Raw genomic sequence first — 126092 nt, 5'->3', positions numbered from 1 at the left:
CCCAGAATTAGCGGGTTGTGCTTTTACTGAATGAAAACATTATTCTTCTGCTAAGGGTCATGTGGAAGTTACTTGTAAGTAAAGAAGGAAAGCTTCATCAACCAGTTCCCAAGTAAAAATAAAATAAATACCTTCTAAATGAATGAGTAGGAGTGGGAGGTATAAGAAACTCAACAAAATAGGCCAAAAGGCCAAACACATTATTAATAAACCTATTCTGCTGCTGCCCAGTTGAGGACAGAGTGCTGAAGACATTGTTCAGTGCCACCATCTGCTCCCTGAAAGAGAGGTGTACTTCACTTTTGTTTAGATGCTGAAATGCCCTTGAAACTCAGCCACATGATGTGATTCTTGAGTGTCCCATGCAGGACTTGGAACTGAACTCAATGATCCTGATGGGTCCCTTCCAACTCGGCATATTCTGTGATTCTATGAAAGCAAAATCCTCCAAGAGGAGGTGATTTGGAGATAAATTCACATTTGGAAAGCCTTGTCTGGGCTCTGATGTTCTGTGGCGGCTGCAGCCCCACCCTAGACTACAACACTTTGTGGCCAGCACAGTGCTCAGTCCAGTGTCCCTCCCTCAGATGGCACAAAGTTGCTCTCTGTGAGCCCAAAAGGAGAGCAGTGATGCCCAGGTTCAAGTGCAGGCCAAGTATGAAGAAAACAAAAGAGAGCTTGAGCAGCCTCCTGTGATGTGGATGGGCAGCGCTCCCGCGCTGGAGCACAAACCGCGCTCTGGAAAAGCGCTTATCGTCCTGAGCTGGCACAGCACAGCGGAGCAGCCCATGCTTCAGAAAGCAAAGCAATTAATTCTCCTTGCTCTCAGCCCCAGCAGTCTCCCATGTGCAATGCTGCACTGCAATCAGCCATGGGGAAACTTTCTTCCCAATCAAAAGAAGTATTCATTTGTTCCCTCTGATACAGCAGGGTTGGTCTTCCCTCTGATATTAATGGAGACAATGTTTTCCTTGCCTTTGCATGACCTTCAGTGTTAGTGCTTTGTGTTAAAATTTCCATTCCCCCTCCCTCTTCAAATGCTGGCATTAAAAAAAAAAAGGATTAAAATTCCTTTTGTTTAAATCCCTAATAAGGGAGCCTTACAGCATGCCAGCCATCAGATGCAGGGATAGGTCTTGGCTTGCACTCCTGGCTCTGGACTCTTCACCTGGGCCATGCTGACACAAACCTCTGGACCCTCACCCCAACACAAATGCTCTTTGCCTGCTGTTTGCTCAGTTGTGGTTGAAGTATGGTGGTAGCTGAGTCTGGGCTGGAGATGAAATTTGGAGCTATGCTTCTCAACCTGGGGTATTTCTACTCACCCTCTGTATAATGGGGCTGACAGTGCCAAAACATCTGGTGCCATGTTTCTGTTGCAGATACTCCATTTGTGCCCCCTTGTTCTTAGCATGTGCAGTGGCCATCTCCAAATGTGTCACAAACAATAATGAATAACTGTATCAATCAATCAAAATTAGTGCTGATTTAAATTCCTGCCCCAGCACTGAGATGACAGGGACTGCTGGGGTTTTGGGAGTATTTAAAAAGCAAAGTGTGTAAAATTTGAACATTTAGGTACAGATATATGTTACATGCCACTGTGTGGCAAAATGTCTTTTGGTATTAAGGATTTGGTGTGTGTGGTTCAGGAAGGCCAAAGAGGCTGAATAGTTCCATGCTTCTTGGTCTGAGGAGATAAAAACATTCCTTAAACCATGAGGGGTTTAAATGCATGTGCTGATGTGTTTATAAAGCACCCCTTGGCAAGCTGTGACCTCCTACTGTAACAGAAAAGGAAATTCCCTCTGTGTGGGAATAAAGCAGCAGCTGCAGCAATGGTCAGAAATGCTACCCAGGTTGGCGGGAGCACCTGGCACCTCCTCTTGGGGTCCCCTGTGCTGGTTTGGGTTGTGGTAGAGTTAATTTTCTTTATAGTAGCTGGTTTGGGGTTATGCTTTAGATTTGTGCTTTGAGTTGAATATGGCAAGGTCCCTTCCAACTCAAACTACTCTCTGATTCTGTAATATCCCAAACCATCAGTCATCCTCAGCAATTAAATCTGGGGAAGAAGGAAGAGTGGGATATTTAGAGTGATGGTGTTTGTTTTCCCAAGTCACTGCTACATGTGGTGGGGCCCTGGAGATGGCTGAACACCTGCCTGCCCATGGGATGTGGTTAATGAATTCCATGTTTGCTTTGCTTGTGTACATGGCTTTAGCTTTACCTATTGAACTGTCTTTATCTCAACCCACGAGTTTTCCCACTTTTACCTTCCCAATTCTCTTCCCCATCCAGCAGAGGGGCAGTGAGTGAGCAGCAGTGCAGGCAGAGGTGCCAGCTGGGGTTAAACCACACACACCACTGCCCAAAACAGGTCTCTGGGAAAGAAGATGGGTGGAGGATGTCAGGAAGAGACTGAAAGATGGAAAGAATTAAGGCAGGAAGGTGAAAGCTTTGCCTGGGGAGTTGGGCTGGCAAGACTCATGTCCTGGCAGGATTGTCTGGGATGAGGGTCTCTGAGAATCCCCAGGCTGCTCATTTCTGCCCTTTTGTGCCTTTGCCCCATGTAGAGGCAAAAGCTTTGGGTGAAAGGCTCAGGAATTCCAATGGAACAGCAATGATTTGATACAAATATAAAATGAAGCTTCCTTGCTGGGAAGTCAACATTAGGCAAAGCTGAGTTTAGCTCTTGCTTGTAATCTATTTATTCAGCAGTCTTATGAATACCTATATACATCCCAGTTTCTCTGTCCATAAACTTGGGTTAATGCTATTATTCCTTTAGTTGTCTTATAGATGCTTGCAAAATTCATTATTTTTTATATTAAAATTTCTGCACACTAAATTCTACATGATATATTGCACTGGGTTGATCTGACTTTTAAGAAATATTTTTTATAAAAGACGAAGCTGAGGGTGAGTTTGTGTACTGAGGAAACTACAAAAATGTCCCATTTACTAAGCCTAAGCCAGCTTGCTGGATGTGTTATGTACATGTAAATTATGAGAATTTTAGTATAATTTACCATTTTGATGCACCAGTGTGAGGAAAATAAGGAAACCACGAACCCCATGCTTTTGTTGCTGTGCTCAAGGCGTGCTGTGTGATTTGCTCTGACAATCACCCGGTCACTCAGCTCTTACCTCTGTCCCAGCCAGAGCCTGCAATAATCTGATTGGGATATGGTTCAACTGCATAACACCCAGGAAACCCTGCCTGCTGCTTTCTGTGCTGCTTTTTCATTCCTTCACTGCACATCTCACATTCTCTTGCTTTCACTGAATGCATTCACTTTTCCTCCTCTATGATGAATATTTTCAGAGTTATGCTCAAGAGCGACAGGCCCCATTCATAACTGCTTTCCATTAGTCTCTGACCAAATGAGTACAGGAGATTTCCTGCTCAGGTTTCTCTTTTTACCCAGCAGAATGTAAAGAAGTTCTTTTCCATTGCTGGTGTACACTTTCCTTGCTAAGAGCATGCCACATGGACTTCCTATAATGTTGCCTTACTTCTGAAATTTATTCTTTTCCTTGTTCTGTAAACTGTAAGATTTCAAGATGCACCTTTTTGCTACGTAAGAATGTCTGAGGACTACAAGAAGATGAAAAATGTTTAAGTGGTTAAATTTCTGCTGATGGCAAATATAATGCTTAAATACTACTTCTCTTGGCTGCCATTTTACCTTCATATTTCTCTAGATTCTTAAGTTATCATCACATAATTATCATTATGCTCAGATTTCTTGTATAACTCAGCACTTTCCTCCCAGTTTGTACTGGTCCACATGGTGCTGAGACACTCCTTCTTCCTAGAGTGATCCTTGCAATGCTGAGTTTCACCCTGCAGGTGCAGGTTTCTTGCACCACTCACTGGCTGACTTTCAGTGACACATCAAATTAAATTCCTAAAGGTCAGAATTGGAGATTTGAGGTTAGAAATGGTGCTACTGCAGAATTGTGATTGAAAAGTGAAGATCTTTTTTTAAATTTTTCTTCCTTAAAAATAGTATTTGAGAAAACCAAACTGAATCATTTAGACAGCAGTTTATAGTTGCTTAAGTTGCTGCCCCAAAAGTTCCCAAGACTTGGTTAAATGGGGCTTTGAGCCACCTGATCTAGTGAAAGATATCCCTGCCCATGCAGTGGTGATAAATGAGATGATCTTTAAAAGTTCTTTGTGATCCAAACCATTCTGTGATGTTCTTCTCTGTTGTCTGAGTGGTCTCTCACTATTCACATTTAAAAAGGCTTCTGACATGTCTAAATTGTGTGTTATGTACTTGGAGCTCCCAGATCTCTAACATCAGTAAAATGCTTCCCAGAATCTTATGGATCCAGCAGAAGTAATGTGTGTATATAATGAAAATCCATCCTCTCGTCAGCAAAAATTGAACAAAATTTAAAAAGTAGAGACCACCCAATTCAAGTCACTACTGCCTTCCCAGTGACAGATTTTTCTACAAGCCACAATTTAGTCTTGTACAAGTTTAAAAATCTGGTTTATTTTTGCATTTAACTAGATTTCTTCTGATTAGAAAACACCACCACTTGGGTTAAAATGCATGGTGCAAGACACCACTGGGCAGCAGAGCAGCAGGGGCTGCTGGTGCTGGGGCCCTGCCCGGGGAAGGCTGTCCCAAACCATCTCCTGCTGCAGGGCAGTGCCAGGACAGGCCCTGCTGCCCTGGAGCCAGGCTGCAGGGATGCAGGGCTGTGTGGGAGCAAACTCGGTGTCAGCAGCCTGTTCTCATGTGTGCAGCCAAAGCCCAAGGCCAGGGCTGTGCCCAGTGGCTGCCGTGCACAATGTCCCCATTGTCCCTCCCCGCTCGGGCAGCCAGTGTCTGCATTAATTAAACACAAAGCCTGCCTCCAGTGCCCAGCTCCTGAACCCAGCCTGGCAGCCACACTGAAGCACTGTGGGGACCTGGTTGATTTAAGCTCGGACTAAAGGGGGCCCTGGGCTCAGCTTTCCTGGGGGCTGAGGTTTGGTAGCACACCAAACCCCTCAGTGCTGCCAGCCTCTGGCCAGCCTGTTTGCTGGGGACAGCTTCAGACTTACTATCTGTGTGATGACAGACTGCAGGGCACTGCTACTGTTTTATTTGAATTGCAGAGATCTTAAAGAGCCCCAGTCCTATGCCCTAATCCCCTGATACAGAAAACTCAGGTGGGTCTTGTTCTTCCTAAGCTCTCCTGGAGCACTGCTAGTAAAGCAAAGTAGGTCAGTGCCCCAAACACATAGAAGTACAACACACAGCAGACAGGAGAGATGCAAACAGGAATATTAAGCCATCAGGTGGCTGTTAAAAACTTCATAGGGCAATTAAAGTATTACCACCCTTTCATACAAGCAGTGGAAACAGAAGTGGCAATTAGTTTCAGTTACAGCTTTGGCTTTCTGACAAGCATCTTGAGATGCATTTTCTTTTTGGTCTTCTGACCTGTGCCTCCATGACTGCCCAGGCATCTGCCTCCACCCTGCAGAAGATCTGAGCTGTGTGATGGGACATGTGCATGCTCCCTGTCTGCCAGCCTCTGCACAGGGAGCAACTGATGTCACTTCCACACCTTTTGCTGCTGACTTGTGACACACAAATGCAGAAAGCAAAGTGCTGCCCCATGCAGTCACTCCTCTTCAGCAATGAACCAGACAACTTTATTGCAAGGGAATTCACTTGCTGCCACCCACTACAAACTTCCCTCTACACGTGTATGTTGTGCTGATGATTAATAAAAATAACTATATATGGGTGAATCACAGAGATGGTTTCATTCATTCATTCAGTTTGTGAATCTGCAATCAAAATAAAAGGTGTTCCCTGAAGACTCATTCCCAGGCACTCTACATCCTTCTTGCAGGAAAGAGCTGACTGACATGGGGGAATAAACATTAGTATTCATGGAGTTCACTTTAATACACTTAATATTTGCCAAGGCAAATACTGCAAAACCAGTAAACCCTCATTGCACCTCTGAAAACATCAAGCTCCTGTGCACAAAGTTTGGGCTGAGGTTGTTGGGTCTTTTTTTTTTAGTTTTATTTATTTTAGAGTAAAAGAAGAGTTGAGAAAAAGTTACCAAAATTTTTAGCCTTTGTTTTATTTAGTTACAACAAATGAGCAACAAGTTAGAAAAGTTGGATTTATTCAAACTCCCTAGCATCCTATTTGTGCAGTGTACTGAAAGGTGGGCAAGTTTTCCAACCCCCTGGACAGCTCTTGCACCCAGGCTCCTGCTCTCCCTCACCTGTGCACAGACAGACATCCCCACACAAATCCAAACTAGCAGTATTTGAAAAAAAAGTGCACTCAAGAACCTAGGAGTGACCTAAAAATTTAGTGGCAAGGGTTAATAAGAAACTTCTGTTGTGCACTACAATGTCAGAAGCTGGAGAGCAGACTGCTGGTTATGGTGTCCATCACTGCACCAGCCAAAGAAACACAAATAAGTTTGGATTATGAAGCATTTTAATTTCCTCATTCCAACTCCTCTGGGAGTTGTACTGCATGTTTAAACAAAAAGTGCTAAAAAAACCCCCAAAAACCAAACCAATAATCAAAAAAAGGCATTCTAGCCAAATCTTCAGAGACCCACAGCTGGGGCTGGCTGGTGAAAAGTGAAGTACAGGAGTTGGAGAAGACTTGCCTTGTAGGAACATGGAAAAGCAGAGATTTAAATACTTCAATCAGTAGCAGGTGGCCATAGAACGAAACAAAAAAGTCAAAACAACAAGAGAAAAAAACCAAACAAACCCCACTGCTCCAGAACATGTTTAACTGGTCTGAAATGCAAACTGGAGTGGGGATCTGGGCTCAGGTGTTGATCTGCACCAAGAGAACTCCAAAAGATTGGAACTCTTCCTTAAAAGACTTTGAAAAAAAACCAAAACTCCTTCCTCCACAAAAGACACTTCCCTCCCCCTAACCAACCCAAAAATTTCTGAATTGCATTATATGCAAGAATAACTTGCACCTATTAAAAAATTAACAAAATTTTTATGTTGTACAAATCTGTACCAGTAGAGGAAGAGGCTGGGCAGGAAAGTGGGTGGGAGAGAAACTAAGAGAAAACTATGTACAAGGACCCTTTCCTCTTTCTTTCTTCTCTTTTGCAATGCAGTAGTAGGACTCTGGCACTAACAACAATTCCATGATGATGCTCCATGAGATTATTTCTCACAGTGCCTCCACAAGCGTGGTTTGAGACCTGGAGTCACAACACACTCTCATCCAGGCAGGAAAATAGAGTTTTCTTCTATTTTCAGACAGCATTTCCCCTTCAACATCAGGACAGTGCAGCTGAGGAGTATCCCTGCAAAAATTATAACAGCAGTGTATTATTTTTTAAGACACTCTGAAGTGCTTGAGCTGTTAACTGTGATGAGAACTGGTTTACATCCCTGCACAAAAGGTAACACTATTTTGTGTGAACTGTACCCTGAGGCCAATCCTTAGCACAGCCTCATGTGGAATAGTGTAACACCCAGCTAATAATCCCCTACAGACTTCTAACAGGGATACACTGTCCAGCCTTGGCAGAGTCTCACTGACTCTAAGATGATGTGCACAGGTCTGGGGCAACTGCTTTGTAACCACAGGACAGACAGTGCTAAAATCAAGAAAACTTCATGTCTTTCTTCCCCAGTAAATCCTCTTGTAATGCTTTTTGTTTTACATGATTTTAGAAAACTATACAAACTAAAAGACAATGGAAAAAGTTGGATGTGCCTGTGCTCTGCAGAGCAGCTTCCTGGTTCTGCTATGACTCCTGTACCTACATAAAGGCTGCACAATTGGACCAGAGATTAAAAAAATAACCTCTCAAAACCCAACCTTCAAATAGCCACCAATTCACACATATCCCCAGTACCCAGCAAAAAGGCAAGTGCTCTATGACAGGGATTATGCTCAGCTTTTCCACACTGAGGTATGAACATGCAAGAAGTGCAAACATCCTCTCACCCACCCCACAGCAGTGCTCCCTGAAACCTGAGCTAACTCATTATTTCACACCTCTTGTGGATGTCACTTTCTGGTCTGTTATTTCCCACAAAAGCAGTGAGCTCTATCTGCCATCTGCCATGCAGAAAGCCCAGGAAAAGGCCATAGGCTTCCACCACCATCAAGGGGAGAAGTGAGAACTTGGGCAGAAAAGTGAGAAACCCCAGTGATATTCACTTTTGGTGTTTTGGACACTGAGGAATGCACTGGGTCATGGCAGGCAAGTGATCTCAGCTCCTGCAACAGTGCAGAAGGGGCTGGAGATGCCAAAGGACCCAGACTACCTCTGATGCTCAGTACCATGCATTCAGCAGATGCAATAGATGACTGCCTTCAGGCTTTTTTTTTTTTTTTTTTTTTACTACTGTGCAACCTTCATGCATGGTTTGATTTTGGCAGATCTCCACAGAGCAGTGTCACAGCCAGCAAGATCCAGGGTGTTCAGCTGCCTCCTTCCCACCATGAGCCACAGGCTTTGGTGCCTGCATCTTGCAGGGCTCAGCTTAAAAAAGATCATAAAAAAACCCTGCAAAGACAGTTTACTGGGGAAAGGTGGTGATGGAGGAAAAAACAAATCATTCTGAGAAAAAACAAAAGCTCTGATCTTGGGAAAACCCCACAGGGAGACAACATTGAAGAAAGCCAGCAGAAGCTGCCAAACAGTGGCACACTCTGGTCCTGCTCTCCTGTCTGAGCTGTAGTTTGCTGTATTTAATTCAGAACCAGTTTCTGTTTGTTGAGTTTGCACAAAGGAGGACAAGGGATCTCATTCAGACCTGGGCTGCAGGAAGGCAGGAACCTCTCCACTGATGGAAAGGGACTAAAGCACTCTTGACAGAGCAGCTGGGCCTCACTACAAGAGGGACACAAAGCTTCATGACAGGAATACTTTCAGAGATGGCTTTGGTGCACCCTACAGCAGCCACTCAACATCTGAAGGTCTGGGACCCTATGGGAACAGGTCTCCCAGCCTCACTGTTCAGAAAGCTGACCTGCTCCATGGAATAAACAATTTTGCCAGAAGCTTCAGATACAGACTCAGTAACAGAGCCTCTTCTTAGTCCTAGGATGGCATTGCAGAGCCTGGCATGAATCCTGCTCCCATAGAGACCCAGTCCCTTATGAAATTCCCTCTGGCTGCACCAGCAGAGTCTGCCAAACATGGATCAGTTTTGGAAAAATTCAGTTTTTTAAGGCATAAGGTCTGTCTAGGCTGTAACACAAATGCTCTCTAATAGCTCCAAAATCTCCTAAAGCTACATACTGGAGAAGTGAGAGACAGAATGGCTTGGAAGAGCTGAGGTTTTATAAAAGCTGCAGACAAATTCAGTCAAGAAAGGTGTGGAGGTCAATCACCAACACACATTCACTTTAGACTACACAGATCAAGCTGGCAAAACACCACCACCATGAATATGGAAGAAGCATGCTGCTGCCTGGAGCATGGCTCAGCAGTGAAAGCTCACACAGTAACTGTGGCTGTGTGAGAGACAAGAGGAATCCCTTGTCAGCTCTTCAGTCCACCCCTTACATGTGGCACCTGAGGAGCACATTAGGAAAAAATCCAGCTTTTGTGACAACTGACAGAAACAAGCTCTCTGTCAGGTCATACAAAAGTCTCTGCTTTTGAGTCATAGTCTTCTTGCCACTTAGGATAACACCTTGTTAATTTAACACCAAAGTTTTTGCTGAAATTTCTAAGATTGGCTGCCCAATGAAAGCTTAGAAAAAGTAGCTGAGATTAGTCTGTGAGTGCCATCAGTGTGGGGTATAAAGATTCCAAATTTTGTGTCACAATGACTGTGGCAATGCCTCCGTGTGTGCACCACAGAGCAGGCACTTGCATTTCTCAGCTGAGACTTGCAAGCAGAATACAGGAAAATTAAGAAGACTTTTTAAAGTGTCCAGACCAGCACGCTGAGAAACTGGCAAGGAGCAGAGGACAAAATGGCCCTCTGACCATTATTGCACTCCCTTTGCAGCACAAGTTCTGCTCCACTGCATCTTTTCTCAGTAGGTGCATTTTACACACAACCACCTCATCAAAAGGATCACTCAGCAGCAGTTTAAGTGAGATCAAAGTTCTTATAGGAATTCCTCTCTGATAACACTTGAGCACCTCCAGAGCCTGAAGCTTTATGGTGAATCTGTACCAGGGCACAGAGGCAGGAGGTTCACTCCAACATGCCTGACACTGCTCACAAGCACAGGAACACAGGCACCAAACCTACACTGCTGCAAGGGAGTTGCTGCACATCTTGGTTTCATAGTACAAGAGGTTTGTAAGAAACAGGTTTCAGGCAACTACCCCTGCTCCTGCCTTCCTCCTGATCACCTGAGCCCCTGATCTGCTCCCTCTCCTCAGAATCAGTATTTGTAGCTGGAAGGGGAAATGTTCTGGAAAAAAATGTTCTGGAGAAAAGTAATCCCATAATACATTTATTTGTCACACATTTGACTTTAAAGAGCAGATCAGATCCTGGTTCTCCCTTCTTATGTGGCTGCACAACAGTGGCACCCCAGTGTGCCTCTGGCTGATGTTCCTACATCCTTCTTCCTTTAATCCCTGCCTTTGACACAGGTAACACCTGCTTCTCACATCCTTAATTACCAACTTTTCCAAGCATAATGCAGGACAGTACCTTACAATTTAGTCTGAATCTTTAAGATATTTTGTTACATAGAAGCTGTTATGACTCATTTCTCAAGATTAGCTTTCAGAATTCACAATAAAAAATATTACCTCATCAGCATTTTGTTTTGTTTTCCAACTCAGAAAATGTCCAGGAGACTCTTGGACAAGTATTGCAAATGGAGAAAGTGGACTGCTACCCAGCAGGGCTCACTACCAAAAACTGCACCTCTGCAACAGGTAGTTCAGTCCAAGTACTGGTAGCTGTAGTAATTCTTAAATGCAAGTGGAGACACTTCTATCAGTCTTGGCTTTTGTATTTTGTTGGTTTTTTTTATTGGGTTTTTTTAAAGAAACATTAAAGTATATTCTACTTATTCAATGCCAGAAAATTACCAGTTTTCTCAAACAGGTGTTCTCTCACTATGCTTTATAATGTGGGATGCTGAGCTTCCTGTAGGATAAGCTCTGAAGTTGTGGTTTAAGGAAACTCCAGGTTCAGTTATGCTGAGCACAGAGTGTTACAGGCTCCAGTGAACTCAATTCCACATACAAGAAATACTGACAGTGTCTGCTCCAGATTTACACCTGTGCAACTGTGATCAGGAACAGGTTTCAGCTCTCCAAATAACTCCTTTCACCTTGGAAATGATCATATAAAAGCCCCCTGCTTAAAGCCAGGCCCTGCAGCTTGCTTTTAAATTCAAAATCCTGTGAAGAAGAGCTGCTAAACACCCACACAGCTTTAGTCTGGGGCATTTCCTAAGCCTCTAGTGAGAGCAAGCAGAACAAAGCAAGACTGGAGAGAGCTCTCACTTGCAAGAGGAAGAAAACACATTTGCATGAGCCACTTCAGTCCCCACTTTTTTTTTTTGCCTGCTTTTGCATAAAGAAGCATCTGTGTCCTAGGCCCTTCCCCCCAGTGACCTTTTGTTTTCAACATGGCAGGATGCTGCAGAGGAAGGACCTGAGATGCAAAAACAGGCACAGCCTCTATTCAGTGACCTCTCAGCAAGGGGGGTATTAGCAACTAGTCATACTATTTCCTCCTGTAGCTCAGCTAGCATGCTTTATGTAAAATGTTGCAAAGGTTACATAGGTTGTTTAAAGGCAGAAGGTTTTAAGGTTTAATCGCTTATTTTCAAAAGAAAAAAAAATAAAAAAGAAAGAAAAAGAAAACCTCCCTTATCCAAGACTTGACCTACAAGCAGAGAAGAAAGGCCAATGGCTCTAAACCCTCCTCTACCGTGCAGTTGGCTTTCACTGACAAGCAGAACGGGTCTCGCTTTTGTTCGGGCTCCAGGGATTTACTCTGGAGCGGGGCTACAGACTTCTGGAAGCACTCAGCCAGAGCAGGCCCTCAGCATTACCTGTCTATAGGTGGGAGGTGTCCCCAGCTATGCTCTCAGAGTCCAGGTCGGGCAGCTCGGCGTGGCCCTCGGGGGCCGCGTGGCTCCAGCCGTCCGCGGCCGCGTCCTGGTCGCCCACCGTCACCTCGCTCTCCTCGCCGTGCCCCTCGTGGCTGCTGCCCTCCAGCCTGTCCACACCCTCTGCCTGGTTCCCCAACAAAGAGTCTTTCAGTGGCTCGCAGTCTCTTTTTGCTCTCACCACTGGTTTCCCCCCGTTCTCTTCATTCAGTTTTTTATGCTCCTGGTAATGCTGCCGAGACACCTCATTACCGTTCTTTGGACTCTCCATGTGTTTTGAGCTCTTTTTCTGGCTCTGTTTGTTATGACCATCACCAGCATACTGCTGCTGGTACTGGTCAATCCATTTAAGTGACCCTGTTCTTAGTGAAGACCGGTTTTCCTTGAACCAGCGAACTATTTCAGTTCTTGAGAGCCCAGTCTGAGATGCCAGCTGGTCATACTCCTGGGGTGATGGCCACTGGGTCCTTGCAAATGTGCTTTTCAATAGATGAATTTGCTCTTGTGTTTTCTTCAATGTGGTAGAGGACCCAGATAAAGCACCAGGGAGCTGAGAGCTACTCAGAAGTTCTGTCTGGCTTATTGCACCATTGGGAGTTCCTTGATCCTTATTTTTTCTGTATGATCCCATTGAGTCCAAGACAGCTTGCTCCATGCTGTCCCTTATCTTTCTCCTCTCAGAGAACCATGAATCTATCTCCCTCCTACTCAGCTTAGTTTCCACTCGAAGCCTGTCCAATTCCCCCTGGGTAGGAAAAGAGCATTTTAAGAAACTCTCCTCAAGGGCCCTAAGCTGCTCTTGAGACTTCTCTTTGAATCTCTGGGGAGTAAAATCTGTGTACGGGTGAAATGACCGGCCATGCCGACCAGCTGAAGGTGCTATTTGATCTTTCCCTAAAGCATCACCAGGAATTTGCACAATGCCCCTCTGGCTTCTGTACCTGTGGTCACTGAACCACTTTTTGATTTCACTCCTGGAAAGACCTGTTGCCTCTATAAGCCGGTAGACTTCTGCATCATCAGGAAACTGGCTGGCCATGAAGCTGGCCTTCAGCTCTGCTATCTGCTCCTTGGTCTTCTTCCTCTCGCTGGCCGGCGTCACGGGAACAGCAGTCAGCTTGGCAGGAGCCTCAGGCACCTGCACCACGTGGGGACGCTTGGCCTCGGGGGCACCTGACAACGTCTGCATTGTCCTCTTCTGCCCCTGGTTTGGGGCAACAGCAAGTGTAATCGGTGAGCAGGAAACAGTTGAACCATTTGACACAGGAGTCAAAACCAGGCCGGTCTGGCCCAGTATCTGACATGGCAAAGCTGTCTGGATGATGGGCTGTGGCATTTTTGCAGTTGCCAAAGGAGCTGGCAGGACGGTGATGGTCTGGGGAACTGCCTGGATAGTACCATTGAACATCTTCTTCCTTGCTTCCTCCACTTCTTCGGGAGACCAACTTATGCCATGCTTCAAACGCTGCGTAGCAAACCAGATTCGGATTTGTTCCTCGGGATGTTTGGATGCTGCTGTCAACCACGACAACTCTGCTTGTGTTGGGTAAGGAAACTTATTAAAGGAGTTGATCATGGTTGCATTAGTGTCCAGTGCAGAGTTGTATTTGGTGCTGTTCAGAGGAACCGGGACCTTGGGGACAAGGTTGATATTTGGTGGCAGCTGTACAGAGGGCATAACATGGGCCAACACATCATGGAGCAGGTCTCCATTTATACAGGCAATAGCCTCAGTGGCTTCAGTTATGATGCGGGGCAGAGCCCCATCCACGTGGTTTTCCGTAACTCCCTCTTCTGGCTTTTTAGATCCCTTCTTGGTTTCCCCTTTAGGCTTCCCCAGCTTCATCACTGGCACTTTATTTGCACCGATTCCCCCATGGAGTGAATCATCACACTCTGCATTTTCCAGCCCACTGCTTGTGACAGTGACATCGTTAGTGGTGGTCTCAATAGACTGCTCTAAAACAGTCTGATTATTGCGTTTAATCAATTTCAGTTTAAAGTTAGTCTCTCCCGGGTGGTATTTTGTGTTGTGGTCAGATAACGAATCGTATTTTTTGGTTGTGAAGTTGCATTCAGCACAGACATACAGGGGGTTGAGAATGACATTTGGATGCTGAGTGTCAACATGCTCTGTAAATTCATTTAAGTTTTGTGTTGAGTAAGGGCAGTACTTACACTCATAACCACCCTGGGGTTTCTTAGACTGATTCTCAGCTGGGGGCTTTGCCTCGACCACTTCGCAGTCTTTGACTGAGTTTTCTGAAGGCCAGTTTGTTTTTGAGTCCTGCTGAGATGCACCAGTGCCCTTGTCTTTAGGGGTCTCCACACTCTCAGCACCCTCCTGCTCCACGACTTCAGAAGTTCTCACCATGCAGGGAGTCGTGGACTTTCTTTTGCTGGCCATGGCAGCTGCTGGCAGTGTGCTGTTGTCCCAGCTGGTGGCTTCTTTTGACAGGATGAGCAACCAACTCGGTAGATCTTGCAAACAGCTCCAAACTTCCCTGATTATTTGACTCTGTTTTGTTTAAAGAAATTCTGCCCTGGCTGTGACCACCAGCTCTGCCAGTAGAGCTGTCAGCTGCATGACACCTGTGAAACAAAGCACATGTTAGGCACTGATCATCAAGAAAACAGATTTAGCACAGACACAACTCAAGGTGTGTGCAATTGCAATGCACGTGCATGTTTTGGATGTTGCCAAACTCTTCCTCCTCCCCATCATCACTTTAAGAGTCAAAAATCTCCCCACAAAGAATAAAGACAATGGGCAATTTGCAATGAAGTGCACCACAGGAAGAAAATGACTGGAACAAATAAGATGAAGAGACAGGGGATTTTAATTTCCACTAGGCTCTATGTGTTTAGTTAGGCAAAGAAGATACTGCTATAAATACTGCATCTTTTTATAGAAGCTGCAATTCTATTAATTACTATTTTGAAGCTTGCAGATTTGAAATTGAGTGTGATTTATATTAAACTTAATTACTTCCCACTGTCACTTACCTTGTAAATACATCTACTAAATTATTGTGGTTACTAATGGGTGATTTCTAAATAAAGCTATAGGATCTGCCTTGGTTGTAAAAGTAATGGCAGAAAGAAGAGTTAATGCAAATCAACAGTTCCTAAGGTCCGTGTTTTGAGAAAAAGTGGGCTCAAACTCAGCAGATTTGTGGAGGCCTATCAAGTCTTTCCCAGAAGAGAAATTTCCTTAAAACACCACTTTTCACTCAACATTGACAGAAATAGCTACCAAAGGCCACTGAAGCTCTCAGATGTCTTTTTAAACAGAGTCCCTTTCTGTGACCCCACTGATAAAGTCCCAACTTATTTATGTCACTCCCTGCACAATAAAAAAAAAAGCCAAACCAAAACATTTTAAAGCTTTCTTCTTTTTTTTACCAAAGCACTTTCAAAAGTTCACAAATGCAAGAATTCTGTAAAATGTATTTTTTGAAGAATCTGAATTGTTTTGAGGCAAACATCAGTCAGAACAAGCAAAGAAAAATTATACCAGCTTTTTTAGGTTGTACCTGCACTCATCAGGACTGGAGGGAGGGGAAAAAGAGGAATTTAGTTTTCTAAAGAGTTTAATTAATCAAAAACAGAGAAAAATAAGTCACTTCCCTATTTGACAAGATGCTTTTTAAAATTTATCACCGATTCAAATCCGCTATGCTGATCAGATGGTCTCTGGTTTCATAATACTTCTACAGTCTCTTGATGGAAAACTCAGAATTAACAATTAAGAAGTTCTTGGAATTGAGTGGGAGATGCACTGGTGTGTACAAACTGGAGGAGGACAGAATGTGGAGATTTGCAGAGTGGGTCAGGCCTGCACTGAATTCTGCAGAAGTGTTCTAAATGGAGAGTTTGAACTAGAGGTTCAATGGAAGATACCCCTATCCACTGCAGTGAGGACAGACTGGGTGGTTTTTAAAGATCATTTCCAATCCAAACTGTGATCTCACATCTAACCAAATGCACATTTGCTTATTGTGAAGATTATAAATTATAAGCTGCATCCAGAACCAAGGACATGAAGATCTAACAAAATAAAATGTGGCTACATTCACATCTGGACACATCCAACATCAGCAGACACTTCATAACCACCTGAGTGCTGTCCCTGTATCTGCTCCTCTTGCTGGAGCCTTGGGATGAGAGAAGCTGTGAAAGCAGCTGCCAGCTCCTCTCTCAGTTGTGTTTGCAGCTGAGGAATACCCTGCAGGCTCCAGAGCACAGTGCTGCTGCTCTGCCCATCACAGGTCATACCACTCCCATACACATGGAAACTCAGAATGATGCACTGCCAGAGGAAGCAGCTCCAGCTGGGGATAGGAGCAGGGATGGCAGTTTCCAGCTCTATGCACTCAAAACCCAGGAGGGAGCAATTCCCCATGCATGAAACACTCCATGTGGGAATTCACCACCCAGCACCTTCACAGACAAGGCTCCTGTGAAACTCAAGCTGTGACAAACCAACACTCCATGGAGAAGCTCCCATGCAGACACTGTTCAAGGTGCAGATGCCTCTGCATCACTGCACAGTGCTCTGTGTTCACAGACTGCCACCCCTGGCACAGCCCAGGCCTGCTCCTGCACACTTGGTGTGGCTCAGAGCCCCTGGCTGACTGCCAAGGGTGCAATTCAGCTCCAGGTGCTTCCCTGGGAAACAGGGCATATTTGCTATTTGCTGAGCTCTGTGAAACAGGGAGGGGGCTGCCCACAGGCTTATGGCTCTGTCTTGGTCAGGATGACCCAATGCTAAATCCCCCTAACCTGAGGCCACCAACGTTGTCACCACCATTCCCCAAAGCATTTGCCTCTGAGCCAACATCTCCTTTCCTGTCTTTTTTTTTTTTCCCTTCTGCATTTTAATCATAAGCAAACAGAAGAATGGTGAAAGTAATCATGTCTGGTTTTCTGTATATTTGTGCTGACTGTTAAACGGGATCACACTGAATGCTCTCTATCATTTCCACATATTCCTTCAAGATTCCCCTTCTACTTCACCTCACAGCTGTCCTTCCACAGGTGTTTTGGCAGTGATCTGTGACCTGCTGCATCCCACTGCAGCTGGGATCCAAAGCTAGAGACAAACACACAACGGTCCCAATGCCCAAATTCCTGATCATCCATCTTCAACTGTGCTTGCAGAAAATTAATTAGCTTTGAAGCTTCTTCCCTTATACCAAATTTAGCTGAAACAGGCCAAAAGATGAGAGACAGAGGCAGGATAGACTCTGTAAACCCAGCTGGTGCTGGAAACAGGATGTAGGTGATCAGGTCATCTCACTCTTCCCTGTAGATCCCACAGCATTTGTGATACTGACTTTCCTAAATGAGGGAAGGAAGGTGCAAGGCAGTGTCCTGGGCCAGGGTAATGAGCACCAGTGTCCCTGAGCCACAGCTCCTGGACCTAATTGGTCTGCTCCTGTTTTAATGCATGACCTCGTGCAAAATTCATGTGGAAACATCAGCAAAAGGAAGAAAATTTAAAGGACAAAGAGCAAGGCTTATTTATATTTCACTGAACTTCCCCCTGCCTCCACAGGAAGAAAAAGCTAGGAACACAAAGGAATGCAATGGAAGAGAAAGAGTGGAGAAGGAGAAACATCTAGGTTACAGCTTTGCATCAAAGGGTTCTTAAAAGTCAGACTAAATGTTTTGAATTCCCCAGTCCCTGGAAGCTCAGCAAGCTCTCTGCTGCACCAAGTTCCTAACTCTTATGAGGACAGGAGGACTGGCCTCAAACAAAGATTCTCCAAGACAGAGGAAGGACCAAGATCCCCTCAAAACATATCTAAGTGTGTGGAAAAATGAAAAATTGTCCAGATTGTTGCTTCACTTCCATCTTCCTTTCCACAGGGTGGTTTTCTGCATGTCTAATTGTTGCCTTCCTAACTCTACACTTGGAGTAGTTTTCTTTCTGCCACATGAGAATCATGATGCACCACAGAATTTGCACAAGTCACATGCTTCTTTTTAAAAGTCAATGAAAGAAACAAATTACTTTTAATCTAAGATGTGTAGTCTTGGGCACTTATAACTGGCTAGAGACTGTCCCTTTGACCCACATCCTGGATGATGGGGAGGAGGAGAAGCTCAACATTTACCTGAGCAAGAAGAGTTTATTGGCATCTCCAAGCAGTAGCTCCTGCAGGAGCTCAGTAAGGATGTCATTTGGGATAATGCAATAGAAAGTACCAAGAGAGAACTGGATCCCCCCTCCCCTCCAAACACATCCTTGGGAGGTACATTGTGTTACATTTGCAGGGACAGCCACAGCTCATCCCAGAATATTAGAGAAAGCATCAAGAGCACCTCACAGCTTGCAAACACCAGCCACTTGCCAGAAGATCAAGGCCCCAGAAAACACCTTTAAATATGCAGTGTTGGTACTGACAAAACTGATAAATGGTGCCACTTCAGCTCCTCCAAGGCAATGGCACATCCTGATGGGAACCTGAGCTGCACTTTATCACCTGAGCCCTGTCCACAGCACATCCATTCCTAAAAGGGGCAAAATCCACTTCTGATAGTGTGGGGCTGCACCATGGTCAGGTCACCTTGTAGCCCTAAAGCTGGCCCTGCTCTCCTTCAAAAAACCTCTTTTTTGGGGCTGCTGTCACTGTGGAGTGCCCACAGTGAGGTGCAGGGGTGCAGTCTTATGAGCTCACTGTGTACTCACTGGGCATGGAGAAGGAACACAATCCCCATCCTTCCAGCTCACCTGCCAACATCTCTTGCTTGTCTGCCCATACTGCAGGGGGTTGAAAGAAAAAAAAAATCTCATATTTTATTTTTTTTTTTAACTGAGCAAATGCACAAAGCTGCAAAAGGCAACCAGGTGAAAACCAAAAGTGCTTGGCTCCAAGCAGAATCTGTCATTATGAATGAGGTTTAAACCAAACCACAGAGAACCTGTGTGCAGGAACAAAAACTTTCAATTTGTTTTGCTTCAGCAAAGCCACCCAGGACAAGAGCACACAAGTCAGATGCAATGCCTTCTTTTAAACTTATCTCCCCAAAAGTGTGTCACAGCACTTATGAGTGAGGCCCTAACTTGTCTTCATTTAATTCCTAAAATTTGTTTAAATAATGAAATTATCCAGTCACAGTCCTCTGATCAATCAAACCCCTGTTAAAACAGCTGCAGAGCATCTGACCAGAGAATGAAGTGGGATCTTAATGGCAACTCTGTGCATGACTGAGGAAATGCCAGATTTCCTATCTGGTCACCTGCCCCAGACTGGGGAAACTGCAGGGAGTCACACAAAAAAAAAAAAAATCATGTTTTTAGGCCTGGCTGGCACTGGAAAACACTGGCCTGTGTAGCAATGCCACCTTCTACCAGCATAAGGGACTGTGCAGTTCAAGCTAAGGGATGATAAAAACAAATCCAATAGGTTTCTCTTGCTGAATACTGAAATCTTTTCAGTCTCTCCCATTTTTACCTTGTGCACAAAGCTAAATTTTACACCCTACTACCACCACAACAAAAGGCAAATATCTGGATAGAAACTGAACTGCTTTTCTGCACTGTTGCTCCCACAGGCTCCTCCAAGGTGGTGGCAGAGAAGGAATTTTCCATGGCACCTGGACACAGCTCAGCTGCACAAAGCATCATTCAAAACCCTGTGAGCTGTGTCTGGGGAAGTGGTAGGGCAGGGGGGAGACAAGGAGAGATGCTGCTTGTTTTCCCTCATACCCCAAAACATGACTGAGTCTGGAAAAGGCTGTCTAAAGACAACCAAATTTGAAGGTATGTCTAATTAAAATGCAAGGAAAACTTTAATTTTAGCAGAAAGGAAAAAGCACATCAGAAATACCACAGCTTTGTGCTGCATCTTGCTTTCATCCAAGGGCTGGAGTAAAGCAAATAGAGGCTGAGAGAGGTTCAACCTCCCAGGCAGTACAAATGAATCTTTACTTTTCACAGATAAACCTTACTTTTAAAAACAAATAAACAGAAAAAACCCAAGCACTTCAGGGACACTTGTGTAATTTGCCAGTAAAATCTTTCTTTATTTTTTCATCTTGCTGCATTGTTTGCTCTGCCCTGTGCTGGCAGAGAGTTCCCAGCACCTGGCCTCATTTGAAAATGAACAGTGGGAAAACCACCAGCATGAGGATAACTGCAAATAAACATAAAAATATATAGCAGTGTTCATTTGCAAGGGCTGGCTGGTATTTGAAGAGGGTGGAAACATTTTATTGCTTTGCTGCTTAGGAGCTCAGTCTCCACAAACAGCATCTCTGCTACACAGGACAAGCAACAGCAAATTACACCCCTGTAATTTAACACCCACACCCCCCTTGTTTGAGCATGGCATTCAATATCACAAAGATAAGAACTCCTCCTTGCAGCTTTCCCACTCCCCTTCCCCAGCCTGAGGACACAGCAGAAGCAACAGGGGGAACACAGCACAGAGCTCACTTGTTGGGCAAATTGATCAGTCCCTGGGTGCCTTTGGAACAGCATCCCCCTGTATCTCCCAGTGGATCTCAAACCTCACCACAGATGCCAGGTTCCCTCTGGGACACAGCCAGGCCCTCAAGCACTGCAGGCTGCCTTAAAGCACCACTCTTCTTCCTGAGCTCGAGAATTCACCACCCCTTCCAGGACATGTGGGGGACTCTGCTCATTCCTGGGTATCTTCCCACCTCTTCTCAGAACCTCCCAAGCCTGTGGGCCCCCAACTCCCCCAGGATGCAAATGCTTGTCCCTCTGAGTGTGCTGGATTTTAACACAGCTCCAGCCAGTAGCCATGCTCAAGTTCAGAGCAGAAACTAACTGATATTACCTGACAGCACCATAAGCCCCCCTTGACTCTGTCCACAAGCAGCACAGGGCAGAGCTGCCATCCTGTTCCCCCACCACAGATGATGAACTCACATTCATTAAAGCTGCAGTAACATTTTTCTCCTACAAATACAAGGATGAGATGGGAGATACACATTTCACACTGCAAAAAAAGGAGCATGCCTAGGGTGATGTTCTTCCTTCTTTACAACTGTTTTCAGCATGCAGCTGCTACAGTAATATCAAAAAGCACATCAGCTACCACAGCAAAAAACATGCTGTTACTCTCCTCTGTGATAAAACACTTTAAAACATTGCTTAATTACATACAGAAGAATAAGCAGAAGCAAACCAGGGCAAATAATTCCTGCATGATAGATTGGGACTATAACAATTTACAAAAAAAAAAAACCAAAAACCAAACCCATACAGAAAGAAAGGCAGGTTTTGTGAACTAGGACAGAGCTTTTAAAACAGCATTTAAGTGAGACCAACACAGAGCTCCAACACCTCTGCAGTTTTTTTGTAAGCTGAATAAATTCCAATTAAATGGGTGGGATACAGATTGTTATAGCAATAATTTTTGCAGACTTGAAAAAATAAAATTGAAAGTTTGCATATGTTGGTGTAGACATTTCTAATAAGAAAATTCCCACACAGATGTCTATAACAGGATGCTGGGACCATGAATATTTTTCTACAGGAAAGCAGCAATTGATAATTTTTCTTGCAAGGATCAGAGACTCACACCTTTCAAAGATGATCAGCAAACCAAACTGCCTCTGGGACTCCTGACTTCCCCAGCACCATGTCCTGTGAAACTGGATGTCAACACATAAATGGGGGCAGAAGCAAACCCAGTGCACATCCCACCTCTGCCCTGCACCCCCCTACAGCACAGACACTGTAAAACACAAAGATAAAACCAGAATCACTAGTTTTTTAAAGGCACCAACAGCTGTAGAAAATCCTGGAGAACTGCATGATGAAATTAATCACATGAAAGCTGCATCTTAACATTAAGAGCTCAGCTGTGATGTGACCACTGTGTAGAGACAGAAAAACTTACTCTGAAAAAAGCCACATATTTTGAGGAAAAAAAAAAAATCCTTTGTAGGCTTCACCAGAATAGGCTGTGTGGCAGCACCATGCAACAGGCTTATTTCAAAGCACACTGCTAACAGGCTGCTCTTTTGAACTAAAATGTTCTCATTCAAGCTGCTGCTAAGCCAAAGACGTGGGGAAAATGGTGGTATGAACACAAGAGGCCAGCCCCTTCCCAGAAAAGGGGAAGTTGAACATTGCATACTGTGAATTTTCTATTACAACTACCAATAACTTCCCCCCCCCCACCCCCCTTTTAAATGCAGGCTAAATTCAGTTGCTAAAAACTGGACTAGGCCCAACTTACCTTTTTGCTTTCTGAAGAAATCTACTCTTGGTTAGAATCTGCACTTTACAAACTGGTTCATGCCCTGAAAAAATACTGATAATGCAGCAACAGTCCCTTATTCCACCTGAGACAGTGGCCACAGTAAAGGCAGGAGATGATGCTTCTCCAGGAGGGCACAGACCAGGGCAGGGTTAGAGCACTGCAGTGCCAAGGTGGGGACAAGCCCAGGTTCCCTTGATTCCCAGCCACTGCCTTCTCCAGAAAAAGGGCTGGAACCCACAGCCTGCACACGAGATGGGACACGTGGGTAACTGTGATCCCTGCAGCTCCCACTGCTTTGTGGAGTTGGTGCAGCCTGGCAAAAGCTTTTTTAATTTGTAGTGTGTTTCTGCCAGAGGCACGTGCATCCTGTCCTGCAGAGATGTGACCTGGCTGGAGCTCTGCTCTGAGCTGCAGATGCTCAGGGACACAAAAGGACCCCAAAATCCCAGAGGCTCCTGTGCACTCAAACCCCAAGAGGCTGGAGTGGATGCCCTGCTGAGACCCTGCTCTCTCCTTTGAGAGGCAGGAATACAAGCTGAGCTCCCCCAGCAAGGTGATGCACTAACAGCCTGTGCAAGGCACAGTCAGATACACCAGCAGAGGCTCTCAAAATCCAGAAGGGCTGATCCTCTGTCCAACACCCTCCACTGATGGCTTCCAGGGCAGCAAGCAATAACAATCACATATCCTGTCAAAATTATCTCCTTTAATCAGTCGTGTGTTTAGTTTTTACTCCTAGGGTGGGTACTTGCATGTTCAGAAGAGAGAAATAAAGAGCCATGGACTTCTTAGAAGAGAAATAGAAAAGCTATAAAAACATTCATTCTAATAAGTTTAATTACTTATCTGTGCAACTCATTGAGTTCTCATCATTGGACTAAATTAAAGTCACTGGATAGAAATAATTTTTCATATTGAGTTTTCATCCAGCACCACGTGGTAGGAAGACAAGAGACTCACAGACACAAAGTAAAAATTATCTGTAAACACTACCTTCAGCTTAGTCAGTTAAACTCTGGATGTATCAGTCTCTTATTTCATGCAGGAAAAAAAATAGTTTATCCTGTTAGAATGTTCAGCTTCACTTCTTTTCAAATACACTTTAAAGAACAAATATTTTTCTAGGAAAAGGTGGGTATGTTAAAATAAGTATTCTTTTCTTAGAACAGTTTTTAGTAATAATTTCTTCTTTGTTTAGATCAAATGTCTTAACAGCAACATCTGGTCCACTTTCTCCTTCATCTCATCTATCATTCCATAACACTACCACTAGACAAGGAACAGCTGTACACATTTCCAATGTAACTATGCATTTTATATATTATTACTCCTCTCTTCAGATTTATTGCTATTATAAAGACACTAAGTTAAATTCTTCTAAAGCAGAAAGAACATGAGTTGTGACAGAATCAAGACATTAGATTTTTTTTTTACTTTGCTTACAAAACTTAAGCAACAGAGCAGAAGTTTTCCTGCTTCAGTTTTACACTACTTATCTCCCTTCTCAAATTCTGCTCTGGGAACCACAGCACCCTGCCTTTAGTCAGTTGAGTATCAACTTTTTCCAAATAAAATTATCAAGGCACTCAAACACTTTTGCAGGTGAATTGCAAAGAGGAAAATAAAACAAAAATCACATGCATGTTCTAGGTGTCCCTCTTACAAGGCTGCAAGGTAGAAATGAGCTCAGGAAAACCAAACCCCAAGAGCTTTCACTTCTCAAGAAGCAGCCCCCAGAGGTCTGAAGGTCTTGGCTCTGACACGTACATGGCACACACCACAGCAGGAAATGGGAAAGCACCAGAGGACCTGATGGAGGAAAGGAGAGAAGGCTAAGGAAGGCCACAAGACTGTTTTGGTGACCACTTGTAAGAAGTGTTTAGATTTGAGGGTAAAAGAAAAGAGAAGAAACTTCTGTCACCAGCGTGTCATGTTTGAACAAGACAAGCAGCACACGCAGCTGTGGGAGGTTTGAGCCAACTCTGTTTGTCCATTATGGGAAGCAGCCTTTCCATCAGCCTCATGAACGACAACTGCAGTGCTGAAAGAGTCTGTGAAGTGCCAGGAGAGAGGAAGGAGCTCAATAAACATCAGTAACCCGTGTGTCTGTAGCTGCACAGCTCCCCGTTTGACTCATTCACGAGGTATTGGAACAAGGCAGATGGTTTGTGAGCTGTAGAGCTGATGAATCACTGCACCTCTTTCCTCTCCCCCCAACAGCTTCTCTGTGCATCTTCATGTTCCCCAGTGAGAGCACAGACTGGAGGATAACACTACAAGCAGAGCAGCACAGTGTCTCAGCCCACAGCATGGCTGTACTGTGGCACACAGGCACTGCTGCTCTCCCCTGTCCCATTTCCCTATCCACTCACCTACACACTGGTGAACTCAACAGCTACTGCTCCAAGTGTCTTGACTGACACTGCTTACACAGTCTGAACCTCTGCACTACTGGGAAAAGCTTAAGTACAAAGCAATTTTGCCTTTTAAAACATTAAGTCCGGCTTATAAACTGTATCAACCAAAAGTATTCATTTCCTGAATGGAAACTCTTGAGCTACACTACCAGATGCTACTGAAGGAAGAAGCCCAAAAGCTGGGTTTGGGGCACAAACATGTGCCTTGAAGCCCACACACTGAATACTTGCACAGTGATGAAATGGAACATTTCACCTCAACACTTCCATAAGCAGGAATTTAGACACACCTCTTTCAAAACAAGACCACTCCTGCAAACTGCCACACGACTTTTCACAGGACCTGAACACCCAGTGACCTCCAAACTCAGCCAGGGGATACCAAACAAATCTGACATCCAACGAACTTCAGGGCAACTCCAATTTTCAGCACATGAAGTTATGCTGTTGGCCTAACACACAGTTTAGTGATCCCTCTATCAGGAGACTCCTGTGATACAGATGAACCCAAATATTGCTAGGAAAAGACATCTTTCTCAAACCGGACTCAGTTTTTTCATTACTATAGCCAGACTCCAATCTCCTAGCCAAGACAGAGACATAAAGCAGCACATGGGAAAGTTGGCTGCTGCTGGTTAAGAGGAGTGAGATGCCTGGGAGAATTGCAAAGGCAGTGCTTTGTATCAGTCTGATTTCCTCAGCTTCTGGTGATGAGCAGATTTGGTTCAGCTGAGGGCACTGCAAGTGTCTTGATGTACATAATTTTCATTCACTCTCATCTTATCATATTTCATATCACCTTTTGTTGTGCTCTATTTGCTTTAAGGAAAGGCTGTTTTAGAAGAGGCCTCGTATCAGACCGTGAAAACATAAGTTCCACATTTAGAGGCTTTTCTTCTTCAAAAGCAGTGACATGATTTCCACCCACCATGTAAAACAAGTGTCTTTTTTAGGTCCTTTCCCCTCATGTAGGAGTCTGCCTTAGATAGTTAATGACCCATGGTGATCAGAGGATCCCACTGGTCCAGTATTTGGAGGCTTTACAGCTGTTAAGATTCCTATCCTCACAGCAGGCTTGTGAGTTCAGGCACTGCTATTATTCCCATTGCTCAAATGGGCAATTAAGGCATGAAGAGAGCATGGCAGAGGCTTTGCTATATGGGCAAGTCTATTTACAGCTTGCTGCCACCAAAACTGGAAATCAGAGTGCAAAAATCATGCCTTACCCAAGGTCTTCAGCAGGGATGGAAACTGCACCGAGGCTTTTGGTTACTGATCCAATCTCCAGTCAATTCAGGTTACCCTCCCAGCTCACAAGTGGAAAATATTTAAGAGCCCCTGTGAAAGCAGCTGGTACTCATAGATTAGGTCCCAGCAAAAAAGCATCAAAGTCACAAAACCACCACAACTTTCACCAGGAGGTTCATGGGAGGAAGCAAAAGTCTAAAGATAAAAGATCTGAAGTTTTCTGCCTTCTCTCAGAGATCACTCACTGGGCCAGGTGCACATATACAAGAGAGAAGCTTCTCCACTGAGCTTGCTAAACCTCCCCCTGTCCTTGCACAAAATAAAGCTGCCTTCCTCTGCACCTGCTGCAAAGCTTTTAACTAGCAAACCACACCAATTCCTCCTGGTCTTCCTTTGCTTAAATCCTACAGCTCAAGGACTCTTCCCTTTTTTTGCCAAAATTCTGGAAAAAACAAGTGTTTTAGGGAGGGTTTCTATGTGATAGAGATCTTCTCATGACAATCCCATCTCACACAAAGTTTGTGGGCACCAACAATACACAGGTTCCCTTCTCTTTCTCTGGAGGCCATGGATGAGTTGATCCACACCATTTTCAGTCAAGAGTATATTTATTTTTTGTCTGCTTGTTGGTGATACAAGCTGAACATTCCTAGCATGCATCACATTATTCCTTGGTCAGTTCCTCAGTCAGCTCTGAGGTCAAATGCTGAAAAAGTGACCATCTAAAAGATGCTTAGTTAAACTGCCTTCTGTCATTTTCATCACATGCTGTGCCTGTGCTTGTTGAAGCTGTTTTACCATATCTGCTGTACTACATCTCTTGCAGTACCCACTCAAGTTAACCCCACACCTAATTTTCCCCCTTAATACCTTCAAGTTTTATCTCAGTGCTTTGTTTTCCAAGTGTATTTAATTATTTCTCCTCTTAGTAAGCACCCAGTCCTCACACACATATAAAACACTTTGCTCTAGTGTAATCCTATAAACCCTAGTGTGACAGGGAACCTATCACACATTGCACAGAAGAGACTGAGAATACACAGCAAGTCCAGCAAGATCCTTTTGAAACACTTCCATGCTTTCCCTTCACTTCAGATTCCATAACACTGTCCTCTTAGTGGCTTTTTGGGGCATCTAATACAAGACCAAGACACCAACTCCTGTCTGCCATCAGAAACCACCTGAAGCATCACTCATGTTCCAGATGTCTTCACCTTATGAAGGGAGAAATCAAAAGCTGTTTGAAGTCATTCACCAAGTGACACTATTCTGATTTCTTCAGTCGTCCAACAACTATGCTCCCAATCAAATATTTATTTTCCTTAGGAAAATCACTGACTATAAATATAATTTTAATTAATCCCCCCAAAAGCCAAACAGAACCCCCAGAATTAGAAAGCCTTTCAAAACTGTGCTTACTGATGGGGAAAGGCCTGTCTTGGCACACAGCAGGCTGAGGTTTCAGGTGGCAATGAACAGTTTAAGTGTCCCTATAGGCACAGAAACGCCATTTTCCCCTGCAGATCACGGGACCAAAGGAGCTTCCTCTTCCTCCCTGCAGCACCCTGGCTGCTGCAGCTTGTCACAGGGCAGGGCCATGCCCTCTGTGCACAGTAACAGCTCTGCTGCAGAGCTTGGCACGGCCACAAAGGACCTTTGTCCGTGCCAGAAGTTGAGCACACAATGCAATCCTTCCCCCTTGTCACACAGAGCTGGGTTTCCCTGGCTGGGCTAGGAACACTCCCCCAGTGACTGCAGCCCACAAACACCAACACTGTGTCCCTGCCCAGCATGAGACCCTCCTTCCCACACCGAGTGCTGCTGCAGACCAGAGCTGCTTTGGGAGCCTTTGATTCTGGTGACCTCTACCCAGACTCGTGCACAGATGGGTCTGAGTGAGTGCCAGAGCTCTGCCCTCACTCTCTGCACAACTTCTTCCACCTACATACTACCAGACCACCTCAATATAAGGGTCTCCAATTTCAGGTATATTCTTGTCTTCAAGAGGCCAGAAACTTGGCAGACTGATCAGGTCTCATTTAACAATACGTGATTCCTTTGTGCAGCATTTCTCTGTTTCTGTTTGATCTGCCAGCCTGTGTGTGCAAGTATATATAACTTTTTTTCAATAACTTTTTTTCAATTCTGAATCCAGCCTGTCCCACATTTCCCTCAACTGACCCTTGAAATGAGAGTCCCTAGACCAGGACAGGAGCTGCCAGGTGGAGCTCTGGGGAAGGATTCCAGCATGAGATGTAGGGGACAGAGGATGAGCACACCCCAACACTATGCTGCTGGAAAAAGTGGGATTTAGCAGGATGCAAATGTCTCTGCATTTTTATTTCACTCCAGAAATACAAAAAGAGGAAATGATTACTGAATCATTTGCAAACTATTTAATATCCCAATTCAAAAGAACCAGGGATTCTTCTGGAAATATACAGTGAAAGAGAGTGAAAATGATCTTTGGAAACAAGATCTGATATGCATTAAAAAGTAGTAAGAATTGACACAGTTGTAAATACAATGAGATTAGCACAATCCATGCCTTTGGAGACTTTTTCTACAGCACATGATACAAAGAAGAACTTTTGAAGGAATGTTTTGTTTCTTCTAGTTCCCATTCTAAACATCAAGCAATACTGATCAAACCACCTCCTACTTTCATAACTGAGCCTGATCTGGACCATCCATAGCCTGGATGCCTTGGCACCAAACAGCCCTGGAACACCCCTTACAATCCCAAACCACAAAAGGAACCACGTTTCACATGGAGAAATTAGCACTATATTGAAGAATAAAATGCCAAGGAAAACAACAACAAGTGAAGAACTGGCTAAACCTCCCATTCATTTATTTCTAACCAGTGGAAGGGCTTGCCATCAGAACACCTAAGTGTGACAAAGTACTTGGCAGCTGCCTCCTCCCACACGTTTTAATCCCAGCATAAATCACTATTCCCAGCTCTGCCTCAGAGCAGGCATCAGCCTCTCTGTCTCCCTGGTGCTCACATTTCCCCCAGGGCTACTTCAGAGCTCCTCCAGATGAAGAAACTGTAACAATGATGCTTGAGCAATACTTGAGAAACACAGAAAGGGAGAACTGCTCCATAAAACAGTTTCTCACTGAAGGGTACTTGTTTAAATATTTTTTTTCCTAAGGATTTTTTCAAACTTGGGTTCTGCTCTTGTTTCTGGGATGGCAGGACCAGGCTTGCAGCAGTGTGCTCAGGGCTTATCTTATGCTCACCCTCACCATCTCTAGCAAACCTTCCTCCTTCCTGTTCTCTCCTTAGAGCTGCAAAACAGGCTCCAACCATTCAATCATCAAAATCCAATTCTATACTTATATATAAGTATATAATATTATATATACTAATACTCAGTATTTGTTTGCCAAAACACACATGCGCTCCTTCCAAGGGAAGGAACAACAACAACAAAAAAATCCTTAATGATATAATTTCAAGAGACACTGATTCTGTGACCAGCTTGTGTTAATTTAGATGGTCACCTGGTTTTATAAAGCTTGTGAAAATTCTTCTCTTGAAAAGAAACAGCCACCAAACACTCTGCTATGAACTCTGTGCAACGTGGCAGTTCTTTCCATGGCAACCCACCAGCCCAAGCCTGCTTCTCTGCAGAGAGTCACTGCACAGAAAAGAGGGTATGGAAAGACTGTCACTGCCATCCTGGCAGTCCTGGGAGCCAAATCCCTGGGGAAGGGCAGCACTTCCACAGCCTCCCTGCTGAAACCTGCCTCAGCTCCAGCTGTGAACCAGTGCTCCATCACTTCCAGGTTGGCTTTGTAAAGCCCAATCCAGGCACTTTGGTTGCTAAACAGCATGAAGTATTACCTTTGTAGTCCCCACATCATTCTCCACACAGAAGGAGTGGAATTGAGGCAAGCAGGCCATGCTCTCAGAGAATCTCTACATGCCCTCAGTGAGCATCCTGCTGTTGCATCTCCTCCTGCAGGACAGACAGACAGACAGACCTGCCACTGCCATGGCCAGTGTGCAGGGCAGGGCACCCATGAGCTCCCTGACCTGCTGGGACCAACTGGACAGCAGCAAGGCTCTCCAGCTTGACTCTGCAATGACACATTTTCCTTCTAAACATACCCCTGCCCATGCTCTTTGATGAATACTTTATAATTCAGCATCCCCATACACATGGGAGCCAAGATTTTGTCTTTGGCTAGTCCATGCTAGCCATGGAGCCAAACCTCTCGTGTAAGTACAAGCAATCCAAAACTGCCCCACAAGCCAGCTCCCCTGCACCCCATCTCAGCAGCACTCCCTCCCTGTCTCTCACCTGCAAGGATGCCCTAAGCACATAGTCCTGGGCTATTTCTCCTGAAGCTTAATGTGAAAATTTAATTACACAGCAGTTTCTGAAGCTTAGGAAAAACCACATTCCACAGCAAGAGCTGACACTATTATTTGAAGCCACCCGACCCAAAATCCAAATAAGAAGCAGGGAAAGGGACAAACAATAGTGCCATCAGTGAGGCTGGAGATGGCAGAGACTTGAAACCAGATCTCAGAGGAGCATTCATCAGCCATGACCTCTCATATCTAGCCTGGGTTTCAGACCTCTTTCCCAACAAAAGCATTGGCAAAACAGACACTTATGTGGAGAGCTTCATTTCCAGCAGATCAGCTGCATTCTGGCAGGGAAACACTCACCCATGAACATTTCCTGAAGCAAATTCTACCTCAAGACTTTTGTGATATTCAGATAACTAGGTCAAGACTTACTGCATGCTTCTCACCTAAAAAAGGAGTCCAAGGGAAAAAAAAAAATATACTTTTGTCTTTTCCCACCAAAGTTCCTTCTCTCTTCACAATTTCTTTGCCTTATGGAAGTGATCTGCTTTTCCTCTTTTTATCTTTTATCTACCCTCACCAAAACACTCACAGAGTGAAGGAAGCTTAGGCAGAAGAAAGAAGACAAAGTGTTCACACAGTTCCTGGCTTGTGTGGTCTCCAGAGAGGCTGTCCCTGCAGAGCAGGGCTGCTCTGGGCTTGGAGGGAATGGGGCTGTACCTGACCCAGTTCATTCTGATTCCATGGAATGTCCTGTGGACTCACAACAATAAATTAAAGGGTAAAAATCAGAGGGGAGAGAAAGGGAAAAGAAATCCTTAAAATCCCATCCTGCCCATGGGCCTCTGCTGCCTTTTTGAAAGCAAGATAATTTCTAAAGCAAAGTTTTCATGTGCAGTGCTGCAAGAGGAGGAAAGAGAGCCAGGAATCAGGAAAAGACTGCAGAGCCTGCAATGGAAACTCTTCACTCGGTCACTGAGCAGTCCCCTTGTAACTCTTACTTTAATAAAGTGAATATGATGAAACACAGCCCATTGCACACAACACTGCTGAGAAACTGGATCTGGCTGCTGAAATCAGCTCTCAAACCCCTCCTCTCCAAATACTGGCAGCTCACATCACTTAATTGCATCCAAACCACCAGACAAGAAGAGACAGGAGAAACGAGACAGGATGGGTCACCCCACACTTGATCCATCTTCAGAGCAGGGCCAGTGTATAAATCTGTATTGGTCTCTTTTGTCACCTGCCAAGGTTCAGATGTGGCATCTCTGGCTGCTCCCTAATGATGAAAGGTGACACTAACTAAAAGACTTCAAGGGCAATGTCCATGGAACTTGGCCTTAGCTGTTGCATGAGCAAGTGACAAAACAGTCTTAATATTAGGTATAAGAAAGTAAGTTTTAAAAGGGCCTGTTTTTTTCTCATAATTTGCTTCTAATTCTAGATCTTATTATTGTAAAACTGAATTCAAACAAGAATAGATTTTCCTCCTTTTGTGGAATAAATCAGCCCAGCTGCTGAGGTCAGTGTTTTCAGACCAACACATGAAAGCAGATGTGTCTAGGGAAATTCAGAGCTGGCTGATTCATCCTTTAGAAAGGATGAAGAACAACCATCCTGGCACATCAGGTTTGTTCCTTTGAAGGAGAAACAATTTAGTGTTGGTATCAAGATGGCAGGAACTGGGGGGGGGGGGGGGGGGGGGGGGGGGAAGAAAAAAAAAGCCAAAAGCAACCCTGTCCAGACTGCCCTGAAATATTTTTTCAGGCTTTAGATGCTGAACAATAAAGCTTAAATGGTCCATCAAGTTTGCACTAAACAGAAGTGAGGTGAAAAGAATCCTTCCCTGTTCAGTTCCTGCAGGATGGCTGAGCATTGCTGCTCTCATGTCCCCTGCACACACAGACCAGGGCAGCAAAGGAACAGAACCACAAATTACATGACCCACTGAAAAGTTTCCTCATGCTTCAGAGGAAACAAAGCACAGCCTGAAACTTGTGAAAACAAAACTGCACAGCAAAACTTCACCAAAAGCACAGTATGAGAGAAAGAGTAAAGAAAACAAGTGCACTCAGATTTCATTCAGATTAGAAATAGAAATCAAGAGGCTGTTAGTGGAGGAAAAAAGAAAAAAAGAAAAAAAAAAAAAGTATTTTCCCCTTGGACAGGCCCATTTCAAGATGCAGGTACACATACACACAATCTGTACCAAGCTACATAAAACCAGCACATGCCATCACTGTTTCCTAAGAGTGTAAATAGCATCAGGAAAGAAACACCTTTCAACCTGGCTCTCTGCTTGCTTTCAGTCCCAAGTGACTCATAACAAGGGCTGTCTGAAGATGCTCAGTAGCAGGTCAATCTTTCCCAGCAGGCAGAGGAGCTATAAATCAATCACTTTAAAAGAAAAAGAAAAAAAATAAGGAAAAAAAAAACAACTAGAAAACCCCTGAGGCTTGCTGGGAAAAAGTAAAATTGGGGGGAAAAGAGAGGTAAGATGAAAAGAACCTATAATCTCTTTAATGCAGCACTGAACTTCTTCTGAAGAGAAAGCAGAGAAATGATAAGAAAAGGAAAGAATAAAGCAGCCCATTGACACTAGGTAGAGATATTTTTTTAATGGGCATTAGGTCAGCAGGGCATTTTCCATCTGCCCTGCTTAAACCAGAGCTCTGATGATGTTACATGTGTGATTTTAATACAGCATTTATCCTGGTGGGACTGTAAGTTTGTTTTGTGTGTGCACATGGATATTTTATTGGGTTTTCCCAAGGGGAAGGGCAATTTGTAGGCAGATGATGAAAAGAGCAGGTGTTGGGATGCACCTCTACTCATTCTGGGGTTGCTTAGAAGAGAAAGAAATCATCAGCAACAAAGGGCTACAAGGGCTTGGACATGAAGGGAAGAGGAGAATGGAGAAGAAACAACTTAAACTCAGAAGGACTTCAGGACACTGAGTTTCTCTCAAATGGGCAGCAGGGCAGCCTTGCTGCTGTTGGATCCCACTGGGCAGGGGCAGCTCACCTTTAGCAGCAGAGCCCTTGGTCAGGGACTCCAGGCTTTCCTCTGCCATGCCAAAGGAACAGGAACTGCAATGATCCTCACTCCTGCCCAGTTTTTAGCCCAACCTCCAGGCCTGCCCATCTCCACTCAGAATCTTGGTCAAGGCAGCACTGATAAAACACATTTTTTCCCCTGTATTTTTGTTAGGCATTTGATGATTCACATAAAGACATCACAGTCTTCCTCTTTCAAAAAGTCTACATAAAAAGAAAATATCATAATTCCACATTCTGCTTTTCTTTCAAATTCCACAGTGCTTTTCCAGTCTAATTCAATGGGGACTGTGCAAACTAACTGGAGCCTGCAAGAGTTCCCAGTTAGCTGCTTGACTACCACAGTGGAAATTAAAGAAGATTAGTTAGAAGCTGAAGTCAATGCTTAAAACACAGATTAGAAACAGATAGTTTAGAAGTTAACTCAAAACCAAACCCTACAACTGCAGTAATCTCTTAAGTATAATTACCACAGTTTTAGGATAGGCTGCCATAATTAGATGATGCATTCTCTAAAGGTGTAAAGGATCCCTGGAGAACACCAACATCAGTGCCAGCACCAGTCCCTACACACTTAACTACATGCAATGCCTTCTAGTTGCACATATTCTAAATAAACCCAAAACAAGCCCAGACTCTTTTTCTGCCCATTGATATGCAGCAGTGGTATTACCCAAAATGGTCACTATTTCAGGAAACCTGAAGACTTGAAAAACCTCTGGCAGACCTGAAGAACAAAGCAGGAAACATCCATATCTCCATGGGGAAACCTCCATCACATGCAGTACAAGTGTGGGCTACAATGGAGGGGCAGGGATTCACTTTGTCCTTGGGATGTAAAGCTAGGGTAGGAAAAAGAGACCCAACAAGAAGCTTAATCCTCATGAGCTGCTGTGAGAACCACCAAGGAGTTAACAATTCCCAGTGGATTTTTCTTTGCTAGGGGCAAGATAGAAATGGACTTAGATTTTCAAATTTAATTTTACAATCCTTGAGGATTATATTCCAGGAAATTACTCTTATGTGAATATGGTTACTGCATGACATTTTGGTCACATCAACTCAGACTCTTTTTGGCACATCTGCCAGATGTGATTCCCCATGTATTTAATGACCTGCAACACTGGTTCAACTATAATTTACTAAAAATATAATTTACTACAACAAGTTAAGAAAACGTTTTTCTTAAGGCATTTTGTGAAGGCATTTCTGAGTTAAGATCTCCCATGTAGATTTCTGGAACTTTGAACAAGAACACCCCCTATCCCCCACAACAGATAAAACTGCTTTACATAAATTAGAGAGAGACAAGATACAGTCTGACTGCACTAGATCATTCCAGTCCTAATACTTCTCCAGAATTTTTGAGTTATTCATACAAAATCATTTCTCTGAGTGATTCCTAGGCAGGATTTCTCTGGCAAGAAGGTTTACCCAGATTAACCGTTTTTCTCCAATCACAATGCCACTGTTACAAACCCAAACAAGCCCCATTCCTTGTCCCAAGGAGTTTACACACTATGTCCCTGCTAACATAGGAATCAGGAGGACTAGCAGGTGTCAATTGCTTTGAAGGTTAAAAAAGAAAAGCAAAAAAAAAAAAGTGTAAAATATTGCTGTCTTCACAAGTCAATATACTTCAAAACACTCTGCTAACACTATAGTAAAAATAGCAATTTTGAACAACAAGCTAAATGTTCTACAATTGGTGACTCAGGAGCAAGCAGGAACACCAAGCATTACTGACAATAGCCCCATGCAGGCAAGTTTGTTTTAGGGTTAAACCAAACAAATTTCAACTCATGCAGCCAGACAGATTTTGCTGAAACCATTCAAGCAATGAGCTGGCTGTTCTTGTTCTCTGCAGAGGGCAAAGAGCAGGTGGTGTCCAGCAGGATGACACCAACCCTTGCAAAGGGAGGACCCTCCTGGACTGCCAACAAAACACAGCTTGCTTTGGGTCAAGAGCTGCTGTGTTGAAGGTGCACAGAGCAATGTGGCACCCAGCCTCTGATGAGGAGGGTCTTGGAGAAGGGGATAAGGAACAGCAGAGGAACACCAGGGAAGGATGCAGAGACTGGCAGCCATGCTGTCAGTCACCTTTTTGATTAAGTGAAAAAAACCAAACCAAAACAAAACAATAAGCCACAAAGAACCAACTCACCAAATTCACTCACAGGAATACAAAGCCCTCCCAGCTCCAGCTTCCAATTGCCTGGAATAAAATCTGGCCTTTGTAAAGCAGACAATCTAATTTTCCTTTGTGTTCTGTACTCAAATCTCCAGCATTAACTGGGGCTGTGCTGCCATCCCAGCTGAGGCTCCCAGCAGCAGGAAGAGCCAGGGAAAGCCCCAGGACACACAGTGAGATCTTCACAGAATGCCCTGGCCAGCAGACAGGACAGCTGGCTCCCTGGCTCAAGCAGATTTGGGAGTCTCTAAAAAGGAAAGTGCAGCTAGTGACATGAACTCTTTGAACATCTCTGTTTCCTGTGAGGTAGCTCAGGGCTGTCCTGCCTCTCAGAGCTCTCAGGGCTGAGTGTTTGAGGCAGAGCAGAGGCACAGAGAGATGTCAAGCTTAATCCTGCTGAGTCCTCTGGAAAGCAAACCACAGCCACCAAGGAGGCTGCACTGAAGAGGAGAGAGTGGCTTCTCCAGAAAGAGACCTGGTGCTGCATGCTTGTGCAGATGACACAAAACATGGGCACACTCAGTGCACAGCCCAGGAACCCCCACCTGAGTGCACACTACACTGGGACCAGATGAGGCCACAAACATCCACTGCATGGGGCAAGAGCTGATGCACTGAAATCTCATTTCTTGCAAAATTCCAGCATTTTAAAGCAGTACAAAAGCAGCATGTATTAAAGGAGACATTGAGTCAGCAGCCAGTTTGTCTAACATCACCTCAGTGTGAGAATGGGTCTTGGAAGAAACAACTTCTGGAAAACTGCAGTGCTGTGCTGTCGATGCTGCACATTGCCCAGAGCTCATTACAATGATCTTACCACCACTAAATTTACTGATGTGTTTCAGCAGCCAGGGAAGAGGACAACAGCTGAGCCTGGTGCTCCACTCCCCTGACATATCCCAGAGCTCAGTACACAGACTGGGGAGAAGCCACAGGTAACAGGGATCCATCCGTGACTGGCCTCAGACACCTGATGGGCACAGCTGTGTTTGCTACAGGACAAGTGATGTGTTGCAGGAGCCAGGTGTCAGAAGCAGGGACTGATTTGCAAGGGTAATTTACCAGCTATACCTACCAGCTGCTTTGTTGCAGATTGTTTTTTAAACTATTTGCTAAGTGGGATGCCCCAGTCACTGGCAGTGGCACAATAACCCTCCTTTCACAGACCCAGCACCTTTGGGCAAGGAGAGCATGGATGCACAAGGGGGAGGTGCTAGACAGGTGTGAAACCAAGCCTCCCTGAACCTGAAGCAATCTAAGATACTGGAATGATCACATGGTTCTCCTAACCCTGGCATGCTGCTGAGAGATGCAGCCTTGAAACTCTCTGCCCTTATAAATGACATTTTTTAATGTTTATTACTTTTGAAACTAGCTTATGAAACCTTCAAAATATCTTGTACTTGTTTTGCTGTTTAAATGCTCTCTGGGGTCACTTACTCCTCTACCAAGAGCAGCTAAATCACCGTTTCCTTCCCCTCTGCCACCACTGCAGCTGTTTGGAGGTCACCATCTCTCTTCTCTCCATTCATCCTGTCCCCAAGTGCACAGCTTTGTGTGTACCAGATATATCACAACTGCAGAGTGCTGCTGGGGCCATCTCAGGGGCTGAGCACAGGGTTTTTTGGTTTTTTCCTGGTTGGCTTCAGGCCTAAAGGACACACTGAAGCTGTTCTCTGCTGGTGAAGGAGATGAGCACCACCATCCCCTGGTGCTTGCCAGTGCCACCACCAGGGTGACATATCACATCACATGCCAGGGGATGCAAACTTGACCCCCAGCCTACCCTGTCTCCTTCCTGTGCTTGAAACAACTCTTTGGAATCCCCAAAGGTGATGAAAGTCATGGCAGGCTCTGGAAGCTTGACACTGCTTTTAGCACACAAGGTGTACCTCTGATTTCACTGCCACCTCTGGCAGTCAGGGGTGTGCAACAGTGATGTATGCATCAGGACTTTGCCCAAATGACACAATTACTCAGCCAGACTCAGAAGGAAAGAGATGCTCAGAGATCTTCATGATATACACAAAATGCACCCCTCAGACTTTCACAGACAGCAAAGGAAAAGTGCTTTTGGATCTTCTCTTACAAAAAAAGTAGCAGAATTTCTACAGAAACAGATCAAAACTTACTGCTGCCACAGACAGCCCTACATGTTACACTACCACTGCAGAAATTTCTTTCCTTTTGATAACATGCACCAAAAGAAACATATTCATAAAGAAGCAATGCTTATTAGTAAGGGTGTGCTCCCTTCCACCCCAGAGGCACATAAGGGCTGCTTCTCACCTACTCACAAGTGCTTTCCCCCTTGGGAGTATTTTTAGAGGGCTGATCCTGGCTCATTGAAGTCCTCTGAAATGTTGCTGCTCACTCCAGCATAGCAAGATCAAAGAAGAAAGCTGCTTCTTCTCTGCACTCCTCCAGTATCAGAGGGATGGCCTGTCCACACCCACTCAGGGGGCTCCTTTCCTGAAGCTAAAGCCACTGGAGATGTTGAGGAATACATTCAGTGGAGCTGCAGAGCTGAGCAGGGTGGAGGCAGCCCCAGGCAAGAGCTGGCAGGGACCCTCTGCACAACAAAGGGCACAGGACCCCTGTGCAGCCAGGGGACCCAACACTCACACAGCAGGAGCCAAAAACTCAGCAGGAAGAGCCCAGACCTTCATGCACATAGACTGTGGGGATGGAAAAGCCCAAGGATTCCTTTCTTTGAAATCCCACCTCCAGAAGCACCAGTTCAAGCTGTTATTGCACTGGGATTATTTTAAGAATCCAGACATCTGAGACTCTGCTGTGGGAAAGCCTGGGTTGAGCTGGTCTGACTGAGTGAGGGGGGCAAGCAGGGCACCCCTCAGCCCATGGTGAAAGGGCTTTGGTCCCAGCTCAGGTGCTGTGGGTGCAACTTGTAAAGACAATCCTGGATGGTCAGACAGGAAAATTTCCTGAACAGAAGAGGAAGGTCACATCAATATGGGAATCCACTGAATGCTTGATAGAAGAGATAAAAAAACAAACCCTAGCTCCTCTTTGCATTCACATGGTATATAATAGCTAATATATACTCACTAGATACAATTACATATATAACGTAACATAAAACACATTTTAATCCAATATTAATAACAAAGACAATAAATGCAAGGTCATTCCCTGTCCTACTAGAGCTCGAGTCTCCTCCTGAGCACTGCACCCCCTTGTCTCCCTTCCCACACACTCTCAGCAGCATCTGAAATGCAGCTGCCCCAAGCCCTGCAGGGTTTGATTCATCTGTTGCAAGCTTGGCTGGATTTCAGAGCATGGCAAGCACAGCAATAGTCTGGTTTGAGGCACGCAAGCAGAAGAGTGTACTTGGAGACCTGCAGACAGGAAACGTGCCAGATTGTTTGTACCTGAGTCATAACTAATGTTGACAATGAAAACTGAGTCAGCAGAGACCACCACTGTGCTCAGTGCCTGTGGGATGCTCTACCCCAATGCCACTGACAGGGAGATTGGGACCAAGCACAAATTACCCCCACAAATACCACAGTTGTGTGGTGTGAAACTGCTGGTGATGCAAAGCAACACCCCTCTGCATTGTCAGGAGCACATTCCCCAATACACAAACAGACTCACAGGTCCAAGTGCTCCTGATTTCCAGCAGACAACTCCATGAGCAAGCAGCCACTGTGAAAACACTACCAAAAACTACTGATGGTAGCAAAAAAAAAAAAAAAAAAAAAGGGAAAGGTCTGGGGACAGGTGGAGATGGAAAGCTTCAGAGAAGTTCGTTGCAAATTTTGTCACTTGCAATCTCTCTCTCTTCTTTCAATTCACTGAACTCAATTCTATCCCTTGATGTTCTTGCTTATCAGGGAGATGTGGAAGTAGCAGCATACCTTTTAAATCCACTGGGACCAGTGGAGAGGAAAGCTAGCAAAGCCTGGTTTAGCTTTAAATGGAGGGAATAAGGGTTTAAGTGAGGGGAGAAGAACCATGCTTGGTTACATGGGGATTTGTGACAGATTGCAGACTTGCAATGCAAATCTGTGATCCCAAATCCCATTAAAAAAAAAGCTCAAAACAAAACCCCACAAGCCTTGGGCTTCATTTTGGGGGAGTCCTTATTACTGCAGTATCTCTGAGCACTCACTTGGGCAAGATGTGCCCTTTGCTCCCACACAGGGCTTTCTGCCAGCTTGGATCCACCCTTACCCTCAGGGTGGGAAAGTCAGACCTGCCTGAGTGCATGTCATACCACATTCAAGTCCCAAATCACTGTAAATTGAAAATCTGTATAGCACATTACACCCATACAGGGAGGCTGACTAGTTGATGCTGAGCTGAGGACCTGACAGGTAAAGTCTCACAGCAGTCTGTGTTCACTGTGAAGCATTTATTTCCCCTTATAAATCACATTTCAGCTTTTCCAATACAACTCCCATGCACATCTACCCAAATAGAAACACAGGCTCCCATCTTCTACCTTTTCCCCATCCTGATGATCCCAATTTTCCTCTTTGGAACAGCTTTCCAGACCTGCCACCCATCCCAGCACCACTATGCATCACGGACTCCCCCAAATCACTCAGCACCAGCTCTGCTCCACCACAGAGACTGCTGGCACATCCATCCCTCCCCAGCAGCCCACTGCTCACCTCTGCACCACCTCTGCTCAGGGACAGGGACAGCAGAGCTGTCCTGGCCTTCCCCACACCCCATCTGCTCTACTGTCAGTATTTTTGCAATCAGCCACATCTCTCACCCCTAACCTGGGGGCATTTCTCTTAGCATGTAGCCCAAGCAGGATTGCTATTCTGCAGCACTTTTCTGTGTATAACTGGGCCATATGATTAAAATTTCAGGTAGAAATGTTATTTCTGTACCTTCTTGCAACAATTCCCATTTCAAATACTTTACCCATTGCCTTTTGATATTCAAAGGCATCACTGGTCAGACCTCTACCCTTGCCAGTCACCATCAACCAAACGCTTCCCACCTCCTCCCAAGGAACAGTTCCACCAGTTCTCTTTGGTCAGGGAATTTGGCTCAAACCTCTCAGCCCCCCTTGTCCCTCTGAGGTAGCCTGATCACATCTGCTAACATAGCAGCACTCACCTCCTCCACTCCACTGCTAATGCCAGCTTCATCCATCTGCTTGTCAGCATCCCCCTACACAGCCACTGCCTGTCCCACCCTCACTGCCCCTCCAGCCTGGCAGCACCTCCCACCATCCACTGCAGTCTGTCCTGGCTGCTGCCCTGCCAGCCCATGGGGACCCACGTTTGCTATGAAAACACTACAGTGTTGTTTTTGCAGTGTATCAGCTCCTTGGTGGTAGAAAATAAAAAGTATTCCTTCCCACACCTCTCAGGAAGCAGCAGCTGAAACAGGTGTGAGCATGTGCTGCTCTGTGGCTGTCACTGTCCACCCAGAGACCCTGCTTCCATCACAGCTCCCACCATATCCTGGGATCACCTCTGGATTTCATGAGGCTGCCATCAGTTAGCAGAGGGGTTAACAAGACATCAAAGAACTTAGCAAGATGTATGGGATGCAACTCAGAATGATTTTTTTAAAGAACTGCCTAACACACCCATACTACTTGCTGTATTACTGCTGCAATATTATCATCACCCTAATTTTGGCCATGACAACACACCTTCAGTGTAAATAGGAAGAAAAGCCTTAACTCTCTTCCTGGCTTGCTAGAATGGTTTAGACAAATCTTTAGCACCTTAGTTTACATGCCTGTAGACTGGTTTTGCATATCCTTCTGAGCTGTTAAATCCCAGATGCCCAGCTGTGAGCAATGTGTAGCAGAGATTAACTGTGCTGCTTTGAAGGGCCACCTGACACTGAGTGACCAGAGCAGTGTGACAAGCAAGGACATCCTGCAGCCTGGAACACTGTTATGGACCACCTACACAAATTGTGCAAGTCATCTTTGGTCAGGTTGGCATGCCTCTTGTCTGCCTTTTCCCCACCTAGTTTACAGCTCAGAGCTGAATTGGGAGAGAGAGAATTCTGAGGGCTGTGACCTGCCTCAAACATCTGTCCTAAAGCAGGGTGAAACATCTCTGGAAATGGTGCAGTCTTTCAACTGATGCTGAAGTGGTTAGACATCTACTGTAGAAATTACAGCTTAATTTAGAGGCAGCTGGGGTGAAACATCTTAATCCATCTCTCCAGGTTTATTTTCACTCATTTATAAAATGGGATCACAGCACCATCCCAGACTCTCAGAGTGAGAGGCTGAGCTCATGAATCCCTGGGTCTTGGCCAGCCACCACACTGATACATGGAGGTACATATACCTCAGAACCCTCTGCATAAGTCAAAAACCTCAACACCCTTCCTCTCCCCTCAGGAAATAAAAGTGTTACCTTCCAAACAAGGTTTCACTACAATATTAAGGAATGTGATGTGAACAGAGGCAAAGTGTGCAATAGTGAAGTTAATCACAGGAAATAGGGAAGGAAATCCCATGAGAGCGACACATTTATTTCATTATTATATCACAGACAACATTAAGCATCCACTGAGTCCCTCAAGGCAGAATTCTTGCATAAAAAGCATCCCCATTTACCAAGCATGATAGAACCTGCAACTGTTCTATAAATAAAGGTTATTTACAAAGAGCTGTTAAATATTTATTTTTCTCTGGAGACTGAGTTCTCTGTTCATTTGTCTCTGTTGCAGAATCATTTGGTATCAGGGAGCAGAGGAGCTCACCTAAAAAAAGACTAGGAATCTGTCCAGAGCCTGATCTGGACACAGCACCAGCCTCCTCCACAAGCTGGCAAGGAAAAGCATCAACCTGACACAGGGAACACGAAGCAAACAAAACCAGAATGATCTCACTCAGGAGGCAGAGGTAGAAGAAGGAGCACCAGTGATACAGCAGCAATTAATAAATGCTATCACACTGCTTCATCCTTACAGGGCTGCCTTGGCACTGTACATTGAAAGAAGTGACAACCTTCAATTGTGAAGAGTAGCTGCAGATTTGCATTACATTTGCTTTGTGTCTTAGGAACAAGAATACATTTCTCACAACCAATAAATTAGTGATTTTTTTTACTTTTTTTTTTTTTTAATTTTTGAAGCTGACAGATCAGAGTGGGGGACACATGACACAGGCTCAACCCAAAAAAAACAACTGTGGCTCTGGAATACACTTCACTGCTAACCCTTTGTAGTAGTAATTGTAATAGTTCTTACTCCAGCTTGCCAAAAGCTGAGTTTTAATTAAATATTAAAAAGCTATTTGTTAAAATAATGTTTCCATAGCAACTAGAGAAAGCTAAAATACCCTGGCACTTCTGACTCACAGCATATTAATCAACCACCAGCTATTATATAATGAGCACCTCCCTGCAAGCACCAGCAGGAGCCACGGCACCAAATGCCTGAATGCAGAGCCAGGCTCTGCTCTGTGCTTGCTGCCTGCTCCCAGCACAGGCAGCCTGGGGAGCTGCCTGGGCTCAGCACAGGCATCACATGCCCAGGTGTTTTGGGGAAGCCATGCTGGAGTCCCAGGGTCAGCCCATCCCCGTGGGGGCACTGGGCAAGGGGGCTCTGCCAATGCTCCTCACACGCCTGCAGCACTGAGGGGCTGAGGTGGCTCCTTCCCAGCAAACCCCAGCAACCTGCCTCCAGTGCTTGTCTTGCAAATGCAGTGCTCATACCACATCTATTTCTGTAATTTGTTTAATTTTTTTTTACATTATTGGAATTATTTTTTGTAGCAAGCGCCTTCCTACTATTAGGCCAACTGTGCAAAACTGAAGGAGTGATTAAACCTTGCAGGGACAAACAATCTCTGCTGCTCAACCACAAAAGTTTATTTCACAGATTCAAGAAACAAGAGAAAACAAAGAATGGCAAACAAGCCCTCCCCCATCTCATCCAATGCCCCCAAAAGATCAAAAAATCCTTCTATACTCTACCCATGCACCTCAAGAATGGCAGCCCCAGCTATCCAGCAGTTAAAGCTGCCTGGCATGTGGCTGCTGCTGGCAGCCTCTGGGAGGCTCTGCCCTGGGGACACAGCTTGTGGACTGTCTCCCATTGCCTTGTCCATGAGGAGCATCACCATATGGTCCAAAGTGATGGGAGCAATCACAGAAGGGAGTTGAGCAGGTGAGGCCAGAGCAGGATTACCTCAGGGGAAGAGTACTGGAGGGGAAAAGTGCAGCTACATTGATCAGATGGAGTTGGAAACCACCTTCCTCCTCCTCAGTCACTCAATTTTTTGCTTTCAAGCCCCCTTCCTTTCTTTTTTTTCCCAATGGAAAATAAATACCTAACCTTGCAGTTATTGACCAAAAGGAATGTGATGAATATTACAGCATCTGTATGCCAGCTTTGGTTTCCTGCTGCTTTGTTTGGGTGTCACAGACTGTGGCTATGACAACCACAAACAGTTATTGGACTGATGTCATTTGTGACATCATACTTAATGGAAAAGAAAAAAGAAGAGACAGTATCAGAAATAAGGACAGAGCAAGATCTCAAAGGACCACCACACTGGGGCTGCTGGACAGCCAGGCAGAAGCAATCCTGTCCTTACCAAAGCCCAGGCTGCACTCAACTCTTGGGAAAACTTGCCCTGGGCTGTGACATGAACTGTACATTTGTATTTACATGAACGAAATCCTCTCACCCCTTCTCATCTTGGAACTGTAATGGAGGCTTTTGGCTAAGCTTCATCTCTCCTGACTAAACTCCTGCTCTCCAACCAACTGCTCCCCCACATCTTTAGTTCAATTACAATAGTATTTCCCCCCTTTTTCAAAATAAAACAGTCTGTCCAAGATTTCCAGTCAGTTGCCTGATGGAGCACTGGGAGAATGAGCGTTGATTTTGTCAGGAGTGCCCTGTTTGGAGAGGTGGCTCTGCTGGTGACAAGTACAAGTGACAGTTTCAGAGCTGCCACACCTAGAGCCCAACCTCCTGCCCCATGTAAAAGCAAGGAGGCAGCACCACTTGCATTTTCTGTACATACCTCTGGCATCCCCAAGACACGCTGTTGTCATTTTCTCTGCAGAAAATGTTTGCAAATTCACTGCTCAAGCTCCAAGAAGCAAAAATAACCCCAAATCCATCTAAATCTCATCTGATAACAGTTCACTGCAACAAGTATATTCTTTTAAAGTTATATATCCAGAAGCCTTGACATAAGTGAAATAATTTTTCCAAGCTACTTTTGCCCAGTGACAGCTTCTCTGTCCTTCCTGCTGCCCCTCCAGACCTGCTGTGCCTTTGCAGTCCAGCACTGCAGCCTGCCCTGGGCACCCTGTGATCTGCAGCCACCTCACCAGCCTGTCCTGACAGGGCACCCTGGGCTGGGACAGCAGCACACAGCCACAGCCAGCTGAGGCTGCTCCTCCCCAAACACACAACCCCTGAAGGAGCCCCATCCCTGCATCCTCCCAGGGCTGGTGCCCCTCCAAGAGAGGGCTCTGCCTTGCAGAGATCCACACTCCAGCAGGTGAATTCTGCCTGTAGTAAAGTGGGTATTGCTTTTAAATAGCAGGACAGAGATGCTGCCTTACAAAGGGATGGTGAATTAAAGCCTAACAGGGGAAGCAACCAGCTTGCTCAGAAATGTCCCCAGGCCCACTGGAAGTAGCAGAAGTTTCCCAAACCAGCACATTCCCAGACAGCTCATAACATATGTCAGCTCTTGGTCTAGGCCCCTCTGCAAGGATTCAGAGCCACCCCAAGCCACTGTTGACACCCACACTGCCACCCCTCACAGGGCATAGGCACCCCTGGGAGCAGCCACTGGCAAGTTTCACCCCCAGCTGCTGGTGGTCAGAGAAAGGGAAATAACAAGAAAACCTCTTTTTCCTTCTCTCCATCAGCTCTCTCATAGAATAACTGAAACATTTTGCAGGGCAATACTGCAAGAGGACAGAGAGAGCAGACATAGAGAAGCCAAGTTCTTCTAGCTCTGGGTTTTCCTGAGCAAGAGGTAAGTTTCTCAGTGAGCAGTGTCCCACTGCAGCCATCTCATGCTCCTCAGTGCCTGTCATGCAGCCAGAGAAGACAGGTAAATGGGAATTTCCAGTCTCCTTTCACTGCTGAGCTGTGACTGTATCTTGCTGCAGTAATTTCAGAGCCATCTGAGACCATACACCAGTTGCCTGGGGAGCTTCCAGGGAGGCTCTTGGCTTTATCTCTTATCCTCTTAACACAGCTGTAAGATATCAGAGGCACCTGTGGATCACATGCCTGTATCAGAACTGTTGTTTTACTTTGATTTAATAACACAGACAACATCTATGTGGGACCAGCAAGTTCTCCTGTGAAAAGCAGGAGCAGGTCCCCATGTTCAAGCCCTTTGTGGAACCAACCACCACAGGGGTGCATTAGGACAAAGCTTCATTAAGTCCTGAAAAAAATGATTCCCAGATTTCAACACTGCCTACCTAACAGGAAAACAATCAAGTTCTGGTTTTGAGATGAACAAAGAACTTTCCTAGGATGTGGATATACTTTGAGAGACACAATATATACATATGGCATACTTCTGCTGAATTTTCTTCACTTAAATTGGTATCTATTCATCACTCTGAAGCCAACACAGCCATAAAAAGCCAGAGGCCAGAGCCCACCTGTGCAATGCTTTGTAATTGACTCACAAAAAATAAGCCCCACAGCTCAATTAGCAGGTCTTGGGTGACAGCCTAAACACCAAGGAGCTAGGAGAAAACATTTGTAATTCAAAGGAAGAATATAAACCATGGACCTTACTGAGGGAGATCAATACAAAAACACTGTCATCATTTCACATCTCCTTTCTTCAGTAACTGCACTCATTGCCAGCATCCTTCACAAAAGGCTGAAAAAAGGATTCAATTTTTTTGCTTACCAGTTTCTGAATGCTTGATAGGTGTTTATTAGGGAATTTTCACCACACCTTTACTAAACACAGATGGACTCAGTTTTTCTCCTTTAACAAAACTAGCCCTTTCTTTTTCAGGCTGATTTTAATTTGGGATTTTATTCTTTTCTAGCCCAAATAGATTTTTCTAACAGAAAACAGGCTTAAGCCACTGAAATAGAAATAGAAACAAAACTCTGCTGATGTCCAAGTAACCACAGATTGCCATCACCACAGAACAGGGTAAAAACAGGACAGGAGTTAAGCTGATTATAAAATCCTCAAAAAAACCCCCTTATTCAACTCCTCTGCTAATAAAATTTACTTACAGAAAGCAACAAAGTCCAGAGCAACAGCATCTAAATTTCAGCCCTGTTCTCCAGCCTCACAACAGAGCAGAGAGGCTGCCCCAGGAGCCCACACTGTGCCAGGCACACAGCCAAGGGCTGCAAGCAGGACTTCCTGAGGCTCCTTTAGAGCAGCACTGGCTGCCCACCTGGGGAGCTGCAGACTAGCCACAGCTGCTGGGAAATCCCAGCCCACACCCTTTAGGTGCCCAGCAAAGGTTGTAGGGCAGCTGCTCTTCAAATATATTCATTATCAGGGTTTTTTTTTTTTAACACATACAGAAGCTCCTGGCTAATCTGCTTTGAAGCAGGTGTCTCCTGTGACACAAAACTTCTTTCAAAGCTATTTTATCCCATCAGGGAAGACCCAAACATTAGATAGTTTCCTATTGTGATGACAAGGCTGGGGTGGTGTCCATACACACAAAAACAAGCTCACAGCCACCCTGTGCTCTTTTTCCTTGCAAAAGATGCAAGCTCACTTCCCAAGGAATGCCTCAACTCTTCAGCAAGATTCTTTCCATAGCTGGTAAAGCTTGGAAGCAACAAACAAGCTTCAGGTGGTGCTAATGGTCCATTCTGCTGACCAAATTCTCAGCTAAATGCATTAATGTGGTTTATATCTGTAGTGAGATAATTATTCAGCCTATGTGGTAATACAATGCTGACTTTATTTTGTGGGTTGCAAAGAGGTGTCAACTGGTTCCAAAAGACTGGATTTACTTGCTGTAAACATTTCTTGAAACGTCTTTAAAAGAAAAAAATAATTAGAAGATTCTCCTTCTGTTTGGGCAAGCTTGGATTTCCTATGTAAAGGAAAACAAAGAAAAAGCTACTCACTCACAGCACTTGAATTCTTACATCCTGGGAATTTCTCCAAAGGTGAGCAGTACTTCTGATACCTACAAAAGTGGAAAAAGCCATGTAAGTCAGGGAGAAAAATAAAAGAGAAGAAAATAGCAGCCATCCTTTCCCCTTTATGTGGTAATTTAGTTTTTTCACCAGCACCAGGAATGCCAGCAGGAGTTCCAGCAATTCCCTTTTCCACTGACCACCATTGACAGGCAGTTTGGAAGGTTTGGTCCTCCAGCCCTTTACAGTAACATGATGAACCTTGGGAGCCTCTTGGGGGGAAAAAAAAAAATCCACATTTTTTAGGCCAAGCAGAGAGTGGGGAGCACTCACACTGATGTCCTAAGATACCAGCACTGTGGTTTGCACTGGAAATGCCCACAAACCATCTGGTGCAGCTGCCACATTTCAGAATAAACTCTTTGGCTATTGGGAACTTCCACAAATGTCAACAAAATTTTCCTTTTCTTCTTTACAGGGACTCACCTCTGTCTCTCAAAGCTAAAGTTGGCTTTCCTCATTTTTTCCTGTTTTTTACCCCCTAAAAAAACAGGAGAGGAAGGTTTTACTTCAGCAGCTGCAAGAGCAGAACTGAACAGAAAAAAAAATTCCCCTTTGGCAGTGGCTGTATACACACCTAAGAAACACTGTGCCTGCAGGTCTGCAAGGATGGCTAAAGAGATAATAAACAGCCAAGGGACTGCTCTGAGTAAAAGAAATACAATCAGAAAACCACTCCACAAGCCCCCCAGGAAGAGGCAGAAGCTTATTGATTGCTTCAGCAGGGCTGTGAGCACAACCTGCACTTCCAGCTCAAGCTGAAGTATTTGGGTTTGAAACTCCAGACTCCTGTTATCTGGCCTGAGGAAGGTGGACTGACAAAACCAAAAGAAATCACTTGGAGCCTTTTGCTGCTTCCCAGCAGGTTGGGCTGGTATTTGTGCTAATCTTTCCAAAGGAAGGTATGACTTGATTTCCTGAAAGAGCACACTGGCTAGTGGAGGAGCTGGGAAGCCAGAAGCTATTACACAACCATAACCATATTTTAAGAGCTTAGGCTAGAAAAAGCTGCATGTTTATTCACAGATAAAAGGGAAACTGCTTCTCACTTTGCTACATCTAAGAGTAAGGCAAAAAAAATTGCTAGTTTCACTGAATTGTAAAAGAGAAATAAAACACAGGGGATGGCTGCAGATTTAGTGCTATTTATACCTCCAACACTGTGGGACCCAGCAGGCCACCTTCTGCTGCTCTTCCTCCCTCTTTTGGGTCAAATTCTCCATTCTCACATGACAGGTTTAGGATGAAGCTGTTCCTGTATTTAATGGGTTTAGTCCAGTTACATTTTACTAAAACTGCTATCTGAAATCCTGCTTTTGCAGGGTTGTATCCACAACACACAGAAGTGGCCCTACAGCTTGCCAACAGAACTAAATCCAAACCTTATAAATAAAATACTTCTAAAGAACAACAAAATCACCTACAGTGCAACACAGTCCTGTCCTTCTTCAATTTCAAACTTCTCCTTAGAATGTTAATTAAAATAAATGTGTGTGTGTATGGTGCTGTTGCTTCTTGGGACTGTATACTGACCCTCACAATTTTTTGTATTTCTCCTAAAGACCCAGCTGGTGAAACTTCTGCAAGGATCTTCTCCACATTGCTTTGTAAATATAAAGCAGAAGAAAATCTTCAGGGGTATTACATGCCATCCTTTGCTGTTGTAATTGTACTGCACAATCTTCTTCAGAAAGCATGCAGAAAGTTTCTGCCCCTCGTGGCTATGAGAATATGATTTGGCTTTAATGTAACAGCTCAGAAACAAGTTGGTAATATATGTGTGTATATAAATACACACACACATACATATTTCAGATCTTTCAAACTATTTCACAGTTCTGGGAGATCTGCTACTGCTTTTGAATGCTTGGAGTTAGGCAACAGTGAAATGAAGGAGTCACAAACATGTTTCTTATAGAAACATCAACTTTTTTCAACAGGTAGGTAATTACTATTGAAAACTCTTGCCTGAGTCTGTTTGTCTTGAGCATCCCTGCTGCAGGCAGCTCTTGAGCAGCCCCCCATGGGGACATGCTTATTCCAAGGTAGCACAAGGCAGGAGAAGCAGCTTTCCTTGCCATGAAAACACCACTTCCCTGAAATGCATCACAATGCTGGGATCAGGCAAATTCAGACCAGACCATCCTTCTGGAGGCATTCATACAGGCATCACCATTTCACCCACAGAGTAATGGACAAGAGCTGGGCTGATCTCTGCCTGCTGGCTCCTGTGTGTCATGGTGAGTACATGCATAGAACAGTTAATGGTGCTTTCTGAGTTACCACACGCCTCCTGGCTGACAGGAATTGCCTGTTTGTGTGTTTACATGGCCCACAGCATGCAGTGAACAACTCCAGCTATCCCAGCCAATCTTCATTCCCTGCACACTGAGCAGGAGACTCAGCCACCAGCTGCTTCGTCATTCCAGATTCTTTCCAAAAAAACATCTCACGGCACAACAAAACAAAATAAACAAAAAGGCTTTTACATACTTTATAAACACCAGCACTCCACATGGTTTCTGCAACCCAAACTACAGCGCAAACCACCTGAAAATGGGATTATTTTGCTTTATTCACCATGGAGTTTTTCACAAAAGAGAGAGATTGTCGAGATATCTTCAGAGAGCTAAGAGGTAAATCTCGAGCTGCTGTTACAACAGGGAAGAGAAATAATGGTACTTTTTAGATGCTTGACAGAAAAGTTTCTTTGAGGCCCTCTCAACCTACAGAAATTATCAATTTTGCAAAAGCATATTTTACAGACAGAAACTGAGTTGGAAGCTCTGAAAGCACTTGCTTTCCCAAGCTGTGCTTGAGATGAAGGAAAATAAACCCCACACTCCTCTCAACTTGTTTTCCTGAAGATGCTGGTTTGGTGGTTTAAATCCTGGGGTCAGCCAAAGCATCCCCATGGAGCAGGTCATGTCAACTCCACAGCTCCACCAGCTTTGGTGCTCTCCCCACAGCTCTGCTGATCCATCCAATTCCCTGACTTCTCCATGCCCCAACTTGGTGATACAGGCAATAGATCTGGAAAAAATTCCTTCACTAAGCTAATGTGCTCAGAATGTTTCTTTTCTTTGCTGCTGGCTCAATGAGGCAGGAATACAGCAAGCCCAGGATGCAGGGTGGGGCACTGGCAGCCACCCTGCTCCTCACTCCCTGGTGTTTGTATTATGCTGGGCATTTATTAACTTTTCTGTGTAGCTTACACCTATATTTCCCTAAAAAACACCATGATCAAAATTACCACCTTAGAGATCTGAATTACTTCTAACAGCAGACTAGCAATGCCTTCTATGGAATTAAATATGCACAGCTGTGTTGGAAATGGGGGGTTTGCAGCCTCTCAAGTGCAGACTGTTATTACAGCATGATTAGCAGATACAAATGTTCTTGAAAGTCGTCTGTCTCCACATGCTGAAAATCACAGTTATCCCAGCAGATCCCAAGAGCCCCAACAGCTCCTGGCTGCTGGTCCAGTCCTCATTAAACATCCACCAAACCTGGCAGACCACAGCACCATGGACTAACATGCTCGTGAGCATCCTTGCCTTCAACACCTTTTTGTGCAGCTATTAAAATTAACCCATCCCTGCCACCATCCCTACAACTGACAGTTCATATCAAAACCCTAAATATGCAGTGAAAAGCCCCTCAAAGTGCTATGAGGTCTCTGAGTAAGTGGACACACACTGTGTGGATGGTGATGCTCAGACGATGGGGTATCTCCCACCACTCCATCCATCCCCAGAGGTCTTATCCCTGTCCCACTCAGCACTCAGCTGTCCTTCTCCAGCCTTTGGAACAGTGCTTAAAGAGAGAGGGGTATTTCCATCCCACAGCAGCTGCTGCTGGCAGCCCCTGAGCTCCCCTGGAAAACCACTGGTGCTGACCTGAAAACACAGAGTAGGAGGCCCCTGCCAAGAGTCATCTTTTCCACCTCATTAGTGTGACAACCCCTCACACAAGGTCCTTATCCTTGCTGCACAATTTTCAGGGATCTGTGAGCAGAAGCTGTCCCACCAGTCAATCCAAGGCTGCACCATGCTGCAGCTCTCCAGCCTTAGCTTCCTCCAGGAAAATTTCTATCAACTACAGGAACAGACCAAACCCCTCTTTGCAATGTCTTCTTGATATTACCAGCTGCTTTTGAAAATATTAAGAAGCATAAAAGCAAGCAAAGGGAAAATAACAGCAAAATAAAGAGTAAATAAGATCAAAAAGCAAAAAAAAAAAAAAAAAAAAAGAAGAAGGAAAAATTTCATAGTTTTAGGCACATTTTCACCGAGCAGCACTGTCCCAGAAACTATTCCTTCTTAGAGATTTATATGTTCTCTGGCAGGTTGAACCTGATCTCATACTCCTCTAGGGAGAAGCAGGAGTGTGATACTCCAGGGAAGAGGATGGCTGAGCCAGGCAGCCATGGAGACCTTCACCTGACTGCCACACTCAAGGGACTGCTCCAAGTCCTTGGCACAGGCTGCTCAGGGCCAGGCTGTGCCCATCCATAGTTTACTTGAAGCAGGTAAGAAGTGATGTGGCTGCTGGCAGCAGTTGCATCTGACCTTGGCTGCAGGGTGGGAGAGGGGCTGCATTCCCTGGCACTGGACAGACAGACAGACAGTCATCCTGCCACTGCTCTCCTGAGTGCATCATCTCAGTGCTCTCTTGAAAAATCTGCAAACGTACAACAACATCAACCCCACAGCCCCAGCATGGGGAGATGACACCCACTTGTCCACTGAGGTCCCACAGCCTTTCTGCACCTCCCTTTCCAACACTAAATCCAGTTCATTGGGAACTAGAGCACTGAACCAGAATGAAAGAGAATGGGAGAGCAATGCTCAAAGTGGATTATATTTACTTTTCAACACATCCCCCAGTTGCAGATGTCAGCACAAAGAAAGGTATATTACTTTCTTTCCTATCTCCTTAACTGTTCCTAACTTCCTTCAACAAATCAGTGTTTTCTTGAAGGGTGAGAAACCTCAGTGTTGTACTATTTTAAATTGGCAGCAAGGGGTTTAGAGCAAGGAGAAGAATGTTTGATAGTAAGAAAATTCAGCCAGAGAGCAAATGATGTCCTGTATGGTTCTGGCTAAGAAAAAAGTTCAGTATTAATTCATTTGGCTTTTAGTAAGGTTAAACTATTTCACATTATTCCTCTTCACCCTTGCATTTCAGACTGTCACCCTCTGGTTAGTTACCTATATACCCACAGTAATAAAGCTGATGGAAAACAGTTGTCAGACCCCTCCTCTGCCAGGGCCATGACTGAGAACCGTTTGCTGCACTGGTGCTGGACATTTCTTCTGCCCAATATATGTACCATAACTTTTTAAACAAGCAAGCTGTGGACTGTTGACATGCTAATTAATTTTCAACACCATGGGATGCCCTCTTATATAGTCACAGAATAATTTATATAGGAAAGAACCATTATGACAAGTTGACCATTAAACCACTTCCCTAAGTACCACATCTATATGTCTGTTAAATTCCTCCAGGGATGGTGACTTCACTGGACAGCCTGTGTCAGTGCCTGACCACCCTTTCTGTGAAAAACTGCTAATATACAATCTAAATCTCCCCTGGTGCAACTTGAGGCCATTTCCTCTCATCCTGTCACTTGTTCCTGGGAGAAGAGACCAACCCCACCTGGCTCCAGCCTCCTTTCAGGGAATTGCAGAGGGATAAGGTCTCCTCTGAGCCTCCTTTTCTCCAGGCTAAACAGCCCCAGCTCCCTCAGCTGCTCCTCATCAGATTTGTGCTCCAGACCCTTCCCCAGCTCCATTCCCCTCCTCTGGACACACTCCAGCCCCTCAATGTCCTTCTTCAAGTTGAGGGGCCCAGAACTGGACACAGGAGTCCAGGTGTGGCCTCACCAGTGCTGAGTTCAGGGGACAGTCACTGCACTGGTCCTGCTGGCCACCTTATTGCTGATCCAGGCCAGGATGCCATTGGCCTTCTTGGCCATCTGGGCACAGCTGGTTCATGTTCAGCCACTATTGACCAGCATTCTCAGGTCCTTTTCCTCTGGGCAACCTTCCAGCCACTCTTCCCCATGCCTGTAGTGTTCAGTCCCTGTGTTCAGATCCATCCAGGTGTTATACAAATTTAATGGAGATACATGATATAAGTTGTGCACTGGGGACAAAACCAAAAATCAACACTTCTTTAACTACCCACCAAATACCCAAGCTCGTAATAACATCAGTGTTAAGAGCAGGAAAAAAACAAAGAGAGACTGAGACTGAAGTGAACACAACAGAAAAACATGCTACCCCACATCAGTCCCCATGGTCTAAACAGATGTGGCAGTTTGGGAAGGACAGGGGTCATCATTTGAGGCTGCCTGTAAGAGCAGGCAGGTGGGGGAAGTGTAGTGAGCAGCACTAGTCCACATATGGATGATGCTAGACTGCAGCCAGGAACATCACCAGCTATTGTCACTGCTCACCCACTGTCAGGGTGACACAATTCAAGGCCTCCCAGTATGACTGTCAGGCTTGGCCTGGTCTCTCCAGTTCCAGCCTGATTTCCTCACCACATGACAGAGCCCGGCAGCAATCACTCTTTTCCCTTGCTCTTTATTCATTCCCTCTTTTGTTTCCTTCAACCCTCAAGCTGAAAAGAAAAAAAAAAAAAAAAAAAACAAAAGGGGAAAAACCAAGACTGATCAAGACCAGACAGTGACTACATTTTGCTGCCATAAAAATAAATACAAGAGGAAGGGGTTTCCCTTTTCCAGCTGTTTAGACCATTCCTACTTTTGGCTGTATGCACTGATGTGCAAATTCCTGCTGAACACAGCAGCCATTGGTGCAAGAAACAAAATGAGCACAGGATATAAACATAAAGCAACGATATCACTTTGTTCCTCTCAAATAATTGTGTTTATGCTTCATTTCCTCATAAAGATCAGCACTGTTAAGTGTTATTGAGTCTCTTGATTTCAGTAAGAGCATCCATGTCCCTATACCTGGAAAGTTCAGTGAGAGGTATCTGGGTCAGCTACTAGTAATCACAGAGCCACAAACAGACTGTAGGAAAGGTTTCCCAGAGTCCCTTATATGTTCCTATAGGTTTCTGCTCAGTCCTGAGGAGCTGCTCTCCTCACTGCAAACTCCTGGAGCTCCTGTTTGGTGGGAGCATCTCCCAGGGCATGCTCCTGCCCACTGCACTTCTCCCAGCTGCACAGCCACAGCCCTGGCTCTGCAGTTTCCCCACACTCCACTAAATGGAGCCAAAAGAGGAAGGTCTGCATAGACCAAGACTGAGCCCAAGGACTGGGAAAGGCTGTAGAAATCCCCACAAAGCAGCTGATTTTGTGGCCTTTTCTCCCTATCCCGGGGAGAGTCAACACAGCCCGGGCAATGTGTCTGCTTATTCTGTTAAGAATCAGTAACTCTGGGCTCATCCTTCCCCTCCAGCTAGACTTTAACTTTTAAGGCCAAGAATACAAAGGGATGGAATGAAACTCTCCTACAGCCTGTCAGTCCTGCTGTCCCACAAATTTATTCTATCAATTTATCTCCTTCATTGCACTGATGTCTGTATTGAACACTAATTTGTTTTGTGTCTGGGTACACAGCCCTGAACAGCCTGGGATGTTTTTGGAAACCAAAGCAACAGAGATTCACTGGATGTGTGATTCCTCCAGATCTAAGTGCTGTATTGGAATAAAATTAAGGTTTGGCTCTGCCTTGGTTTGAGAAGTGGACCCATGTGAATCTCATGAGGTTTAACAGGACCAAGTGCAAGATGCTGCACCTGGGTCAGGGCACTATCAATCCAGGCTGGAGGATGAAGAGGAGCAGCCCTGCTGAGACCTGGGGGTGCTGCTGGATGAGAGGCTGGGCATGAGCCAGCCATGGGCACTGGCAGCCCAAAGACAAACATCCTGGGTTTCCTCAAAAGCCCCAGGGGCAGCAGGTTGAGGGAGGCAATTCTGCCATTCTGCTCTGCTCTGGTGAGAGCCCACCTGCAGTGCTGCACCAGCTCTGGGGTCCCCAGCACAGGAACCTGCTGGAGTGAGTCCAGAGGATGTCACAAGGATGGAACACCTCCCCTACGAGGAAAGGATGAGAAAATTTGGATTGTTCAGCCTGGAGAAGGCTTCAGGGTGACATAACTGCAGCCTTCCAGCACTTGAAGAGAACTTACAGGAAAGATGGGTCAAGAATATTTATAAGGGCATGCAGTGCCAGGACAAGGGAGAATGGGTTCAGGTTGAAGGAGAATACGTTTAGATTAGATATGATGAAGAAATTATTTTCTGTGAGGGTGGTGAGGCACTGTCACAGGCTGCTCAGAGAAGCTGTGGATGCCCCATCCTGGGAAGTGTTTCAGGTCAGGCTGGACACAGCTCTGAGCAGGTCTAGTGGGAGCTGTCCCTGCCCATGGCAGGGGAGTTGGGATGAGATGATCATTAATGCCCCTTCCAACCCAAACCATTCTATGATTCTACTGGAATACCTCTGGAGCACCAGATACTTCTTATAGCCTTCTAGCCCATTCAGGATCAAGGATATAATTACATTTCTGAGAGAGAATCCTGCTACTACTTGGACAGACCTTTGCCACTCCAAGAAGATAAAGTGCAATTCATGTCCTGCTGTGAAGACTATTCAGGAGAAATGCACTTTCACCTTTTAAAAATCTGAAAAAATTAGATTTCATTCCAAATTGATCTTATCCTTGCACATAACCAGCAACATGACATTAAATTTCTTCTGTCTCATGATATATTTAATGAGGGGGAGAAAACTAGACAAGTGTACACCCCTTTCTCCAGCACTCCTTGTTATTCTTCCAGAACAATTCTTCAAAGCTACTGAGATCACTGTATGTTACCTCCTTTTTGAAGGATCAGATACATTGCATCAAAAAGCATACAGGAAAAGTTCTAGGGCATGAAACCAATTTTTGTGCACTTTTATCTAGGTCAGCTTTTCTATTGATTCTGCAAATACTGTATCATTTTTTTTTAAGTTAAGGGTTTTTTTAGTTTAAAAAGAAGAAAAAGAGAACATCAGAACTTAAGTCAAACACCCATCTGAGCCAAGGACTGGTTTTGTTGGGTGACTCCAAATCAAAAAGGTAGATTTTTTATATAAAAATCCATCTAACAGTGAAAGGGCATCTGGATCAACTTCTAAATTCAGTAAATGCCCTTTTCACATACTGTGTCTATTTTCATTAATACCATTAACACCATCTTTGCTGTTAGGTGTACAAAACTTAACAACAGCTGACAACATCTAAGAGAGCTAACATGAAACAAACACATCAAAACCACTCAGACACATGTTTTAGCATTAATTCCTCCCTTCCTTTCTCTGCTCCTGTGCCAAGTTTTCCTCCATGGTTATGAACTATTTGGCAAAGCCTCCAGCTTTGCTTTATGTTGTGTTTCATCAACTGATGTGTGTCTTGAGGTGCTCTGAAATAGAAATAATAAGTAAGAACTAGCCTCAGGTGACATCCTGTATTAGGATGAGATGACTTATTGCAGACATCCTGAATAAGTTGTATCAACTTCATCTGTACACACACAAGGTAGATGGGGAAAGGACCCTTCTTGGAGGACTCCTACCAACAGGTGACAGTTCATAGTATGGACAATTCAGAAAATTTGCTCGCAATTTTAAATGACAGCAGAAAAAAAAAAAAAAAAAAAGTAGTCAGAAACTCCAATTAGGTTGGTGAAAATAAAGAGCTAATGTCTCTCAAGTGCTTTTCCAGAATGGAATGCTTTTACTTCTGAGAGATACTTTTTGCATATTTTGATGGTGGTGTGATGCTGGGAACACCTCCACATTGTCCAAGAGCCTGATTATCAAATGTGCTTCTGTTGAAGTTGGGTCCTGCTTTGACAAAACCTTGTTTCACAGGGATCTGGGCACATGGGAAGAGAACCTGTGCACTTCCCAGTCAGAGCTCAAGAGGGGTCTGACTGAGGTGAGCATTCCCTGGCTCTGGGACACTTGTCTGGCTTGCTCAAGATCCAGAGGGTTGATGGACAGATCCGTCACCCTTTTTATACTCACTTTTCCCAGTCTGGAGAGCTCGGATGGAAAGATGAGTAATCCTTTCCATCACACCCACTGTGTGACACCAACAAAACCCCCAGCCTAAATAATTTCTGATATGCAAATGATTAAACCCCAACACTTTTTTGCCATGATTTTACCCCATTAAACCCTGCTTTCATTAGGAACTTTGCCAGTCCTGCATGAGGCTGCTGGATGCTGCTCCAGCACTGCACATCCAGAACCAGAGAGCTGCAGAGGAGTGAGCTGCCCTCTGCAGCAGGGCTGGAGGTCCCTTTGCCCAAGAATGGCCCTTCTCCAGCACCCCAGCCTGCTGCACTCCACCCATGGCCCAAGTGCAGTTATTAACACACTTCTAATTGCAGGAATTATCACTCTGTTACACTGTCTTCTCTCTTCCCCCATGCATTAACTGGTTGCTTGGAGCTTTGCAATCTTTCAAAGAAAATGCTTTGAAAAATAAGACTGAGGAGGCTCATGTTAAATTGGGAAATGAGCACGCCTTGCTGGCTACCCTGAGAAACTAGGACAGGCTTCTCTCGACCAAATCTCCAGGTATCTCTGGGCAGGAACAGTCGGCACAATTCTCAAAATACACACAGGCTGATTAAATGCTGGCTTACAGCACTCACTAGACTTGGCAGCATTAGTGAAGACTCTTAAAATCAAACAGACATGACAGTTTATGAAAGTGTCCTTCTCCAAATGCAGGGCTGCTTGCTGGACCCCTCTCCTTGCTCTCCCACCTCCCAACACACCTAAAGCTTCCCTTGGGAAAGCCTGGCTACCAAAGTGGCACGAGCAGAGGGACCCACACCTTGGATGTCAAACCAGCAGCTGTTTCAGTGTTAAAGCTGGGTTGCAATCCACACTTTTCCAGGGTTCCTGACAACCAGCCACCATCCTGCTTCATCCCTTGCTGGGAGATGCAGCAGAGATGTTTGAGGGGAAAGCAAAGGGCTGAGCCAGGACAGCTGGCCAATGGATCTCCAAAATGTCAGAGGAGATGACTGCAGAGCAGACTTTAAAATAAATATCCCTCCCAACAGGATGCTTTCCCCGGGGGAAAGGTTTTCCCCTGTGTGCCACATCCCAGGCCCTCTCATTCGTGTGCTTGCCTCACACTGAAAAAGCTTCATTAGAGGAGAGGAGCCAAGTGCTGCTGCCCCACACTCCACTCAGTGGCTGATAGAAGCCAGACTGAGTAACCTGCAGGTACCTTCCCCTCCTCTCTCACAACAGGGCAACAAGGGCTGCTTCCTTCCACTGCCTTCCCCACCTTCTTCTCAAGTACCAGAGCACCCCCAAAGCAAAATGAATTTAATATGGTATTTCATCCTCTTATTATGGATGAAGCAAAGCAAGATTAATTGTTTAGATTTACTCATGTCAGTTTAAATTAAGGCAAGGTTGCAAATCTGGCTTTGTTGTGCCCACTACACAATGGAACCCACCACATCCCAGCAGTGCCAAGTGCTGCCTGGTTATCACCCCCAGCAGATCCCAGCCCTGGCAGATGGTGCCCTGGCAGGGTATCACTCCACAGGGTATCCCCCTGGCAGGGTATCCCCTGGCCATCACTGTTGGCTGCCATTCCTGTGCTGTGGCACTCCAATATCCCTGGGAGGAGGATGGGCTCCAGCTTCCCTCAACACCATCACCCTGCACTGACACTCACCCCACAACCTTGTGTGCAATCCAGACAGCTAACACTCCTAATTTAAATATTTAGGCCACTTTGCCACAAATGTAGGTGCTTCTGTTCCTCTGCTCTTTCACATGGAAGTCAGTAAACAGCTTCTGGCCACCTGTCCCACAGGTCATAATACAGGGGACAGTTTACCATCTTGAACAGAGCAATCAGGCAAACAGGCTAATGGATGAATGTTGATGCACAAATATGCTGAACCTAAATGGACTCTCTCAAATGAGATTCAGAAATATCTACAGGAAATATAGTCAGAGGTCACAAGAGAAACCTGCATGTAGTGCTCGAATTTATACAGAATCACAGAATAGTTTGGGTTGGAAAGGACCTTTAATTATTTATCAATTACAATTTAAATGGAGCTTAGTCCAATCCTCTGCATATACACAACCTCTCAGTGAAGGAAACAATGGTTCTAAAGAATCTCCTATAAAGCAAGTGAAGTAAACACGTTTAAACAAAGATCAGCAACCCCCCAAATCCAGGCAGTGTGGTTACAGCTCTCTTTAGCCTGTCCTTCATGGATCTTCACAGCACTCTGTGGAATCAGTCACACTTTCCCATTTCTTGTTTGCAACATTATGAAACCTCTCAATAACTGGGAAGCAGCACAGCAGCATCCACTGGAACATCATCCACTGTCCAAAGGCAAATGGCACAGTTTGGATTTAATTTGTATTTATATGGCTGTGTTTTCCAGATGAAATGTAGTCTAAGCAAAAAACACATCCAGAGTCTTCACTGCCTTCATCCAAACTCAGCCACATGCTCCCACATGTCCCACTGACACAACCAGGGCCCCACCTGTGCCCCAAAATCTCTTAGAGCACTCTGCCCTCCAGGAAACTCTGTAGGGCTCTTGTTGAAAGATGAACAGTGCTCAAAAATTTTATTCTTCATGGAGGCTGTATTTAAAAAGATTTTCTACTGTCCTCAGTGGAGTTTCACATTTTGGATGTGTGACAAAGCAGATATTGTGTGCAGGGAAATACAAATTCTGACTGCACAACACTACCCCAAAGCTAGAACTTCAGGACTGGACGTGGACCCAATTTGACCCCCTGAATCAAATTACTCAGATCTTTTCTGCTGCTCAAATGAAGGCAGAATTTTGTCCTGAAAGCTTCCTGTGGCTCCTCAGTTTGCAGCAGAGTTTAACTAGAGACCTGTCAAGTTCCAAGTCCACACCTCAAAGAGCCTTGTCAAGTCATACAATCACCAAGCAGCAGCCCAGGCAGGGTTTTATTGTCAGGGAATGTAAACAAATAACAGGCAGTGCTGTTCATCTATCTCAGGCTGGTGCATATAATTTTAATTAAAGCATTTATGTAAATACAGATGCAAATTAGGTTCAGTGTAGAATCTGACAAATTACTATCAAAGACCTGAGGCTACTGGCAAATTATCAGCATGAGCTCTCATGATGTAAAGGTATGAAATCCAGTCTTAGTCCAGACACTGTATATTTTATTTGGCTTAAATTTGCAGTAAAGCACCATGCTGATACAAACAAAAGAAGTTAAATAGTCTTTCATCAAAAAAAAGGTGCACTGACAAGGTAAACTAACATCCTTAAAATTTGTCCTTTAGACAGCCTGCCTCTATCAAGAAAAAAAACCCTTTTTACATTTCTGCAACACCTACCAAAGAAACTCAAAGCATCTCTGAAATGTTAATTAATCCATACTCTCCCCAAGGGATATCTATTTTAAAGATGGTTATATGGAGCCTGCATTCATCTCTCATTTGCCAAAGGCTCACAGGGGAAAAGCCACAGAGATCAAATCTGGACCTTGGCCCTCCTCCTCCATGTTCTCATCACAAGACTTCCCCTTCACAAAAATCACAAGAACTCACTCACACCAAAGAGGTGTGAACCCCTTTGGCCTAGATATCACTGCCTCAAAGTACTGTTAACTTCAAAACCTTGTTTTACTTGCAAAGATGATTACAGGAAGAGCAAAATAAAGGAAAACAAATCACAAGAAAAAAAAACAAAAAACAACACTCCCAACATTTGATAATTGAAGGAATATTTACATCATGCTGAAAGAATCTTATCTTTGGAAAAAGAAAAGGTATGACCAAGGTAATCTTCATAGCAGTTATCAGCATCAGCTTCTGCTATTTCTTCCCTTCAGGTCCAATTCCATCTTTAGGGCCTTGGAAGGGGAGAGCAATTGTCCTTCATTCAGAACCACCCAGTAAGACCAATGCTGAGAAAGAGGCAATAGCTCCCAAGGTTTTAAAGCAGACTTAACTTAATCAACATCAATGATGCTTAAGTGCATGCTTAACATTTTTCCTTCGATACCCTTGCACACTTCCCAGGGTATGAAATTCCCACTGGCACTGATTGAAGTGAAATCACATTTCCAATTTATTTGGAACAGATGCACTAAGTTCCTTGGAAGCAATTGTTATTACTGGCGATGAAGAAAAGGAGAAGGAAACACAGTAAGATTTGGAGTTACACAGGTACACTCACAGTGTGACAAAATGTTACATACACATGTCATAGCATTACTATGACAACAGTGTTTGGAAGATGTGTAGCCAGCATTTTGTAAGCATATGGTCATATACTGGCCCCTTCCTGTGCTCAAAATTAAAAACAAAACAGAGGGACAGGAGCTAAAGGCATGAAGCCACAGACTGGCCAGTTTGCATTCCTTTGCCCTGATATCAGTTATAATGACTGCACAGTCATTCAAATGCTTCGCTTATTGACGTGTTTATTTGTCTTAAGCATCTTGCTTCCAAAAAACCTCCAAGAAACACACAGAAATGCAAGTATTGGTTTAGAACACTGGGACACCAGTGTGAATTCCTACAGTAAATGTGATTTCGTGGCTGCAGGGAGTGTGTGGAACAGGGTAACAAGAAATGCTGATGTAATTAAGGAAATGATACTGAGGTCACACCTCCTATTATCTGTTGGAACAGGCTAAATGTGAGAGCTTTATGCTCCTGGAAATTTGACATCCCAGCTTTCCATGGCTTAAGACAACTAGCACATATACACACACACACACACAAACACACATATACATGTTTATGTATATGTATGTGTATATGTATATATATCTTGCTGGAGAGCAGGTAACATTTCAAGCTCTGCTTCTCCACAGCACATCTGCATCTTTAATGGCATACCTGCTCCAGTACAATCATTTTCTGGGTCTCCTTTGGAAGAAGAAAAATGCCAGGTTTAGCTGGAGGGAGGGGAGGGGTCAAGACTGTTACAAAGGATGATACACCTCCCAGACTTATTTTGGGAGAAAACCAAGCCAAAATCACAGCCTTACCATGCATTAGTTCCAAGCCAGAGCCCATATTCCTAAAGAGGCCAGGTTGGCCGTCCTGACTATTTCTTGTTAATAATCACATCTCAGTAGACGTTTTTCTTATCTGATGACTTAATCAGGCAATTTCAACAGATCAAATGATTGCACTAGTTTTGCTAAAAGCAGTAAGTGACTTGCAACATACAAGCAAACAGATAAATAAGAGACTTGCAGGTCTGATGTTGTCTCAGCTAGCACATCCTTAGGGAATTGTTTGGAAATCAGTGGTCCTATATTGTACTGAGAACGTGAGCAGCAGGGTATGGTTCCAGCTAGGCTATGGGAGAGGTTTTAATGCCCTGCCTGACCTTGTCTAAACCACTTTTACTCCCCAGAGCTTCTTCACTTAATTATTATAACAAAACTTTTCAGTATCACAAATACTGGTACGGTAAGTACCCAAGAGGATACAAGGTGCTGTCTTTTAAGAAATATGAGATCAAATAAGCACCAATGAACCACCTTCTCTTCTGCTTCTCCAGTGAGGCATGGAATAACCCTGAAGGGTTCTTCTTCAGCAAAGAAATGTGTAACTCTAAAATGCTGGGGAGGAAAAGAAGAGCAATGTTTCATCAAAGGATCTGTACTAGCAGACCAACAACATAATCTCATGAAGGGAGACAAGGATTAAAAATTTGTGTGGAAAGACACAGCAGGTAGTAAGAATACAGCAGTATCCATCTTTTAAAACTCAAGGGGTCTTGAAAGAGGGTGATGGGAAGCAGGAAGGGAATTCCTCTGCCCAAGAGGTAAAGTGGTGCCTTGGTTCCTCTGTCTGTATATTTTTCCACCTTTTATTTTTGGATCTCACAACATTATCCAGAACTAGATGGCACACAGCTGAATAACAGCCCTGCTCTGGAGCAGGACACCAGAACCACCCTGCAAAGAAGGTGGGTAAGAGAACGCGGAACATTAAAATGCATCTCTCACCTCTGCTTTACTTAGGAGGATTTGAAAACACACTTTTAAAAATTTAGAGGAGCTGATTTCCCAGAAGTACAGCAGCAGCAGAGGAGCACCTGTGTCACCTCACCAAGGGACAGGGCACAGCAGCAGCGAGTCCCCTGCAAAGGGCAGCAGGGCATCTCCAGCACAGGCACCCTGTGCCAGCACACCCCACTGTGAGCACACAATCAGTCACACCTCTGCAGCTTGGCCAGCACAGCTCTGCTGGCAGCAGCCTGAGTGTAGGCACGGCTTAACCCCAGCTATTTTCAGCAGAAGGAGGGATGTGAGCTAACTCCCAGCAGACAGCACAGCCTGTGTGGTGACACAAACCCAGGCTTTGTGCCTTGCCACAGAGCTGCTCAGGCCACTGGAGCTGGGGATGCTGTCAAGTGAGAGCCAAGATGCTGATGCCATGAAATAAATGGTTTATAACTCCCAACAGGACAGTTCTCATTGATACAGAAACTCTAGATGAGCACTGTTTTGGGCCCCATCACATCAGGTTAGTGCAATTGTACAAGCAGAGCAGTCAAAAGGGCAATTTGCAGTCCCTAAGCCAAGGCAAGAACATCACTGGAAAAAATGTGGAACTAACACATCTCAGAGGAGGTTGAACTCTTCTGAAAAGGCCAGGTTTAACAGGTGTCCGGGACACCCTTATTGCAGACTCAACCAGGAGCCATTTAATTTGGCTGGCTGACCTGTTCCCCTCTTTCTGCCCATGAACTGGTTTTGCCCTTTTGTCTCTTAATTTAGGCTTGAATAACATTTTCCTGTCCAGAATTTGCTGTGACCCAAAGCAGCTGCTGGCTGGAGTACCCACCAATCTTAACACACATGAAAACTTAAACTAACACTTCCAACCCTGTTTATCACCCCTGAGGACACAGGCAAACACAGATACAGCTAACCAATAACTGGTTTCTGCCAAAAATGCTAGAGACCCACAATCCCAATGAATTCCCAATACTCCATGCATCACTTAGATGCCAAGACATCACTTCAAAGGCTAGACATTAGAAACCACTTTTCATAAATCTGAACAATCATTTTTATCTTGACATGACTACATTGCCAGAAAAAGAAGATTAATTATGATTTGTAGCATCTTCTAAAACACAGTCCAGTTCTCAGCCTGAAAGTGTTGAAATCAGGAATTTGCCTGACTGCAAATACATGCTTTCTCCTTGGAAACACAGCTCACAGCTGAGCAGCAGGCAGAAGATACATCTGGAATTCCTCTGCTGCCAGCCACTGTTTTAGTTCATGTTATGATACCAAGAAATGAAAGTTGTTGTTTCTACTGAGAACTCCTCCTTCTTCCAGTCATTTCATAGGATACAGTACATTTCTACTTACTGGAATTGTTAATTATCACTATGTTTTCTCACATAATTGATACTTGATAATTAATGCCTTTGGTAGTGGTAAGACATGGTCCTCAACTTTTTGAATTACACCGATCTTCCCTCTCAGGAGAACAGATTTTACAACATCTCTCACCTGTGATTCAGCCTGAAACAGAGTTGGAGAATTTTGTCTGTTTTGCATGGCAGACTCCTCCTAACTACCAAGAAAAAGGTGAGGAAAAGGCTCCCAAAATTTATGTGGAGCTTTGTGTCTGTGCTGAGAGGAAGGGAGCAGCTCCACAAAAGGAGAGGTAATGGCACCCACTGGTAACTAAAATCATCAATGATCTGCTCTGCAGCCTCCACTGCACCTGTCTCTACAAGAGCCAACAGTCAGGGACTCACTTCTTGCATCCACCCATTTTCCAGCTTTTGGAGGAATTGCCTCAATGAAGAATCACAAAAGTAGCTAAAGATGTGGATGTTATTCTTGTAGCAGTAGAATCCCAGGAGTCTTCCCCAGAGACACTTATGCTAGTTTTGAGGGCACACCCAGATGGCATTCAGTATGCTGCTGGAATATTCCTGGAGATCAGCGTGACAAGGGGTCCCATCACCACCTCCTGAAATCATACAGGGCACAGCATGACCACGAAGTTGTGTCTACCACATTCACCTTGCCATAGTGTGAAATAAACATAACAAATTCACTTCAACATTATTTCAGTGAAGGGCTTTGAATTTCTACCCTGGGTCTGTCCTAACTGCTCCAGCAATTGAAAGGAACGGCTCCAGGAGAGAAACCAAGCATCCACTGCAATTTGATATAATGTGGGATGAAATAGTCACACTCTGCAAGAAATAATGAGAAAGTTGTACCAGAGAATGCTCTGATATGGATTTATTTTCCCACCTGGCTTCACTTCACCACTGCCTCCAATCCCAGAAGCTCAAAGAGTATTAAAGGCTGGTCATTCCTGACATACCCTGCATCTTCCAGACACAGAGGAGCTTTTCTACCCTGAAGGATAGCTGCATATGGAAAAGATGTGAATCATTGTACAAAGTGGTCCTCATTCCTGGAGTCATACCTGTTCTCTTTAAAGCATATCTCTCTACTTTACCAAAAAACGCCTCCCACATGTATTTACACCAGTGTTTGCTCTGCAGATGGCTGTGGGAAAGAAACAGAGATTTTAATCTGTCTGGTGCACCACCAGCTGAGCTGTAGTTGGGATTCAGTGGACAGACTCTTTACTGCTGATAGACTGAAGCAACGAGATGAACACAGCTTTATCTCCAAAATCAGGATGGAGGGGCAAAATAGCTTCCCTGCTGGTTCTTGGACCAGAGAGAACTAAAACAACTGGCTTCTTCCCAGGGAAAGCACTACTCACTACTCATCTCTGTGATCATGTAGGAGCTGTTTGGAATGGGACAGGAATGACTTGTAGTAATGGGTTCAGATGGGTCTTAGTGAGTGTCCCTCTCTTTCACACCAACCAGACTTCAATCAAAAGTATCATTACAGTTTTGGGCAAAATGTTTCCACCGTCTGCTGGCTTTCTATTGCTTGGCTCCAGTGTTCAACTTTTGTGCCTCAGTTTCCCCAGCACTTAAGAGTAATCAAACCTCCCCTGAAGGTATCAATTACACCTTGGTGTTGTATAGGAGGATGCAAAGGAATGCAGTAGAGGAACCAGAGATCATCAATAAAGAATCCAAGACTGCCACCAATGCTTCAGCAAACCACCAGCCCACTTGGCCCCTAGAGCCAGATGTGCAGCACCAGCTCAGAAAGCAAAAAACAGGAAGAATCTGCCAGGTTCTTCATATTCATGAGCTTTGTAATAAAGCTCAACAAAACTTGGAGGCATGCTCTCTGCTGTTGCTCCTGCCCTTTTTCACAGCGAGCAAATCATAAATATTTCAGGGGAAGAGTCCAGAAAATTTGCAAGACTGGTCCTAGCCTTTTACAGCATTAATGAGCAGGCCATTAATAGTTAATGAAGCAGCTGCTGGTGATCTCAGAGGTAAAGGCAAAACGAGAACAGCAGCATTTGCCCATTCACTACAATGTGATAATGTGAAGGAATGGCTTGATCCTTCTATCAAATCCTCCCCATCACAGCAAGACCCAGAAGCTGATCACAGGACTTCCAGCAGAACCACACCACAGCCCCCTGCCCCACTGCTGTCCCCCAGCAGGAATGGAAGGGGTCTGACCCAACCATCCTGCTGCTCTGGGCTCATCTGTGGGACTGCAAAGGCCTCAGTGCTGTGTCTTAAATACAAGACTAATGTTCCAAACAATCAGGTAGAACCACGGAATTCCTATGTGCAGGTGTGTGCATGCACCCCACAGCCACATATGTAAAAATGCCAATTAAAAGAGTGGGGGTTGAGGCCTTCTAAAGGTCCCAACTGTTTGCTCAGTTGCACTTTGAAGGCCAAATTCACAACTACAGCCAACTTCAAAGAACAGTTTCTGTGATTTCAGCCTCAGATGCAGTGAGGACTTTGGTGAAAAGGTATTTTTGCTGTACTTACTGTTTTATATATCTGAACTGACATCCCTTGGTTGTATGTTTGCAGACAGGAAAGCACCTTGCAGACAAGAAGCCACCTTTTGGCAACTCCTCTTGCCAGGAGCTTTACCAAGGAAGGGCACTGCTGGCCAGGCTGCTGGGTGCAACTGCAGCCCTGCTGCCCTTGCAGGGGCAAAACAAAAGGACACAGCAAGAAGAATTGGGTAGAAGTTTGGATGCTGCTAAACTCCATTTCATTTGTTTTATCCCTGCCAGTATCACTGACTTTAAAAGGATTTGTGAGGGTTGTTTCCATCTTCCTCCATATTCCTGGGTATGTGGGTCTATCAATCCCAGAGCAGTAACTTCCTACTGGTCAAATGGAAACAGGTAAGTTGTGGAAAGAACCCCCCACCCCTTGTGCTCTGAAGAGTGGTTAGTGTGACCCAGTGCAAGCAGGAATCCAACACCACAAACCAAACACTCTACAAGTGGTTTGAGCCAGTCCTGCCGGCCCTAGGAATAATCAATCTCCTGGATTTCAGCTCAAATCACAACTGACTTGTCACAGATTAAGCCTTTTCTGTGGTTTTCTAATAGGGGTCTGCACAAAAAGCAAGGATTGGTAGCAGAGGGGCTCCCTGAAGACCCCCAGGTGGATAGGGACAGGACAGACCCACCTTCCTCAACAGCAAACTGAGCAGGGTTTGGATGCAATCTGAGTACCTCCCTTTTATGTAAGTGTCCTCAGCACAGAGTGCAAAAGTTCATCTGTTCCAGCCATTCAGGACAGGCAGTCAAGAGCCTTTCATTCAAAGGGAAGAGAAAAACGAAAAGTAAAGCTTAATCTCAAAGTTTTAATTCCACCCTCCAAGCCAGAGACGCTTTAGTAGTGCAGGAGTCAAAAGCAACTGCAGCACTGGGCCTTTTGTTAAATAATTAACTAGGATTGTTCTGATCTAGCCACAGGTTCTCACTGAAAAGACAAAAAATATCCCCATCAACACCCCACTCTCACCCAAGCAATGAGCTTCCTACAGCACCTCCCTGGATAATCCTCCAGTTTTTAACAAAACCGGTCCTTGACTTTTCTCACCTTCAAACATGATTCTGCCTGCTGCTGTTAGCACAGATCAAAGGCCACCTTAGCAGATCCTTACCGCGCTAAGACATAAAGTAAATTTATTAAGTTAAATTTCAAGTAATTACGTTATTTTGTAATTTTATTAAAAACTATCATTTGCCAAACATGCTCTGGGGAAAAAAAAAATCTACTTATATTACTTAATAATAAAGTACATAATTAGCAATGAAGGTATACTGCCTCTTTTTAAAATCCATAGAATGTAATGCTCCTTCATGCTTTGAGTGGGGAGTGTCTTAAACCATCATAAACATTGATTTAAAGACTTTAATACCTTGAACTAATTTAAATCATATTAAGGATGAAACATCACATAGGAAGAACCCTGACAAATCCAGATGTGCGTTGGGGTGTTCCTTATTCTCACACCATATATTTTACATAATTTAAGAACAAATATTTAAAAGCAGCAGACAAGTGGAAAAAAATCTTTAATGACCAAAAAAACCTACCCAACCTCAAAGTTTCTTAAACAATTTCCTATTAGCTGCCTGTTTCATTTAAAAGAGAAGGAAAAAAAAAGTTGACCTTTTACCTTCTCCTCCAGCTACACTGCAAAAGTTTTAATGCTAAGCGTGTGTTACATTTTCTGTTTCCAACCCTTTGAGAACTTATTTTTTACTGATTTTACAAGACAGCAAAGGCACATGGGCCATTCACACACTAGCCAAAAATTTATCAAGTTGCAACCCCAAACAAGCCAAGTGGCCACAACAGAAGCAGATGTGTGTTCCAAAATGAGTATCTGTAGGCTACAAAGACCAATAATAAAGGGTTGCAAATCACAGTCCTTTGCTGCTGTGCAGACCAGCAATTACAAATCTGAGCAGGGGAAGGTCTCTCAGCCAATCTGTGCCAGAAGCTCAGCATGGAACTCATCTGGGAGATGCTGCAGCAGGGCCCAGATACACAAACCAAGCAGTGACCTTGCAACACACAGTAGCAGCCTCCACCCTGAGACTCAGAAAAAGGATCAGGGCAAGAGAGAAGGAACAAATAAAACCCCTATCTACACAGGGATGAACAAAATACAGGCAGACTAAAAAATAAAATAACTAAAGCATGTTAGATGAAGACATGAACCAGTGGAAGTGGTCCTACTGCTTGTGCCAGTGAAAAGCAAACAGGAAAGATGCCTTGAGTGCAAGGCAGATAACTGAAAAATATGATCAGATTCCAACCTTGGCTGCAGAAATCAATACAGAGAGGAAACTCAGGTATGAATTCATGTTTCCTGTGCAAATACACCATTTAAAATGCATCAAACTACATCTCACACCACTCCACACAACATATCTAAAAGCTAAAAGCATGGCAGAGCTCAGGAGATAATTCCCATCCTTCTTGCTGTCTGCTCCATCTGTATAAGTAAAGCAGCCTGCAAACAGCTACAAATCCTTTGCCACACAGTGCTGCATACCATTGACATCACCACCAATTTTGGGATGCAGCTTGTGTTAAATACCCAGTATCTCCTATAAAGTACCTCGCACACTTTTCCCGGACAGCCTCCCATTCAATAGCACATTTCAAAGCAGATTCCTGCCTCCATCAAGCACCACAACAGCTCTTTGCCCAGATGGAAAGGAGCTCTCTTGGTCCTGTGAGCACCTGCCACAGTAAGCTGCTTGCTGGGATGTGGATGGAGCCCTCCAAAAAAATGTCACGTGGGAACAAACTAGTAGGGGAAAAGGTGAAAGAAGAGGATACCACAAAGGAATTAAAAATGCAAACCATGTGCTCAACAATGATCTTCCTCCTAAACTGGGCACAGGGTGCAGACAGGGATTTGTGGGTTTGTTTTTTTGTTTGTTGGTTTTTGTTTTTTTTTTTAATTTAAAAGAACAATATATTTAAGTCCCCCAAAACTTTTGTGGGAGAGTTGCAGAGGGCTCAGCAGGAATTGGAGCCGGCTGGCAAAGGTGCCTGCTCACCCCTTGCACCCCAGGGTGGTAGAGCCTGAGGCTGAAAGCACTCCCTTGAGCACTTTGTGGTGAGAACAACACCATTCACTGCTCACCAAGAGGCAAGAACAGAGCGAGGAAAAGGGAGTTCAGATTTCAGGAGATTAACTTTAAATCCACCAGCTCAGTGCTCTGATTTGCTGCTGGAGAAGAGATGGGGCTGGAGCTAAGATCATTCCCTATGTAAAAGGTCTTTTCAGCATAAATAATAGATTGTGACTCTCCTCTCCTGACTTGCACTGAGTGTTTGTACGCTCACCTGGACCATCACACAGAGGGTAAACATGTAAAAATAAGGTTGATAAGGCTAAGATCCAGGATTACAGAACAAACAGAATCTAAGGCACTTCAAGTATAGTTAGGATTGAAAGCAAAATCTTTCAGAGAGCTAAGATTTTTTTTCTTTTATCTGATTAAGTGTGGATCTTGAAACTTGTGTTTGCCTTGAGCACTATTTCCCAAACCACCTCACCCCGTCACCAAGGCACACAGACAAGATGCAAACAGATACAGAGAGGAGAGGCATCCTGTGAAAACTATTTTAGCAATAGTGAAATTGTGAGGATGCTTTAAAGAGATGCCAATTTAAAAGTAGTTAAGAAAACAGTTCCCCCCCAGCACATCATTCTTTCTTGTCACTCCAATTGTTTTAAAACACATGTAGAGCCAATTCCTCTCTTATGCTGAAGAATCCCAGACCACAATGGAGCTGGCAGCTTCCTGGCAAGATACCTGTACCCAAGCACAGGCTGGTAGGACCTGTGCCTCAGCTTAAAGCGGAGGTAAAAGGTTACTGTATCTAAAAAACAAAAACAAAAACAAAAACAAAAAACGATGCAAAGCCCTGAGATGTGAGAAATAGATTCCAAAACTCTGAAACTGCAAGGTCATGACTCCTGGCACAGAGTATCACTTGATGGTAATGAAAAGCAGCATCATAATAGTGACAGGCTGCAAGAGATGATATGGGGATGCCAGATAGTAATGCATGAGTGATAAAGGACTCTGCAACTGCCTTTGTCTGAGCAAAAGGAGGGCTCTGGTGTACTGTCTCATGGGTGGGAGCAGTGACAGTCATGTGGACTTCCAGCCAGGCAGCCAAGTGCTCTCCCTGGGAGGGAGCTGAGCACTCAAACAACTTCCTCGCCTTTCAATCACATGGAAACAAACACTCTTCACAGAAGACCAGGAAGGGGAAAATCTCTTTGGAAAAATGCAGAAAAAAACAGCTTCAGGGATTCTTTGGGATAACCCCATCTTCCACAATTTTCAAGAAAGCGGTACCAAAGCCTGGAAGACAACAAGCACCAAAGCCTTTAACAGCAGTGTGCTCCCAGCATATCATTTAAATAAATCAGTTTCTGGAGAGACAAAAGACAAGGAAAAACTCCCTGTGGAGCCTGACAGTTTGTGCTCAAGAGGATGCTGAAAAAAACCAACAAAAACCCCACAACAAGACATATCTGCTTTTGAGGTGGGTGGTAGAAAAGGGGTGGGGAAGGAATATCCCCAGAAACACTTGAGGCCAGAACCATCAGGACTTTCTTTCATTTTGTGTGAAAGTGAATCAGCGGTGCTCTGCCAGCACGGCAGCAAAGCTTGGAGATGCTGCTCTGTCTGCTTCATACTGGCTTTCACTGGCATGAGAGGAGGCAAAACCTCCCTCCTCCACTTCCCAAGCACCACCCAGCACACTTTGAAACCCTCCAAAACTTAACTGCTTCCTACTGGTATCCTCTCGGATTTTGGTCTTGCTAGTAGGATTTAAGAAAAAAAACATGTGTTTTCCCACTCTTGCTATCTAAGTGAAGTGCAGCGTAAAGTAACTGAAAATAATAAGCATGAAATTAGGTTAAGAAATGCAAAAACTAAATGTCCAAAATTTAAGAGTGAGAAAAAATAACACACATCAGAGGAAATGGAAGAGTCACAGAGTCCTTGAAACATACTGGTATTTTGTTAAATCCCTTTGAGAGTGCCTTCAGCAGCAACTCAGAACCTTTTTTTTTTTTTTTTGGGTAGTATTTAGAAAAACCCAAACAAACCACAAATAACAAGATTCTGCTTAAAAAGAAAAGAAAGGAACCACATTCCTCCCTATACAGTTTTGCTCACAGGACTTCTTCCTTCACTCACCAAATGGGACAAGACTTAAGTAACACTGGATCTGAGGCTTCCTACTTATGGTCACTGACTCAAAAGAAGCAAGAAAATCTCTCTCCATTTGTTCATTGGTTGGGCTTTTTGTTTGTTTGTTTGTTTTAAGCTCCAGTGGATGAAATATGCAGTTTTCATGCTTATTAAAAATTGTGGGAACAACATACAATCAACTACAAAAGAGAAGCCAAAATAAACAGGTAATTTGAGGTTGCAAGTTTAAAAAAACATTTAGTATTTAAGAGGGGAAAAAAGGTCAGGACAGGAAGAATGGGGGGAGGAATAGAAGGCAAATGCAAGATTTTGTGCCTCCAATAGGCTCAATAAATAAATGAAAAGCAGTGCAAGATGTTCCTATCCCATCCAACCCACTGCTCACATGAAATTGTCCCCTCCACTGGTGCTACACTGAAAATCACAGCATCAAAATGCTGCAAGTTAAAAGCTAACAGTAAAGATTTGTATCTCTACATGCCACTTCTGAAGGGAGGGAGAGAAGCAGAAGGCTTTTCCTCTGCACAGCCAAAGCTAAGGGTTTGCTAAGTGGAGTAACACAAGGCAAGTACCTTTGCTTTTCATCTTGCAACATTCTTCCAGGAAAGATGAATTTCAGGCTGTGGAAGTTTACCAAGTGAACTGAAATACACCATGAGGAGGAAACTGTGACTTGCACAGAGCCATTGGCATTTGCCAGGCTGTGCCCATTCCTGTGATCCAGAGCCTCCCCTGCCTGTACCTGCAGGAGGGGCTGCCCTTTACTGGGGCTTAACTCCAGCAGTACCAGAGGTTTCCCAGAGCACAGAGCTGATGGGCAGACACCAAGAGCTGGACAAGCACATGACAGCAGGCATGTCTGTACATCTCACATCAGGTCTGTACCACCAACCCTTACCATGTGCTGTATCAGGGCAGGACATGCCACTGAAGCAAAAGCAATGAGCCAAAGGGCTGTTACCCCAGCAAAGGGCTATTATTGCCAATGTCCCATCCTGAGACAGGACTGGGATGATAAACCCATTATCAAGGAAAAAGTTCCTGATGTGCCTGTGGGAAGCTGACCAGACCAAAGCACTTGGTACCCTGCCTAATGAGGTATTAAACAAACACAGTCTCACTTTTTACCAAAGCCTGTACTGATGGGACAAGGAGCAATCATTTTAAACTGAAAAAGTATAGGTTTAGACTGGACATCAGGAAAAACTTTAAAGATCCCTTTCAACCCTCAGGCTGGGCAATCCCAGACAAAGGCAGCATGAGACAGAGACCTACAGGATTTCAGAGCTTTTGAACCATGCAGACAGAAACTGAATCCAAGGCTGAGCCTGGACCATGGTCCTGTTAAACCTGTAGTCTGTGTGGGTGGGAGCTGTGGAGATCTGCAAATTCCTCCCTTATTAATAAGCCTGTAATTGTTGGAGAGGTGAGCAAGTGCTGAGCAGGCTCCAGTTTGCTAGACCAGGTCCCCACTGGACAACAACCTGGAGAACATATAACCTGCAGATGTTGGGGAGGCTTGTTCTCAGAGCAAAGCTGAATGTCCTGCCCTGCTTTCAGCACCCAGCATGAGCCCATGCCCCCAGCCAAAAGGCTGTCAAAACCCACTGCAAGCTCAGCCCTCCACTCCTGAAGTGAGATTTCCAACCATGCAGGTGTTCCAGATCACTTTCTTCCCCATTTGCTTCCCAACCCTTCCTCCCCTGTCACTCCTGTGTCAGACACTGACATGAGCATCCCCACTGCCAGCCCCTCTCCTGGCACTGCCCACTGCAGGCCAGGCACACACAGCCTCATCCACCAATACAAGGGGATGTTGCAACATAATCCACCTCCTCAGCTACCACAATCTCCTAGGGTGACTTTAAAAAAGTCCCCTCCAAGCTGCCAATAACTAAACTTTCTCTGCTCACTAACACCACCAAACCATCAGAGCCCTCTGCAGTGCTACATACACAAAATCATTTCACACCTCTCCCTCAGTTTCACCAGCAGACTCACAACAGTGATCATTCCACATAAACTCAGCCTATGGAAAATTCAGTTTTCACTTTAGAACCCAGTTTGGGGTCCCACGGTTCTGAAAAAAGCTTGCCAAATGCATTGCCTCACTTTCAAACTCCCAACATTTTTACAATAACTCTAAGTGCTAATTTTTAAAAACACAACAACCAACCAAAGAACCCTTCTGCCTTGCAAAGAGATGGCAGTGTTGGGGAGAGGGCTGGCTTGGTGATTTTTGAACAGCCTCTGGAAGGCAAGGCTGGGATTGAACACTCTTCCCTTCAAGCACCCAACTTATTTTATTTCCATTTTGCTAAATCTTCACAAACCAAACTCTCAAATATTAACCCATATGAAAAGTACTTGAAAAATTCTGGAAATCAATAGCTCTTTCAGCTTTTCAGAAAAAAAAAACCTCGAGACTGAACTGTATCATTACATCCCATAAACTTCAGATCTATTTTTGGAGAGTTGATAAAATAAACTAACCACAAATACTAGTTCCAGCTGATGTGACATATGTAAACACACCTTGACAGAAGACCAGCAATTATCTTAATGGCTTTAAGTTAAAGCCTTCATAGATTATTTTAATGCCAACTTTTGTTTATTACTTACTTTCAGTATGAACAAATGCTATCATGTAGATGTGCAGTAAGCAGGGGAAAGAACACATTTGCTGAATTACCCTCACACTTGAAAGTCAAACTACAATTACACTCCATGCAAAATGTAAATGCAATTTTACCTGACAGCCATGCTGAAATCTCAGGGAATTCAGCTGTGACACTGCATGTTTCTGAACAAATTCTAATTAAAATATTTTTTCTATTTATTTTCAGTGGATGCTTCCATTCCTTAAGCGGACACAAAGAAAAATAATTCAGACATGGATTGAAACATCCCAACCAGAAGAGACTCCAAATAGTATTTCTGAGGATCAGCCAAGTTAAGGCAAAACAAAAAGAAATACAACCTGAAGATGTCACACATGCAAATACAGTGATGTCATGTCTGGCATAAAAATCTTTGTCTTTTAGGAGGATGAGCAAAACCTGCTGTGTTCTCATTCCAGCCTGGAGCAGTTTGAAACTGGTTTGGAAATGCAAAAAGAAGACAGCAACCTTACTCTATTTAATGTTGGATTTTTTTGACTTCTATTAAAAACACAATAAAACTTTCCCCTCCCCACAAAAAAAAAAAAAAAAAAAAAAAAAAAAAAACCCACAAATGTGACACTACAAACTTGGGTTCTTCATATAATGGATTATTAATTTTACAGATACTGACTAGAAATTGCTTATTGTAACCAGAGTAAAAAGGAAAAAACAAATGGAATTTTGAAAGCAAGGTAGTGAGTGTTGTACTTTCAAACACTGACAACAGGAAATGTCCTGTGTGACGAAACCCTGCCAGCTGAACTCTTGGGGTGGACAGGCAGGAAAAATGTCATTTTACAAAGGTGAGTAATCACAAAATCTTTGGGCTGATGACTGAGCTATAAACACCTATCCACACTTTCTGGCACTGAGTTTATCACAGAAGAGAGGACAAACACGGGAGAGCTCTTGGCCATTCATTCTGTAGAAGCCTGAGGAGATAAACACACATGTGGACATAAAAACGTGTGGGGACAAAATAAAGTAAGGACCAGCCAACTCTTAGCATTTAATATTTTTCCCAGTTGCTAGCCAGTACCTTGCTCTCCCTGATCCAGAAATTAATTTGCAATTCTGTTTCAAAGAGCTGCTGAGTTCATACAACATACTGAAGTCACATCTGCATTAGAAAGGCTTCACTGCTAGAGAGATATGCTGCCAAAGCACTCTGGTCACAGACACCTCTTAATAATATTGCTCATCTGGTCTAATAAATCCACGGCAGCACACACCACTCTTAACTCACACGCCATTTCCCAGTAAGGCTGCACGCTGAGGTTTCTGCTGGAGACATCAGACCTGCTCTAGTTACATCCGTGCCTCCAACACCCAGCCCCGGCCAGGAGGGAAAAACCCCGCAGGAAGTTTAATCTGTAGTTGAGAGATGAAAGGCATGGGCAGCGTTGGGCTGTGACCCCGCTGCTGCTGCAGGAGATGCCGTGTGCATCTCCCGGCAATGCACGCTCACCCCGCGCTGCTGCTGCGGGACCCGGCGGGCAGCAGCTGCCCCTGCCCCGCAATCCTGACCGACAGGCCCCCTTCCCACCCAGACAAGAGTCCTCCTCTTCCCTCCCATTCCTGCTTCTTTGGATGTTTTCTCCCCTTTTGCTCTACACTTTCCAATCCAAAACTTTTGCTGCGTTCCCCTGCACGGCAGGAGCCCCGCAAGCTCACAGGAACACCTGCCCCAAGAAAGGATGGGGAGCCGCCATCCGAGTGGTGCCTGGGCAGCCGGGGGGAGGAAATCAGAGCCATGCCCCGCCTCCCCGGCCGTCTCCCGCAGGAGGAATTCCCAGGCTCCGAACCAACAGAATTGCTGGGTACACGGATACCCCAAAGTCAGACAGGTACATCCCTGTGTCATTTTCAAGTTATATTCCCAGCAAAGACGGCGGGCGGCGGAATCAGTATCCTTCCCTGTCGCCTTCATCCCAGAGGGAGAGAGAGAAGAGGGGGGAAAAAAAAGAAGACGATTCCGTGATGTCTTTGGAAACCGGCTAAAACAAACGGGAAAGTCACCCTTCATTTAAAAAAACAAACAAACTGAATGCAACGTGCCAAAGCCCGAATTTCCCCAAATCTCCCTTTTCCGGGGAAAATAAAATGCCACGGGAATGGAGAGCCTTTCAGCGGGGGTGGAGGAGGGATGGAGTCCGGCTGTGCCCCGCCGCGGTCCCGGCGCGGTGCCGCCGCTCCGCCTCGCCGCTGCCCGCAGTTACCGGCAGCGAGCCCCGCGCCACGGCCACGGCGTCACGGGTGGGAGGGGGGCAACCAAACAGGGGAGGGAGGGCAGGAGGAAGGAAAAAAAAAAACCCCATCAAAAATTAAAGCAGGAGAAAGCGGTGCCAAGTGCGGCCGCGGGCGCGGAGCCACGCGCGGCGGCGGCGCCGGCCCCTCCCGCGCCCCGGGCGGCTCTGCCCCCCGGCCCGGAGCCGCGGCTCCTCGGCAGGGACCGCGCTGACAAAATCCCCCGCTCGCCTCTACGTAACGCCCTGTCGAAAGCGGACGCCATATTTTGTGTTGCTGATGTCGACATAGACAAACGTAGACATGTTTCCCCCCCACACCCCTCCTGCTTTTCCCCGTTCACACAAACTTGCGATCGGGAGGCGGCGGGCAGCGGGAAAGGGGCGAGGGGAGGGAGGCTGCATGGCCAAAAATGAAAAATGGAGCTAAAATAATTAGGAGCCCACCCCGAACAACCCTGCCGGCTCCCACCCCGCCGGTCTCCCCCGCCCTCCCCCCACCTCCCGGCCCCGCCGGAGTCCGGGGAACCGGACAGTTTCCAGCGGGAGGAAAAGTTGGGTGCGAGCGGTTGGGGCGGGAGCGCCGGCGAGCGTCCGTGCGCAGGGAGGGGGCGGCTGGGGAGCGCCGCGCACCGGGGGAGGGGGCCCCGCCTGGGAAGTTTCCTACCTGCGCCCAGGGCGGCGGCACCGACTGTCCCGGGCGGAGCGGCACCGGGGCTCCGCTCCGCGCCGCCCGCTCCGTGCGCCGCCCGCGGCCGCGGGACCCCGCGCCCCCCGCCCCCGCCGCGCCGGCCCGCGGGGAACACGCGCGCCCCGCCACGCGCGCACGCACCGGCCCGGCCCCGCCGCGGAAAAAAAAAATAAAAAAAATTAAAAAAAGGGGGGGGAGAAAAAAAAAAGGGAAAAAAAAAAGGGAGAAAAAAAAAAAGAGCCCTCGATCGGCGGGGATCTACGCCAAACCCCACATGATCTCTGACGTCAGCCTGCGTATTTGCATACGATACCACCGCCGGCGCGGCCGCCGGGGTCCCTCGGCGCGGCGGAAAGTTGCGCGCGGGGCCGCGCCGCCCCCATCGCCCGTCCGCCCGGCCGCGCCTCCCGCGCTCAGCCCCGCCAGTTCTGCCCGACCCCCGCCCCTGCCCTGCCCCGAGCGGGGGCTCCGCTGCCCTGCGCTGGCACCGCCGGCCCCTGCCCGGCCCGACCCGGCCCGGGCATCGCCGCTGCCCGCCGCGCTCCCCGTCCCGCCGCACGGGCGGAACCACGCGGACCCTCCCGATCGTCCAGGTGCAGCCGGGGCTCGCAGCGGCGGAACCTCTGCCCGGCCCCGGGCGGTGCGAGCCCCGGGGGATGTGGACCCTTGGTAGAGGGCAGGGAGTGAGGACCCTCGGAGCGGTATCCCGTGGGCTGCACCTCCCCGTGGGGGATGGCAGCGGCTGCACTCTCCTTCTAGGACGGGGGGACGGCACCAGCATCTCTGTATCACATCCCTGCTGGAGAGGCGGCGGGGGCTGACCCCCGCACGGCGACGGGATCCGCGGGTCTGGATGGGGCTGTCCGTTCGTGAGACTGCCCTCGGAAGCGGGACACATTACCTGGGGAGGTGGGAGGCACTTCTTCATCTTCGGCTTGTGATAGATGTTCTCCAAGCCACAGTGTTTTGGGTGGGCTTCAGGCGGTGTTTTTTTGTTGCTTTGAAGAAGGTGGTGTGTATTTCCAAGGGATGCTACCGCAATCTCTGCTCCTCTGCTACAACGCAGGAATTCTTTCCCCAGTTTTAAAATGCAGTTGAACTCTTTGCCTTTCTTCCAAAGAGATGTAGACAGAGAGGACCCAGGCTATTTTCTGTTTACTTCAATGAATTAATTAAAAGAAATAATTCACCGATTGCGTCTTGCTACTAGATAGCAGATCTTCCAACAAGTCCAGGCTAATAAGACTTAAGAGTAGCATAATCTCAGTGTAACTTCAGGGATGTGCTATCTAGATGTGGTATCTTTGATTAGATCGCATTAGATTAATCTTTTAATTGTATACTTTGTGCTCTACAGGCTTTAAATCGCGGCTTGCTTCGGCTCTCACCCTGCCCCAAGTCATCAGCGGGGCGGCCGGGCTGCAGCCTTTAGCCCAGCTGTAACTTCGCTGGGCATCGCTTTGTTCCCTTCCCCGTGTAGGGCTGAGAACTGGGGACTGGCTCGTGTTTGAGTGTCAGACGAGGAGCTCTAAGTTATTGCAACTGAATAATCGCACAAGAACGTAAATATGTCAAAGCAGTGTCAAGAGATTTCTTTTCAGGGATACCCTTATCTGAGTAGGCGTGTTTTTGACTGCCTGACTGAGTATAGTCACTCTCTGTAAGTATTTGATAGCAGGATGGATTCCTTCCTTGCTGCCACCAGCCCCGAGATTCCTGCTAACTTTGCTTTCCAGATGGAAGCTGTTAGGCAAACACAAACTTGGGCATCCCCTCTGCTTTAAGATGCCCCTTAAAGCTTGCTGGCACTCATCAAACTCTGGTGTTCGTCCCGAATGCTCTTGGTGGTTTTGATATTTTTTCAATGGAAATTTCTTTCTCTTTTAAACATTACTGAATATATTTTGTTTAACTTCAGTAGCTCTCCAGCCCTGAAAATATTTCTGATTTTTGAATACTCAGGTGGAAAAAAAAAGTTGTTTTAGGGTGCAAAGATTTTCCCCCAGGGTGCACTTTTTTACTGTCTTAAAGTCCTAAATTCCTTTTCTACGATCTAGAAAAAGAGACAAGCCTAAGTGTTTTTAGTAAGACTACTAAAGTTTTTAGTAAGACTACTAATTTGGTTATAAAATGTTCTTGATACGGCAGATCAGTGGAAAAGCAGGTGGAAAATCATCTGCTTGCTGTTGTCCTAATTGACAGGTACTTTAAGACCTGTTTAGCTGTTTTGCATTTCCAAATGCAGAAGGTTCTTTGACTGATTAGGTGATATGGCAGCTAATGGTGCCTTTCAAGTGCAAAGAAGGGCTGTCAGTGGGAGTTATGTGCAGGATTTCAGACCTTAAGCCCGGATTGTAACAAAGGCAGTTCTCACCTGAGGCCAGTAAGATCCCTACACCAAGTAGGGCCCCCAGTGAGGCTTAGCTGCCTTTCCCAAAATCGTGGATGGTGCCACACAAATTAGGAACTGGAAGGCCATTAAAAGCAAGACATGATTCACTGTATTTAAGATTAAGAGGATGTGGGTTTAAAATTGGAGCAACTGTTATTACTAAGGGCAACTTTTTGAGCAGCTGTGCATTCGATGTTACTGCCAGAGAAGCTGCTCACACTGTGTCACATCTAATTCTAACAACACCTGCTTGTGTCTGACTTGGCATTTTCCCACATAGGGGTACAAAATATAGTGCATGGGGATTGGTTTTGGAAATGTTTTTTGTCTTGGTTATCAAATTCCTCCACTGAATCTTGAGCAGTGGCTGTGTGGCATCTCTACCTGGATCATGTCTTTTGGGAAACTCGTAGTTGATCGGTTAAATTCTGTCAAATTTAATTGAAGTTAAGTGAAATGATCAAAAGTTTACTGAGGAATGGGAGAACAGTGTTTAAGATTAGAGTTTATAATTACAAAAGCCTTGATTCCTTGGGAAATCATGCAATAAAAAAAGTATCAGTGATGAATGCAATTCCAATACTCTTACTAAGTCTCAGTATTCATTTATAAAAACCTAACATTAACGTGATGCAGGATAACATAGCAAAATGGAAATTGCTTTTGCAGAATATGCAAAAGGAAATTTGCAATTTTAAATTTCTTTTGCATAAGGCTTCTCTTTTTAATTAATAACACAATGAAAGCCACACTGATTACAAAGCACAGTGAACATGCATGCACAATTTCCCAGGAAAGTGAGGGCAGAGTACTTGCTTGCTTTAAATCTAGTGCCCTCTCTGTTCCTTCTGTGCACTGTCTCTGGGTTTAAAGTGACATCTGCTCCATAAAGCCCTCAAATGAAGTGGCAGTCTCGTCTGTGAAATAATGCCTTTGGTCAGACATAATGAACTGTGTACTGATATGTAGTTTTCTTATGGTGTGGATATGAATGTCTGACATATGTATTGTCACACACATTTCAGTATTTTTATCTTAATGGTTTCTTTCTGACTGTTTAATCCTGTGAAACTGAAGGCTGAATCAGCATTACAGATCTAATTCTCTGTCTTAGGGGTACAGCTCTGACTTTTGCTCTGAAGATACTGCATAAATATCCTAAAAGGGAATGTACATCCTCTAAGAGCCACAACAGAGGTTTGCAAATAAAATAAGTGTTTTCTCCATGGCTACATGTTTCTCATTTTTATGCTGGCCTAGCTCTATGAGATCAAGTTTGCCTACAAGACCTGGCGTCAAACAGATAGGCTGAGCTTTGGAATGGATGTATTTTCTTCTCCCAGGGCCCTGGCTGGTGGGCCAAGCTATTGCCTTGGAGCTGGTTTTGGGAAGAACCAAACTTAGCTTCTGTCACTAGTTTTACACCTTGTTCTCAGTCTCCTTTTCCACCCCATTCTTCTAACCCTGCATGGGCACAGCGATTTGCTGGCTGTCTGTTTTTAGTTCTAGCTCAGTAGTGCAATTAGGCTTTTTATACAATCAGAAGGAGAAACTACGGTAAAAACAAATAAAAAATAAGTCAGCAGACAAACACTGCTACCTTTTTTCCCTCTCTTGTGGAGTCCTTGATGTCTGTGCTGAGGGCAGGAAGCGGTGCTTGACTGGTGTTGTCAGCACATCAATGGCTGAGAAACAAAGCTCTTTAGCCTGGTGGGTTTTTCTTCCCACCCTAGCAAACCAGCTTTCCAAAGCAAGATTTTTCCTTTGCTAAAATGCTTTGTCGCTCCTATCAGTGTTCTCAATCACCCGTGTGTGCAGATCCAAGCACCGATCAGATGTGCTGTAGCAAAATGAGATGTTAATATGAGTGCGAAGAAAAGGAAAACAATATCGAAGTCTGATCCAATTAAAAGGGCCGATCTTGTGATTTGTACTGCCCCTAACCTGGGGGAAGCTGTCAGAAGGCAAGATGCTCCCCTCCTGGAAGAAGGGCTGATGGGCAAGAGTAGTTGCTAAGCCCGGATGGAAAGAATCCCCTGAACACAACCTCCCTCAGCACTTGCACTCATCGCCTGAGCTTAAGATGGGTCCTGGCAAGAGGCACGCAGGCATCTGTCTTTTTCTGTTTCAAAAACTCCAGGAGAGCTGATCACTTATCACGGGAACCATCTGGCTTATTCTTAGAGAGATCAACAGTTAGTCACTGAATGAACAAGGAACAAGCTGCATTGAAGTCTGCTCTCCCCATTAAATATGAGGACTCAGCCCAAGGTCTCTGAAACACCACGTGCTTTGCCTGCTGCAGGCAGAAGGGAGAGAGATTTAATTCTGCCTTGAGGTCGGTGAGCTGCTGTCATGTGGAAGAGACTGTCTGTGTTCCCCAAGGTCACCTCTGCCAGGGATGGGGAGCCCAGGAGGGAGCAGAGCTGCACTATGGCTGTCTGGAAAGCTTGGCACCACCTGCTCTGCCTCCAGTGTTCACTGCTGATTTCAGTTCCCAAGGGCCAGGGCAAGAGGTGGGAATGGGCTATCATTGTGCAAGAGTTGCTGAGGATGCAGGACCAGGCCAGTGTAGGCTGCTGTGGGCCAGTGAAACTTGAGCCAAGGTGTTTCACTCTTGCCTTTGAGGGGTAAAACTCCACCTTGTCCCTAAAGGGATGCAAGCACATCTGTGTGACTCTGCCCTCTTCGTGCTTCATTAAGAAGGACCATAGAAATAACTGAGCCAGCTCCTTGCTAAAAACTTCTGAAGTCAATCCACTGTACCTCCTGTTGTGTCAGGCAGTTAGTGCTTTAATAAAGCCCTTGGCAGCCTCTGCTTGCCCTCTGCCATTCCTGTCAGGTCCCTGTGAAGGGCGGCTGCCTTTGAAATGCACTGATGGCCCACTGGGCTTTGCTCACCCATCGCTGCCCTGGGCCTCCTGAGCCGAGCAGGCTCCAGACTTTTTTGGACCTATCAGTGACCTGAGAAGCTCGGTGAACTTGGAGAAGCAGCTTGGCCTTCCTTGTGGATGGCCTGCAGATCCCACGTGAATGCTATAACCTTTGCTAAGACTGACAGTTTGGGGATTTTTCTTCTCTTTTCAACGTTTTTTTTTTATTTTTTTCTATTGCTCTTGCTAATTACTAAAGCAATTTTTAAAATTTAAATGAGGGCTTCCTCCCTCACAGCCCATCTGCTGTGAAATCACAGCGCACATCCTTTGTGACAGTTCAAGCATTGCCATGGCAACGTGCTGTGATGTGATCAGCCCTGAGTTATGACCTCACTGCGGGACCAGGCAGCCCAGGGTGCTTTGGCACAAGGAATATAAACCAAGTTCTGTATGAACAAAAGTGGTATCTCGGCTGCAAGCCGGTGGGATTTGTCCTGGCCTAAAAGCCAGGCTAAATCCCTTTCTGGAGCTTTTTACAGGACTTCAGTGCTAGGGCTTGGCGGGGGCATCCGCTTGAGAAATTATCTGTTTGTTTCCATAGAGAAAGTTACTTTCTTTGAGAAGTCTTTCCCACCGGTTTATGGCAGTATTTCAGTAGAAATTCTTTGAATTTTTAAGACTTTTTTTTTGTCCTGTTTTTTTTCCTCCCTGTTTATCCATAGTGCTGGGGACACAACTCTTTCTATTTGGAGGCAGGTGCTGCATGGCCAGTGGCTATGCATGCTTCACCTGTGCTCCCCTGTGGCTTTGCCCCGACCCCATCCAGAAGATAACAGGGCTGGGGTGAGTGGTTTGACTGTCTGAGGCATTCATCTCTCAGCTCCCTGCTGAGCCTGGCGTGAAGGGTGACAAGTTGCAAGCCTTTGTGGACAACTGGAGTGGATTAGTGACCAAAGACTGCCCAGCAGGTGTCATATCCAATGTTATCCATTTCCAATTAACCAAAGACCTGGTTCAGAGCCCCTGGTTCAGGGGATTTTTTTATTTTTTATTTTCTTTTGTGACTCCTGCTGATTTTGGATCAGATTTTAACCGTCAAACAGCCTGCTCTTCAGGAAGCTATTTGCACATGTAACTAATTCACCGAGACAGCTTGTATATTTATCTCTACTGTAGAATGTGTTTCAGAATGTGTCTTTATCTGTCCCTTAGAGTAGAATACAGCATCTTTAGACTGATGGTGCAAAGAGAATTGATGGGGATATTTGGCAGTTCTAGAGGGACTGGTGATACAATTTGCCACCTCTCTGGAGACCTGGAAAGTTTGCAGGCAGCCTAGTTTCTCTATTTTATTTCATGCTGTTTATGAGGGTTTAAACAATACGTGACTATTAAATTATATGTATTAGCTGAGAGGGGTTTTGGGAAGGGGGAAGGGACTCTGGGGAAAAGGATGTAGTTCCAAGTGGCACATTGTGCAGAGAAGTATTTCACAGTGTTAGACTTCCAAGTGTTAAGACATTGTGGCAGTTTTGCATGATGGTATTTTCTAGGGGACCACAGTGGGCCTGCTGTGCCAAGGCCTGTGTGGTGATGAAGAGCACACAGCCCTTGGTTGCTTTGGGTTCCCCTGTCCCTTATGGCAGAGCTGGTACAAAAGACAGTCCCCACACATCTCTTCCTCCCCGTCCATTTCTGAACATATGCAATCAATACAGCCACAGTGCCTTATTGATCAGGCCATTTAGCTTTGCTCTGATGACTCTGCTTTACCTGTTGAATCAGAGAGCTGGCAAATGGTTGCTGTAGTTTTGTCTTTAAGCTGTTTTGGAAAGACAGCCTTGAAGATCTCCATGATTTAAGGCTTGGAACCAAAAGGGGAGCAGAGGGGGAAGGACTCAAGTATAACAATTTTCTCCTTCCAAAACTGTCTTTAAAAATACTCCCTGGTTTAACCTCTTTATGCCATTTGACAGCCTCCAGCAAGTTTTTACAGCTGAGCTACTTTCCAGCCCCAGAAATTGCGGTTCAGCCCCTGAACTATTGAAGTGCAAATGACTTGACCGTAATCTAGGAAGATTCGAGAGAAGCAGGTCAGATGTTACACTAAACACTTATGGCAACATATTTCAACAGCAGGAGGACAGCAGCAAGTTTTACCCTGGTCAGGTTTAATGTGAGAAGATAAAAATCTATTTTCTGAAGGTGAATGTTATAATTTTACTGGTCTTTGGCTGTGCAGGCTCAAAAATACCAATCCTTCTGTAACCCTGTGTAAACCAGGGTGTTAAGGTTCTTATAATATTAACTTCATAAGCTTCACAGCACACTCATAGTGTCAGTCCCTATGGTTATCCCAATTTATTGATGGGGAACCAGAGCTTGAGAAAACTGGGGACAAGGTCTCCAGCAGCTTTAGCTGTGGCCAAGCATTCATAAAAATCAACACTGGGGCTCCTGAGACTTTTGGCAACCCCATGCAAGGGAGTTGTGGCCAGCCAGATCCCTGGAGTCAAAGCGACTGGCTGGGCTGTGCTGCACATTGCTCACCCCATCACTTGCACCAGGAGAAAGGCTTATCTGGGCTTTCTGCAGGTTGAGGTAAATATTTATGAGATTGACCTGAATCTCAGGGCTGGCGGTAGGAATTTTACTGATTTCACAGAAAAGTGCATCTACACCACTCTCAGAATATAAAAGCAGTATCACAGTGCTACAGAAACAATTTGGAGTCTTTATCCTACTGGGGCTCAACCAAGGGTTTGTATCATTTTCTTAGTAGGACACCTGCCCTTAGGTTCTCAGCACATAGATTTTCCCTGCATGCTGGGTAGCTCTAGGATTTTGTTTTGCTGCAAGGCCATGCTAGTAATAGCTCCTCTAAGTTTTGGAAAGCTGTATTTGCAAAGCTGGCTTCTGGATAACATGATAAATTACAGGTTAGGCTATGTGTATTTACTGCAACTAAAAGAAAATGTTTTTTTTTTATCTTGAAAATCCCAAAAAGGCAGCTTTCTCAGTGAAAAATATTTTGTCAAAGTAGCCACCTTAAATGTCACCCTAGACCAATGACAAATTTATGGTGACATTTTTCAACAGAGATGGTTAACTTGTGCTCCCTGTAAAACACTGATTTTCCTGCTCTTTGAGAGTGTCTGGAGGAAAAAAGATACTGTATGTAAAACTTGATTTATAAAAACAATGTGACTATTGCTTCAATCTCTGGGTGCATTTACATTACAAGACACAAATTAAATTTAACATCATGCTGCCAAAAACTGTGTTTTATCCAGGACTGAGCAGACAAGGTAGGATTTAGCTTTTCAGTAAACGGGTGGCATTTTAGGGGGAAGCTTGGAAAAGGTGAGGGGGGGGACGACACATGAAGAGAGCAAGAGATAAAGGTGTATATCTCTATAAAGCCATGGACATACATTTTGCTGCCTATGAACTGTAAATTACTATCTGTATTCAGAAAGACTCTTCCCAATATTAAAAGTGACAAAGATAAGGGAAGCCTTTGCCCCTATATAGTAGATTTTTTTGCAAGAGTTTTTGGAAGTCAATAATAGAAGGAAAAATAAATGCTGGTTTTCTATATGTTTTCCTTAAGGCTCTAATATTGGTGCAGATCTTTCAGAGAAATGCTGGAATCTGTTGTCTGGAGGGGAAGTGGGAGAGGGGTTAATTCCTGTCCAGGTCCTTATCACTGCTTTTACTTATGCCTTAACACATTAATGAAATACATTTAAAAATAATTAGTATGCAAAGGATGATGTGATGGATACCAAATTTGATGCATAGTGGTACAAATGAAGATTAATATTAGTCATATCTGTATGATTTAATGAGGGATATAATGCCACCTGCTGTGTGGTGGAATCAAATTACTGCTTTTTTGGTTGTTTTTGACTAGTTGTGGAAAGAAAATTATTTTAAACTAAGCTAATTTCCCTTTAATGTCTTATATTTGTAATTAAAGATTCACATGTTGCAGTTAAGCATAAATACTGTGTAAAATCACACACAGGAGAGGTCTATGATGTTAACCCACCACTCCCCACAGGATGCAGCACCCAGCAGCTTCTAGTTGAGATTAGTAGTAATTTCATTTTCTTGTTCTCTGGGGACTTGCAAGACATCCCCATACATTTCCCTGCTTTTCTATAGGTACGAAAGAACATCCCTTGGAAGATATGTCTTGGACCTTTATTCACAGAGCAGTGCCAGAAGGAGATGTGTATTCATAAACTTAGTGTGTGGCACTTGCCAGCTCCAGTGCAGGGCTGTCCTGGGTTGGGACATCTCTTTGGTGGCTGCTGCCCCAGCATCTCTCAGGCCAGGGATGCCCTGTGAATCCCAAGAGGGAGCAGTGATGCTCTGTCCTGGTTTGGAGGACAGGTGTCTGCTAAGAAAGGCAGAAATCTCTCTTTGAAATGGAGAATGTGAACTCCCTCCCTCCAAATTATTATAACTTTGAAATTAAGGGGCTCTCAGGTGAAGTTATGGGAATTAGGAATAAATTTCTTTACAAGGAAAATTAAAATAGAAATACAGGATTACAAAGAACAATCCCAAAACACTGACAGAGTCAGAATACAACCTGAAACCCTGTCAGTCAGGGTGTTGGCAGCAGTCCCATTGAATGGTGGCTGCATCCTCCTGCAGTGGCAGATGTGGTTCAGCTGGCGCAGTGCTCCTGTAGAAGGTGCAGTTTTCCTCTGAAGGTCCAGGGATGATGTAGAAAGGTCCATTTTTCCTCTGGAATACAGTAGAAAGACAGATAACTTGCTGTTCCAAATCTCAGTGTTTTATCTGGGTAGGAAAGGCTTGGCTCCTCCCCCTGGGTGGAGCATCTCCCAGTGCGATGATGTAATTATATCAGTCATAGAGTGGGACTGAATGGGCCAGCAGCAGATGATATCTTCCTGGAGGGAGGATGGGTTGTGAAAAGATAAAGATGATTGCCCCACCTCACCCTAAAGATGGCCCATTAGCAGATGGTGATAGAATACACACTTCTGGCCACATCAACTCAACACACATGTGAATCCCAAGAGGGAGAAGTGATGCTCAGAGCAGGAGTCTATGCTGGATGCAGACCACAAGTAGCATCAATAGAAGCCATTAAAACCCAAGCCATATCTTGGATCTGTTGCCACTGAAGACCTTTCTGAGGACTTGGAGTTTTTGGCTAATGGGCTGCTTTGCAGCTCAGGATGGCCAGTGTGGCTGGCTGGGGTGTGCTGTGCCTCCTTGCCATGTCCAAAGGCTGCATGGCCTAACTGCTGGTTGGCATATTGGATATGGCAGACTGGCAAGCAGCAGTAACAAAATGATTCTGTCCCCCAACAAAGTTAATTGAATGAGATTTAGTGTTGCTAAGAGATTTGGACTGCATCCCTCCAACTTCAGGAGATTAGGCTGCCAAGCAGGAGGCACTGCAGAGGGGCTGGCACCAGGCCAGTAAACAAAGCTTTATCAGGATGATATGTTAATATTTGTGTGTACTGTACAATTTAAAAAAATAAAAAGGGGAGGGGCAGAGTGGTGGACTGCCTCATCTGCTGCTCTGGCATAGAAATTCCCATTGAAGCTGATGGTAACACACTAATGCTTCTGTGAAAAATGTTAAGTGATTTCAAAACAGCTTGGTTGCAAAGAAAAACAGATGCCTAATGCAGTCCACCTTCATCTGTGGTCCCAGCAGATCTTACATGGGGAAATATTTGTCTTATGGAAAGGCCCAGAGGCCCCAGCTGACATCAGAGCTGAGTTTGGTGAGGGGCTTCTTTGGGATGCAGCAATGCTGACTCAGCAGGGTGTGGCTGGATTCAGGATTTCACTGCCTGGACACCAAGCTGGCCATGCTTGGGTTCACCATCACTTGAATACTGTGTGACCATATCAGTCTAGCACTGCACTTGAGGTGGAAAACCTCAAGGAAAAGCTCAGCCTACAGGGAAAAAAGTGAACCAGCTGATAAGAAATGCAGGCAGTGGTGAGAGTCTTGGTTTCTTTCATCTGACACAATATGGACAGGGAAAATACCAGGAGCACAGCAGGCTGCATCTTGCCATCTTGCAGGCTGCAGAGGTGCTCCTGAATTTCATCTGAACTTTGGACAATTAAAATGTCAAAGCTGGTGCCAAAATGTATTTTTGTGAATTAATTGCTGTAAAGAAGTTAATGGGAGAAGATGATGGAGTAGTGCTGAAAGTAAGAAACAACAGGATGGTCAGGAGGGAGTTCCCTGTTGGCTTTGCTAGTGGGTGTACCATGGTTGAATAAATGCTTTCTGGAGGTGGATGTGTGTGAGATGTTTGAGAAGGGCCCCTGGCAGTACTCCTGCCTGGTTCTGACTTGCTTACTGCTAATAGATTTTCACTCTGGGGATTTGGGGAAAGTGGGTCTGAGTGTGCTGGATGCTGGAAACACACAGGGATGGGTGTAGAGTGTCACCACTTCAGTGACAGCTGAACACAGCTGAGTCTTATCAGAATCTGTAGTGGTATTTTCATCTGAGGACCACTGCAAATGTGGTACAGCTGGTGTCCATAGCATCAAAGTGTGACAGGGACTTTTCTCACCATATGAAAACTGCAGGATCTGCACAGTTTTTGGGAGAAAGGGGAAGACCTTGGGGTTTCCCGAGATAAAGGACAGCACAGTTTCTGCCCACAGAGCTTAGCAGTTTTAGATATGGTTGTAACACAGGAACTACAGCTTTCCTTTTTTGCCAATAGACAGGTAAAGCCTGGACTGTCCAGATCACACTTTTCCATCTTCCAACTTACTGCCTGCTTTCTTAAGCACTTTGCCTGAAATCCTGGTCCCAGTAAAGCAAAATGGCAAATATCTCATTGGCTCTGGTGGGACAGGTGCTATTTCTCAGCTACAGTGGCACACTTGCCCTCTTCACTGGCTAAACTCTGAACTTACACATCCAGAGGTCACATAAAGACAACACTGAAGTCACAGGAAATCCACATTTTTGGTATAAAGAAAAGCCTATAGGCTGGCACAGTTTGTCTTTTAGGTCACTAACAGGAAGAATAAGGCTTGGGAGCCTTCTGTAGCTCATCCCAGATACAGGTTCAAGTCCAGCCTGATTAAATGCTGTCCTTTGTCTTTCAGCACAGATCAGGTGTGTCTGCAGACAAGTTTTACACTTACATAATGTTTCCTCTTGCCACCCCCCACCTGCCAGTGCTGGGGTGAGGTACAAATGTGACATTGGCATTTGTTGGCTTTGCAGCTGATAACTGGATGAAGATAGATACTTGTGCATGTCCCATTATCTGGCTCTGGAAATAAGATGATGATTCACTCCAAGTGCTTTATCACAGCTCCACATCAGAAGGGAACTATACAGAAAACTTATCTCAGGACTGTCTTCACTTCTTCAGATCTGATTAATTATGTGGATCCAATTTGTTTTAAGTTTTATATTCCTTAATGAGGCTTTTCCATCTGAATAGTCAGTTGTTTGCACAGAAAAACCCCACTTCACATTATTTTTGATTGCCCTAGGCTGCATGTGTCTAATTTTTTCTGCATCCCAGAAAGAGGTCTCTGCAGTATTTTGGGAGGGTTCAGCTTGAGTGCTGACCTTCTTGAGTGCTCGGGAAACAGAGGCTTGCACAGAGCAGCACTCTGTGCTGGCATTCAGCAACAGGCGCTAGAGAGCCTAGAGCTAAACTCAAATTCATCCTGGTGGAAACTTTGTTATAGTGGATGAACTACCTCACTGAAGAAAAGCTGGATTTATCTCCAAACACCACATGTCCCAACTCCATAGGAGTTCAAATGAACTAATCCTAGCAACTTTAAATGATGTAAGGCAACTTTGACTCCAAAAGCCTTTTCTCCTGTCAGTTGTCTCCTGTGACTTTTCTCCATTTGTGTGTCTTTCCGTGCTCAACTGGCATCAGCAGCAGAGGAAGGAAAATAATAACTACAGCAGTCACTGCCAGAGCAAAAAGGGAAGTGTGCAACCTTTTTTTTGTGACATCCAGAGAGGGAAAAACTATGAGCACGAACTTTTGTGCAGAGTTTAATCTTAACATTTCTTCTACTAAGCACTGATGTTGTATTTAAAAAGTCAATCTTAATTGATAAAAACAGACCTTATGTTAAAAGTATTAAAATTATATTGAAAGTATTTTCTCTGGCTTAAGGTACACCAGCAGAAAGTTCTTTGTTCATTTTTTTTTATTTTTTGTCTCTGGGTTGCAAGGATTGATTTACCAATTCAAGTAAAATGCTGGTACTGAGACTATCACCAGGGCTGGCCCCTTGAAATAACAGCTCTTCATTTCTCTCTGTATTTAACTGGAAAGGGCTCCTTGGCAGCACAGGGAGCTCCTCACTGACAGTCTTCTCCTGCTGGGGCTGATGGAATGAGGGGGAATGGAGAAGCTAAACCTCCTTCTCCTCTGGTTTTAATGCCATTTACGAGGAAAGTATCGGAAGTTCTTAGTTTCACATTTTGATCTCATTTCCCATTCGGCAGCTCAGTACAGATGTGGATTTTCCAAGCCATCTGATATGTTTGGATAATAAAAGCCTGTTAGGTCTTTTGGGAAAAAGCTGATATACATTTGCCAACATTTTTGTAGATGTTTTCCAAGCACAATTTTCCAGCTGAACCCCAGAGGGTGGGCAGGCTGAGAGCTGCTGGAGGGCTGTGTGCTTATTTTCATCCATTTTTAATGAGCTTGAAAAAAGCAAGAAAGAAAACAATGCCATTTCCTTGTGACCAACATCTCTAAATGATACAGTTCTGGGGTTTTTACTGAAGACTTTCTAATAAAATCTTCTATTTCCAATAAGATAAAATTCATATATTTTAACCTAGTTTTCTGTTTTTCTGCCAAAACACTGAAAAAGTTGAAAAGCATTGAAATTCTCTTCCCCGTGCAAGAAATGATGAGAGATTCTCTCATGCTCTGAATTAGGAAAAGCAAATTATGCTTTTAGAAAGCCCTTAGAGCAGTCAGTTCCCTTTGAACTCTGGGAGTGGTGATAAATGTGTAGCACTTCTAGAAATAATGTCATAGATGCTAATCCATGGGCTCTCAACAGAACTGTCCCCTCCTGTGTTTTATGGATTTCTCCCACTGAACCAGGCTGGTAGGGTGGCACCCACCACCTTCAGGAGTAGTCCTGGTGTGTGTTACATTTGTCCTGGGGCACTTGGGAGTAGTGAAGCTCTGACCTCTTCTCTGGCATGTCTGGATCTACTCACAAGGTAGAAAAGGTGAGTGTTGATAATAGGTGATCCTGGACTCCCTTCTGTTGGGATGCTCTTGGCACAGGTTCTTGGGAGACCCAGCGGGTATCCATGGGGAACACCCAGGACATGATTTACAGTGCATTTTGGGCCACCTTGCAGACCTATCATGGGATGGTTATTTGTCCAAGGAGATGTACCCTGGTCCTCTGTGTTGCATGCTTGCTTCCCACTCCCTTCTGACATTGAGTACCTCTGCTATTTTTCTGAGAAATATCCTTTCCTGAAACTGATCCTTGTTCTGTCTAGTTTCTTCCTTTGTTTTCAGTAGTCCTGTGGAATAAAACAGAGGAATATAAATTCCTCCTTCATCTTTTCTACCTTCTTTCTTATGACATGTTGTCCCACTGAAAGGGCAAGTGCATTCTTTATAACTGTTCTTCTTGAGCTGAAGAATTTGCACACAGGCTTTGCATGGATTCAGTGCTTGTGGATCTAGAAATGAGCGTGTCCAGATGAATCCAGGGCTCAGCACACACTGATTTTTCAAGACTAGGACTGAAGATACCATTGCTTTATAAGGCTGTGTGCAATGGGACCCACTAGAGAACTCTCACTGGCCTCAGATGTCAAATGGAAACTTCAGCCTCATCACAGTAGAGAAAATTACACAAAAGCAGGTATCTGTTCCCCAAAAAGCTGCTTTGTTTTGCTGAAAAGCTGAAAAGCCTCCTGTGCCTACTGAAGAAGGAAGATCTTTTTTTCTCAGAACTCTAATATCTTTAGAAGATTATTCTCTTACAACCTAAAACCAACAAAGAAACTTTAAACAGTAGGCAAGAAGACTGTTACAAGTGACATAGCTGTAATCTGCAGACTATTTAATCAGCACAATAACACTGAAGATCATGATGCTCTGGCCCTTTTATTCTTTCCTCAGCTGTTCAGTTAATGGACAGATTAATTGGTAGCTGTCAAGCTTGAGCTGAATGTACTGAAGGTTTTTACAACACTGCTCTGTCCACTTGAAGGCAAGAAGTATGATTGGTTTCAGAAAAATGTCAATTAGAAAACAATTTCACAGCTTACTCAACGTGTTATAATTTCACTCAAGGCTTTCTATGCTCCTTGCTCTTTCAATGCTCATCTATTTATTTCTGTTATCTACTTTATTGTAAACTCCAAGAGAACAGACTGCCTCCTTTCTTGTATCCATGCAAAATGCCCACTGCAGTCTGGCTTTCCTTCTTGCAGGAGCTCACTCCAAGGTGCTGCTGCGATTAATGTGAGGGTGGAAAGTTTGAATAACCTCCTTGTAGCTGCTCTGAGTAATGAATGTGTGTGAGGAAGTCCCTGAGGATTTTTCCTATAATAAAGTATTATTTTTCACATTAGCAATTCCAAAATAACTGAACTTTGACTTGGACTTTTCAGTCCATGTTTCCCAGCATTTGTGTTCACTAAGCTGTTCTGCTGCTGAAGTGAAAATCTGGCTCCTGTGAGCCTTGCACAGTCCCAGGAAACAGTGACCAACCCAAGCTGTCTTTTGCTGCTTCATTTTGAGAAGCAGATTTTTTTTTGTTTGCACCTCTATAAACTTCCTGATCACAAAACAGCTTGAGCACATCTCTTCAAAAAGTGTGTAAAAATATTTCAAATAAATAAAGATGCATTTTAAAACCAGATATTTTCAGTTGGTCAAGGAAAACCTGCTTATTAAAGGACAATACTCTTTTTACAGGTATATCACAGTGTGAGGGTATAGGGATGGACCTGGTGAAGTTTAGTGGCTTTTTAGCTTAATTTACAGTCTAACACTTAAGATAAAGTGTTGGAACAGGACCTTGGAGAATTGGACTCTGAGAACAATAACCCTACCCCATATTGGTTTGGGTAAGTCACTCATAATCTCTTGCTACATCAAAAACTTGTCTCTAGAGTGAGGACTGCAGACAGGAGTGGGAGAGGTCTGTGCCATCCTGACTGCCCCTGCTGCTTCTGGATCTGCTGTGCCACCCTGCCCTGGGTGCTGCCTGCCAGGAGCAGGGAGAGGTTTCAGCAGGGTCAGGCAGTGTCTAAGGCAGAACTTGTTACCTGGTGGGCAGAGCTATGTCCTGTATCTGGTGATCTCTATCTGCTAACTCTCTTCTGCAACTTATCTTACCTGCACAGTGACACAGCTGATTTCAGCAGGTTTTGATGCTTCATTAAAACATTAACAGTGCAGTGTCACAGTGTAGTGTGTTGGATGACTCTTACAATGTTTATTCTCTCAGAACTTCTTTCTGAAAGCATTCAACAAGGGCAGAAGAGCATGGTGGAAACGTGGTGACGTTTGAGAGCTGTGGTTGTCCATAGGGTTTGGTCTTGGTACCCATTTAATCTTCCTAAACTGTGCCTGGATCCCTCTGTATCACCACTGTAAGGGGTCCAGCTGATCTGCAGAACCACATCACTTTTATCTGTTTTTTATTAAAAGGCTGAGAAAAGCTGAGATGAGAAAGCCCATGGTGGTACAGGCAGTGGGTGTGGTTGGGTGAAGCCCAGTTGGATGTTCAGTAGTACAGAAAGTTTGAAAAACTTTGGATTAGGCCACCACAAGGATATGGCCTAAATCACCAGATGTGAGGAAAACAAAGTGATGTGCAATGAGTGCTTCCTTGGTGTTTGACTTATCCCACAGAATTTCAAAGCTGTGGATGGTCATGCAAGCTGTGTGTGTGGCAGAGAGGACAAATATGAGTTTACTAGAGCAAGGGATTAGCTGTTCCTGGGGTCAGGGCTCTTCATACAGATTAGCCCAGAGAGGATTTTTGTTTTGTTTTATTTTTGTATAGAATAAAGATTATATTTTAAAAATTCCAACAGATGCTTAACTGTCATGGTATGAATGGCATCACTGGCCAAATGGCCCCAGCTCCTTGCCTTAAACAAGTAGTTTCTTTGAGAATTCATCAGTGAAAAAAAAATTAAAAAAAAACCCAACGGTGTGATATGGAGAGGACAGTGGGGAAGGCTGGGCTTTTCTTCCTCCTAATCTTCATTCAGCACCTAAAACTCCCCCTAGCAGGACCTGCTGCCTCATATGTGGGGAGGGTGTGGGCAGCTTTCCCTGGTCTCGAGCCCCATGTTCTCTCAGGAGCTTTATGGTGGGGGTGAATGCCTTAGTCTCACTTTGCAGGTGGATGCATCAAGCCAGAAATCTTAAGCTTCAATGCCATGACTCAAAGGCAACACCACTGTGCACCTGTGAGCCTTGTGTTTATGTACCCTGCTGTCCTGTGAACTCAGGCCTCCCACTTGGGAATTCACAGTGGGAGTGGGAGCCTGAGGGTGGGATGTGCAGACATCTGCCCAGGCAGAGGGAAATACCCAGGTGTCAGGTCATGATCTTGTGCAAAGCCTCTTTCTTCTAGTAGTTCCTAGCTGTGAGTGGGGAGAGGCTCAGCTCTTTCTTCTGACATGCATAAGATGCTCTTTGAAGGCACAAAGACTCTGGTCCCTGTTTATTCTTCTCTGCCCAGTCACATCTCCAAGGCAGGCACTGACCAGTGGCTCTTCAGGACAGCCTTGGTTTCCTTGCAGAAGCTGGATGTCCCCAAGCCCTCCATCTGCTTGCTCATGGTGTTTTGTTCTTGCTGAAACACACCTTGAAAATACAGAAAGTGGAGACAACTTCTGGTCTGAAAGTCCCCTATGGAGCTACATTCCCATTTTGGGACTATTAAAGGGCTGAGTGTTACAGCTGAGGCAAAATATGAGGGTCAGGAATACTTGAATGTTAGATGCTGCTAATAGGAAAAGTAGGTTAAAAGCTCTCATTTCCTGCAAATCTCTGTCTAAAATGACTTTCCAAGGTGAGGAAAAAAACAGTCAGGCTTGGTTTCTTATGGCTGCAGAGCAGCCTCTTTATTTCCTTCTTCACAGTGTTTTTTCTTTTTCCTCTCCTTTCTTTCTGTCACTGTTCAATCAGGGTAAATCCAGCTTCCCCAGAGAGGGCTGTCCCAAGTCTCACACTCATGCCTCCTTTGGTTCAGTTAAAACCAAAGGGCCTCAGGCCCTTCTCATCTTGAGACCCTCCAAGTTGTTTGGGTTCCCAATGCCCAGATGAAGGATGGCTTCTTATCAGTGATGGTGTGCTTAGCAGGGAAGGGCCTTGGCACACAAGAAAGTTAAAACTTTGGGTGAGAGGTGTTTAAACACTTGGGCAGGATCTTTGGGGATCACATGCAAACTTGCAACTTGGGAAAAGGCCTCTAACCTGTAAATCTCAAATTTTAGCCTAATTTCTAGCCTCTCCAGGTCCTTGTGAACAGCAGCCTGCCCTCCATTGTATCACTGTGCCAGCCTGGTGACTGCATCCTTGCAGAGAATGCCCCCAGTCCCACCAGGCAACCCAGCAGGGGAGACAAGAAGCAATACTGGTCCCAGGACTGGTCTGGGGGATGTGTTCAGTTCCTGGATAGCAGATGAGCTTTGCAGTGCTGCTTACACCTCCCTCAGCCTGGTGGCACAGCCCATTTCCCACCCACCTTATTGTTCTCTTATCCAACCCACATGCCAGCACTCTGATGGTGAAGACACAATGGGACTGTGTCAGAAGTTAAGGGGTGCAACAACACTGCCCTCTCCTCCTCCTCCTCCAGACTGCTGGTTGCCTCACCATAGAGAGCAGATCTGTCCTAGTTTAGGCATAATTTGCCTTATACCTGAATTCAGCCAGCTTTCCACACTACTCCCTCCACCTTCCAGGATGTGGTTCCATCTCCTTGCCTCCCCTGGAGCTGACTTCCCTCCATCTCCTCATGCTGCTGTAAAAGCAATTGAACCTGGTACTGAGCAACTGACTCCAAAACATTCCCTACAATGATCCAAACAGCTTGTATTCTGGGAGAAATACAGATGATGACATTCAAGATGGAATAATTACGTAGTGGAGTCTTGCAATATTTATGTGAAAGGTTATTACAGTAGAGCTCCAAATGTTAGCAAAATCACCTCAGGAAAACAGCATGCAGGGTTTGCATGTCTCTCCCCCTCTCTCATAATGCTCACTCATGTTTATGTGCAGACTTATATGGGTTTTTATTGCTAATATCCTTCTCATTAATAGCCCTTCTGAGTTTTATGGTATATCTTTTTGGCACAAAATCAATTGAGAGTTTCCAATTACGTTTACAGAGAGAAGATGCTGTTTACATGTTGCTGTGTAAATATTGGACGAAGAGATCTATGTGGGAGCATCAGGCATGGTGCTGGGATCAGAGACACCAGAGGGTTATTTGCAGGGCTTCTATGCCAAGAGGACAGAGTTTGCTGCCAGTTACATCATCTTCTCTCAACTGGATGCAACTGTAGCTGTGGGAGGGAAAGGAGCTTCAAAGCCAGTTTCCCCTGAGGCACTGCTGGCTGGGAAATGCAGGAACTGCTATCCAGGTTGTCTGAAGAAGGGCAGGAGCCCTGCAGGCAGTGGTGTGGGTCTGGCCCTTGGTGGGGTGGGAGCTGCCTTAGTGCAGAGCTCTCCCTGTGCACTCGTGAGACCCGTAGGGGCACACGGTGCAGTGTTAGGCAACATGCCACATGAATCACTTTGCAGAGGCTGGAAAAATGTAACAACATATGGAGCTGAGTTTGAGGAAAGAATTGAAAACAAACGTCATAACTGGAGCGTTTTGCTCCCATTACAGCTATTCACATGTGCTACTGATGCTTGATATGGGCCTCCCTGCTCACTGGGGAGATATCTGGAAGTTGTCAGTGGAGCACTTGCTCTCCAGAAGCCTTTCACCAGCTCTGATGGGGAGTGAATTCTGTGCTGACCTGAGTAAAACACATTATCTGCTTCCCTTCACAGCCTTCATCAACTTCTCTCACATCTCCATAGCCTCTGAGCTAGATTATATTAAACCCCAGCAGTTATTAAATAATCTGCACTGAGAGTGTTCAGCATGACTTGATGAAGGACCTTATAACCATGGACCCTCACAGTTCTAGTGGACACAGCACAGGCTTGTGCACATCTGGTAAAACACCATAATGACTCCAATGTAGGCAGCACAGCTCCAGCCAGGAGATTCCTTCCATTCTTTCCCCCAGGAAACACAAAATGTTGCAAGCCAAGTAGAAACCAAGTGTGTGGCAGTTCTTGCCCTGGTTAGGACTGGAGGATACAGGTCAGGGGGAATATGTTAAGCCTGCTGTTAGAGACTTCACATGTGACACTAGCTAACAGGTCTCTTTGGACCTTGGGTCTGTAGCTGTGAGAGAGGAATAGTGCCCTCTGCCTTAGCTCTTTGCACTTTGGCTTTTGCAATGGGCCTGTTACCATAACTGAGAAGATTCTGGGAACAGAAGCTGTAAGCTAGTCAAATCATCTTAGAAAAAAAACCACTTCAAAACAGGAAGATAGAACACAAGAGTTAGAATAGAATAAATTCACCTGAAAGCAGGAACTCAGCAAGATGTTGGTGGATTAAACCCACAGCATTGCCAGCATTAAAGTTATGTCTGTTTGGGGCTGTCCTAATTCCTGTTGGGGCACCATAGCTGTAGCCATGCACATCTGGCTCACTTGTCTCCAGCATGGAGCCATGGCAGTCACAGAAGAAATCCTTGTAGGAAGACCATGGCTGAACTCTTCATTTCCTGGCTGTTTTTTGCATCCTCTCTCAGGGCATTGTCACTGCATTCAGCACTGCATTCCACTAATGAATGGGGCTGGCAGTGGGGGTTCATTGACTGCTCTCAGGGGTTGGTTTTAGGTGTGGGAATCCTTGGGACTAACTCACTAATTTCACCATTAAAATTGTGCTCAGTGCTCTTGTGATACCCATTCTCTGTCTCCTGAATGTGAAGTTTGTTATACAAAGCCAGCTGAGCACGTCCTCAGGATGTGGACCTCAAAATGCAGCTCTGTGCCACATGGTGCCATCCTTTAATGTGTGTCTGTCAGATGGGATGAGTGGAGGGTTTCTGGGACTGCCAGGGGGCCCAGGGCTGGGGAGAGGCAGCAGAGGGGGGTCCCCAGCTTTGCCCTGGGTGGCCATGCAGGGGCAGAGGTGTCTGCCAGGCTCTGCTGCTGCCTCTGTGCCCTCTTGTGCAGCAGTTGCCTCATTCATCCAGGGTTAGGATTGCTCCTGTTTGGAACAGGGCTCACTGGCTTATTTTGAGTTTCAGACTGGCTTTTTTGAGAGAGATTTTCACTTAAGTTGCTCCCCAGAAAGTGGCGTGGCAGCTCCAGTTTTACTGGGCCAGACCAGTTTCCTCATTGACCATCACAACTGGGCTGGGTCTCAGCTCCTCTGAAGGACCTGGGGGGATGGACAGTTGCTGCCTTTTTGCAGAGAGGTGGAAGGATTCATTCTCTAAAGAGAACTTATCTGTCAGAGCTGGCCCTCTTATGAATGATACTCAGCAGGTGTATGATGAATCCCCTGGAGAGATCCTACAGTGAAGAACAAGAACATGTTATTTCTCTCCACTTCCTACAAAAGGAGTTGGAGGTGATGAGCAGATGTCAACACCCATGTTGGAACTATCTGCCATTAGATGGACTGAGTCCCACCATGGTGCCTGAGAGCTTGGTGAGGTCTGAGCAAACTCTGCACCTTGTCTCACTCGGAAGAAGAGCCCTTCATGCTAGAGACCCTCCTGCAAAGAATTAGGTGTTGATTCTTTTGGCTGCTGCTATATCTATGAGTATTCTTACTCACTATGGGCTCTGAGCCAGCAAAACCTGAGTGTTAGTTTAGTGCCTAAATGGGAGAGGGATGTACTTAAAGTTATTTAGTAAATGCTCTGATGGAGCGAGAGGTGCACAAGAATTAGCTGCAAAGTTGGTTGCAGTAAATAGAAGCCAAGGTGGAATCTGGCCAGGGATTCTCTCACTCATTTCCTTGTCCCAGAGCACTTCACTGAGCTTAATGGGCAAAATATGGCCAAGATTATTCTTTCCATAGTCTAAGTTTTCAACTAAAAATATCTGTAATCCAAGCACATTTTCCTTTAATGCAGATAGGATTTGGCTTCTGCCATCTGGGACATTACAGACCTGGTAACTCTGATCATGGTTGTTGCATATTTTCCTTTGTTTCCTAATATAAATCTCTGATTTTTTTTCCCTCAATCACCTTCTGTGTCTGAAATTTCAATTTGTGCAGGAAGATGTACCATTGTAGCTTTTTGGAAGAGGGCAATATTGATCTTTCTGGTGTCCAGCTTATTTTCAAACAATTGGAAAGACTCCCAACATTTTTTGCAAGGATGGCTCAGCCATCCATGCAGCAGCAGCTGAGCTGCCATGAATTACAGCCTGATATAGTAAGGATTACTAAAACTGAAGCCATTTCACTCTAGTACCCTGTGTTGCAAATGGTGGTAATTCAGGCTCAACAGCTTGTGCAGCAGCTGCTGGAGCTTCATGTTTGGGCTGTGCTTTGCCAGCAGGAGAGGTGGTCCTGATTCTTCCCCACCTCCCCAGTGCATCTGCCTGCAGGTGCCATAGCTGCAAGAGGGAAAAACTATCACAGCACAGCCCTGACCCACCAGAATATTGATGGATATTAGGAAAAAGTGTTTCACGGAAAGAGTGATCAAGTACTGGGATGGTCTGCCCAGGGAGGTGGTGGAGTCACCATCCCTGGATGTGTTTAAAAAAAGACTGGATGTGGCACTTGGTGCCATGGTCTAGTTGAGGTGTTAAGGCATGGATTGGACTTGATGATCTTGAAGGTCTCTTCCAACCCCGTGATTCTGTGAACTGCAGGAATCATTTTCCTGATGGGTGGGCAAACATCTCATATACAAGGGGATCCTGTCTGATAAACAGAGGGCTCCAATTTAATTCTTGTGAGAGAGAACCCAGCTTTCACAGAGCTGTCTCTGCTCCTTGCAGGGCTGTGTTGGCCTCAGGTGTCAAGGCTCTGCTGGTATAAAATGAATGGTTATTGCACCAGAGGCCTTCAATCTGCAAGTGCAAATGTGACATAAATGGGTCTAATGAGCTTGGGGCTTGTAATGGGTGACAGCTTAAGAGCTGCACTATGAAAATATTCCTGTTCCTCTGTGTCCCATTTTCTTTTCTTGGCTTTTGTATGCTTTCTCGTACATGTGGGGGAGATTAAGAACAGAGCACTACTACTCTCCAGTATTTGTGCATGGCTGATGTCTTCCCTTTCTATATTACAAAAAAAGCAGGGGCTGCTTCAGAGCTCCACTGTGGATTAGCCAATAGGCTACAAAAATGGCAAGGAGGTTCCTGGTTTCCTGCAGTGCTGCAAGTCAGATCAGATGATTTTTATCATCCTCTGAAATCTTCAATCTGTGCATCTACAAAATAACCAGGGCAGACTGTGAACAGTTTTGAATGTTGCCCTGCATACACAGTTGTCTCCCTTTCTAATGACTTGTGAGCATCAGTGAAGAGAGCACTGACTCAAAAGGGCTAAATACCAAAATGTAAGATTTTCTGAACACTGGAAAATGTCTGTGCTCTCTGCTTCACATCTTGCAGCAGGCACATGAGAACGTTGTGCTTTAAAGTGCATCTGGAGACATTTCACATGAGGAAGAGGAAAGAGTGAGGTCTATTTCACTGAGCACTTTGCAGGTGTGAATGGGGCAAGAACAGTGTTTAATTGTTCTCATGCCACATGCTTGCAGTTACTGTTCCCTTTCGAAGACACAATTTCAAGCTGTTACCAGTACACTTTCCTAGAAAGGTCAATTTGGTGAAAAAGACCGAAGCTGTGTGGTGCCTTCCCACCGATGCCAGAGCAGCTGTTCCCCTGATTGCCAGTCCTTATCCTGCCTTTTCTTCCAGAGAAACACAAACACAAATATTACAAGCTCATATCACTTGTAACTGTTGTGATAAATGTCTTAAGAGGAGTGGTATTGCTTTTACCTCTGTGTGTGCTGGTTTAGGGAGGCTGTTGATGCAAATAGAGTTGCTGCCATCTTGTCCAGTAATGAGGGAAAACTGGATCTATCCTTAGAGGTTTTTCTTTTAGATACCCTACTAGCTCTGCTCCCATCCCCGTGGGCCCCAGTAAACCTGTGAGCTGGGCAGAGGATCAGACTGCAATAATGGTCTGGCTGTGCAGCCATTGAAGCAGGGCAGCCCAGGAGTCCAATGGCATCAAGTTCTGGAAGTCTCTAGCCCCAGCTCCTGCTCAAAGCAGGAAAACTTTAGTCCAGGTCTGTTGTGGTTTTGACTGAACATTGAAAAAATCCAAGTATGAAACCTTCCTGGGCAGTATTCTCCACTCTGCCTACAGTTCAGCCTTTCTCCCATGCCTGTCCCCCTTGTAACTCCCCAGTCAGGTACTGCTGACCTCTGTTAGATTGTCCCTTAAACTCATTTTGATAAATCTGAATAGGCTCATCTCTTCCTGGATTTTTCTTTACCATGATAAGTCTTCATCTTTCTGGTTTAGAAGTTTGAAAAGAATCCCTCTCTATATATTTTGTTGCTATTCTGCTCAGTAAAAATGTTATTCATTAAATTGAAACAATGGTTAACTTGTTATTCTCGGTAATTTTAGTAATTATGTCATGACCCCTAGTAGTACATAAAAACTCACATTTGCAGTACATAAAGGCCCATGCCAAATTTACATAGGCAAATAAGAGAAGCATAGTGTGAGCTGCTTTTGTGATGCCCTTAATGACCAAAAGATGTTCCCTCTTGAGACACCTCCCACTTGAAAGAACATTGTAAGTGGGTCTTGCAATAAGTGTTAGGTATTTATGTTAAATTCACTGCCTGGAATTCAGAATTTGTTAAATGTCTTCTTTTTTTTTTCTTTACAGATTTCAGTTCAACATTGAAATGCCCATTTTAATGACTTAGTAATAAGATGTCATTAGTTGTTCCTCTGCCAACCTTCCATTCAATAATCAGCCACCCCACTCATAACATTTTTGCTGGATCCTATCAAGCTTGTATTCACTTTGATTTGATAGAATGTTCACCAGCAGAGGCTACAAGGAGGCCCATAATTCTATTTATGTTCTTCCCTTAAACTATTTCTGCCATTTAAAGGATCTAATAATTTCAGTTCTCTTTCACCCATGATTGATTCTAACTTAATTTAGTAAATTCTTATGCTGCATTTTGTAAAAAAAATTGAAGATTTTCACTCCTGAAATGAGCTGCTCTATTTTTTACTGCTAAGAAAACATTCTGCAGATTGAAAGGTATTCACAACTTTTTTTATGATTAAGAATATTAAAGTTTAAACCAGCCATGCAAAAATAACCATTTTTTTTGGTTTGTACAGTAAGAATAAAATCTCTCAGGAAACCCTGGGATATGAGGAGCTGTGCTCCTTGGAGTGTTTCTCATCTGATCAGGTGAAGATGTGCATTGCATTGAGATGTGTATCTGAGCTCATCAGAGCCCCTTTATACTCAACAAATAGCAACAGACATATCTGTGACCAATTTTGTCGTCACAAAGGACCTAAAGTAGCTGGTGTGAGCTGTTATCTTTTCTCCAGTGACATAAAGGGTTATCATTTGTGCACATGCATGCACCCAGGGCCATTGGAGATGCTGTGCTGCATCTGGCATCACTGCAGTGGGCTGGCAGACATGGTGTAGCACCAAAAGGCCCTTTGCAACCTTTGGGAGCTGCAGATCGAGACAGGTACCTTAGGTGTCTGTGCTGGGGGACTGGGGCAGGACAGCCTGGTCCTCAGTGCCCTGGGATATCAGCTTAGGAGGTATTGACCTCTGGCACTGCTCCCTGGGGAACTGGGCATCTCATGGGTGCAGGGTCTTGTCATCCAGCCCTGTGTAGATCTCCTGGGTGCCCTGGAACACATCAAACATGGCACAGTTACATTTGTTCAACAAAATCAAGTCCTGGAGCAGACTGCCAGGTGAGTACAGTACTGATGACATTTGGACAGCTGAACTTCTGTCAATGAACCTGGAGGTGAATTCCACCCCACAAGTTAGGAACCTCTAATAACCAATCTTGGTCACAGATGGTTATTATTTAGGGCCAGGTACGACTGACATCCTCACACTGATCTTGCTTCAGAAGGTGTCTGTTTGTGAGTAGAGCTCAGTGCAATGTAGCAGTGCTGACATACCCATTCCACTGGAGAGATGCCTGCAGTCATTCTTGGGTGGTGACTCACAGAAAAACTCCCACAGTCGAGACTATTTGTCCGTTCTAAATTAAACATCTTACTGTAAGAACAGAAATCCTCCCTTAGGATCTGCTGGAGGCTCTTACATGGAAGGGTATGTGTGACTGGCTAGCTCCATACCTGGGAAGGGCTCTCAGTGGAGACTTAGGGACTCTTTGTAGCCCTGGCTGAACAGCAATGTTGGACAGATGACCCCCAGAGGTCTCTTCCAACCTCAGCTGTCCTGGGTTCTGGGATCCAGTTGTTACACAGAACTGGATTCTGCCAGCCTGCAGTGGGGTCAGTACAGCTGAGGTTTAAAACTGGGTACCCACATGAAGAGTTTCTGAATCAGGATTCATAAAAGCCCAAGTGAAATCTAAGGCTTCCATGAACTGGTAAAGAAGGAGCAAAACTTTGCTGACTTCCACTTGGGTACTGAGATCCTGCTGAATTCACTGAGACTTCCATATCTAGAGAGCAGTTAGTAATGCAAATGCTTGTTTAGATCTGGGTCTGAGATCAGAAAAGATGACAGCTGGAGCCTACCTATCTCCTGCTAATACTGTTTTTATTCATTACTGCTAAATTAGTTTCTACATTAAAGCTATTTTAACATTTTTTCTCTCTCAGATTTTAGCGGTTTATTACTAAATCTCGCTCTATTGGGATAATCCAGTCATTAAAATTAGGTTTAAAACTGAGATTTAGCACAGAGCTTAGTGCAATCCATGTCTGACTATTGTGTGATATTTTAAAAGGTTTCTTCTGAAGTGCATGGGACTTGCTGTGCTAAGAAAGCCAGGACAGTGAGTGCAGAAGCCTGGAAGATAAGGGAGCTAATGTGTGTGTCTCAAACACTGATGGCTGAATGGCTGTGGGCTCAACCAAGGGCTGTTGGTATTAACAAATGGGGTGTAGGTAATAGCACACCATGAGAAAGAACAGATGTGAGACAGGGCAGCTCTTCTCTGGGACAAAAGTCCTGGCTCCTGGAGATAAGCACAATGCAGTACAGCACAAGTGCAGGAATGAGGCTGAGAAGTGGGTATGGGCTGTAGGAGGGGATGGAGACCACCAGAGATCCCAAAGCCTGCCAACCCATTTCCAGAAAGCCTGGAAGAACAGACTGCACACACTAACTGTTTAGCATAGAAAGCAAAAAACTTGTTTCCAGGGTGAGGAAAACAGTGCACTTGCTCCATGTGTGTGCCCAGGACCCTGGACACCCCAGGTGGATTGAGCTGGAGCCAGGACTGGTGATCTCTTTTGACCTCCTTCTTTTCTTTGTTTCTCCCCCTATTTAAACCCCCTTTCTCCCTCTCTCTTTCTTCCCTCTCACCCTACCCCGTTATGCAAAACCTACTGTGTGTGCTTAGATAGATTGATCACACACTTAACATAGCCAAGCCAAATGTGTAATTGACTAATGGATCTTTGTAAACTTATGTGGATCCTCTGAGTTTTGAGTTCAAAACTCAGGATCCTCTGAATTTAGTTGTTAATTTTGGCCATGAGCATCTATGAATTTTGCATGCTCCCTTCCCCATGAAAGTGGGATGTCACAGTGAGCCTAATGGACTGCTGCTCTGAGCCAGGATAGCAGCCCTAGGACAATTTTGGACCAGCCCACTGTCATCCTTTATATATCACAATTATAACTTAACATAAAAGTACGATTTGTATGTGGTTCTGTAGTCTGTTTGTCACTTTGGCTTGCACACAGCAGATGGAAAAGACCAATATCTTCTGCATTTGATTCACAGCAGATTGTGTGAGGTCAACACTGATCTGGAGCCCTGGAAGTAAGGTGTGATTTGGTGGAGAGTCTCCAATAAAACAGACACTGCAGACATAAAAGTAACAAAGCAAGTTGATAAATTAGTTATGACAAATTGGTAAATTAACTCTCTCCAGACAAATCTTCCAAATTAACAGGAACCCGTATTAATACAGAAATACACTTCTTAAATAAGGGGTTGGAAAAGGGTGGAAAACAAAACTAAACCGATTGGAATATTTACACAGCTTCACCTGACAAGTTTTTCATGTTAACTTTGATAATAAAATCTCTAGCCAAAATTCATGTTTAACCAAGTCATGACACACTGCAACTGATGTGTGATGCTGCAAACCTGGTTTGGATGAAACACCCCTGTATGAGCAGTGAAAACTGCCTGTCTGGGGAGCTTCCCTCATTAGGGAATTTCACAAATAGGTCAGAGAAAGATGAGCTGGGAGGCTTCTTATGCAGGATTGCTTCTACATCAGTGTTGAGTCTCCTGGGTTCCTGAAGCCTCTCTGGGAAAGTCACTCTCTGCAATCTGCAAGAGTTTTTGAACTGTGATATTTCTTTGATTTGAGGTATTTGGTGGTGGTGGAGCCCCCAGATTGATAACCCAGTGAAGACCAACACAGTTGGTTTCTAAGTCCTGTCACAGTCTTGATATTTAATGAATAATAATTCAGTTAAACATTAAATTTGCTTTCATTTTACTGCCAGTAGACCTGAAGATTTACAGTAGTATGATGTTTTCAACATTTTTTCCAGTAGTTCCTTGTATGCTTCAGTATACTTTTCCAGTTCTCCTTTCTTACACCACTTTTTCCTCCATGTTATACTTGTGTAACCATGATACCACACTGATAATACTGGTTTTGGTTATTTAAATTAGGATATGAGCATGCAACATCCAGGGGAGCTGTGAGCAAGAGTACAAATGTGAGCAGTACAATTGAATTCAGCAGGGTTCTTTCACATTAGGCACCCTGGAAGCTGTCAGGGATCTAATGCTGAACCTGAGAACACTTTGACCCCATGGTCTGAGCTTTGCCTAAGGATTCTACCACCTCGGGGGTCACACTGGGTTCAGGGGACCTGCCTGGACATGGGAATCTTCAGGCAAGTGCTGGCAGTGGCACTGGGCTCTCGTGAAGAGGAGAAACTGGGGAAGGAGTGCAATCCCTTTCTCAGACAGGGGCACTTTCAAGTAACATGCAAAATCCATTTTGTCGAGCTTGGTGTGCTTATGGCAAGGGGGTTGCAACTAGATGATCTTTAAGGTGCCTTCCAAGCTGTTCTATGATTCATTCTGATTTGTTTTATGATTCTGTGATTCAGTGACGAGAGACTGTGACTTTTTCTGCAAGCTGTGTTCCCTTTCCCTGGCACTTCTGCTTTCTCTTTTACCTTGTCATGCTGGTGATGCTTTTTCAAGTTGCATCCATTGCATTTCTGTTTCCTTTGATATCTCTTTTTGTTGCCTAAATATGCATGTTTACAGAAGAATAGCAAGTAAAACTCTTTTGCTTTTTGTATGTGCTTTTCTTTTGGGTGATGGCATGTGTTGTTATTGGGCTGGCAGTCACTATTATTTCAGCTATCCTATCATATAGAAGCTCCAGGTTTTTTTCTTACAACTCCTAGAAGATCATTAAATTGTGTCCACAGACTTTAAATCTAACACATAATACCAAGGTGAAAATAATCAATATTGGCTGTTTTATGGAAATATAAAAAATATAAAAATGTATTAAGTTTTTTTTTTAAATTTCTTTACTGGATTATAGCGCTTATGGAAGTTAATATACCTAATAGGCCTATTACAGTGTATAAATTCTAAAGCTTATTTAAATAGCATATTAAAATATAATAATACTGATAACATACTGGAATTTGCAACAAAACCCCTTTGACACATTCAGTTTAAGAAGTGGTGCCAATTCTTGGATTTATTGTTGGAGTTTATAGCTCTTTGTGAATGTCTCTGGAGGGAAGGATGGCTATTCCTACATTGCTGATACTAAAAAATACAAAAGTTCTTCAGGGTTTTTTAGAGGTTCCATTTATTTTTTTTACATAATGCCTACTTTGTACTGGATGTAACACTGAATATTTTGTTTCATTTCATTATTCCTTGGTGTTCTTGGTTTGTTCTGATTGATATTGCTGGAATTTCCAAAGTTCAAATTACAGAGTAGAGAGAAATATGCATAGTGCTGAAGGGATGATGGATTTTGCTCTGATTCATTTGAAACAATTTTCTTTGCCCTGAAATCTAAGACAGATTAGAAACGGTGATCTAGGTAATTGTCCTCAGGAACTGAAATCAGTGAGTTGTCCTGATTTATATTCATGAAGGAGCTTCCTTGAGCCCTTGCAATGAGCAAGAGGAAAGTCCCACCATCCAGGATTAGTTCAAAAGCAGACTGCAGTAGTGAGGGAATTTGTCATCACGTAGCTCCAGAGACCTTTTGGAGGTCTCTCCAAGTACAGTAATTTTAATCTATTAAAATTCTGGGATAGGAAAATTATTCTTAAAATTATCCAGAGAGAAAGTCACTGTCCCTCTAGAAATCACCAACTGCAGAGGGAGGATCCAACAGGCAGTGATAGCACTAAGCTTTTGACTATGTCAGGACTGGTTATCTGCTGTTAATATTGATTGTTTAACCAGGACACCCTGCCTCACTTTGTCATCTTTGATCCCAGCCTCTGTTCAAGAATGTTTTTGACCTTCTAGTTAATTTATTTAGGAAACATGGTGAATAACAAGCCATGCTGTCAATAAAACACTGTGTAGCAGGCACTCATTCTGGTTTGCCTCTTGTACCTTGTGTGGTCATGTTTTCGCTGTTGCCTTGCTGGTTACCTTTATTTTATTGTGGGCATAAATCAACTTATTTAGCTGGTTCAGCTTCTTAGTTGTGTGCTGTTCAGATCTCTCCCAGTAATGTGTATGCCACCCAAAATATATGTCCTGCTGCCACGTGCACCCTGCAGTCATCAGCTGGAGCTAGAACACAACTTTCCTGACTTTGCATTTCAGCAATACACACTTCACTGTTTTAGATGTGTCTCTACTATTGCAATGCACACTCAGGCTGGAAACAGCTTATACTGACATTTTAGTCAATGGACAAACTCTCATTCTTGACTTTAGTGAGGTCAGTGTACAAGCAGAGGGCTGACCCTCAGCAGGTTTTGGTGGGTATGCATTTGATATTTTTGCTCCTAGTGAGATCTTCCACCTCTTCCTCATCAGGATAGCATGACTGATTTTCTTGCTCTTATCATGTAGTGGTTTCTGTCTTGTGTTGCCTCGTGTTCCTATGAACTGTAGAAAAGGAGAGAGCTGGAGGCTGCTGCTTCTAGTTCCTTCTTTCTGAGAGCACTTCCCCAGTACAATGAGAAACTGGAAGAGACCTTTGATGAGGCAGTTTTCTGCTGCTTGGTAGTTCGTGTGCTGCTGGAAAAGATGAATGAAGGCAAAGCATATTTGCTCTGTGTGCAGCACTACCTGTGGGCTGTGCATGTGGAAACAGAACAGCTCAACTGGACACACAACCCGCAAGCTGCCTCCATGGGACATATTCTGGATCTTGGGAAGGTGAAGATCTGTCCCCAGGGGACCTCAGGAGGTTGTGTCTGCATTGTGGCACAGTGCTGGGACAGAAGGTCCTGGCTGAGTGCTGGTCTGGGTGGCCTGGACCCCTCTGTCAATGGCAGGCTGCAATGTGAGCTGCTGGGATGGTCGAGAGGTCTTGTGAATGAGGGATTCCCAGCCCAGCTCCATTTCACCTACCAGGCAGCAGGATGATATCAGGTGATTTGTGTGAGCTAAAAAATGAATGTCAGCTTACTGTATGGCCAGTGGTTAAATTTTCACATGTCCCTGCAGGGAAAGAACTATTAAGTAGATGAAAGGGGACTCTTTTATGGGATGTCTGTGTATCCATCCACATGCTTCTCTGGTTTTGTTGGCAAACTGCTTTCTCTCCAGCGATAGTTCTACTTCTCCATTTATAATTTTATGCTTGACTCAATACATATTGGTCTTTCAGAATGAACACTATCTTTTTGTTCCTCGTTTTTCTTTCAAAATGCAGTTGGAGGCCTGAGGGACAGTCACAGTGTGCTTGTAAAGCTCTGGAGGAGAAACAGTCCTGAGCCAAGGAGATGGTTGCCCCAGAGAGTTCTTAAATCCTTATGGGAATAGAAACCGCTCCATCTCACTGGAACTACCACGGGAGAATTACTGTGCTCCTGCTTCAGTGAAAAGCTGGCACACTTTAGTATTTCAATGTACATCAATCACAAGTGGTTCTGTTGGGTCTGTATTTTTAATTGCTGGAGTAGAAATAAGCTTCCCTCTGATTTAGGAGGATCCCTAGCTGGATAGAAGCCCCCCTTTCTCAGGCACAGAACCCACCAGTGGCCTTTCCTCATTGAACCTCTACCAGGTTGGGAGCAGGAAAGCATTTACACACCTGGTTAGCACAAATCTGCAAAAAGCTCCCTTTATTCAGGCTGCTGTTTAGTTTTGTTAGTCCCAGGCTTGGCTATCTGCAGTAATGCATTATCCATCTTCCCCACACATGCAGTTAGAATTTATTACTGCAACTGTTACCTTGCTGACTTGTCCATTTGTGGTGTCACACATGACAAGGATTTTGAAGGACAGCAACAGCCCAGCTGGGGACATGTGAGAGCTGCATTTGCAGCAGTACAGCTGACATAGCAGTAGTGACACAGCCAAAATTAAATCACCACTCCAGGAATACTTGGCAGCACAAGCCCAGATTGGAAGTACCCAACACTGACATCACAGGTACCTTTTTGTTGTCCTATAAAACTCCAGAATTGTGTGGAATCTCATGTCATAAAAGGTGACATTCTCCAAAGTGTAGTTCTGTGATTCATTGTTTTGGATGTGGTAACATCCCTCTCAGTGTACCACAGTCATTAATCTTCTCCCAGTGGAGAATTTCCATCTTCCTTGTAATTATTCAGGGATGGAAAAAAAAAAATTCAGTTACATCGTTTAGTAGGACAACTATTAGGGAAGACTGAGACCACAGGGTTTTACCACTGTGTAATCTGAGGACTGTCAGTGTCAGTGAGTTAATTGGCTTATTTGTGCAATTTCAACCTTCTATCTTATTTAGTTTTAGAAGTGATATCACTAGTAATTATACTTCCAGGACTATGGTAAAAGGGACTTTCAGAAGTGTGTCCTTCTGAGACAGGTTAAAGTTTCATCACATAAAAGTTCACTATTTGCAAAAGCTGCTATCCTCTTCTGCCAGTGTTGGATGCGGTCAATCTTTTCATGCCTAACTCTGTGAAAGCTGGGTGTTATTTTCTGATGTGTTGGTTAATCTTGGAGTTTTCTAATGGAGCAAGGCACCAGGAGAGACCTGGCACTGGGATCCCTGAGCTCCTCTGTGGGACTCTGCCTGATCACTGTGACCACAAACTGTTTCCTCTGCGTAACACAAGTGGACTTCTGAGCATTTGTAGTTTATTTTTATAATTTGAAAATCCTTTCCCAGATTTTATAAGCACATTTGATGTCAAGTAGTATGGGTGGAGATTAGGTCTTCTGTTGCAAGGAAACTCTGATTTTCCTTTCTGAGCTGGAAAGGAAAAACTACCCTTTTCAAGTGAAATTCCAGGAAAGCAGATAAGTGAGACAAAATATTTGGTCAGAATTTAAGTATTTTTTAACTTTTGTAAATGAGTTTTGTTCAAAAGTCCACTTCAGGAGAAAGAAAATAAAAACTGCCATTCTAAAAGGACCAAATAGAATACAGGAACTTCACAATGTGTTGTTCAATTTCTTTCTAGGGCAAATGCTATCAGAATAAAGACTTTTGAAAATGCATAAATTATGACAAACCCAGATTTTTTTGGCCCCCAAAATTCTTTAATGAGATCTTATTAACCAGCTACTACTGTAAGTAGATATTCACCTTGGGCTAAATATCCTGGCAGACCTTCTGGAATGTGCTTGCCAAATGCACCTGTAGAACCTAATCCTGAAGTCAAAGCAAGAAAACAGTAGCAGAGTTATATCAGACTGGGATACTTTTAAAAAAAACCCCTGTTTACTGTTTTAAAGGAGGGTGTAAAGCTGTTTTCAGCTGCTATGAAGGCTGGATCCCACTTTTCAATTTTTTTCTGCGACTCTCATTCTCCAGTTCCCTCTTGTAACTTCCTGAACCAACTTACATGGCTGCAGTAGAGTTGGGATTCTACACCAATATCATTTTTATTGAAGAACAGAGATGGAAAATTTAAGTAAGAGAATGAATAATTCAATTTTTAGTGGATATGCCGTGTCTGTTACTGTGGTGTTGCATGTACATCATGTTCTCTCTGTATAACTTCCTACAGGGATTTCAGTAGAGATACCTCAGGCTGTCAGAAGTTAGTATGAGTCTGAGAGACAGGAAAATGGAGTTTAAGTCAGCTGGATAAACATGGTCAGGGCTCTGTCATATCTGGTGTTTTGGGTAGGTTGAAGTTGATGGAAAAGTGCATCTTGACTGCTTCTTTTTGCGAACAGAGTGAATTTCTTCTGCTTCAAATATGAAGTATGCAAAATTCAAGAGTATTTAATTCTGAAATCCCATGAGTTTTGTATTTTAGTGTCAAACTTTTCCTAATTTTCTTAATGCTTGTGCATGTGTGTGCATGTGACCTGCAAGTAGAATGTCAGCAGCAGCAAGCCCAGATTTTAGCTTTGGTAATCAATTTGGAAAATGATTATTTATTTTGTAGCACCTGAAAATAAATTAGACCCTTGAAAATAAATTGTATGGAAAAGGAGATTACAGTGCAATGAAGGATTTGACAGTTCAGCGAGAAGAGAGAGTGGGGAAGAAAATGGGTTATGGAAATTGGAATATGTGGTTACTGAAGCTAGTGTGGGTGGCTAGAAATAATTTTGCATGTGAAGTGTATGTACAACCCTTTTCTGAAAAGCATGTGAAAAGAGTGAATTTATATTTTAAGTTTAAAGACTTCTCTCAGAAATGGTATTTGAGATCTGTAGATGAACAGGAACTCAGAATTATTTACTGAGGAAAAGATTTTTGGAAAAAGTGAAGCAAATGCTCTCCTCATGATCAGTCATCTTTGTCTGACTGGAGCTTTTGTGTCTTGCAGTGACATTTCTCCTTTTCTTTATTGGACAAATATGTGAGTTGCTGAAGCCAGTTGGAATATTCCTTTGGAAATACCACTTGAAAAGAAATCACTTCATTTTCAAAATATAAACTGAGGAGAAAAATTCCTGGTTTTATGGAAACAAACAAACAAAACAAAATATGTAAAGGCCAAATAATTATTTCTCTTTGGTTCATGATAACTGTAGGCTCTAATGTTTTTGTCTGTGATTTGGGTTGAGAGCCAAAAATTTTCCTTGCTTCAGTGGATGAAACCTGGACCTTATTGTGTAAAACAACAACAACAAAAATCTTTCTCTGTACTATTTTTGACAGCACAAATATTTGGATTTCCTAATAATGCAAATTCTTTTGCATTCTCTGCAGAAATGGGTGGACATGGTCATGCAAACAGATAACCTAGCAACAACTCTGAGTTCAGAGTTTGCCTGACATAAAGAATTAATTGCTAATCAGACAAATTCCTTTACTTTACTGAAAAATTTGACTTGGATGCTGTAAAGACCATAAAATGTGGTGCAAAATCTCTCAGCTGTTTCTTTTTCATTTTGGACATGTTGAGATGGCTTTTGAGTTTCAGTGGGCTGGAGTAAAGGAGACCTTTATGTGCAGAGCTCTTAGGTATCTCTGGTCTGCCTAAGCCAGGCAATATTAATTTTATGGGAGGAAATTGAGATTCTTTGCCTATTTGGAGCTCATCCATCACTTTCAGAATTAAGCATCTGAGCAGTTCTCACATGAAATTTAAGGAAGAGAAGGAGACTCAGCTTAATAGTATGAAATTGCAAGATAATGGAAGGTGCTGGGGCTCACTACTTAATTACCAGGGGTTGATCTGCCTGCCTGGTAAGGAGGTGTCTGCCATCCAAAGTGCAGGCAGATGGCCCAGCAGTCTGCTGGGGTGCAGTGCCATTCCCATGGCAATGGGGAGGTTACTAATGCCAAGGGCAGCTGTGTGTGCCTGGGAATGGGGTTTGCAGCTTTGGGTCAGTCTGGGCACTGTGAGCTGTGCATGCCCTGGCACAGATGGAGCTCCTGAGCCCTGGCAGCCTGGCTGGGGCTCTCCCTGCATGCATCCCAGTGCAAACAGAGGATGAGGAGGAGCACGTGCAGGCTCCCCAGCAGCACGTGAAGGAAGGCAGAGCTTGTGGGGCTGAGGTGCAGGGACAGCCAGGCTATCTCAGCTTGGAGAGGTGCACCTCACTCACCAGGTGCTGGGTAAATCTCTGCTGAGGGGTGGGTGCAAGGCTGAGATCACCCCCACACCCCTGAGGCAGTGCCTGTGATTTAGCTACCCTGGAAGAATAAAAATTGTACTTCTGTGACTATTACACCTCAATACAGGTGTAGCTGAAAGGTTGAAGTTTCTGTTTCAGATGTTTGTTCTTCTCTTGGTTAATCATACTGCCTTGTAATGATTGATTAAGCAAAGAGCTGTGTACCACCTCTGGCCAGGCTGAGACAGTGGGAGGTGCAGCTCTCAGCTGTGTCCCTGTGCAGCTGTCCCATGTTTTAAGCTGCAAAGGCCACATTTACTCCTAGGATACTTCCAGCATGACCAGATTTCACCTGTGTGCTCTGGGGTGCAGAGCAGCCAAGATGCTGCAGGAGGGGAGGCTGTGGTCAAAGGGCCTTTTCAGGGTCCTCTGTTTTGAGCTCTCCTGCTGGACAGTGTGAGCTCTGCATTGCCCTTTACAATCAGGCTTGTACCCATTAAATTTTGGTGGCAATCAGTGTCCTTTCTATCACTTAATAAATGCTGTTTTGAGGATAGGTGCAGGGAATCTGCACACTGACTCCAAAATAGTGTGCTGCACTTTGGGAAAGGGCAATGATAAGATGAAACCAAATCAGAACCCTTTTTTGTCATTGTTATCCACAGTGAAGAGGTTCTTGTTACTTCTTGCTGCATGTTGCTGATGTTTTAACAGCTGTGACCCACCTCCATTTGGCTGGATTTGAAAAGTGCACACTGGTCCTGCAGATGATGGTGTGTAAATCTTAGATGGTGATGGTCTCTGTATTACAGAGCTGGGTCAGGCTCTGGGAAGAACTGGAGACTCATTTTATAGCTTTTTAATCTCTATCACAACTGGCTGGCTGTTGGGGGGAAAAGATTTTTAATTCTAGAAAAATATGTGTTGCACTTCATAATATCTAGACATGAAGGATCTTGAACAGTTCTGAAACTTCCCAGAAAGTGTAAAAGGCACCACTGCTCCAAATATTGGCTACAACTGAGGTATCTGAGCAAATAAAATAATAATGAACAGCAGTTATTAAAAGTAATTAAAATCACAGCTACTGTCTTTCAAGAGCTGTGTGGTTCTTGAAAGTTACAGCCCCCCAACACCACCTCATCTGGAGATTCACAGCTCATATCTGGGTGATTCCTCTTACCCATTGCAATGTGCAAAACACAGATTTCTACAGCCAGCTGCTGGAAGCACCAGAAATGTGCAGCCCACATCTGGGCCAGGCTCTTCTGGAGCCTGGGAACTGCTTTTCTTCCTGACTGATGCTGTAAGGACCAGGATATCCCATCTGTTAAAACACCTTGATGGATACAAGGGGCCTAAATAAAGTATTTCAATTTTTCAGGCATAAACAAGTGAAATTACTTCTGCAAACAATGTAGAAGTAATAGGGGCAAGTAAGAATCCTGAGTTCTTGAATTTTTACACTGTGCATAATCCTTCATATGACAAACCCATCCTTTTTTAATCCAAAAAGGAACAAATTTTATAAACAGGTGGCTATGAACCTCATCTCTGTGTTGGAAACAAGCTGTGCCTGTTCATTGTGAGCTACAGTTTTATTATTGACTTGGGACTGGTATTACTGGCATCTGACATGTCCACATAGGAATACTGGGTGCCAGGCCCTCTTCTGATTTCCTTTTGCAGCACATATTCAGTGAATATTCACATATTCACTCTGGTTAGCTCGGGCCCAGTTTGTGGCAGCTTCCAGTCCTGTATTCCTGTCGAGGTATTATAACATCACTGCAGCAAACAGCTTCTCACTGGTGCTTAGCAGCAGAGCACATGCCCAGGATTCATGAATCATGGGGAAATGGTTCCCACTACTGAGTATATTAAGTTAAAGGAGAAAGTGATTTCCATAGTAACCACATATGGTAGGTCAGATGGTGACTTTCCAGATTTACCACCAGTGGTTTTGATCCTGAATTATTTATACAATGAATTTAGCTTCTTTGGTCTTCTTGGCATGTTGCCTGTGAATCTCCATGTTAACATGTGGGAGAAAATGCAAGTGTTATATGTAGTGCCAGAAAGGCTTAGACTTGATGTTTTTATTCACAGATGAAACATTGCTATTCTCATGGTAAGTACCAATGCAAATAATAGTGGAAACTCTTGGGTTAACTATTCTACTTTTTACTAGGGACTCTGCAGTGCACACTAATTTGAACATGTTATAGGTGGAGCTGGTAGCAGTTGTATGCCTTTATTGCCAAACAGTTTTCCACCCTAGGGCCTGCTTTTCTTACTTGAAACTCCTTGAAACTTAAAACTTTTTGGCTGAAATTCTTCAGTTCTCCTGTTTCTGTGGACTGTGATTTTTGGAAGGAAAATTTATTCAGTTGCAGTCTAAATTTGGGGGTTAAATGTTGCTTTATTCACATCTAAGTTTTTATATTTTCTTTCCCTGAAGCTTGGCTTCTTCTAACATTGGGAATAAGCACCCAAAAGCACAGTAAAGTCATTTTAGGACCATGATTTGCCTCATTTGTTCTCAGAAATTATAGCCGAATTTGATGAAACTGTAATTTTTTCTTTAATTATTTGCTGCTTTACCAGCCCTCTGAGGTTGTTATGTAGCCCAGCCTTTCAGCTTGTACTAATAGCAGACCTGGAGTAATGAGGGATATATATTTTATAACCTTGTGGACACCTCAGGACAGAACCTGGTGTAGGATAGTCCTGAAACCCCTTTTGTTGGTAATTATTCCCAAAAGTCACTGTAGTAGACTGCTCTGCATGGAGAAGAGTGTCCTGCTAATGTGGTTGAAGTCCCAGCCAAGCTAAGATATTTCTACAGTTCCCCAGTGTGGCATTCTGGTTTTTGCTGGCTGGAGGAGGTGTTTTGGTCAGGAAGGGGTAGCTGAGAGCAGCTCAAGGTGCTTAGCACAGCATCAGCACCCTGGCCTGAGAGTTCCTTTGGCAGAATTTGGCACTGTTAAACATGAATATCCTTTATTTGTGCCATACCAGGTACCATCCCTGGGCCACAAAGACTCATTGCACAGCTCCAGCATGCAGGTGTCTCCTTTGCCCGGGAGTTTTCTGCCAGGACCTCTCCCAGCCAGACTCTTGTGGGTAAATAATCCCCTCAAAGGAGCAGAGGCTGCTGAACTTTTCTGGATCACTCACCATCACAGGAAAAAGCAGTGCCACCATGGATAGCCCACTGAGATGGGCAGTGGCAGAGGTTGGGGGATAGACCAGTTTCTGCCAGACAGCAGAACCTTGGTGTGGGGAAGTCCTGCCAAGGAACATACCCAGGATGAGAATGCAGAGCTGTCCTGACCCCTGATGTATGCCAGCTGTGGGCAGGAGCTAAGCAAGAAGACAGTCACTATGGAATAGGTGTGCTGGGACCCAGCTGTGGGGAACTATCACAGGAGCAAACAGCTGCTGAGAATTCAGGGGTGGACATCATGGAGTTGTGCTTCTCTCTTTAACTGAGGCTCACAACCATGTTTGAAGCCAATAATGTGCAGATACCAGCAAGGTCCATATGCTGCCTTCCACCCTTTGCCATGAAGCTGAAGGAATCAGAGCCACATGACAAGTTTTCAGTGAGCAGAATTAACTTAAAATACAAATTAGATAATCTTTAAGGTTTCTTCCTGCCCAATCCATTCTATACATCTGAAGAGTGGCATGCTTTGATTTGAAGCACACAAGAATTGTTCTCCAGAGCTGCTGAATTGCTGATGAAAATGTGTCACTGAATTATTCTGTGCTTCAGTTTCTTTCTTCAGTGATGGAGAGCTAGAAGGTTGATTCAGGATGGGTTGAGGCTGGGTGACCATACTCCTGATGCAGGTATCTGAATCTGGGTAGGATGAATGCAGACTGACACTGGTCTTTCAGACACCAGTTCTGTTCCATATGTTGGGTTACTCTATTTAGCTATTTTCTCTTATTGTCACCACTCCTTTTCAAAATCATCTTCACCAAAGCCAGGATCCAGATGAGTTATTCAATGACCAAGAAAAACAAGACAGAATAATCTGGATTGGGAGAAACGTCTAGACTTCACCTGGCCCAATCTCTTCTTCCAGGCAGAGTTGAATTTGAAACCATAGCATGTTGCTCAGGGCCTTGTCCAACCAAGTCCTGAATATATCCAGTGCTGAAGATTCCCCACCTTCTCTGGATATTTTCTCCACTGCTCAATTGTGCTCACAATATAATATTTTCCCCTTATGTCTCTAGAATTTCCCTTGTTCTGGCTCGAGTCTTGTGTCTCTTGTTGCCTTGTGTCTCTTCCCTGTCCATGTCCGTGGAGAGATGGACTTCACCTTCTGTTCATTAGATAGCTGTGGACAGCAGTGACATCTTCCCTGAGCTGCTTTTCCTGGCTGAACAGGGCTGTCTCACTCAGTTTCTCCTCCTGTGAGGAGGGGCAGTGTGCTGTGGTTCCCAGCATCTTGGTTTCCCACTCTGGGGATTCATCTGCTCACCAGCCTCTGCACTGTGCTTGGAAGCTCAGAGCTGGCCATGATTTCTGGCTGAGACTACTCAGTGCTGAAGAGGGGAAGGATCTTTCCCTTAACCTGAGGCTTCAGCCCTGTGGCAGCTCTGACTGAAGTGGGGAAGGTGCAGAGCTGGCTCAGGTTCACCTGGTGCTCACCACAGTCCTGTCCTCTGCTCCAGAGCTGCTCCCAAGCCAGCTGCTCCCAGCTGTGTGGGGCTGCTCCATCCCAGCACACCCAGTGGTGTAAGAGAATGAAATAAATATCCTGCTGTGTCCTGGAGCAGCCCAGAGCATGGAGGGCTGATATTTGGCTTCCATCACAACAGTTTAATCTGCACAAAGCCTCGGTGTGTTAAATGGTGGAGCAAAAGTGCAGAAACGCTGCTGCTTGCAGATCGTGAGGTTCTGTAATGCAGCACCTCCCGCACAAGCTTTGCTGCCATCCTCGGACTTCTTCCTTTTTCCACTAGAGGGACCCAAATGCAAATAAAAGCTCTAATTTATCAGCTGGGGAAAAGTGACTGGGGTCAAGTATACCAGCATTGAATGGAAAGCAGTACTTTCTCCTTGCTAATATTTGTATTAAGGACTTGAGTCACCATTCATTGTGTCCAAGCTAGAAATGCTCAAAGAATTCCAGCTAACACCTGGAATCCCGTTCCACAACTGGTTTTTAAGTCTTGAATATCTCAAAAATAATAGCAAAAGTAGCTGCAAGCCAAAGAAAAGCCTTGGCCATTACTCAGAGTGTGTTCTTTTCTGGGCAGTGCATGTTTAATTTTCCAGGTCCATTTTATGAGTGACCTCTCTGCTGTGACTCCCTGACACTGCTCCTTTCTGCCAGATGACGGCAGAACACAGTTTCTGATTCAGCTGACTGAGGGGATGGCAATAAAAAAATCACTGCTCTTCACTGAGTGTTTGCAACCTATTAGAGAAAAGCTCAGAGGGATAGGGATATGGATATTATATCCCAGACCTTTGGAAAAAAGAGGCAAAGGGGAAAAAAAGCTGAAAGGAAAAAGACAGTATCTGATGTTTTTTTGTCTCATAGTGGAAAAAGCATAGGACTAATTCTACCCTCCCCCCCCACCCCAAAATAAGACTGACTAACAAATGCTGCTTTAACTTTAAAATACTGCTGATTAGCTTGAAGTCAGCTGAAAAAATTTTCATCCTGGAGAACTACTTACAAAGGAAGGATGAGACAAAACCTATATTGAAAAACTGAGTTTCTCTTTTTAACTTTTTTCTTACTTGAGAAAAAATCAAGCTAACACATGTGTGTGGTTTAACTTTATGCACCCACAGACTCTACTAAAACCCAGCCTTGAACATCTTCTAACTACACACTGTTTAGTAGAGGAACAAAGTTTTATCAGTGCCTAGGCTGCAGAAAGCTGTGACCATTTGTCCTGGTCCTGCAGGACTGCTCAGGGTTTTCCCTTAGCTCATGCTCATACTTGGGAACAGTTTCAGTGGAGGAGGCTGGGAACAAAACACTCTGGGTTTAATGACCAGCCACCTGAGCAAGCAGGATGGGAGGGGAGCAGGCATCTGGACTTTAAAGCAGCAGCTGTTTGCTCTGGTGTTTTGTTGTGTCCCTCTTGGTGTGCTTTTCTGAATTGCCAGGCTCGTATCTGTCCCTTTCTCACTCTCCTATCACGGGCAGGTTTCCTCCTGCACTCCTCCAGCAAAAGCTTCTCTGCCCAGCCACTTATTCCTCTTCTCCCTCTTATCTAGGTCAAAAGGGGAAGGTGTCAAAGGTTGCTAGAAATACATCCTCTGGGCAGTGTCCTTCCTGTCTGCCATATTATTGAAACCAAACCTCCTTTCTGTCCATCTGGGCAGGTCAGAGAAATTATCTCAGCTGGGAACCACAACTGAAGGAGAGGAGGGTGCTCTGGCCAGTGGCACAGAGGCTGTGAAGGAGAGAGGAGGGAGGCTCAGGCACATCTGCCCTGTGGTCAGGCACAGATCACCTCACCCATTTCCACTGCCTTGTCCTCACTCACAGGCAAACCCAGACTGGAAATGCTGGAGCATTCTGGGGGAAGGATGTTGGGCAGTCCCTTCACACAGCTCCTGCTCTTCCCTGCTGACTTGCAGACCCCAGCACTGCACCAGGGAGGCACTGGTGGGGTGGCTGATTTAGTGCACTCTGGATTTAGAGGCAGATTCAATCAACAGAACAGGCATTTAGGTTCTGTGCAGTTTTTCTAAGCTTCTGGAGCAAAGAAATATATATTTTGATGCTGGTAACATTGATTTTGCCAAAAGAAAAGTGCTGTAAAAGTGTGATATGCAGTTATGTGATTAAAGTGGCAGAAATGCCAGGTCTTAGTACCCAGACTCACTGCTGCTTCTTTTGTTTTCTCACAGGTCTTTTTATTTTTCTTCTGCCTTATCATTATCTGTCCCACACACTTCTCTCATAATCTGCTGCTGACAGTTTTCTATTAGACATCATTTCCTGACCATCTTGTGTATAACTTGGACATGCTGTAAATTTTGAGATTTATATGGAGTTGTATGAACTGTGCTCTTGAGACACTTGAAAGAAAAACACAGAAATGAACAAACTTGGCAGAAGAAGTGCAGTTTGAGAGCTGTGAGGTCAATCCATAAGAAGTAGTTAAAGCTAGTCAGTGTGAGCTGGTTAAGATGAAACAGCCCCTCAGCTCTGTCACTGCTTGGGACTGAGCCATTACTGACTGTAAGTGCTATGATGTGGATTTGGGTGGATGCTTGATAAGAAAACCCCCTGATTTGCAGCATATTCTTGCTTGAAATTCACCAGTGTCTGGAAGCCAGGTGAGTTTGGAGAATGGTTAGCAGCCAGGACTTTGCAAAAAAACTGGCAGAGCTAAAATACTTTCAAGCAGCGACAGTGAACCCTCCTTTTGAGGCATGCCTGCCCTAAAACTGCTTCCTGTCTCTGTTCAGTTTTCTTTTTTTTTTTTTTTTTTAAACATGCTGGTTTGCAGAAGAATTTGGACTTAGCTGTCCCAGATGTACAGACAGACTGATTCTTCACCAGTAAAAACAAGCAAGTCATTAGTGGTTTTGGGGTGGGGCTCATAATCCTGACAACCCTCCAGATCTGCAGAGCCTCTTGGCATTGGTGCAAGTTGGTACTGTCACAGTCCTAGCTGGTGTGCTAGCACTGGTCTTGCCTGATTTTACAGCAAAACACTTCACTTGCAGTTGGACAGTCTCAGTTCCATCCTCACTGGTAGATCCTTGCTTCTGGTTTTGCTGATCTGGGCAGGAGAGAATGAAAGAACTGATGCTGTTGGTGGCTGCCTCTGTCTGCAAAGCCTTTTTAGATGATGTGACCTTCAGTCTCCAAAATGGAAGGGTTAAAAAACATACATTCTAAAAGAAGAATTGTTAAAATAAGGGCCTTCTCAAGAGCCATGGCCATGCTGAAGCCTTGGTTTCAGATAGATGAACATGTGTTCATGTCTATCTCTGTGCATCTCTGCTGGGTGAGCAGAAACTCAAGGGGGATTGTGGAAACAGTCTGCACCTAGTTAATGGATCAGCCATCACAGACCCTTGCTACAACAACTGACAGGTGTGCAAGAAGGACAATATGAAGAGCTCACCTGGTGTGTCCTGTGGGTCAGCTCTTGCACAGCTGGAGACTGGCAGAGGCACTGGGTGCAGGGGGTGAAAGCTGAGGTTGTAGCCTTCTGTGCAATGTAGTGCAATTTGACAAGGCAGGGCTCACCCTCACTTTCCTGGGGCCTGCTCTCCATCCTGGACATAATATCTGAGTCACTAAATTTCTAGTCTTCTGTAGCATCTCAGAAATGGAACCGAAAATATTTGTCACTGATCCAAAGGTTTCTGCTGAAAGAAGAGTGCATTGAGATGTTTAGAGACTTGAAAGCCTTGAGATGAGTTATTCCTGCTTAGGTTCATGTCATGAGTTAAATCTTTGGAGCAATTTGCACGGCAAAATACTCATGCTGCTTTTTTTTTTTTTTTTTTTCTTTTTCATTTGCAGACTGCAGTGAGAGGTTTTTTGCTTTTGTCTCAAAACTCTAGATCTTTGAAGGTTTAGTACAGTAACTTCAACATACCTATAATTGGTATGTTACTATGAAGTACTTTTGTCATGGCCAGGGGCTTGGCTGTTTTATTTAAAAAAAAAATTAGCCCGCATCAGATACCTCCTTATGGCAGGAAAGATTCAAAACATTCACACCACAGAAAGAGCAGCAACTCAAGACACTCTCATGACAAAGACTTCAACATTAAAATAGCCAGTTAGTAACACAAGCTCTGTTGTCAAGTGTTTTTATTTTCAAAACTGTATATCCAATGGTAAACATCACTCTTTGCACAATGGATGATATCTCACAGAGAGCAGCAAGATCCCTTCTTGGGGGAGATAGACAAACTCAAAGGAAGCAAGCAAGCAAGAATCATTCTGTTTAGATTTTCTAATGTTCATAAAAATGAAACATATTTATCATGTTGTTGATTGCCAAGTAGTTATGTTGGCTTTTATTTAATGTGGTTACTAGGATTGTCTCTTTTTCAAGGGTCAGCAAATGAAAAAGGAATCTTTAATTTCTCCTTTGCTGAAATCAATTTAGAACTTTCTCTTGATCTTACTGAGAATAGGGTGAGGCCAATATTAATTCCATGTGATAAATAAGTGAAAGAAGAGGTCTTTGAAAATGTTTTTTTGAGCTGGCATTGTTTTGAAGCTCTGACAGAAAATAGCCAATGGTGGCTAATGTGCTGAGGCCAGGACCATTGTACATGCTGTTCATTATATTCCTTATTGCCAACAAAATGCACACTGGTATTCCTGGTTTTGAGATCCTTTTTACCTACTACTATTCATAGGCAAAGAAAAATCATTGCAGCTTCTCATAACTGAATGCTAGGAGAGATATCAGAAATTTTCATTTTGTTGCTGCTTTAGATTACAGAATGAAATTAGTTGCATATGTAATAAGGCTACTGATGCCATGAGAAAATGATTTGTGACTCATGAGAAAACTTCTTAGCCAAAAATATACAAAGATAATTGGGAAATTATTTTTTTCCCCCTATGTGGCAAGATGTGTCAGCCATATATTTCTCACCACATAATTGGCAGGAAAATAAAGCAGTTTTATAGTCTTGTATTGTGATAGAATATGTTGGTTACTGTAAACCTTTGCAATCACTCAATTACAAGGTACCAAAGAGAAATGAGATTCAACAGCAATAGTTCAGGTCTTTACTCAGCTCATATGTACCTCCAAAGTTCTGAAAGTATTCCAGTTTTCATATCCACACATCTATTACTTTTCCCCTGAAAATGGTGAGGCTAAAAGCAGTGGGCTCATCCCAAATGTTTAAGTCTGTGTGCTTAGATCAATTAAGCATTATACATGCACTGCCTTTTTGTCCAGAAATTTCTGTAGATTAAACCATAGTCATTAAATAATTTTAAAAGCACTTATCTTCCAACTCAGACATTGCCAGAGGCATTTTCCATATTTTAGTAAAGAGCAGCCTAATCTCTCCTTTGAGAGAGCCAACCTCTTAAATGTGTGGGAAGCACCAGCTCAGTGCTAATATTGGCAGCCTTTGGATGATGCAGGAGGAATTTTAGGAAGTATGTTTGGACTGATAAAGTTTTGTTTGGCATTGCAATGGTTTGTTACCTGGAATAACAGCATGTACTTTGATCAGGAGGATATTCTTATGTTTAGCCCAGAGAAATGTGTCTAACAGGTAAATAAGATCTGTAAAATGCATGTGGCACAGTGAAAGCTCAGAACTTAATGAGAGTTTAGTAATTCAAATTTGTAATAAAATTAATCAGTTTGAGAATTATGGCCAGCTGCAGTGACATAGAAGGCTTGAAGTCCATAAGATCATCTGTTACAAAATACAAATCATGTTTTCTCTTATTAGGATAGACATACATTACTATTTAAACTCACAGTAATACAGCTATCATTCACTGGGCTGGCTAACAAAGGACCAATAAAAAAGGAGAACTAATCCATCTTGGAAGAGGGATAGTTAGCAAAAAAGGATTATACCCTGTTGTATATTATTTCTTTCACAGAGTCCTTGGTCTATACAGTGTGTAGCTTGAAAAATATTGAGATAATGTGGGACTAAGGCTGTTGTGTGTAGGGTCCCAGCCTCATTAGCTGCAAAATTTGGAAGGTGTGGAGGGAGAAAATAAAGGGATTTCAGAGGCAGAGAGTGCTCAATGCACTCAAACACCA

General features: G+C 44.4%; 1 protein-coding gene and 1 long non-coding RNA gene across 5 annotated transcripts; one reads left to right on the top strand and one right to left on the bottom strand.

Moving 5' to 3' along the window:
* Nucleotides 1–5733: 5733 nt before the first annotated feature.
* On the bottom strand, nucleotides 5734–78674 carry ZHX2 (zinc fingers and homeoboxes 2). Of its 4 annotated transcripts, none has more exons than XM_079299785.1 (5): nucleotides 78472–78674; nucleotides 49661–49788; nucleotides 47621–47682; nucleotides 12009–14657; nucleotides 5734–7317 (listed from the first exon to the last, which is right to left on the bottom strand). In XM_079299785.1, the coding sequence occupies exon 4, from the start codon at nucleotides 14470–14472 to the stop codon at nucleotides 12013–12015; it is 2460 nt and encodes an 819-aa protein (XP_079155911.1). In that variant the 5' UTR covers nucleotides 14473–14657; nucleotides 47621–47682; nucleotides 49661–49788; nucleotides 78472–78674; the 3' UTR covers nucleotides 5734–7317; nucleotides 12009–12012. The 4 variants fall into 4 exon arrangements, with proteins under 4 accessions (XP_079155911.1, XP_079155912.1, XP_079155910.1 ...); XM_079299786.1 differs by lacking the exon at nucleotides 49661–49788 and adding an exon at nucleotides 30668–30753; XM_079299784.1 differs by lacking the exon at nucleotides 49661–49788.
* Nucleotides 78675–84243: 5569 nt separating this feature from the next.
* LOC306799172 lies at nucleotides 84244–92449 on the top strand. The gene is made up of 3 exons (XR_013773544.1): nucleotides 84244–84606; nucleotides 85740–85856; nucleotides 91701–92449. It is a non-coding gene; the product is annotated as an uncharacterized lncRNA (long non-coding RNA).
* The last annotated feature ends 33643 nt before the right edge of the window (nucleotides 92450–126092 follow it).

Source organism: Erithacus rubecula (assembly GCF_903797595.1).
Source record: "Erithacus rubecula genome assembly, chromosome: 3".
Taxonomy (NCBI): Eukaryota; Metazoa; Chordata; class Aves; order Passeriformes; family Muscicapidae; genus Erithacus; species Erithacus rubecula.
This window is presented reverse-complemented; position numbering and strand designations above follow the sequence as displayed.

Coding starts and splice junctions, on each gene's coding strand:
- ZHX2 (XM_079299785.1), bottom strand. CDS start 14,472: ATGGCCAGCAAAAGAAAGTCCACGACTCCCTGCATGGTGAGAACTTCT.